General features: G+C 41.7%; 1 protein-coding gene across 1 annotated transcript; it reads left to right on the forward strand.

The window, feature by feature from the left end:
* Positions 1-18,404: 18,404 nt before the first annotated feature.
* Positions 18,405-101,563, forward strand: FSHR (follicle stimulating hormone receptor). The gene is given in 11 exon segments (XM_071423191.1): positions 18,405-18,486; positions 18,489-18,672; positions 48,361-48,432; positions 72,304-72,378; positions 72,769-72,843; positions 80,800-80,871; positions 83,030-83,107; positions 86,512-86,580; positions 86,689-86,763; positions 91,573-91,758; positions 97,499-101,563. Coding segments are annotated over 11 exon segments (2,196 nt in total). The 3' UTR covers positions 98,727-101,563.
* The last annotated feature ends 42,616 nt before the right edge of the window (positions 101,564-144,179 follow it).

Consider the following 144,179-nt stretch of genomic DNA (forward strand, 5'->3'; position numbering starts at 1 on the left):
CTTAAAATTCTTGCTACTTATTTTTGTGGAAGTACATGATAGGTCTCTTCTGGCTTAGTTTTTGTGGGGGATCACAATACTTATGCAGCATTTCTATCAGATGTCTGGCGTTTCTGTTATTGTTCTTAGCAATGATTTTTATCTTAATTTTCTTTTTTATTCCCTATGTGATGGCTAACACACATCTCCCTCCTGGCTTTCAGTTCTTTATCTTTTAGCATCTATCACTAGATCTGTATACAGACTTTGCTTTCCCTGCACTTGTGTTTGTGCCAGATTCCCTTTGTTAGAAATTCAGCCTGGCCAAAGATCTCAGTCACTCTATGCTAATCACCTTCCCTGCCTTCCTGAGCATCTCCCTGGCCTGCCTTCCCCACATTTCACACACCACACCTTGGCTCACAAAACAAGAGGGTTTCATGCTGGCCAGTCGAAGTGGCTCTTTATTTAGCAGCTGATTTCAGGGGTGCTGCAAATGCAGCTCAGACTCCTCCCACAATAAATAGGTGGATGTCACAGCTCTTCCCTCAGCCTTTCTCCTTTTTTGCTCTTCAGGTCTGAGCAGGGAGGATATCTCTGGGGCACAGACAGTCGTTTAAGCTCTGATTTCCATGAGTGTTTAGTACTTTTGCAAGCAGCATGCTTGCTCTTTCTAGAAAAGGCAGCTCACAGTGCATCCAACAGCCCATGCCAGACAGGCAGGCATCTGGAGTTGTGTGTGTATCATTTTCCTGTTCTGGAAAAAATTCCTCCTTTTTTCCACCCACTGGAAAAACTCCACCTTTCTAACAGGAAAAGGGTTTTAAAATCTGTTTAGTTTGTTTGGTTTCCTTAAGTAAATGGTGAATTTAGTTACATTGCATGAGCATTTTTTTTAATGGTAGTTGTAGAGTTTATGTGTATCTTAAAATGAGAAGCTTAAAAGAGGATCAAGAAAAATAGCAGAGTTGTTGACCTTCTGATTATTCTTATACATATTGTGTTCAGTGAAGTTGTTTGTGTTTAGCTGTTTTCATCTTTGCTTTCCTGGAGAATTCTCAGATCTTATTCAACCTTTTACACTAGGTTGTTTTTCTTTTTTATTTTGACTATTAAAAAAACTTTTGGTACTTCTATCACAGAATGGATGTAATATAGCAACCTATAAAATTCTAAATTTTTGTGCCAAAGTAGCACAAACTGGCAGCAGGTCTGACAAAGACAAGAGGGTGGGTGTAGCCATATGTAGAGAGCTGCCAGGGATTCATCATCTTCAACAATTCAAATCATTATTCCTCACTGTGGATAATCAAGGGTGGGGGGAATTAAGCATGCAGTTTTATTTAGCAGAAATGTTTTGAAGATGTATGGAATTCTTTGTGAATAATTCATGTTCTTTAAGATCAGAAACACTGAAACAAAAAAAATAAGGTGGGCAATTCTGCTGGGATGTGCCAGCTTAGAAACAAAGCAGCACTCTTGCCACGAGTAAATGCAGCTGAAACAGGATGGCTGTAACATCAGGGAAAAAGTTCTTTCCTAAAAAGTCTGTAGCAATATAGATGATCTCTTCTTCAGAAAGTAAATTATTCATTTTGTCCTTGATCAATTGCAGTTAACACGTATTTGTGGCTCACAACTGTTTCCCCATAACATAAGAGTGGCTCACAGAGGAAAAGACAAGTCATGCTTGGGGGAAAGAGCATCAAGAAAACCCTGCCACAATGAAGCCTTCTCCATCTTGTGCCCCCACCAGGCATCTCTGATTAATCAACCCTTTCAATGATTTTGGCAATAAAAAGTTATTTAAATTTTCCTTGCCTCTCCCATTGTTCTACTTATTGTTTCTCCAATATTAGATACAGACTGGAAATCAAAAAGGAAAAGAAATATTGGAATGTGCTTTTGATTTAGGACAGCTGGAGAGCAGCAGGTGTAGTGTGGGCTGTTAGGGTGAAGCCTGTGAGGGACAGGGGACAGCTCTGCCACTTCACATGAACTTCCATGTGCTCTCTTCTGTGAGCCTGCACCAGCAGAGTAACATAGGACTAATTTTTTTTTTTTTTTTAATATCTCCACATCAAGTCCCTGGCTTTGCAGTCCAAACTTGAAGTCAATGGGTGGTTGCTGGTGCCTAAAAATCATTGCTTCTTGTTTGAGGAGCTGGGACTTTGTGGCACAGGGAAATTATCCCCCAGCTGGTCACTGCAGGGTCTGCTGGGCAGCAGGGCACTGCTGGGGAGCCCCTGTCAGAGGGCAGCCTAGGAGTTCTCTTCCATTTGTGACATTCCAGCAACACCTTCTGTCCTTCCCATGACAGGGAATGCATGAGGCAAAGTGTTCTCCAGGACTGACATTCCTGTCTGGTTGTCCCAGCACTTTGAGGACTCCTATAGATCCCTTTTATCCAGCATTTTAAACCTTTTGGGAAACTGGACGCAAACTGTTTGTGTACAAAAGCTGAAATACCTCCATAAACGTTCCTATGTCCAAGCAGAATCTTTCTCTCCCTGTGTATGCTGGCTATGAGCATATCTCCTTCTCTTCTCAGGGGTGAGAAGAAGGCACTCAGGAGAGGATCAGCAAAATCTTTCCCTGTGTATGCTGGCTATGAGCATGTCTCCTCCTCAGGGGTGAGAAGACGACATTCAGGAGAGGATCAGCAGAATCTTTCTTTCCCTGTGTATGCTGGCTATGAGCATGTCTCCTCCTCAGGGGTGAGAAGACGACATTCAGGAGAGGATCAGCAGAATCTTTCTTTCCCTGTGTATGCTGGCTATGAGCATGTCTCCTTCTCTTCTCAGGGGTGAGAAGAAGGCACTCAGGAGAGGACACCTTTGGCTACATGGGCATGAGGTTAGGTAGAAGCACACTGTGCCCAGTTTCATTCACCCTAATGTCAGGACACTTTCACTGCCTTGGGTACAAAATGATGCTTGTCTGGAGAAGCCAGACAGAACAGAATGCACCAATCTTTTAAAACACTCCTTTTCTACCTCTTTGCTGCTTTTTCCAAGCTGAGACAAATAAAGCTGTAGTTTGGTGGTGAGGTTCAGCCAAATCAAGCTGTCTGAACACCGAGCTGTTTTTGGAAGTGCCGCAGTGTGCCCCGCACCGCTTCTTTTCCATTTTACACGCATGCAGAGAAGGTCAAGCAGGGAATTAGCAGACACCTTTGATGGTGCCAAAGACAACAGCCTGCTTCAATACATTATCAAATAATAGACTATAAATTATGTAAGCACTGAAATGCCAAGCAGCAAACAGCATTTTCAGTGCTAAATAGAATCACCAAAATCACTAGAAACTGCTAACCCCGATGATGCAATTGTTTTGAGGAGTCTGAGCATTAACTCTTTGTCACCACCCTTCCTTTTCTTGCCGCCTCTCTCTGTCAAATGTGATTTTTTTTTTTGATCACAGTCCCTTGTTATGTGATTCTGTGAGACTGTGTTTCAATTCATTTTCAGACCAAGTGCATAAGCTGACAGAATTCTAAGGCAGCTCAGGAGGGGCACCACGTAGGAATAAAAATGTTGAGTATGCAAAGCTAGGGAGCAAAATCCCTGAAAATGGAGCTGACAGCATGCAGCTCTGATCCTTTGTGTGCTGCTTAGCTCCCTGATTTCCACAAGCAGAAGATGGAGAGGTGAAAAATCCAAGGGCTGTGCATGCATCAGTGTGGTACCTCCTGAGTTAGATCCTGCAGCCTCTGGGAGATGGGAATTGCAGTTGGCCAGGGCTTTCAGTATCCATGGTAGTGAGAAATCAGAAAAAAAATGAGAATGTAAAGGACAGATTTTATTAGAAATTCAATTATGGTTTGGGAGTTTATGGGTTTTTGGTGTTGGTTTGGTGGTTTGGTTTTTTTTAGGTCTTTTTTTAATAGAGAAACATCAAAATAAATAGGATTGATAGAAAAGTATTGAGCACCTTGGTTTCAGAGAACACAAAAACCTTGTTACTAAGAGCTTGATGTATCCAAGTCAAGGGAGTCTTCTAGAAGTTGAAGCATCCTTGGGAAGGAAAGTATTTTATCTGCAAACTTTTTCTCACAGAGTTTCCCAGAGGCTGTGGGCAGATAGTATTCTGCTAATGCAGTTTGATAGACACACAAGGGCAAGGAGTGCCACATGTGCAAAAGACCATCATCATTTAGTGACAAAATGTCTCATAGACTCAAAGGACTAACTAAAAATTAGGTTAACCAAACCATATCCAACACCTAAGGTAAATATTAATGCACAAAAACCCATAGTCTAGAATGCTTCTTGGTCCCTATTTAAGCACAGCAAATGTCATGGTTGTTGGGTACATTGCAGGACTCGGGCAAGTGCTGAGGTCTGGAGGGAAATGTAGTAGTTCACAAATTCTTTCTACACAGGCTGCTATCAATGCATTACTTTGGAAATCCACAAAGATTCATGGAATCATTATCAAATGATAAAGAACATTAAATTAAAATATATCAGAAATTCCAAATCAAGGCATTTGCCACACAGCATTTTCCTTGCTAAGGCTTTTTCTTTCAGAGAACTCTGCAATTCCTAAAAACAACTCTTTTTCATGATCACATATAGCTTTTAGGACCAAAAAAAAGAAAAAGCATCTTTCTTTGTGTTTTATCTCAATATTTCACTGAACAGTGAATTTTTTTTAAAGCCTCCAAAGCAAAAACAATTTGCAAAATAATTTCTCTACCACTTTGAAGAAAGAAACCATCAAAAGATCATGCCATGTCCAGTGCTTCTGTGAGAGTGACTAGGGTAGGGAACATATATAATTAGGTGTTTCAGAGCTGAATTTTGATCTGATTTCTGTAGTTGTGATAATTTGCTAGTAATGCTGCTTAAGGCAAGGCTGCAGTTGTTCTACTTCCTAGCTCAGGTGCTCTTTGTTCCTTCTTCTGCAAGCAAACTTGAAGTCAATGATTAGAGAAACATCTTTTCTCCTTCATTCACTCCATGCAACAAAAGACCAGAGGTTTGGTGGCTATAGGTGCCCAGAATTAGATGAGTTTAACAGAAAAGCAAAAAAGGAATACTTTGCTGCATCTCTTCAGAACAGGGCAAGCTGTTCCCTTGCCAGTGGGAGTCCCTAACCCAGGAATATTCTCCAAGTTTAAGCATGAGTTGAGATTTTGGTATGTATAAAACATTTCTAATTCATAAAATTAGACGTCTACTTGGCAAGCAATGATTTCAACTGTTAGTAAAGTACCACTGTCCTCACATGAATCTGGAGGCAGTAGAGATCTATGACTCAAGAGCTCACTACTAGAAAGTGTCTCCCATTCCCAGAATTGTCAGTTCCAGAATATTTAACTGTTATAACTTCCATGCAAAACAGCAAGAATGTTGAAGAGAAAACTTTGGCGATTAACATAATGTATTTCTATTATCAAAGTAGATTCTCTTTAAGTCAGGACTGGCTGTTGTGGAGTCTTAATGCAAGTGACAATATTCAAACCAAGGATTTGCTATTCTGTCTCCAGAATTGCTCATAAATGGACACCTAAAGCAGGAAAACTTATGTAATACCTTCCCCTCATATTCTCTCAGCCCTCAACTTCATATCTTGCTGGTGATTTCCTAAGTCTCTTGTGGCTTGTTCATTTAAAACCCTAAATCATCTCTTTTTCAGGTAATCATGCAATTTTTCCTTGAATCAGTGTCCACTCTTGCTCCTACAATAACAAGGAATTTCACAGATCTGCTCTCTGCTGTGTTCAAAACCAGCTCTCCTGGTTTCATGTGATAACCCATAGCTCTTGGAATGAAAGAGATAGTAAAAAATTTGATTCCAATCCTTTACTCCCATGCCAACCCTTATTTTGCAGACTTGTACCAAATTCTTTCAGATCATCTCCTTTTTTCAGCCTCTTCATTTTGACCCTGGCTATTTTTTTTAAAAAAACCCAGTCAGAACTCTTCCTTTTCTCCTTTAGCTATTTGACTTTGGTGGAGAATTTTGTCAAAAAACCTTTTGGAAATACAAATATCAAATAACACAATCTCCCTTTTCTGCAAGGATCTGCAAGGCAGGATTTCCCTTAGCAGTTTCTCTCAGCTCTGGCAGATTTCCATGCTCTGTAGATGCATCCTTTATTACAGTTTCTGCTAATTTGTCCAGCGTTGTCATGATTACAGGCCTGTGATTCCTCAGATCTCCCTGGAACTTTATCCTAAGGATTGATACTGCACCTATTCTTTAGATTGGAGGATATTTTAAGTGGTTGGTCTGCTTGCAAATTGCCATTAATAACTCAACTGCTTGATCTGAGTTCTCTCACACCCCCTGGGTGACTGCCATTGGTTCTTGCAAAGGTTGCTGGTCATGTGGAGCTGAAGTTAACCAGTGTAATTGTATTATCTGCCCTCACTGGCTCTCTGATTCCTCTCAGCACAGAGCAGCCACTGCCAGCAGCTTCCCAAGGGACACCCTCACCACTCCCTGGATGTGGTTCAGCGTGGTCATGTGCCCCTCTTCCTGGTCTAATGATGTTTCTGGAGCTAATCCTCCTCTTCAGTCCTTTCCCCACCCTCTTCCTGGGAAGATGCACTTAAAAATTAATGGAAGAAAAATTTGAATGCTGGACTTTTCTCTGCTTCCAGCCTGCTCCTGCCCCATGCAGTGCCATAGTCAGTTCCCTTTGTAGGTGGCATCTGGCTTCAGCATTAGGGTTGAGCTGAGAAATCAAGTACAGCTGGGACTGTGGGATCTATTGTTTCAAGCTTTTTGCAGAATGGGGTGGATTCAGAGTTTAGCATCTGAGAAATGTTTGATTTTTCTGTAATGAATCTGGAGCTCTAATCTCATCACAGCATCAGAAAACTAAGTAGGATCAAATACTATTTACTCTTCTGCTGCTGTCAGAAATGTGCCACATGACACTGACAGATCAGTTGAAGACAAAGGAGGAAAGAGATGAAATAGGAGCTATTTACAGATGCTTAACTTTGGTGCTGTCACCTTCATTCATGGCAGAAATGTCACCTTCTCCTACACACATCAGAGAATGCTCCCTCCAACAGCTGTGGTCTGTCAGTGATGAAAACCAGGGTTTGTGGTGGGATGTGAAAGTGTGAATACTGGCCATGATCAGCCTTGGGAACTTTCTCCTGCTGCTGCTGCTGCTGGCAAGCTTTCTGCCCAGAAGCTGGATGACTTTCTGGTGTTCTGTCACCGATGTAGCTTTAGATTTGGACAAATATCCTATCTGAAGGGCATATTTGTTCTGGGTTTCTGTTTCCCCAAAAGCTTTGTAGACCTTTGTAGTGGTTTGACTTGTGTACCTTGACTGTTACTCATTCTTTTTCCCTTTATGCATAAGTGTGCATACTGTTAATGCCAGGATGACAAGCTTGCATAACTTGCAGAGGCTAAATATTTTTTTTCTCTCCAAAGACAGTCTTTGTAAGTCATTTTATTCCTCATTCAAAATTCAATCCTCTTCCCACAGTTCAGTGTCACTGCTAGCATTTGGTAAAATCACTCCTATAATGAATTTGAATTGAGATGTATGAGGGTGACCAGTGGCTTAATGGCACAACTGTAACTACTCCTTGAATCAGCTCCTGGGTAATAAGTGAGGTAAGAATAGCTCCTCATCTTGTGTGCTGCACTACCTGAGGTTCCTGCAGGCAATCATTATTACCTGCTACTTCATACTCTGTTTGGCCAGATAATGTCTTGCAATTAGGCCTTAAGAGCAAGCGATGGAAAGCTCTCCATAAAAGCTGATTATATTTGGGCCCAGCAGCACATCCCTGCCACCATTCTCTGAGATTTATCACCTTCTTGATGTCTCTCTGCTGCTGCTCTGATACAGAGGCAAGCTGTTTATCCAGGTTGCTGCAGTCCAAAGCTTCAGCAGTGGTGCTCTGGCATAGCTGCACTGAAGTCAAGGACAGTATGGCCTGCCTCCTTCTCACTAGCATCCCTTCAGATTCTGTAATGTGACCTCTATCCTGCTGGCACTTTTTCTTTTTTTGTATTGCCTCACTAATTTTCAGTGAGTATAAATACCATGTCCACATTTACTCAATGGATCCACCACTGGAATCAGCCTTGCTTCGTGGGTTTTCCATGATGACGCTGAAATGTTTTTGGGGGCTGTGGGAGAAAGGACAAACATAGAAAACCTTGAAAGTTTGGTGAACGTCAATAGAGTTTGGAAATGAATCTTCCCTGACATTGACACACTTACAGTGCCACACATGGAAGGGATGGGCAGTTAAAGGGTCCCCAAGAGTAGCCCCACATCTGGAGGGCATAGCAGCTCCTTTGCTCCTGTACAGCAGCAAGCCAGCACAACTGGCTCCCAAGGACAGGCAGCACTGCAAGCCCAGGCTCAGCAGATAATTCAGCTGGGAATCTGTAAGGGAATTTCCAGCCCTCCTGCATTCCACAGAGGGCATGCATATGAGGCCAAGTGCCTTCTTTCCACTTCCCACAGCTGCTGTGGTTTGGGAGGGTGTACAACAATATTCTCTTGCTTTGTATTTGGACAAACAACACTGATGTCCCCAAGGCTGGCAATGCAGCCTCCACATGTTACTCTGCTAGGAAAGGCCACATCACTTTACCCACAAGCCAGGCCAGTCAGGAGTTACATCAGGAGAAACACTGGTTAGCACTGAGCATGAGCTAATGAGCCCTAATGAGATTTCTGTTCAGCTTGGAGCACATGCAGAACAGACTTGTAAAATATAATCATATCACTTTCTAAGAGACAGTACAAAAACCTCACCTCTGAGAGCTTTTGTGTCTCCAAGCACTTTGAAGTTCATCTGGGCAAGCAAAAATTAGTCAAGGTCTGGTCTTCATTTGACAGGGTTTAAAAGATTGTGTTTCACCTTTGTGGTCCATCTTAAAAACACCAAAGGAAGGTGGCCATGAAAAGTAAAACAGTCTTGCAGTTTGGTTTCAGGTTGTTATGCCTAAACTGTGGTCAGCCTAGTCCCAAAAGTATTTTTTTTTTCATCTCATAAAACAGGACGTGTCAATTGTTGATAAATTATAGCATGCTAAACCATGTCACATGAGTGAAGAAAGAAAAAAATAATATTTTTTTCTTTTTTCACATGAGTGAAAAAAGAAAAAATAAATATACTGAGGTAAGAAAAATGAAATATGTAGTGGAGTATGTCCTTTTTTTCTGCTTTTAGCTTAGAGAATTCAAGAGATTTAAATGTCTTTTAAATATCTAAAACTTTTCTTTTCTAACCCATCAGTGAATGACATCCCAGCATTGTCACAAGGGTGGTAGCAGCCACAGGAGCCCTTCTGAGTGAAAGACATGCAATCTGTCAGGGTGGGCAGGCTAACACAAATCTGTTAGCACTTGCTTTTCCTACACAGGTCAGAGTCTTCTACACTGGCCAGATTTCAATTTGGGTAGCTCTACATCTGTTGGGACTTCAAGTGCGGCTTGTAAAGTTTGTCTGAATCCTTTGAAGAGCAAGTAAATCCTGTGGAAATGTCAGGTGGGATGGGGTTTCAGAGACTAGGGAAATTTGAGATCTTGGCTGGGATGTGAGGAGGAACCCCCCAGTGCTTCTCTGTCCTTCCTCACCTTCCCAGGGTGGATGCCAGTGAACCCCTGCAGGCAGCAGGGATGCTTCTGCATTGCCAGGTCACAGCTGGATGTGCAGAGGAGCAGAGTGCAGATGCCAAAAGTGACTGCAGGTGGGCCAGGGGCAGGTCAGAAGTCCCATGTGTGTGTTTGCAGCTCAGGAGCCCAAAGCCCAGCTTCCCAGCTTGGGCACCTCTCAGTGGGGTTATACTTGTTGTGCACGAATCTGCACCTCTCTGGGGTCTCTGGCTGCACCCCAGGGGATCTCCCCAGCACCAGGCAGTAAATGTGCCATTAGTTTCCCTGGCATCATCTGTAAAATGATGCTGGAGGTCTTTCTTTGCTACAGAAATGGGGACAGAAATGGGCATTAGAGCTGGGAGCACTTTGATAACATGGTAATGAGGGCTATAAAGCACCTCAGAGATACAGACAAGCTTCTTTTTCATCACCTGCAGAATCTCATTAGCCTACCTGCCACTCCATTCTGTGCCTTAAGAGCAATGTCAGGACCTTATTCTTCTCCTCTTGCAGAGAGCTGGGCCTTACCTGCTCCTCTGCATCGAGAGCAATTGCAGCAGATCAAGGATCACAGGCTCCTCTTTGTCACCTTCCATGCAATAACCTGCTTCCTGACAGAAAAAGTGTCAAAGGACAACTATTCCAAGGATGAATATATCACTGGGCAGTCTTACAGCACTAATTTGAGCTTTCTGAAGCAACTTGGAGCTGTTCTTTTTCATTTTTTCCAGAGCTACAGCTGTGTAAAGACTTAGACATGCCCATCTTTCCTTTCAATGCTCATTTGCTTGCTTTTAAGTGCATGTGTCATTTTTCATTATTTTATATGCTAAGGGGAAGATCCTGAATTTTTTAGCCATGTTTGGCAGAACCTTGTTCCATAAGTAATCCTATTAATTCCAGTGGATCTTTTTGTGGAAAACAGAACTGCTCAGCAGCAGCTGAGGAGCCCCAGCAGGAAGCTCAGGGAAAAGTGGAAGAGGAAAATGGCTGCCAGAGAGTGGAATATTTAGGTTTTAATTTTGTTCCACATCAGCCACTGAATGAAGTAATTTTTTTTTTTCCTTCTTTGCTGTAAAAGCTCCAGCAAAAGTAGGAAAAGCCTTGGATGACCTTCAAGGATGCTTTAAAACAAATGTGCAATATTCATTCTCACTGTACAGTGCTAAAAGAAGATTCAGTGACTCTTTGGCTCCTAATTGTCACCTTAGGCAGCTTATTTAGCCTACCTGTCAGGAAGGTAAAAGTACACAAAACACTATTCCTGCAAAGTAATTGAGCCACTTTTTTAACCTCCTTCTATCAATATTAATAATCTACTCTAATTGCACAATGCTTCTTTTTTCTTTTCTCCTTCTTCTTCAATCTGCCATAGGGATTAGTTAGTCATCTGCATCTTCTTTAGAGGCCTTAAAAAATGTTAATTTTTCACTCTTGCCTCTCTCTTTTTTTTTTTATTAAGTGTCAGAATGAAATTAATTTCCCGGAAGGATATTTAGTGTCTTTCATGTATCAATCACAGCTGAGTTCTTCCTTTTCTCATGCAGAAATGGTTTCTCTTAGGCTGTATGAGGTCATAAAAAAATAGAAGATAGGTATATTGTAAAGATATTTCCATTTCAGATCTCTTTAATGTATTTTAATGCTGGAAATGCTCACACAACCTGAGTGAATTTAAGAAAATTTGGTTTTCAAATGGCCAAACAACAGGCTGTTAGCACTGTCTATGGGCCAATTTTAAGTATGAGTGGAATTAAACAAATTTTCTCTCTACAGATATCTCTATACTTCAATCTTTCAAACTTTTCATGTATGCTTTGCCAGGCAGCTCTCTTTCTTTAATATGAGATGATAATTATGGCATGTGGTGGAGGCATCATTAAAGTTTCTTTAATTCATTTTATGTCATACTTGAAAGAATTAATAGCCTCTTGAATTCTAATGAGTAAGAACTTCAGGTTTGTCACTAAACTGTCCTGAATGGCAGGTTTGTGAACTTTGAAATGCTGGACAGAAAGCATTGCCAGCCTATTTTGTTCATGCTGACAAACAGCTCTCCCTTCTTTAGGGATTAAAGACTTATAGCTCAGTAGTAGATTGTAACCATGCTCAGAAGCAAGTGGCAGTGTAGGTTTGAGGAAAAACATGAAGAGTCAGTCTCTATTTTAAACATCCTAGGGAGATTTTTTTCCTCCCTGAGCCAGAAGTAAAATCACAAAAGGACTCAGGTGAAAGAGGGACGTGGGGAGGTCCCACGTGTTGCTCAATGTGAGGTCAAACTGGGCTGCTCAGGGACTTATTCAGTCTGGTTTTTTATGCTTCTGTGGAAGGAGAGAATATGACCTCTCTAGTAGCTTGTGCCCTTGCTTCAATGTCCTCAAGGTGAAAATTATCTCCTTGTATCCACTCTGAATGCCCCTTATTTCAACCCAAGTGGGTTACTTTTTGCTCTCCCACCCTTCACTTCTGCAATGAGCCTGGGTCCACTTGTTGGCCACCATCCTGCAGGCACTGGGGACTGTTTTTATGTGTCCACAGGCCATGCCTTCATAGGCACTCGGGGCTACTTTTAAGTGCCCACTGGCCACTCCTTCCCTGGGCTGAACAAACCCTGTTCTCACAGCTTCAGCTCACAGAGCAAGCGCTCCTGCCCTGACTGTCTTGGTTCTTCCCTGCCCTCCCTCAGTTAAATGATGTCTGGGCATCCCAGAATGGATGCAGTGCTGTCCATGTGGTCCAAAAGTCTTGAGTAAAGGGGAATAACCACATCTCTCAATTTACCAGCAGATCTTCTCCCTGAACAGGCAGTGCCCAGCCTGCATCGCTGCAGGGAGTTTGTCCTCCACACCTTTGGGGCTTTGTGTTTGTCTGTCACAGACATCTTTTCAGGAAAAACCCTTTCCTTAGAATTTTTCCTTCTGAGAAGCTGAGAGGCCTCAGGACCAAAATGTAAACATTGATTATCTGCTGCTGTGGAATGCAACAGGTGGATCTGTGATTGGCCCATGTTGGATGTTTGTAATTAATGGCCAATCACAGCCCAGCTGGCTCGGACTCTCTGTCCGAGCCACAAACCTTTGTTATCGTTCCTTCATATTCTATTCTTAGCCAGCCTTCTGATGAAATCCTTTCTTCTCTTCTTTTAGTATAGTTTTAATGCAATATATATCATAAAATAATAAATCAAGCCTTCTGAAACATGGGGTCAGATCCTCATCTTTTCCCTCAACCTGAGACCCCTGTGAACACGGTCACATTTGTCTGTCCCTGTTGGATTCCATGGGTTTCCCCTGGTGCTGACGTGAGCAGTGCATGGTTATTGATGCCCGTGGGCAGGCTCCTTGACTCCACAGTCAGGCAAGGTTTCTCTTTCCTCACATCCCTGACCTTCAGGTACCTTTTGCTGGCTGGGGAAGGCATCAGAGGAGAAAATACAGTGCAAAGTGTGATTCTAGGCAGGCTTTGGTGTCTCTTGTGCATTATTTTGGTCTAGTCAAACCCACTCATGGACAGTGCAAAGAAAAAGTACTTCTATAACTGTGCTTCTGCAGACATGTGAGAGAAACCCAGCAGATGGGCTGCGTCTTTTATTATCGGCTGGGGATGAACAGACCTGAACCCGAGGAGCAGCACTAGATGGAGTGACAAAGATTAGTCTCTAACTTCACTCTTGCCTCTTGCATATGTCTCCTGTGCTATGAAAACACATGAGGTGCTTATATCCTCAGATTGCCTCAGAAAAATCACACAGATAAAGGGCTGAGTGGGAGCTTGTTAGCCATCAAAGCCATAAAAGTATTGGGGCAGAGGGAAATAAAGTCAAAACTCCCCTAGCCCATAGCACAAGCTCACTGAGAAGTGTCAGCAGAAAAATTAGAAGTTTCTGAGACCCTCCATGCTGGGCAATGTCCTTCCTGAGCTGAATAGCTAGGTAGGACTGTTTACACAAGATCCTAATTCATCTTCAAGCAGGAGGAAGGTAAGAGCACAGTGCAGCTGCTTGCTGCTGCATCGGACACAGCTCCATGCGATGTGCAGCTCTGGCTTCTGCAGGGGTGCAGTTTAGCAAGGGAGCGACTCATCACAGCCAAGTTGTGAGGTCAAGAGTCAGACAGCTGCAGGAAACCGTCAGGAGCATAATTCCGTGCAATTTCTGATCCTTTGCCTCACACGTGTGTGCTCTATTCCCGAGTCAATGCACTCCCTCTGGTGGCTGATTTACCGTCTCAGCCCCACTCCGCTTTGGAGTTGAGGTTTCGTGCGAGCAGATGGCTAAAGGAACTGAGAGAGCAATAATACTGCTTTTATTAGGCTACTCGATCGTTTTATGTTCTCGGCACCGAGGGCACACATAAAATCTGTCCATTCAAACGTATTTTAAAATAATCCCCATTTGCAGAAAAAGGCGAAGCTAAAAATATTCTGTTCAGAACAGCTATTTCTGGAAAGCACCTGAAACATTATATTTTTATCAGGTTAATGATCTCTTTGCCTAAATGATCTGCTGTTTTAAGACCCATGTTGGTCGTTTACAAAAGGTAAATCAGTGATGTGTCAAAGACCTTTTTAGTAATTTCCTCTAATTTCCTTTTAGGATCTGCTCCAGCTCACATTGCCAGCTTTTCTGGATAGAAAACACCTTTTTCTTCTCATAGCATGGCAGTCAGGACAATAGAGGCTATTGCAGCTTGTAAAGCCACAGGGAGAAGCTCTGTGCTGGAAACCCTCAAAAGAGAAAGAAATATCCACTCTGAAAGGATAAACCTCGTTTGGATGTTTTTTATGTCATCTGTTCATGCAGGTGATTGATTTGCCTACACATTTTTAGAGAATGCTTATTGTTAAGCAAAGCCACTGATAAAGAGGCATTCAGTAATTAAACAGAGTTCTGAGGCTGGGAAACATCAGTAGAAACAGTATTTACTTAATTAGCTGCCATGCTGTGTTTCAGAGGAGAGAAACACAAGCAGATGCTGCTGTGAACTTGCTTGCCTGTAAGCTGATGCACTCCAGCACCTGGTGACCTTCCTGCCTTAAGGAAAGGAGCTGCTCCCACACATCCAACAGCTGGATTTAGGTGCTGACCTGGTCACTGTACACTGCACACTGCAGTGAAAGGGCTCAGAGCTGTCTTTGAAGCAAGTTTATTGAGGGCAAGAGAGAGAGAGAGGTGGGGTGGCTCATTTTATTTCCCACTGTAACCTCTTCCATCCAGGTGACAGCATGGCCCAGGACAGGCACTGCTGCTTGGTCAGAGGATGGAGTCTGCAGATCCCCTTGGTTCCTCTGGCTCAGTGTTTGCAAAATTCAACCAGAGCTAATTTTAGAGGCCAGTGCTGATTTTAGAGGCGAGTCCTATCAACCAAACTCCCTAACTACCATCTTAAAACAAGATCCCCTGTTGAGTACATAACCTTGAATTAACTGCTTGTCTCAGACATCATCTAATTTCATAATCTGTAACATCTTCATTGAATATCTGTCATAATTCACTTAATTGCATCTCTGTTGCTATAGTGCTTCAATTTGGGGAAATTTCTGTTTTCTTACTCAGGAAAACAGTTTACACTCTCAAGACCAATTTGCCAGCTGGAGCATAGTTCTTCTGCAAATGGATGCAAAGATAAGGCTCTCATAAATATCTGAAAGCACCATCATCTCTGCATTTACACATTCAACAGCATGAATCTCAATGACAGTGCATGCTTGCTCCTAGCACTGATGCTCTGATGGTGGTCCCCTGCAACAGGTCCTGTGGGTTTTCAGGCATGGCCATAGCTCCAACCTGGGAGTGCAAACTGGAGTGCTCCAAACTGGAGTGCTCCAATTGGAGTGCTCCAATTTGCACTCCCAAGTCGTTCCAGCACTTAGGAACGACTTGGGAGTGCAAATTCCACAGAAGGATACCAGGAAGTGTTTTTTACCCCTCTTTTATAAGAATTTTCTTCCCTAGAGGAGATAACTGTGCTCCTGACCTGGGAGTGAGAGGTTCACCAGCTGGTTCATCAGTGCAGGGGACTGTGCTGATGTGGCCGTGTGTCATTTGACATTCATGTGCAGAAATAGGACAGAGTTTCCCAGCTCAAAACATTAAGAGACACCAGAATCTATTCTTTAAGAGTTTGGATGGTATCTTTAAAACAACTCAGAGATCCTTCTGAGTGTTCATGTATCCTCAGGGAGTTTTGGTATGGTCCTGATTTAGTGCTTGTTCCAATATGAATGAAATGTCAGTTCTGTTTAGCATACTAGCCTGATTTTATTGAATGTAATGATACTTGCATATTTCCATCAAAATCTTATCTCTGCAGTATTACAAGAGAAGCTTGCAGTCTGGATAAGGGGTTTATATTATTTAATAATTGTCATCTCGTTCTTAACTGATATAAGTGAAAGTGGAGCAGTGTGTACTGTACTGATAAAATGGTCTCACCAGATAAAAATGGAAAAGAGACAACCTCCCTCCAATATTTGTTCATTATGTTCATGATTTTCTACTGAGCCTGACCTGATGTTTTAAAATATCTCTATTTTACTAGCTGTGTTAAAATCAAACATACTTATTATAGTTTTGGTTTCCACTAATTAATTGGAAAAATCCCTTGTAATCATTGTGATATTTTTTGATCTCCTGACTTTTGCATATAGAAGAATTATTGCTATCATTTGAAACAACTTTCATGGTTTGATATATGAATCCCAAAGTTAAGTAAATTATGATGTCTTCATATCAGTGAAAATTGTTTTGACATTCAGAGAATGTTACCACTTTTTCAACCATGTCATAAATATTACTATCCATTTCATCAGTATAACATGACCATTCATACTGATGTATTTCAGTATGAAGAGATACAGCTTAAATTCCTTTTTATCCTAATACTCTTGTACCTTTTATATGCCTGAAACTTCACATTTCGTATTTTGGGGATTTTTTCAGCCTGCTTTTAGTCTGTGACTGCAGGAGTTAAGGACTTTGTATTGAAAAGACAAAACCCCAAAAGCCTCAAATGATTTGTCTTCCTGGCATTTGTTTAAATCCTGAAGTGTGTCATTATTCCAACTTTCAGTGGGCCACAGCAGAAATTTAACTAAATAGGAATTTGTTTGATCATAGGGTGCAATTCTGCAGTTTTCATCCCATTGAGGATGAAGGTGACTGAAGGTTTTACTTATTTCAGAAGACCTTGTAGGTTTAAGATCTTTCAAAGGAAAGGGAAGACAGAGAGATAAGGAAAAAGTCGGTCAGTAAGGTTTTAGAAATTCTTTTTTTCCTGGCAGTCACAGTCTTTCTCATGAAACTTAGAAAAATGGACTCTGTTTTACACATACAACTAAAAGAATACTCTTGCAACTCGTTATAAGCCTACCATTGTTAGAAAAATATTGTCATGATTTTTTTTTACTTTTTTTTCTATGTGAATCTAAATTCTCATCTTGAGTAGGCTTAAATGACTGGGGGGAAAATAACAAATATTTGGTGCAGCTGGGGTAAGTCTTAAGTTTAAGAATTATTGTAATTATTTTAAAAAATATTAATTAGTTCCCTTAAGAAACATCTATATTATGAAGCTTGTTTTAAAAATGAGAATGATGGAAACTTTTGGTCACACGGTTCAGAGAAAACATGCTGTCTTTTGTCTCATTACGTTTGTTAATGCTTTTTTATTATGAAAGAAAAGGAAAAAAAAAACCAGCCATTTAAAAAACTATGACAAACAAGCTAACAGCAGCTTTTAACAAGATTAAGAAATCCTTCCAAGCAATGGGAAGGATTAAATGTGAGTCAGGTTCAACAGAATCACCCATAGCTCCCTCACTTATTTAAAATGCACATGATTTATAAGCTCTGTGTGTCTGAAACAGTTATTTACAGTTTAAAATAAAAACAAACAAAACACTCAAAAAAGCAAACAAAAACAAAACCACCACCAAAAATAACCCTTTATGTCAAAATGCTCATTTCAGGTGCCTTGTAGAGAAGTTCTGGTTCCAGGCAACGGCCTGGTGCAGCTTGACTCAGTGACAGCAAAGAGTTCACAGGGCCCCTTCCTCAAGGATTAATATTTGTAGTGAGATAATTTAGCTCAGTCAAAAAAATTTAAAAAAAAATAAATATGGACTCAAAGACAAGATTCAACATCCAAGCCTTCTGATGATATTCTTGAGGCTGTTTTCCTCCTGTTGTGCCACAGATAGTCATCTGGCAATATTTCTAGGATTTCTGTTCTAGATGATGAAATTAGTTTACCAGTCCACAGGGACAATTTGGATTGTGGAGTTTTCTTCTGTTTGGATTCCAATAAAGGTGCCAAAGGGAAAAAGGAGATGAATCAGCAACTGCATGAAAAATAATCACAGCTGTGAGAAAAAAGGCATTATTTAGCTCTGACTTCAGGTCTGTAGAGCTCTTACTCCATGAAGTAGACTATATAAAATACTACCACCTTACTTTTGCCTAGGAGAAATACAAAAGCAGGGGTCCTTGGATCTATGAATGGGAGCATAAATAGTGCTATAAATAGAGTGCTTCTCCTTCAGGGACAAAAAGGGTCTGGGCTGTAGAAAGTAAAAATGCTTTGTTGTCCCTTGGTCTCACCAGGCAAGACATGAAAAATAGTGTAGCTGAGAAGGAAGAACCTTTCCCCAGCATGTTAAAAGAGCCCTGGTTAGTACAGCTGGGCCTCCTGATTTCAACACCACTTGAAATACAAAATACTCACGCCATGAAAAATCAGCATTTCCCATCTCTGTCCCCACTCCAACGCCATAAGGAATGTGGGGTCACAAAGTGAAACTCGCTGAGAAGTCATCCCCTAAGAGCCACATGGTTTGTCCCAGCTTTTGGGGCGGATCTTCCACCCAGGGAGCTGGCCTGGGAGGTCTCTACGTCCTTCCCTTCCCAATAAAGGGACGGGCACAGATGTGAAGGCAGAGATGTCTCCAGCCCTCTCCTGCCTGCTGCTGCTGCTGCTCCTGGCAGGCTGCCTGGGATGCCAGCACCACTCCTGCTGCTGCCTGGGCAGGGTCTTCATCTGCCAGGAGAGCCAGGTGGTCCAGGTTCCCCGGGACATCCCTGCCAACACCACCGAGCTGTAAGTAGGGAGAGGGAGCGGTTGGGAGCAGCAGCCTCGTGGTTGGGAGCAGCAGCCTTGTGGCTGGCTCTCCAAAGGAGCTGCTGCTTGGCCAGCCAAAGGTCAGGTTTGCAGGGAGTCACTTGGGAGACTCCAAGCCGGCTGCTTGCAGAACACAGCCGTTCCTCTGATGCTCACTCAGCTACACCTTGAAACTCCTCTCCATTTCTCTGATCGTGCTCATTGTAAGGTCTCTGTTAAAAAAGGATTTTGTACGTTATAATATGAAGTGCAGGCTAAATTTGAAACAAGCATCCTCGGTGCTGTGACAGTAATTTGAAGCATAAAGTCTAAGCTTTCTTTACAGCTTTGCTTTTAGTGTTGTCGGAACGTGCAGAGCAACTTGTCTGCCCCAAACAAATCGATGATGAGTGTTTGTTTGTACTGCAGGAGCTTTCCAAAGGTTTGTGCTTGTTTGCCAAGAAGCAACTTAATGTTTTCCCTTTGAAATCTCAAAGGCATTGCAGAAAGGACTCTGATAAACATTCAGAGAGGGATCCTCCTCCACCAGAGGAGCGGCGTGGCTGTGGTTGGAGAGAGTGAACAATGTGAAGATAGAGGAGGGTTTTTTTTCCATCTTAAAGATTTTCATTATTTTTCATAAAAGTAATGTGAGCAATAAAAAAATAACGTGTGGCAGCTTTTTTCTGGGTCAGTAGCACAGGCAGGCAAAGGAGCTTGCGCAATGGCAAATATCTAACTGCAAGTGATTGTTTTCATTTTAATAGTTTGAAGGCAAATATCACCCTTTGCCAACACCCCCACAGACATCTGGCATTGTTACAACCTAAAGCAAAACCAAAAGGAGTAATCCTGGATAAAGCCTTTGGTTAATAAGTGGCGTGGCAAGTTTGAAGGGAGGATACAATGAAGAATGATGTGTCACTGGTAAAAAAATATACCCTCATCCCAGTTTCACACACCACAGTATATCCATGGTTATTATGCCACAGCTTTCTTAGGGTAGAAGTTTTGTTTTCTTCAGAAGGAGGGGTTGTATGCTCACTGACTAAGCAGACTGCAGTGAAAACTTGAGAGAAATGTCTGAATTAACCACGAAAGGTCAGTAAAAGTTTAAATCATTCTCACAACTAGAGGAAAAACTAATCCATCTGTGATTTAGGTCATCTAAATCTTGAGTGCACCCTGCTCCAGGCATGTACAGCTAATTTTGTTTAATTTTGCTTTGATTGTTTCTTTAGATTACACAGTTAAGGTCTGCCTTCTAGGGATTAAGCAAAAGCATTTTTAATTATTTTTGCAAAGAAGTAGAGTATCGCTGAAAAGCACCTGTTAGTAAAATGGGATTTGTTTTCTCCTTGTTAACTTCTCGAGAGTTTGTTGAGGATGCTAATTTGTGTGTTCTTAGCACGAGTGCTATTCTCTGAAACAGGCAGAATACAACATTAGTGTGACAGAAAACAGCAAACAAATCCTTTCTTCTGCCAGTGCTGTGCAAATACTGGACTTAGAATCTCTCAACTTGACTCTCTTCTCACTTTCTCAAAATAAACCAGCTTTTGGTTTCTCAGGAAGTAATTCAGGTCCCATTCCATTAGTATAACCCTGGGACCGATTTCAGCATGCCTTAAAATTTTGAAAACTGCCTAGAGTAGCTTTGAATATACCAAACCTTAGCATTACCAAAGGCAGATACATTAGCTGAAGAGCTATCAAGTGTCAAATAAATCTTAGATTTTTCCTTCAGGAGCAAAGGGGAACTCTTAGAAAAGTGCTTTCCTCTGCATCTCTCCACTGAGTGCCCAGTGGGGTGATTCAGGTGACTAAAATAGGTTTTACTGCTCCAGATGACACTGCAGGTACACTCCTGGTAGCAGGAAAATCTTGCTTTATGTTTTCTTAGTCTTAATGGGTGAAAAGAGTTTTTTTGATTAGTGTACCAACTTAAGCACAGAAGGCCATGGTGTCTAAGAACCCTGTACAGGACACAAGCAGAGACTTCTTGCTACATACAGATCCTACAAGGTACTTTTTTCACCTAAGAGCTCATTCTGGGAGTCTGGATGCAGCCTGTTTTTATTTAATATAAAGGAGAGGGGTTCAGTACACTTACAGCTCTTCACCTTCCCTTATGTGATCTTGATAGCTTTCCTAAGTTATCTTAGAGTCCTTCCCTCGTGCCTTTAAAATGTTGAACAGCATGCTGGTGAATGCTTTAGAGTGAGAACAGGAGCCTGATCAGCCTCAAGCACTTCTCCCTTTGCTGTGTGTTTCTATTTCACCACAGCTGTGTCTGAAGCTGGGACACTGGCATGTGGCAGCCAGCTCAGACACTTGGTAGGAAAACTCATGATAAAGGTAAAAATAGGGCCCTCCCTAACAATTATCTCCTTGCCATTGCTGAATTGCTTTTAAATGTTATTATTTTTTAGTGTTTGAGAGTTGGTCCTGAGCACGTGCTGCTGTGAGGGATTTCTTTGTGGCTGGCTTCCCAACAGAGAGAGAGCTTGGGCTCCAAGGGAAACTCGAGCTCTGCAGAGTGGAGCATGAGACAGGGGTTTGTTCCTGCCTGGATTAACATCTGCTGTAGCAAGGGTGCTGCAGAGGGAAGGCTGGTAGCCTCTCAGGGTGATTTCATTTTGTACTTACCTCATGGAAACAGGGCAGGCATCAGAATCCACATGCTTCCATCACTCTAATTTCTGCCACTTCTACTTTTTCACTTACAGGCCAAAATAGGGTAATTACAGCTTGGTTTGTCCATTGCTTTTTGCAGATTTCCAAGCATTCTGCAGCTGGCATGTTCTGAGTGTTTCCAGGGGAGCCTGTGGTTATTAGCTGCTTTGCTTTATAATCTTTGCCTGGATAGAAGAATTTTTGCAATTTTTTTATACATACCAAAATGCCTGAGAGATGGCTCTGACATACAGTTTTGGAGTCAATCCATTAGAAACCAGAGACCAGCACTTCAGATGGGAAACATAGGCTCACCTGTGTCAAGTATTAACAATTATTTGCCTCTAGGGAAGAGAGGAGTGAATGACTCAGTAGCAATTGCAGGCAGTTTGCTGCTTCAAGATCTATTCCAGCCTTAAAATCCAGTGTCAAGTTTTGTAATCCATCATCAGTATTCAGTAGGATTTCATTTATTCATAAGAGGTCTTGCTTTGTAATGCAAACAAAAATAACATTCTCAGAAGGGACCCTTCTTAAGATTTAACAAACTAAGTAGAAACATTTGGATAACACCAAGTAACAGGAAAACAGGAAATGGTCTCAAGCTATGCCAAGGGCTTATTAGGTTCAATATTAGGAAAAATTTCTTCCCTGAAAGGGTCATCAGGCATTGGAATGGGCTGCCCAGGGAAGTGGTGGAATCACTGTGGCTGTGGCACTTGGGGACACGGTTGAGTGGTGAACAAGGCGGTGCTGGCTTCACGGTTGGACTCAATTATCTGGGAGTTCTTTTGCAGCCATAATGATTCCATGATTCTAGGAGGCAGTTTAGCCATTGTCAGAGCAGTTTAGAGCTATGTTATATAGAGTGTTTTCTCCCAAGCATCTGCAAACTATAAACAGCAGGGTTTTTTACTTGCTCTCTGCATAGGTGTTTTTTTTTTTACAATTGCTCAAGGATATTTACTTTAGACTATCAAGTCAAGGCTGAGTAGATGTCTGAGCACTAAAACATCAGCTGCCTAGAAATAGCAAGTCCTGTGTTGTGTACTGAGTGAGTCAGATGTGCTTCCCAGCGACAGAAGCTGCAAATTATGTGAATTGTAGCTGCAACACTGTTATTGACAGCTGCAATTAGGATGTTTCTTTATTCTTTCACACTTGGAGTTGAAATTACACTGAAACCTGCAAACAGCTACACTTCTTGCTTGGCTATTTATACTGATGGACTGACCTTAACCTAAGAAAGGCAAGGTGTGAGAGGATAAAGTAAACTCACAAAATTAAGACCCATGAAGCTTTGAACTCTCTGTGTTGTGGTGGTTAATCTTACAGTCAATCAATAAACCCACATTTTTTCAGGAATGAGATGAGAATGTTTTCACAGCAGACCATATTGAGAAGTATTACATGCTGACTAAAGCCTTTTTAATTATTTTAGTTTTTAATTCAAACCAGTTTTGCATCTGTTAGAGTTACATTCTGCTCTTCCTGAATTTATGATCAGCTCCTACTTTGAAACAGAAAACAACAGAGTTGCTGTAAGATTGCTGTCTGTATATCTGTGCAGTGGTCCAATCCTTAGGCTGGATTCTTATTTAACATTTTAATTGGGAGGATAAAAAGAAATGGGCAGATCATAAGAGAGGAAGAGAAAGAAACAGAGGAAATTTTCACAAAAGGATAATAAACTCAGCAGGACCAAAGATACATATATTTACACAAACATTCCATTTCTAAACCTCCAGGAGCTTTTGAACACAAGGAGTTGTACTGCACACAATGGAAACTGCTTTGCAGGGCAGTACTCTGCTGGCTTACTCCTGATGCTATAAATAAATTTTTGCACATGGCTCCCACCTTACTTATAGGGTCTGCAGCTTGATGCATGTATGAGAGAGGGATGGCCAAGTCTGAAGATGTATAATTATCTATATATATACATATATATATACACACACACACATGTATGTATGTGTAAAATATATCTTTGAAATGAAAGTGCATTCGCTTAAAATTTAATGACTTGCTAAACCACTGAGCTTTTGGCAGGGAAACAGTGAAAGCCAAGACTTGATTTTGTTTGCATGCAGCATTTGGAGGGTACCAAGCTGATGCCCTTCACTGGGGTCAGCTACAGAGAGATTCTCTCAGTGTATAAATTCTGTTTTTTCCAGCAGCCTCTGTTATACGCATGCACACACACACACACAAACCAGCCTGTGTCACATCCCCACACCTCTGAAACCAGGCAAAATGGGCTCCTGGGCTGATGAGCTGAAATAAAGCCTCTCTGTTAGACATTTTAGATATGTTCTGGTTCACTTCCTACAAAGAATCAAAACGTGCCTAGTGAATGAGATAATAATAAATGTTTTTCTAAAGTATTTGGAAGATTAAAGTAGTCATTTGTGAGGGTTACATTTTCTTGTCTCAAATATAGTGTCTTCATCTTGTGTGCCTCCCCATTCAAGTCATTAATATAGTTAAAAACCCAGGAGAGTTTGACAGTAATGTTATTCATGAGATGGGATCTGGTAAATACTGAAGTTAGTGTTGAGGCACAGCAGGAAAAAAAAAAGGCCCTACTAAGATCTGAAATTAGTAGTTTTAAACTAAAATGTGGCAAAAATGGGGAAGCTGGTTAGCCTAGGGGACTCTGCAAAGTAGGATGGAAGTCTGTCTTTTGCTTCTCCAACAAGAACATGAATCAGTAGAGCAGATTTGAGGAGTCATGAATTCACTGGTGTCATGCAGCAGTTAATTTCCTTTGCTCTGAATGGTGTGTTAGGCTAAACACTTCAACAGTATGGATGATTTCCTGGCTTCATTTACTCCCCTTACGACAGTTTCTCACAACTCATCAGTTTTCACTCTGCAGAAGTAAAACACTGTATTTCAGACTTTGTTGCCTTCTCGTGTCTAATACTGCGATGTATTAACTCCATCTCTCATCCCATGCAGGGACACTTTGGCACAGGGAATCCTATTGAGTATCACTCAAAGATGACTGCTGCTAGCTGGGAGAGCAGAGCATACTCAGGGCTCTAGGGAAATGCTTTCACAAGTTTGAGTGACATTAAAGTGCTTATGTGGCTCAGTCTCAGCTTCAATGAGCTGCCTTCCCATCCCTCACATGGGGAGCTGAGGGTATTTATGAAGAGAGGGATGCAGACAGGGCTCTGTGTGTGGGTGCCACTGATGCTCTGACCCAGCTGCTGTACTGTAAGAGCTACCAAGCCAGGCCAGTTCTTGTGTTATCCTTGTATTTGTCCATGCAGTTGTGCTTTCAACTCCTCAGTCAGGTTTATACATAGCATCTTGGGAATTTGAGTTAATAATTTTCTAGATCAGACACTTAGCAGATTCATATCAGCATTGCAGTTTTGAAGAGTAAAGCTTATTATCTTCCTCAATATCCCAGGCCATGCCACTTAAATTAAAAAAAAAAAAAAATTAAAAAAAGCTTCTCAAATACTTGATAATCCCAGATAAATTTCTGAGATGATTTCTGGAGAAGAGATCCCCAGTGGGACAGTGCCTTTAAAAGCTGCAAATCACATTCCTCTGGAAGAGTGTCACACATAAAATGTGTCACCTGATAAGCCAGCCAGAGCCAGTCTGCTGTGCACCTCCAGGGTTTTCTTTGCAGATGCTGAGGGGCTCTCATCAGGCTGACATGTCACTGGAAACACTGCTTGTGTGAGAGTTTAACAAGGGTGGCAGGAGAGAGTGGATGAGGAATGCCACAAAAACAGGAAAAGAGTTGCCCAGAGGAGAGATTATAAGTAAAAATATACATCCCAAAGGGAGATCTGCTCTAACTGCCAGCAGTGTGTGTGCAGGAGGGGGTCCTGCAGAGGCAAGCAGAGTTATCTACCAACAAAAAATAAGCAAACCTGTGAGACATGCAGCTGAGGAGCCAAAGAAACCCATGCAGAGTTCAACATGCCTCCCTGTCTCCTCTCCTGCTGGCAGTTTAGTTTAGTTAGTTCTGTTAACTTTCCCAAGTCCTTGTGCAGGCAAGTTAACAGATAATTGGGGTAGGCTCACAGTTAATTTAAATTGTCATAGCTTCATTAACTTCAGTGGAAAGAACTCCATTCATTTTCACCATCTGGCAGTGGGGAGGTCTCTCAGCCATGTGCTGTTCGTTTTGGCAGCAGCTGATTGGGAATGAGCGTGTTTGTCTCTGTGTGTGTGTGTGTGTGTGTGTGTGTGTGTGTGTGTGTGTCCAGTAAACAAGATAGTTTAGGCACAAAAGGCAGGTATTATTTTTCATAGCAGTCTATTAGTTTTACACAGTGAGGGGCAAGCACTCTGGTAGAAAAAGCCACTTTTCTTTGTTTAAGACCTTGACCTTTTTAGACAAAATCTGTAAATTATTTCACACACTTTGCCTGTGGTTTGATTGGGCTGCTCTTATTAGCAGTGAAATTTAAGTCATTAAAATGAAGCTTATTTCAAATTATAGGTCAGACCAAGCATGGATTTCATGTAAGAGTATAGAAAATTATTTCTTGTAATTGTCTCACGTACACTATAATAAGGAGCCTGATTTCAGCCTTTTACTCAGGTGTAATTTCTTTGATCTTGAGGGTCTAAGGTCAGAAAAGCTTGTGGTTTGTTTACTTTTGCTCAATGTTTTCCTCCAACTATCCTTAGGTCTTTCAGGAGCTCAGCCTGGAAGGTAGGGATGCTTTTTATCTCCCATTACCTTATCAAGCCACCTACAATCATTTGCTCCTGGGTAGCTGGAGGAGAACTTACAGACTGTTATTATATGCAGAGGGAGATATGTGTCTCAGTGAAATGAAAACAGCCTCCAACCCAACTCAGCTGAACAAATCCTTGCTTCTCATAAGTATATTGAGCTTGCTGAGCCTCCCTCTTTGCCTGGACTAACTAAATAATGCTGTATCCTTAAAAGTAACATACTCAGATCTTCCTATAGATAGGACAGCCTCAATTTTAAGCATATACCCACTAGGTGAGCTGCAGGCTGAAGCTTTCAGCTCAGCTCACTCTCTTATCATTCAAGAATGATATTACTGGTCAGCATTTTAACATATTTGCCTGGAAATTCTGGTTTGTGAATGCCTATGGAGCATGATTCTGAGAATGGTCCTATTGGCACAAAGTTTCCCCATATCCACACACATGAGGATGTACTTTCTGATATGAATCCTTGCCCAAATACAGCCAGTTAATTGGAATTTATTTGTAAATATTTATTAGTCAGGAATCTGTGAATCTTCAGTGATTTTCCAAAAACACTCTGTGCATAAACATGCAGTGGGGAAACATTCCAAGTTTTCAGTGTTTCATTCATCTTTTGTTTGATAGTGGAGCGAGGGGGGAATATACTTTCAAATGAAGATCAGAAGATTCTATTTTTTTAAATTTGAAATAGTAGCATGCAATGAAGGACTTGATGGACTGTGTGAAGATTGGAAAGGAAAGAGGTGCTTGTTTTCTCAGGAGATTTTTCTGGTGTCCTATATTTATGTTCCAAAATTTTGGGATACCATGGTATACTTATAAAGACATCTTCCCCCTCTCTTACCCTAAAACCAAATCCTACCCCAAGAAGTGTGTCCACACACCTGTGTATGTGCACAGGGTGTCTGTGTTTAACTTCTTCCTACATCAGCTTGGCCCTGGGCAAAGAGGATGAGATTGGAAAACACCCGCGTGGATCTATAGCTGTAACTCCTAAAATGGCCCAGGCTGAGATGAGAGTAATAATGGTAGGAGGGACCCTCTGCCTGTCCCTTTTTCCCAAAACCAGGAGCATGGGATGGGAAGAAGTGATATGTGGTTATTTGAGATTGGTTTTCTTCACTGAAAAGGATGTCACAAAGGCAGGGTAAGAATTACAAGGCTTTTCTTTTGGACACACCTTTGGGAGCCTTTTAATGGTTTTATATTCTGTGCTATGTCTTGTGCTTAGAAATAATCTCTGGTGTAACAGCCCTGCCTACACTTGGCTTTGAGAGGTTTGGATTTCAGGGCTTACCTTCAGGGTAAGCTTTGATTTCTTTTTTTCACCATCACATGGTATAACCACATCAGGCTACTGCCTTTAGTAGCCCAATAGGCATTTTTGAGGGCCAGACCCTTTGTAAAAGGGAATCCTATTCTGTGGGAAACATTCATACCTGTGACAGCCACAGACATTCACTGAGGTAAGAAAGCACATCTGTCTCCAGCAGTGGAAGCACCACCTGTGCTGCTTCCTCTGGCATCTCCAGTCTCTCCACAGCTTTAAAAAAAAGAACACCAACAGCCAAATCCATTTTTTGCTTCTTGACAACTACTGGGAAGAAATCAATTCTGAAGAGTCTTTCCTGGGAGTCCAGTCTCCCAGCAAGAATATTTGTAGACACACATAAATTTCTGAGCAGGGAAGGTATAAGTAGAGGGGCTATAAACCCATGGAAAGACAGTGGCTTGATGCTAAAAAACTTCTCTTGTCCCCAAAGTTTTCTTTGGCCAACAGCGCTGCTGTGGAAATTTTTGCTTTTCATTTTTGGCAAGTAAGGAGTCATAAAAGCAGCACAGGCTGTGCTAGGAAATAACAGCAGACCAAGAGCTGCCTTGGCAGAACAACTTTCTAGGTGGAATTACTGGTTTGGGGAAATACTCGCTGCATCCGAATCCCACGAGCTGCAATTTCCTATCTGCAGTATATTGTTGCCATGGCAGATGAAGCCCAGACCTCATTCTCCAGTCCTTTGAAATCAGCATTAGTGGCCCCTGTGAGGGAATACCCTACAAGAAAATCCAGGGTCTGATTCCACAGGCATTCATACACATCCTAATTGCTTGCCCAGGCTGCTCCGCTGCTTCCCGGTGGGACAAATCGCAGGTGCAAAAGTACCTGTCTTCACTGATTTGCAGATTCAGGACTTTGTGCTATTGCAGTAGGCAGGAAACCACTGTGGGGAAAAATAAAATGGGCATTGAACACACAAATTAAATAATTTTTAAAAAGTTTTCATTTGTTTTAAATTATTAGGGGAGATTTTAATTGTTTTAATGGGCCATGTGGAATTGGTAAAACTGCCTTAGGGCTCACAAAGTTTTCTATCTTAACAGATTTCACAACATTCCTGGTAAGTGTGTAAACACAATTTTATCCTTTACAGTAACAGCAAAGCTTTGGGTTGCAAGAGACGAGCAATTTCCCAAGAGTACAGGGTTTAACCCAGTGGCTTAGCCTCACCTTATTCACCAGACTGTTCTCCTATAGCAATATGTTTCCCTTTTCCAAATAGCAAACAAAAAGAAATTACCTCTTGCATATTTGTATTTCTTTCTAATAACTATTTCTCAGCAGAGAAAGTTATAACTCTACTATTTTTTAATATAAAGTGAGGTGTAAAGTTTCAAGGCTTTTTCCCTCAAAGGCATCTTTATTCACTTGGTACATCTGCCTCATCACCTTTTCCACTTTCTTCCTTTCTGTATTTTCTTGTGTCTGTTTCTGTCACTGTATTAGAAGAGCAGCATTTCACAGCAGTGTTACAGCCAGTAATTTAAAGAGAGCTGAGGTGGAGATTTTGTGAGTATTTCAATTATGGCTAACGGTTGGCTCCGTTATGGTCAGTAGGGCTGCCTATGGAGCACTAATTGGAAGGTTCTCACCCTTTTATGAATTTAATTGCTCTCTGTATATTTCTCCTTAGCTAAAGATCTTCATAAATGCATGAATGTTGCATCCACAGGAATTTTTTAGTATATGTTTACAGTATTCATATAACAAAAAAACAATATTTCTTTGGCTTCCTTCATTTCTCTACATGTTATGCTGCTTTATGTCAGCATAACACAGTATAACATAGAGAAATGAAGGAAGTCAAGGAATATTGTTTGTTTGTTATATGAATATGGGCCTACACCCCAGAAATCATGTTGGTTATATGAATATGGGCCCACACCCCAGAAATCATGTTGGTTTTTGAACACTTTAAAAATTGGAGCATGTCCATCCTGAGCCCAACAGAGCACTGTACAGGCTGGACAAGGAGCCAGCAGTTTCCATGAAGTTCCCACTGAGGAGTGGATTGATTCCCATTCCCTTGCATGTACTGATGTCCTGGTCTGGTGGGGACAGTGTGTAGCCTCAGGGCTGTGATCCAGCACCAGCTCAGGCTTTGCCATTTTGTTTGTCTGTTGAGAGGCGTGGACGCTGTCTGGAAGAGACGCTCTGGCGACACTGGGAATCAGGGAAACTGGGTCTTTGTTCAAGGCTTTGAAAGCTTTGCCTTTTTTTCACCCTGGGTGTCAGGCTGCCAAGAGCCGGCCTTGGTTCTAGGTGTGGATTCATCTCTCGAGTGTCCTCCAGGCTGAGGTGGTTATCAGCTGAAACAGGCAATGAGGCAAGGGGCGCCTCAGGAGTTCCTGCTTGCGTCTCCTTGAAGATTTTCTGCATTCCACAGAAAGCTTGTTAACCTCTGATCTGGTGGGGTGGCAGACTGCTATTTTTATTAGGCTGGCTTGCCAGCCAGCTAGAGTACATCTCTACAATGTCCATTGTGTAAAGGAGTTTATAGATTTCTGTAAAACACCACATGCTGGTATCCTGCTTTTATGAACAGCTTTGGGCTCCAGCCTGTGTTGCATAGCAACACTCAGGGTTTTGTTACTCTGAACTCAGATGATTCAGGATGGCTCTCAATCCTAGAAGCCCAAAAGTCCCAGAAACCTTGAGCTTCAATAAGATGCCAACCGCTTTTCTAAAAATGGCCCAAAGAAGGAAAAAGGTACACCCAGACTATGTGGAGGTCTAAATTTCACCTTCAACATCAAGTATAACATCGGTGTAGGAGTTTCCATGGCTTTGAGCTCCTCCCTAGTGGAAGGTCTTTTTCCAACCTCAGTATCTGTATTTCAGCATCTGCCTAATAGAAGCCTCTGCCCATTTTTCCACTGCCAGCCTGCCTAGGAGCATGCTTTCCAAGCTATGCCTAGCTTGCATGGTCATCTGAATTGTCTTTGCCCTTGCTGATCTTATTGAAGAAGAGGTGATGGAAAATATTGCCCAGAAAGAAAACAGTGTCAAACCAATCACTAATCATTCCCTGCTATCTCCATGCTGAAATAGCAATACTCACTATGAGGCTACTTCTGCCAGATAAAGGATAATCACCTAAAACATCTGTGTGCCTTGGAACATTACCCTTGAGTGAAGGAGATAGGAAAATCAAAAAGCATAAGCATAGGCAGAAAATATTTTGATTGTGGCTTTCTATATTTTCAATGCTTCCTATATAGGATGTAGAAGAGGCTGTGATGCTTAATTTCTTTTTTGCCTCCTTGACAGTAAGACCAGTTTTCTTCAGGGTAACCAGCCCCCTGAGCTGGTAGACCAAGGTGAGAGAAAATAGACCCCCTGTAATCTAGGAGGAAGTAATTAGTGATATGCTGGGCCACCTGAAAACTCACAAGACCATGGCACCAGATGTGATTCACTCAAAGGCACCAAGGGAGCTGGTGGAAGGGCTCACCAAGCCACTCTCCCTCATTTACCATCAGTCCTGCTTAACCAGGGAAGTCCCAGACAACTGGAGGTTGGACAATGTCACATCCATCCACAGGAAGAGCTAGAAGGAGCATCCAGGAGACTACAGGCCTGTCAGCCTGATCTTGGTGCCAGGGAAGGTTATGGGAGAGATCACCTTAAGTGTGATCACAAGTGCTCACAGTGTGAGCACATGCAGGAGAATAAGGAACCAGGCCCAGTCAGCAGGGCTTTAGGAAAGGCATGTCCTGTCTGCCCCAGCTTGGTTGTTATGACCCATGGGGGATGAGGGAAAGCCTGTGGATATAGTCTGCCTGGACTTTAATGCTGTCTCCCACAGCATTCTTCCAGAAAAGCTGGCAGCCCACAGCTTGGATGGGTGCACTCTTGGCTGGGTAAGAGCAGGCTGGACCCAGGGAGTGGTGGTAAACAAGGTGCCCAGTGGTGTCCCCCAGGGCTCAGTACTGGGGCCAGTCCTGTTCAATATCTTTATTAATGATCTGGATGAGGGTATCAAGAGCACCCTCGATCACAGACAACACCAAGCTGGGTGGGAGTGTTGATCTGCTGGAGGGCAGGAAGCTCTACAGAGGGATCTGTACAGGCAGGATAGATGGCCTGAGACCAACGGTGTGAGGTTAAGCAAGACCAGGTTCTGGTCCTGCTCTTAGACCACAACAACCCCATGAAGTCCTAAAGAGTGGGGACAGAGTGGCTGAAAACTGCCCCGCAGAAAACGACCTGGGGGTGCTGGTTGGCAGCACTGAACAGGAGCCAGGTGTGCCCAGGTGGCCAGGAAGGCCAATGGTATCCTGGCCTGTCTCAGGAATGGCGTGGCCAGCAGGACCAGGGCAGGGATTGTCCCCCTGTACTTGGCACTGGTGAGGCCACACCTGAAGTGCTGTGTCCAGCTCTGGGCCCCTCACTACACAGAGACATTGAGGGGCTGGAGAGACTCCAGAGAAGGGCAATGGAGAGGGAGTCCAAAAGCAGCAGAGAATTTTCTTTTAAACAATGCAGCCTTGTAAACAAAGCCCTGGGAAATAAACATCCTTTACAACTGTCAAACTCAGAGCAAATGTTCATTTTCTCATTGCCAGAAGCATTTCTTAATCTGAGAAAGTGAGACAGAATGGCTGTGATCATACCTACTCTTTGAGCAATCCATTTGCAAGAATAGATATGAATGTCACACTAAAAAAAAAAAAAAAAAGAAATAGTTGGCTATTGAGGTGAATAATCAAAAGGGGTGAAATAACAAGCACTGAATCTAACCCAACAGGTCAAAGGGTATAAATTAGCAGCACATTTTCTTGACAAAGTAATCAGCTACAAAATCCATGCATTCTCACATTTTTTTCCAAGGCCAACTTGTCTTTGAAACTTAAAAGACTTTTTGCCATGTAAAACAGAGGGAAAAGATAGGAGATTCTGCAAGGAAGCTGCAATTAGAGTAGAGTAATGTTGCAGACCTTTGAAATAAATCTGAGGGAACACATAATGGTTCTCAAAGGGTGAGTGTGAAACTTCACAGGGACGTTTCAGGTTCAGTGGTTGATGCTGACTGTCATTTTTTCTTGCCCTTAAGCTAAGCCAAACATGGTTAACCAAGCCTCTTGCAGCAAATTCTATCAGCTAGATAAGATGTGCAGCACTTAATGTACAGAACATTGGCTGATTGTGGATGTCGCTGGAGAAGAATGTGAGGCCAACTCATTTTTTTGTTAGAAACTCTGATTGGGACAATTCCATCTCAGCATGAAGAGATTATCACTGCACCACTGATTGGTTAACCTCTGTTCCCATTATTCAGGTTTCTGCATGCAATAAATTGTCTGTCCAGTACATATGGAAAAATCAGTGGAAGAATTCCTATTGATTTCCCTAGGATTGTGTCATAATATTGGGCCCAGTCTTTTACTGCATTGCTTTAGCACTTGGTCATCAGCACTGAAGTGTCAGCTAACAGAAGCCAAGGACTTGTGGCAATGTTTTTCTCATGTGACTCATGAGTGGATGTTTAGAATAAAATGAGATCATTAGAAATAGCCAACTTCTTATAAAACTTATACCCTTTAATTACCTTCTGTCACAGCAAGTTATCATTGTTTTTAATTTAGCAGATGCCCTCAGACTGGAAAAATGTGCTGTTTCATCCCTGCCAGAAATGTTGGTTTGGTTTTGTTTTTTTTTAATTTTAATATGAGACATCAAGGAGATGGAAGGAGAGCAGGGGTTTCAAGCACCCTGACATCCAGTACTATATCTTATGTTTCCCCAACTCTCTCTTCAAGGTGAGCAGTCAAGATAAGCCAATGATCTGCAGGCCATCTAATTTGTTTTTCCATCATTTTCTTAAGTTGTCTTATGTGCAATAATCATTACAGTGTAAGTGACTCTGCTGGGAAAATCAATTCTTCCTCACTGAATAGAAAATAAATTACACTATGCTTGAATCATAATTTGTGTTTTGTTTATTTTGTTGGACTTGAAGTTAACCACTGGGTACTTTGCCCAGGAAAGTTCTGTGTCATCTGGCAAAGGCACTATAAACATTAAGGAATCTACTTCCGATCGAAATGTAATAAAAAATGTTCATGGATTTACACTGAATTTTCTGTCAGATGTTCAATATTACGTCCTTGAACACTATAAAGTCTCTGAATATTTATTAGCAAGATGGAAGTCTGTTCCAGATAGGCTTTGAACCACGCTCACCACTGGAGCATGTGAATGACTTTCAGTAGTACATCTGTCATAAATTCTATTATTACAAGATTACTATTCCTCTTCTGCTGTTTATCTATAATTCAACCACAACAATGAAAAAGACTCTTATGTGCTATTCATGAGCACAAATCCCACATAACTGATGCCAGCTTTTCAACCTGAGGATGAATGGGAGTCAGCAGAGGTTATCAGCACCTTGCATTGTTCTCACACATCCAAGGCATTATCCCATAGTGTGCCAAAAACCTCTTCAGTTTTACTATATTTGATAAAATAAATTCAGGACTGCTGGTTTGTACTTAGCTTAAATTAAACAAGAAGTTTCATTGGAGGGGAAGAAAAGGGGGCTGGGGTTGTTTAAGTGCTTTAATTTTCTGTGTGGCATTTATTCCTCAGAGCAGGTGTTCGGGGTGTTCAGGATAAAACCCCTGTGATCAAAGGGGAGTGCTCCTCAGTGACCAGGTCCTCCCATTAATAAGACACTGCAGCTTCCCGGGAGCAAAGTCCCTTTGGAAAAAAGAATCCAACAAAACAAACAACAAAGGATAAAGGGGAAAACAAGGTGCCTGTGTGCACCTATCCCCTCCCATTGCCCAAAGCCTGATTGAAGTTAATTCACCTCCCTTGTTCCCCTCCAATGGATAACCCTTGGCTGAGCACTGGGGTTAGAGAAAACTTCTGTGGTGATCTCCAGCACCCTTTCCTAACCTACTCCATGGAAATAGACTTTTCCAGTGATCTGACCAAGAATCTCTTCACCTGAGCATTAAATCCCATATATAATGCAGGATACTTGGTCCTTGCTTATCTATTTAGTTCTGTCCTCCCTGTAAATTCCTACATTTATCTTCAGGGAAAAAAAAAATTATTTTTGGGTTTTATTTATTATTTTGCTTGGTTTTTTTTTCCTTCTGGGGAAAAGGAAAGGGAGTCTGTGCTTATGTTTGGATAACCTGGAGTATTTTCAGTATCCAGCTCTGTGTACAGCTGTTCTGGGAGAGATACTGAAAAGCTGCAAGTGGATTCTTTTGCCATCTTATCACATTCAGACAAGAGAAGACACCCCTTGGCTTATAATGATAAGCTACAGCCTTGATCGATTTGATCTGTGCTTTTGTTCTTCTTCATAATCTGAGCTATTGATTCTATTTATTAAAACTAATTTAAAAAACACAAGCCCTGAGTGCTCTGCTGTTCCAGATCAGGCTGCTCCAGGCAGTCTGATCTGAAGCTAATCCATTCACTGCTGATTTATTTTCACTTTGTTTTCAAGCAGAGTTCTGTTCTGTTTCTTTTTTTCTTTTTCTTTTTCCTTTTTTTTTTTTTTTTTTTGGTTCTCTGTTTCTCTCTGAGAAAAAAGGCATTTTGTGTCACACCTCTAGTGCAAGCTGGGACACTTAGATTCCTTTTTCTGATATATGGACTGAATTCAGCAAAGTTTACCTGACTCTTTTTCACACAGGTTTTTGTTCAGAAGGTGGCCTACTGTGTATTGTTCTCTGTGGTCTTAAATCAAAGCACTACCTTTATGCTAGGAAAAAAAAATAAATTATTTGCTTAAAAGCACTCAATCTTGCCATCTTGAAGTTCATGGGAGTCCCCATGTTCCTAAACTAAGGGCCAGCAAAGGAAATCTTTTCCCTGTACTTCCTGGGAAGCACAGGTTTGTCTAAGGGCTGGTTGATAGTTCTCTAAAAATAAATACCTTTATTCAGACTTAGATAAATAGAATGAAGCCCTTATTATTCCAAACAGATTAAAAAAGGAATCTTAAGGAGACAGACACTTTTCAGCACTAAGTTGGCTTTGAGTTTCTGGGCAAAGATCAGCATTTAGTGACTTTGTGGCATTTTATTTACTGTAGGGGCATTTTGTTAGTGATGCAATTGGGCCTTTTTTCCCCCAGTTTTAACACAATTATTTAAATCTTTAACCTCCAAATTATTTGGCTGGTTCAAAGCTCTCTGAGTGTCCAGCTTGTGCAGGGACTGCATATTGTGCCTACTGCATCTTTCAGTGTTTGCTGCTGTAATGTATTCTTTCCACAGTAAAAAAAAAACCTCATATTCAGTTCCTAATTCATGCCAAGGTCTGCTTGGTCATCCTCACAGTCTAAAGTCTGCAATTTCTTTTGCAGCATGTCAGAATTATCAGCTGGAATCAATCAGGCAAAACATAAGCCTTGATATTGTCATGAAGGAAACAGGCACAAGGTAATATAGAGTAATATCCTCTGAAGCCTTGGTCTGGCTTTGAAAACACTGGGCTTTACTTCAGAATCAATATGGACACAGCAAGATGGAGTCAGTGTTGCTGAATATATCTCTGTAGGTCAGAAATGCCTTATGTAGTGCATTAGGAAGTTATCTTTGTTTTGACTTGGGAGCCACAGGTAGATTATTGACGGGATACTTGCTATAACCAATATTTAAGCAAAACCACAGCTGTTCAGATGCAGTAAGAAAGAAACTCCCCACAGCTTGTTTACAACATGATCTTGCCCCAAACCTTCACAGGTGTTGTATAGCCCAGAGAGCATCTTCTGCAAGGGGTCAGCAACTCAAATTTGACCCATCAGCTCCAGCTGGGGCCATGCTACTCCCAGTTTCCACTTCCCTGTCCAGGGTCTCCAGGCAGGGTTACAGCCCAGCAAAGGCAGATCATGGTAAGTTTTTCCTTCTGTAGGAAGGGTCCCCCTCCTTTGCCTGCTCTCTCCCTGCAATATCAGCTGTGGCTGTATGTGAATCAAGCATCCTGTGCACTACAGGGAATCTTGGGAACTGCTAAGGGTAGCTTAAGAATAAGAGAAGCATTCAAGATACTTTAACACAGTACTCCTCCAGCCTCCAAATAATTTCATCCCAGGGGGTTGCCTGGAATTTGTGTTGAAGCATCAGTCCTTGCCCACCCTCTCCAGGACTTCTGTGGACCTCTAAGCTTTCCATGCCAAAAAGTAAATTGGTTATTCCTCTTACAAAAGTCTTATCATGTCTTTGATCAGCATTAGTGCCCTCCTCTTTACCTTTCCCAATAATCAAATTCACTTTTTGAGATGGAAGGGATCAGAACTGCACTCTCTGTTTTAACAGAGAAGTGCACCTTCTGTTTTACAGAGAAAGGAGAGGAAAGTCTTAGAAAAAGAGTGCAGCAAACAAGTGACACAAAACCCTTAAGCATTTAGACTATTATGAGCCTCAATTTGCTTTCTAGTCCACCTCCCAAAGAGGGCCTGGGAGAAGAGTAAGGGGCAACCTGAGACATTGCACTGGCAGTTCAACTGGCCTGATTTTACAAAGATTATCAAAATTACCTAGGAAAAGAATTTGTGGAGAGCTGAAACATTCTTTTAATATTTCCATTATTAGGGTATGCTGAAGTGTTCTTGTCACATTTATTTTTGGTTGTGTCTCGTGGAGCCAGTTCTGTGCAATTAAATAGGAGTCTGAATGAGGTGCTGAAAGCATTAAACCCTATCAGCAAGTGCCACATCCACATGCCTTTTTTTACCCTGTTTTATGCAAGGAGATGCCTATCAGAGTCATTTAGAGAGCTGATGTCACAGTCAAATCAAGAAATATGATGGAAGGGTGTGTAGGAAGGGGGCAGAAGTCTCATCCACTGAGGTTAGATGTTGCAAAGAATATATATTTTCCCAGGCATAACTGCTAAACTCTTTCTTAGAGGTCTTCCATAATCTGCAGCTGTGCCATGAGCAGGTCAAGTTTCTCCCATCTCTATTTCACTCTTCTATCACCCTTTTTAGGAGGACCATGTATGTTTATTATTTTCAAGTGCTCTATGGAGGGTTCATGTTTCAGAAGCAGTCTGAAGGGGAAAGCAGGAAACACATCTTTATTCTGAACACAACCTAGCATTTCAGTTGCCAGTGTGGTCAAGGTGGCCTCTTTCTGAAACAATACTGCTCACCTTCAAATACAATAAAGATCCATGCTTGACAACAGTGCAGGCTTTGTCCTGTGTATTACTGAGAAGAGACCTGTCAGTCTTAAAGGAAATAGTACAGTTAGTATTTTTAAGGATAGTGGCACACTAGCTGCCATGCTATATTTAGTCAGGAGCATCATCTTAATATGGAAAAATAAATCCATGGCTAATGGAAGGTAGATAGATAAATTCAGCTTTTTGCAGTGGCAAGGTAATTCCTGCTAAAATAATAGGAAAATGTAATTATTCATTTTGTTTTGTACAAGGAGAAGTAAGGAGAATTCCTTGCTTTTTCATTCCCTATCAAATTGATGATGTCTATGGGGAAGGGACCTCAATAACAGAGAAGGACTGTGAGGCAGAAGAGACACTCTCAGGAGAGTGCAGGACAATATTGGAAGAGTCCAGGCACCTGCAGTTGATATCCCTGTGATTGTTTCCCTCAGCAATCTCCATGAGATGAGCTGAGAAAGGTTCTTGACATGGGAGTTCTGTGACTGGGAAGAGGACCAGTGATATGGGAGTGTGTGGTGAGCAATGGCAGTGAACAGGAATTTTTACAGGACTTGAATAAAATGTGCAAAGTGCATTACATTGAGAGGACTGTGAGCTCTTTTACAATTACAGGAACCCATTGCTCACTTTAATGTCCTGGCTACTCCCATTCTCAGTGTGCTTTGTGGCTCACCCCCTTTCACATGCAGCAGCAATTCCAAGAGCCAGCCCCTGAAAGATGCAGCAGAGATTCAGATTAGAGGAAGGCATGACCAGAGGAGATTTCCTTTTTTTGCATGGTACTGGAGTGACCAAAGTTGAGGATTTTTTCCACTTTGTCACTTTTAGTGTTATTTCAAAACTTAAGCATTTAAAATTTAAATGTGTGCTTCGGTAGTTAAAAAGAAGTAAACTCTCCCCTTGCCATGGTGCTGGAGAAGCAGGAGCATGGGGCACAGGCCCAGTATATTTCTGCATTTCAGGATAGCTGTGTCAGCACAAGTCTGGTGCCCTGGGAAGAGCAGAGTAGGTGCTGTTTGCCTCTGGGACCCCTCCTTCCAGAGAAGCTGTTTTCCCAAGAATTCCAGTTGAGTTAGTTGTGTTTGACACTCACACTGCTCTTTGGAAAATACAGCACGTAGTAGATAGCAGAGAGAATATTTACTTTTTCAAAGCTTATATTCAGATAGGAAAGAGGAGTACAGTGTCTCAGTGCTATTTCTTAAATGGTTTCTAACTGCTCTGGCACTGGGAGTATCTGATATCTCATTACAACTTCAAACAAGCCTTTGCATGTATCCAAATTAATCCAAATATTTGGTGGGGACCCTGTTACTTCTTAGACTGTGTGCTAAGTAGGGAATGTAGCAGTGAGTGTCTTTCTTTTTATTTCATTAATATTCTGGGATATTTGTTTCATTAATATTCTGGGATATATTCAGCTGTGTCCCATGAAGCAGCACAGGTATAGTGCCTATGAAGATATGGATGGGAAAGGAGATAAAAGCACTCTAGTTGTTTCTAATGAATTTATCAAGATAAAGTGACACAGGTACAAATAATTAATTTGGTGTTTTGCTATCCAGTGATGGTTCAGCAAGAAGTTCTGCAGAAAAGCTTCCTTTTCTATTTTACCTTTCCTAAGGCACCCAGCTCAGAGCTGAAGTCTCGGGTTGCTGTTGATAATTGCAGCCCCGAGATGCGTAGGGTGTCTCTGTTTCGGCCCACGCTGTTGAAGAATGAGTCTGGACCCTTCACTTTTCGATCTTGAAGTTGTTTATTAATTCTTATCTATAAAATTTTCTTTCTGCCCAGCCAAGATCTGCTCAGCAGGGCAGCCACAGGCACTCTGACCACCCCCAGGGCGGTGTTGTCCTTTTATACTACAAACCACGTATAACATATTTACACTTAATTCCCAATACCTATCCCCTGTGTTAGACAGTGCACTTCTACTCTAAACCAATCCCAAAGTGCCAACATCACAGCAGAAAATGGAGACCAAGAAGAAGAAGAAGAAGGAAGGCTAGACACACCCAAGTTCCTCCATCTTTGTCCCCATAACCTCCATACCAAAAATCCTAAAATCTACATTTTCACCCTGTGATAAAATTATTATTCTTATACTATTCAAACCTCTGTGACTTTCAGATCCTCATACAAAGCTGGCAACTTGCTCCAGGGGTCAAAATCAAATCCCCAGGTGTTTTGGGCTGCGTGCCAGGGTCTCCGAGCCCCCCGGCGGTGTCCTCAGCAACTCTGGACATCCAGAGGGATGTGCTGAGTTCTGACACTGAAGGGATTTTGTCCCTGGAGGATTTGTCTCAGTCCACAAAAATAACATCATGTATGGTGACCCTGCCAACATAGCAAGTCCCAAAGTTTTAGAGGCAGAAACTCTACACACAAAGAACATTTGTCACCTTTCAGGTATGACCTCAGATGATGAACAAACCCCAGTTCTCTCCCTGCTGTGAAGTAAGATCTTTTTTGACTCATTCTTGGGACAGGAAGAGTCAAAGTGACTGGCTGTGTGTGAGCAGGATGGCTATTCTTGGACTGAATCAAAAGAGGGGAAGAAAGTTGTGAAGACAATACCTAAAAAGCTTCCCATCTGATTGGACTGTGGACACTTTCCAGAACTGTATTTGCCTTGACAAGCTGCCCATGGGAAAGAACACAAAGTGAAACATTCTTTTTGCAAGAGCAAAATACCCAGTACTTGTACAATGTTCCTTTTGTTGGGAAAATATGCAGAGATATTAATTTAGAGCTATTAACATAAATAGATGTATCACCAAGAATGTTGCTCAGAGTGAATGAATTTTTCATGGCTCCTCCTCACCATAAAGATGGTTGCAGATATCAAGGTCAGGTTTTAAGGAAGCTGTACATTCATCACATGCTGTACATTTCTCAAAGGCCCCCTGTAAGTAAGCTGTGAGGAACAAGGATGTGCTCTTCTAAAAGTAACATAGTGTCTTACAGGATAATCAAAACTAATAAAAGTACAGCTATTTGTAAAAATAAAGCAATCTCTATTTCCTGGCTCTCTGTAACCAAGACAGGATAACTTCATTCACTGGTGTTATTTGTCTTGCACAGAACACTTTTCACAGCATGCCTTTGACATTAATAGAAGCAATTTTAGCTGTGCTTTCAAGCTTACTGCTGGTCTTTTTTGTGGTAACTCATTCCAAGCAGTTAAACTCTTCCCAGATGCAAACATGATAACTGTGATTCTGCTCAGAGGCCTAAAGAGGACTTGTTTGTTGCAATTTGTGCTCAGCAGCAAACCCTTCTTCTCTCTAAGTGTATATACTGTAGAGGAATCCAGAGCTCCAACTTTGCTTTGCTACAGCTCTGGGGAAGCTTAAAGCAGGGAGGAGATCCTTCCTGCCAAGACAACGTTGCTTTGCCTGCTTTACCTGATGTCATTGTGTAGCTACTGCTACTTGCACCTAAATCTTCAACAGAGTTGATTGTCAGGGACTTTACAAAGTCAGTTAACACACACAGGCAGCTGGTCTGAATAATCACAACTCTTGTGCATCTCCAGCTTTGCCTCAGTGTAAATCAACCCAAGCTAAATACACTGAAATAACTATGATAGGTGTAGACCATCAATGAGTAAAAGTCTTGGTGTTGCATTCCTTTTTCTGATTAGGAGTTTTGCCATCTCCCCTTTTTTTTATTCCTGTTCCTCCATATCCAGATTCCTCCCACCTTATTCGAGCAGAGCTATTTAAAAGCATCTTGGAGCTTTATTTTTAACTGGCTGCACGTGTGACCTCAGAAGGAAGCTATCTGCTGTGCCCTGGGGGATGAGGCAACGCTACTGGGGACAGTGTGTGCTTTGTCCAGAAATGAAAAGGCTATCAGTGCTGAGACTAAACATGCCTTGGCTTTGGAAAACTAACCCAGGGAGGAGGGAGAGTAAGCTTTACAGGCCCGTTGCTTGACCACTTTTACAGTCTTTTAGATGCTTGGTTGTTTTGTTGGGTTTTTTGTGCTTTTTTGTTTGGTTTTTTTTCTCAACAGTTTTCTGCTTCCTTATCTCTCCTTATCAGCTGTTAGCTGCCTACTGGCACTGTGGGCAATTAATTAGCTGACCTAAGCAAGGTCCTCGGGGAAAAACAAATCCCACAGCAAATTTGCTGTGTGCCTGTGGGAGCAGCATCACAGCTCTGCTGAGAAAACAGACCTGTTGTTATCCATGCCATGGTGTTGTGGGCACTCTGCAAGTGAAAAGGGCATTGGGGGTGTGATCTTGAAATGCTTCCCTGCAGCTTTTTGTGGCTGGGGGCATTATTACACTGGGTAAGTGTTAACTAAATTTAGAATAGGAATGCAATCAGTACTGTTGATTATCCTTTTAATCTAATTCCAAGAAGAAAAGGAAATTGATTTTTATGGGAGGCCTGATAAAGATTAAGAAGTGATTTTTCATCAGCTGCTGCACTTATTCCTTTTAGACTCAGACCTGCAAAGCAGATGGACATCACTAATAATTTTATCAACACAGTTCTAATTGTATTTACTTTCTCTGTACAATACTTTATTTAATTGCTCACAAACCAAAATATTTTATTTTTCATAGATGCCCTTTACATCTCTCCCAGACCTGGAGAGATTGCCAAGTAGCCTTCCTGAAAGGAGGACACGTTCCCTCCCTGATTAACCCTACGTTTTCTGTCTTCTTCATAAAATCTGCACTGCCTAGATTTTCCTTGGAATACTCACCTTTCCCAGCTTTTATTATCCCACAAGAGGAATAAAACAGCTGCACTGTCTAGATAACTTCTTCCTCAAGCATTCAAAAGGGATGAGGCGCTGACTTAAGCACATTAGGTGGATGCAGTGATCAGATGCTTCAATCCAGATTGTGCATGTTAGCAAGGGATTATGCTCTTTCTCTCATAAATCCATTTACATGTGTATGAAGTAGGGCCTCTCAGACACTCAAATCCATAGATCATGTCTCAGTTGAACAAATGAATTGCAAAGCTCTTCCTCCATTATTCAAGTGTGCCTGAGCTATCAGGGGCCACTCTTTGAAATGAATCTGTAGTTACACGAAGAGTCATTATTAGAGAAATATTCTGCTTGGCTTTGGGTTTCTCTTAAGGTAATGCCATATCTCTCTGAAAAGATGAGCCAGCAGGATGGTGAGAGATGTTTTTTGTCACTACCTGTGCCATTCCTCACGATCCTGCTTTACTCAGCTTTACAAAGTCCCTACTTCAGAATCCCATGGAATTGAGGTGACTAATACAAATCTTTTCCCATTCTTAAATTAAAGCCTCATGAGTGTTGGAAATAGCTTAGCAGCATGATATGAATGCACTCTAAAGACTTTAAAACTAAAAAGCAAATAAACCCAAGCTTTTTGCATTTATCTTGATGGGGTTTGAAGCCTGATGTTTAGCATCCAATTTATGACTTTTGTAATTCTCTCTGCCTGCTGTTAAGAAAGGGAAAACATAGCTTTGTCTGAAAGCACCTACAGGCTACTTAATAGATACCAGAGATTTTCCACCTAGGCAGCTGAGTAGGAGAAATACTTCAATGTTCATATATATCTACATATGCCCCTTCCCTGTGAGATGTTCACTAGAACCAGGCCCCCCCAGTCACACTGAAGTCAGATGACAGTGTGAACCCATTTCAGTGAGCTGGAGGCTTACAAATGTTCTTCATAAATTTAAATTAAATCACATTCCGCTCTAAGGAATCTCATTATTCATTCTGGTGAGAATTAGGACAGAAGTTTAGGGCCAAAGTGGCACAGATCAATTGATTTACACCATCTGGGATGTGGTCTGCAGTATCTATTTGTCTCCTATTATACAACATGAAAAGCAAAATAGTCCTTCACTGTTGTATTGACTAATCAAGCAAAAACAGAAAAAAGCCCCACCCCACCAGGATGCAGGATCTTGTTGATTTGTGCATTTAATCAAGAGCACGTTAAATAGGTCATAGAATCATTTTGCCTTCCCCTGATGTAAAGCAAAAATTCTTCTGTTGCTTGTGCAGGAACCTCCAAAGCAAGAAGAAAAAACAAAGAAACAACAAAGAAACAACCAAAAAGAATTACAGAGAGTAAATTAAATTTCACTGTAAATCTTTGTTTGACAAAATGCACATTGCTGCAGAGGATTAGAAGGTGATAGCATCAGTCTATTAGCTCAGAGATTAAAGTAAAAATGTTCTTCAAAATCCTATCACATTTAATTCTTTGGAACCAAAGTTGGTGATTTAGCATTATGGTCACTGAATCTTTTTGGCTTTTTCTTTTATTTTCCTTTGGTCTTTAAGTTATAAAGTTTATAGTATCTGCTTGATATAGTTCATTTTAACGTCAAGAATTTGCAATTTACATGAGGCAGAGAAGATAATTCTACAATGCACACACTTTTCTGATTAACTGTGTGTGACTTAAGTAGATCTAAGAAATGTGTTTTAACGAGTGTTTTGAAAGACCTAAATTCAGCCAGGCTTTATGATGCAGAAATTGTTTTATTTTTTTTTAAACCAGTCTAATTTCTGATAATCAGTGCAGTTCTTTGTTGTGCAAGGTTATTGCCAGTGGCAGGGACAAGGAAGGGAGCTGGGAGGAGGGGACACAAAAGCAATGTGGGAGCAAGTTCTGGTGGAAAATTTGTGCCAAAGAGCACCTTAGCAATTGCTCAAGAAAAACTTGTGGGACCAGGGTCTGAGAATTCTTTTGATGAATGTGTAAAATGCACCATTCTGAACACAAATGGCTAACCTCACAAACACAGTGTAGCTACATTGGCTTCACTCCACAGGTTTCCTTTGCACTTTTTTTTCAGAGACAATTAGCAGAAATTACCTGTATAGGTCCACTTTTTTAATCTTCTGATTTTACAAGCCTTTTAATCACCCATACCTTGAGCATCAGGTATTTGAATAAGGATATCCAGTCCTCCATCCTTTCATTAAGAGGTCAATCTCCTTTCTATCACTGGAATCATGTGGGTCTGCATGAGAGAACATTAATTTTTTGGAAGATTTTTTTTCCTTTGTGTCTTATGCTCCTCCTGTCTGAACTACTTCATCTGAAGAAGACTCTATTTTAAGAAAAGATCAATAAATCTCTTCATAACTGGAAATGTTAGAGGGTTATTCCAGAACATTTTAGCAGTACCTGCTAATTTCTGTTCTTTGCATTATGTCCTCTACAGGCTTTGAGATTAATTTGTCACTGTGATATTTCTGTGATACTGGACACAGCCATACAGAAACAAGATGCATTTCTATTGTTTGTTCTTCATAGTGGTATAAAGTGCAAGTCATCTGTGTCAGTGGCTTCATATTAACCAAGATGCTACTGTTTTAAACATCAGGTTAAAATGTCCTATATAAATAAACAAATCTATAGGAGATAGTTCTGTCCTCATCTTGACAGGTCTAGCTTTAAGTTGTAACATTTTTTTTAGTAGCTTTATAATAGAGGAGTTTACTCAAACCCATTCATGGGAAAAATGAAATTGATACAATAGAGATATGTAAAACAATTAAAAATGAGAAATGGAAAGAAGCTGTGGGAATTTTGTATGTTCAGTCCAGAGAAATATAGAAAGTATGAGTGTGATTGTAAAACTGGAGCAGATAGCTTCAGTTCCTACCAGTGAGAGACTCTTGAGGAGTTTTTCTCAAGAATCACTTTCAACAGATATTTAAGTCAGGATTTAGAAACCTCTCCTGGATGTCATTGAAGCAATGGGCCAGACTGAAATCTATCCTTTTACCTAGTTAATAACAGTAACTAATATTGCTATTTTTATATTTCCAGCTATGAATATTGCCTTCACACAATGCAGGATAACCATGTGACCATCTGGGGCTTATTTCCATTTCCATGCTTCCTGCTGTGTCATTTGTTAAGTTTTTGGTGTCTCCAACACTGGAGTTTCTCATTGGGACTTTCTCATGCCTTGCATTGGGTACCTGGCTCTGGGTTTTCAACTCCACACCAGTCACTGAATGTTTAGGCCTTTCAATGATTTCCTTGCTGGTAACTAAGTGCCAACATAAATTTTTAGGACCAAACACCGCATTTCTTTCTTAAGTACACATTTTTTTAAAGGAAGCTTTTCTTTACTTGCTTCTCTTGACATGAAACATGCTTGAGCAAAGGTGGGCTATATTCATTTATTTGACCCTAAAATAGTGCCAGAAACAAAACCTAGGAAATGCTTTCCATTTATTTTCTCCATGTAGCTCAGAAAGAATTGGTACTGAACAGCCAGTATCTCATGTTAAGTACAGATTGATTCTTGGAGACTAATTGGTGAGATTTATTGACACTAAAGGATTTGGCTAGTTATAATAGATTCTATTCATTATACAGTTGATAATTCAATGAGTAGCTGATTCTAATTTTCACTGTTAGTTATGCCTTTAAGTCTGACTTTCTATAGCTCACACAGAGAAGTTTAAAAACAATTAACCTTATTTTTTTTTTAAGTGGAATATGAGATTCCAGCTATTAAACTTCAATTCTGTTTTAACTGCTTCAGGGCATTAGACACGTGGATCCTGAATTCTGGCACCTTATTAACACAGGATATCAGGATCCTCAACAAAGAAACTCAAGGTCTGATTTTTAGTTTTATGCAGATGAGGCTTTTCTCATATCAGTAACCCCATCCATGAATAAGGCTCCCTCCTTTTCATTAGTTTCTGTATCAGACTATAACTTCTTGTTGTGGTGAAGCACAGCATAGGCCAGTGTTTAATTAAAAATTGCAAACGTCCTGATGACCTGTGACTGCAGAGAGAGGATTCATTTTAGCACATTGCCATAAAAAAATGATTGGTGGCTTTTCAGACAAAGCCCTTTTTTTAGGGCTTGGAAATTAGGCGTGCATTTCGACAAAGCAGAGTTTGAGAGAGATTTCAAAGCAGATCAAAGTTAAAGGGTTTCCTGATGGTTCAGCTTTGTAGCACTAAGCCTGCTGGGTGTTCTGCAAGGATCCATTGTACCCATCCACTCTGAAAGCACAGCCACAGCTTTGCATGCATTACACCAGCCCCATTTTCAGTCAGGTTTTACAAATTGCCTAATCCAGGTTAGGCCTTTTCTGGAAGCTCTTTTATCCTTCTAACATTTGCATAATGATCTCAATACTGTAATTCTTGTGTGACAGCGTGTTGAAGCTCTTTCTGATTTACATTAACAATAGTACAAGAATAATGAAATACCAAATTGACTTCATCATCTTTCACAACTGAGAATACCATAAATTTCAATGTTTAAAAAGTGTGGGACCAAGTTCACTCCTGGTGTAATCACTATGACATCTCTGGAACTAGGTGAGGTATGCATTGACTTTTTCTGCTTAAGTAAATATTAACTCATAAGGGGGTAGATTCTATTAAAGACCTACAATTAAAAAATGTGAACTTGTCACGTAGGCACTCTGAGAGAACAATAGGTTTTCTCCCCTAAAATTTTGATTAAAACATGATAATCTCCCATGAAAATTCTCAGCTAATTATCTGAAATAAAACATAGATGAGGATTGCATGAATACTTTATGTGAATGGTAAAGAAGTAAGTCTCTAGTTTTCAGGCATTGTGTTAAAATTTGCAGGACTGAACAGCAGGTAATAGCAGGCTGAGTTCTCATTTCTGTCCTCCTGCAGACCTTACAACCAAACAGCCATGCAAAGCCAGTTCTGAGATGATGAAAATTAGGGGTGGTCTGGCAGATATGCTCACTAAATAAAATAATTCCATAGTAATGCAGAAAAAAATTCATCTCCACTTCCACAGAAAAATAGACTATGAAACTAAATCCCAGGGGTGATGTAGGTATGTAACATGTTCATGTGTGTAGCTTGGGTGGGTGTTTTTTTAAAATAAGGGATAAAAAACTTTTCAACAACTGTCTCTCAATGCAACCAATATTATCTGATGGCTTGTGAACAGCAGGTCAGGTTAATATATGCATTTGTTTGTGCTAGCTTCTTATCAATGATTATACATGTGAAAGAAAACAATCATGCAGATGACACCTTATTTCTCTGAGTAGTAGAAACCCTATATATCATTTGCTGAGTTCTATCAGAATTTTTCTAGTCCTTTTTATTAATTGAGAATAAAGGAGATAACTCTAGGTTAACAAAAATCCTTACACTTCAAGTATTTCAAATGGGTATTTCAAATGGGTTTTCTTCATAAAGCATATTCTGTGACTTTTAAAAATGATAAAAATGTTGTCCTGGTGCATGTGTGATCAAGTATTCCAAAGTCCCAATTTTGTGGCATATTATGAACTAATTAGAAGAGAGACTGTGAGAAGCCATAAAGTTATTAAAGTTGCAATGATGGGAGACAGTAGCTGACTCCTCAAATTATCTGTGCAGCAAGCAGATCAGGGAATTTTCCTGCATGAGCATGGATGGAGCACTTTACAGCCTTGAGTAAGCACCTCATCCCAGTCTGGCTCCACAGGGCTGCTTCATCCTGTGCTTGAGCATCACTCAGAAGAGCAGTTGAGAGGAGAAAGATGCTGTTCCCTCTGAGCAAACAGAGAAGCTGCAAGTCTGGATTTCTTCATGTAGCAAAAAGGGAAATGGCAACTACTAATGATGCTTTTTCCCCTGAGGAGCCCCAGTGCTGTGCTGTAATTTTGGATGTCACAGCTGTATTTAGATGCCAAAGCCTTCAGCCATGAGACCATCCTTGTGCCTGTGAGAAAGGCTTCTCCTGTGCTGGCAAGGCTACTTCACAGTCCTGTGTCATGAATAGTAAGTAACCACCCTGTTTTCTCTATTTTCAGGAGATTTGTCCTCACCAAGATGAGAGTCATTCCCAAAGGAGCTTTCACAGGACTTGTTGACCTAGAGAAAATGTATGTATTGTGTTAATATTTACTAGGAAACAACTATTTTACTCCAAGCAGCACTTTCTGATTGCAACTCCTTTTACAGCCTGTTAGCAAGTTCCTATACTGAGCTTCATATAGTTTTATCTTTCTGTCTAAAGTAAAAAAATGGAATGCTTTTTTTATTGACACCTTCCAGAACAATGTTGTCATAAATACATTTTCATATCAGCAACCGGGCAGTCTTCAGTCGATGGGCTGGTTGAGCATGGAGTGTCATTGCAGTTAATAAATACAGTGCCATAGCAGAAGATCACAGGAAACTGAATATTTTGTGAGTTCTGGAACGAAGCAGTTGGAAAGATTAGGGAGGAAAAAGCTCCTGTTAATAATAGGTCAGCTAATTCTCTTTTCACTAATGAATTAACTAAATAGGATTGTTTTGTGCATGCTCAGAGGCAGCTGGCAGGATGCATGAGAGAATTTTATTACAGGTGATAGATCCAAAAATCTTAGTACACAAAGAGTGTAAGCAGCTCATTTCTGTGAATTTTAGTGATCAGCCTGGAGGTACAATTATGAGCACCTTTGATGAACAGATGTATCTTACATTCATTAGTATGCTATTGTGGAGGCATTGCAGCTCCACCACCAGAAGGGAAAACCCTGTGTGACATGTTTCCTACTTCTCTTTAACAACAGGAAACCTATGGCTTAGCTGGTGCTAGCACCAAAAATTATAATCCTCACTGTCCAACCTGAACTATTCTGCCTCATGTACAATAGTTCTGAAATATCTCATATATGGGCAAATCCCATATTGCTTAGAAACAGAACAGCACTTGCACCCTGACAGGAGGGGATCACAAACAGGCTGTTCACCCAGGAGCAGTCTGAGTGGGAGTGAGGAAATATACTTAAAATGCAGTACCTTTTTCAGTGCTGTGTGTGCAATGGCAGAACTCCAAAGGACATTTCTCTGCATCATTCCTACCCTTCTCCCTTGTACTCTTGCATGAATAAGGGATTTAGCAAGAAGGTGGTGAGGGTTCATTTTAGCCTTGTCCTTATGGAAAATCATTGAGCACTTTGGACTGTGAAGTGGGCTGCAAAGTGCATTGTGAGCTGCTTCTGTTATCTTTAATTACTCAGAAACCATATGTCAGATGTGTATAAAGGCATTGAATGGGATGTTTCTAAGTGGTGATTTATTGTTAACCAAAAAATTATATATGGAAATGGACTCAATTTGAAAATACATCCATCTACTAGTAGTACATGGAGGAGAAATGGGGACAGTAAGTTTATAGCAAAATTTCCTTGAAAATAAAAGTGTGATAAATATGTAAATGAGGCCAATCAACATCAACAAAACTGTGGTATTTGCAGATGATATAGCAAACAGATAAAATTTGAAATAGCTCACAAATCCTAAACCTAACCCATAAAACATTCATCAGAAATATTCATGATAACGTAGGGACAAAAAAAGTGGGTAATCAAATAATAGATTTGCATATAAAAACACAGCCTTTGTATGAAAGCCTTTTTACTCTTGCAAGATCATGCACAGAAAGAAAGATTAAGCAAACTGTAGCCTATTTAAGGAAAACAGCTATTAATAATGTGATACCTCCATATGGTAAAATGTGGATGGCCTGATGTATACAAATGAGACACTTCAATGTAGTGTATGTGTGTGCTCCCCTAGAACTGAGTAGGCTAAAAATGAAGAGTGACAATATTTCCTGAACGTGTTACTGAAGAAAAACAGCATTTTCTTCAGTCCAGCATAGCTGCATTCGTGATTTTAATCACTAATACATCATTCCTAAGTGTGTTTCTGAGAACAGGATGGGTGTTAAAGCCCTGAATTTGGAGAGAAATGGTGGTCTTTGGAACCATCCCTAGGGAATGAAGCAGTTGATTGCAAGTTGGAAATGTGATGGTCAGAGGCCATCTTGGGCTTTGTCGGGGCCTCTGGCTGGTCAGAGTGACCCTAAGAAGAGTTCCAAGGTCTCTTTTCCCAGCCCAACACTTGAAGAAGGAGTCAGGGCTCTTCATTTCTCAGTCTCAAGGTTGTTTATTGTATCTCATCTATAAAATTCTTCCTCCTGACGTGCCGAGATCAGCTCAGCAAGACAGCCCGAGGGACTCTGCCTGCCCCAGGGGCTGTGTTATGTCTTTATACTAAAAACTACAATGTGTACAATGTTTACAATTACTATCCAGTAACTATCACCTATGTTAGACAGTGAGCTTCTACTCTAAACCAATCCAAAAGTGCCAACATCACAGCAGAAGATGGAGGCCAAGAAGAAGAAGGAGAAAGGCTGGACATGCCCAGTTCCCTCCATCTTGCCCTGCTGAATCCCCATTCCAGAAAACCCAAAATCTACTTTTTCACCCTGTGATAACTTCACTATTATTCTACCTAAACTGTTGGAGCTTGCTGATCTTCATATAAGGTTGGTAATTTGCTCCACAGGTCACAATCAAAACCACAGGCATTTTGGGCTCCATGCCAGGGCTTCTGAGCCCCCTGGCAGGGGTCTTGGCTGCTCAGGACAGCCAGAGGGATGTCCTGGGTTCCCACAGGGCATAGCAGACTTTGGCCTGCTTAGGACACTGGTTCAGAGAGTCCTTTGGGAAAGAGTCCTGAATAAGAAGTTCAGGAAGGCTTCAAGGAGGAGATCTTAAAGGCACAGAAGTAGTGTCTTTATGTGCTGAAAGATGAGCTGTTGGGTAAGAAGATCAACACAGAGCTTTCGCAGCAACCCAGGGAAAAAATAGTTTATGACGTTTGGAAAGGTCAGGCAACTCAGGAAGAATACAAGGATGTCATTAGGTCATGTAGAGAGAAAATTAGAGAGGCAAAAGCTCAGTTAGAATTCAATCTGGCCACTGCTGTGAAAGGAAATAAAAGGGGGTTTATAAATATATTAACGGCAAAAGTAGGGCCAAGGAAAATCTCACTCCTTTAGTGGACCCAGGGGGAAACATTGGCACTAAGGATGAAGAAAACACTGAGGTGTTTATGCTTTCTTGATTTCTTAATGCTTTCTTTGCCTCAACCTTTAACAGAAAGACTGGTTATCCTCAGAACATCTCCTGAAAGGAGGCTGTAGCCAGGTGGGGCTTGGCCTCTTCTCCCAGGCAAATAGAACAAGAGGGAATGTCCTCAAGCTTTGCCAGGGGACGTCAAGTTTGGACCAGGGAGAATGTCAGAATTTCCAGAAAGGGTTTTAAGGCATTGGAATAGGCTGCCCATGGAAGTGGTAGAGTCACCACCCCTGAAGGTGTTCAAGAAATGACTGGACATCACAGGTTTACTTGACATGGTGGTGTTTGGTCAAAGGTTGGACTTAAAGATTTTAGAGGTCTCAGGGACCCTTCCAAGTCAGAATATCCTGTGAAATATCTGTCTTTTCCAACTTTAATGGTTCTATGATTCTAGGCTAAATCAGAGATGAGTCCTCCCTAAGAATACTAACTCTCTTATATTTCCCTTCAAAGTGAATGAAGGTTTTCGAATTTTCTGGTTTTCAAAGAAAAATAATTCCTTTATATTTTCCTGATTTCACTATGAATTTTAGTATCTTCCCAAACATTTAAACTGCTGAGACCTTTAAATATATGTATTTTTCCAGAAAATGTCAAATACTTTTCAGTCAGAGTATCCAGGCAAGTCCTCAATTTTTTTCTGTTTGGACTGTCAAGGACTTTCCAGAATGGATACTAATGACCATGATTCATAAAGGAAAAACTAATGTGACTTGGAAATGTGGGCATGGAGGTGTTGATCTGACCTCTCTGATGAAGCTCCAGTTTTAGTAACCAAGACAAAATCTTTTGGGTTTCACCTGATTTTTTTTAATTTGGCAATATTGTCATTGGAATACTTTTTCCTTTTTTTAATTCTTTTAAGAGTGAGAGCCCATTTGAACCATTTTCTAGTTTTTCATTATCTTCTCAACCATCTAAATTCCTTCAGTTGCTGACAAAACATGAAATGACCATTCTGCAGACTGTCATATGGTGCAACAACTTTCCTGAAGTATGTTCTGGGAGAAGGATCTTTGCTTCTTAAATAAAATGTTTGAAGTTATGAAATAAACTTACAGGCTCTAAATATCAGAGGCTTCTCTTACTAAACATGCAACTTGAATTTTCCTACAGAAAACCCTTTCAGAATCCACAGGTCTGAGGAGCAGCCTTGCCATCTTGTTGCCAGCAGCTCTCCAACTTCTGCACAACTCTGGCTTCATGTCAATTTAGCAAATAGGTGTTCAGGAAAGCAGATTGGTTATTTTTGCTACATGTTTAGTCTACTCCTAGGTCTTAGACAATTGGAACGTGGCAGTTCTTCAGGACTTCTGCTTAACCAACTTATTTACACTCCCAGAACTAATTAACCCTCCAGTTACTAAATTAAAAAGCAGTCTCATGCAGGCACACACCTGGAAAAATCAATCTGACATGCTCAGCAGCAGCTGTGTCATCCTCAACCGGCACAGAAAGAGCTTAATTTGGAGTAGAGGCAGTCAGAAGCAACACTAAGTCTCTCCTTTTCTGTTTCTGAGTTTCCTGCTGTTACTATGAGGTGGCAAAGTAGATTTGTGAATCTTGATCTAACAAGGCTTGATTTGGGAATTATATATATAGGAAGCTTGATCTGATTGTGTTACCCTGTGCAAGCAAAAGAGGCTTCATGTCTGTACCCTGAGGCACAATCCCCTTGAAAATTCATCATCAGTTATTTGTTCTTTTTTGAAGGGTTTAAGCTAAAACGTAATGCTTTGGTTCATCATTTGCTCTCAAACCCAACCTATGTGCAGCCTAAGGAAACTCAGCTGTGAGGATGAAGTACTTCTGGAACTAGAAGATGTCACAGAGGGGAAAAAAGCACCATTATCAGCCCTGTTTTTATTTTGGAGTAATTGGAGGGAAGCATTTTTATAGGAGATGCTGGCAAAGACACATTTTAAGAGCATGAACCATGGTATGGACAACAGAGCTTGATGAGCTAAACCCATAATGAGCTCTGGACATCATGGAAAGCTTCTAGGGTGGAGGGAAGCCACCAGAGCTGACACTCCTGAAAAGGAAAGTTTTCTGTCCATGGAAAACAGCAGCTATCTACTGCTTCTTCATGAATTGGTAGAGAAAACTAGCCCTGAATTATGTATTTACTAAATTACTTAGTGCATTCAAGATTTTCTGGTGTTCTCTTTGTTGAGACTGTGCCTCCATTGATAGTTCCTAAGGACAAATGCTGCTGCTCTGTGACCTAGACACACAAGCACCAGCTTATTTCACAAACAACAACCAACCTAATGGATGATGATAAAACCTCTCCTGTTTGCCCCTCTAGGCTAAAAGGCAAGTCCCACTTCCCTTGACTCAGCTGGATCACACTGAGTGATCACACTGAGATCACCTTTTATGTTTTGTCTAAACTCAGAGGAGTTACTTGTGGGTAATGGAGACCAGAAGAGAGAATTTTGAATCAAGGGGTGTCTCTCTTTCTGTGGCTGGGGAAGGACCAGAATTCTTGGCTTGGTTATAAGTCTCACCTAGAAAATTTGGCAGAACACAAAGACTTCACTTTCTCTAGCAAGTTATAACAACCTGGCAAATTGATGCATTCACCATCCAGACCTTCTTCAGCAGTAGCAATCAGGCTGCCTGGGCTAGCAAGGGGCTAACCCATCCCATGTGCTCCTAAAATCAGCCTCATTAAGCTCCTGCAGGTGACTCTGTGACACTTTTCAGCGTACAGCCCAAGGATGTGGGAGGGAAGGGGGGAAGGCAGAAATCACTGGATCACCTAAGGACGAGCAGGCTGTGTCTTCTGCTACCAAGAAAGCTGTTCAGCATTTCACAGCTTCTCCAGTTTTTCTTTTATTGTGCGCTGCCTCATTTGATAAGCAAAAGACCAGGCTTAAATAAGTTCATTTCTCAAAATGAGAAAATGGTTATGATTAAGTGTAGCCAAAGCATTTGGAAATTTTATCTAGGCAGGAGTTGCTTTCTACCTTTTGTTGCATCATTGGGATTAACCTGCTTTTTATTTTTTTTTGCAAGTGGAAAAATATGGATTTTAGGATCTGCTGTGATATATAAGTTAAGTAGTGCATGCTTATAAAAGTACTTATTTACATCCCTAAGGTGAAAGTGGTACACAGACCATTCTGTGTACCAAAATACCTACTGAATAAGGTAAAAGTCATCCTTTGGTAGCAAATACTCCAGGGTATACTCTCAAGGTGCAGCTCTATGGATATTAAATTCTAATTTACATTATAGGAACTTCTGTGTAACTTCCAGCATCTTGAGGGCAGGCCGTGAAAATAAGTACGCTGCTTAATGCATTTAAATTAGTCTATGCATTTTCTCTCAGGGAACAGAGGACTACTGTTCAAAACCACTAAGGCAAGTAACCAACATAGGCAAAGAAATTTAAAATTCAGGCAGTTATCCCAAAGAATAAATGTTTGAATGGGGCCGTTGCTGTGATGTGGGGCTTTCCCTGCAGCCCTGGACGAGTCAGCAAGCTGGTGGTCGGGCAGGGAGCAATCACAGGAGGCCTCCTGGCTCCTGCAGCTGGACTTGCAAGTCCCAGATGTCCCTACCACAGGTGACAGTCTTTGTCTGATAGTGATCAGTGGGCTGGAACAGGGCTTTTCCTCAGAGGAGGGGTTGGTGGCACTTCAGGCCTCTGGTCCATTCCAAGATGGATCCAGCAGAATCACATGAGAAAGCTTGTCCTCAGGCAGACGTGCAGTTCAGGGTGTGTCAGCCTTCTTTTGCCCCCTCTGCCCTTTGAGCTGGGTTCCCACAAATGGCATGTGGAAGGTGAGCAGCCACAGGAGCTTCTGCCAGGGCTCCTGTTCCCATGGTGGTGGTGGAGGAGCCAGGCAGAGCAGTGCCTGTGCCGCTGTCTCTCCGTGAGCTGCTGGGGTAATTCTCCTTCCCCAGGCTGTGCCATTGCTTCAGACCACCCTCCATTGCTCCAGCCTTTGAAACATCACCCCTGGATAGCAAACTTTTGTGTTTGGGGTGAAAATATAGGAAGCCTGGTGTTCTAAATTCAGCTTATTTCATGCCAGGAGAAGCTATGCCTTGTGTTCTAAACACAACAGGCAGTGAAGGAAGGCTGGGTGGCTTTATTACAATCTATAAACCTTTTGCTGCATCATCACTTGGTATTCTGCTTTTCCCTGCCAAAGCTTAACTGTGGAAGAGATCTTCCACTTGCAGTTACTGTTGTCATCCCTTGCACAACTAAAAAAACTGAAGGAGAAATTTATTATCCATGTCAGTTACTCACTGCCGATGTCAAAGAGCAGAGATTTAATTACAGTTTTGCTACATTTCAGGGAAAGATAATCTGATCTCAGGATTTTTCTAATGCTTGGATGGAACAAAATTACAAATAAAGTGAAAACCTTTAAAAGAAGAAGCTAGGAAATGTAAAATCAATTAATAGTGTTCATATCAACATTTTCTAAATTTTCTATTCAAAAAGTCACAGAAAAACACACTAATATTTGCATATTTTAATTGAAACACATCAGAGCACAAGAAAGAAGTATTCCATAATTCTTTCTATGTGGTTTACTATCTTGATGCTTGCTTTCTTTGATAAAATAAATTTAAAAAGAAAATACATTTTGTCATTACTTGCTTTTGTTGAGCAAGAATGAGCTTTGTGGTAATGAACTGTTAGCAGAATCTTTATTTGTTAACTGCACTGGTGTGAAGCCAGCATTAAGGACTGAAGTATTTAATGGGAGCATCATCTTGCACATCATCTCAGGTCCCTGTTTTACAGCTGTCTAGACAGAGAGAGAGAGAAAAAAAAAAAGAGGAACCAACTTGTCTGAATGTATGCTAAATGCTTTAATGCCTTTCCCCAGTGACATACTGTTCAGATTACCTGAATTCATAAAACATGAAACGTGGGCAAATGCTTGTGTGAGTTCCCACTCTGTTTCAGGAGGAAGCTTTGATCCAGTGCTCTTCTGCCTTCCTCCATCCTAATAAAATAGATAAAACTGTGTGCTAAATTAAGATAGCCTTTTTACATATATAAATGTAGGATCTCAAGTAGCCTCATTCATCCAAAATGAGATTTGAGGGTGAAAGGCGCAGTTCTTAAAGAAAGTCTCACTCCGGTGGAAGAAAAAAAAAAATCCAACCCAAAAAACCAACCAAACAAACACCACCTCTGCAATTGAAAATGTTGTGAATTATCAATATAATTTTCTCAATTAGTAAGATTATTTCTCAATTGGCTTGCCCTGCTCTTGGACAGTTTGCTGGGCTTCCCCTGCCACCATTTCAGCTGTGCCAGACAAGCTGTAGGTTCAGCATCACATGGAGACAATTCCTTCCCCTGGACCACAAAGGTTTGCAAGGCAGCCCCAGTCCAGGTCCTTGCATTTGAGGCATAAAGCTGATTATTGTGACTGGCAGACCTAGCAAGGAGCCTCAGGACTGATGGCCATCCTGTGGTGCAGAATTAATGCCATCCTCTTTCTTCTTTTCTCCCGGGGGCATGGGCAGAGCATGCCGAGGAGGCTGCTATGTCTGCTTTCTGGCCAGCTTTTGGGCATCCATCTCAGGTGCTTTTGGGTGGGTTTTTTGTTCCAAGAGGGCAGGATGGATGCTGGAAAAATCAAAAATTTTTCCCCAAAATCTGTCACTTCTTCAGTTTTCATCTCTTTCCTCCAGAAGATTCCCTCTATTTGGAAAGAAAGGAAGTTTCGATTTGTATTTTATTATGAGATTCGTGTGATTTCAAGGTAGAATAAATGACCATCTAAGTGACTTTGTAAATATAAAAATACATATTTACTAATTAAGTTAAAATAATTCTTAAGGTGGCAGTGGTACATTAATTAAATTTATTTGCATATACCACAGAACCAAGAACTCAAAATTGCCAGTTCTATTTACATTTTACATTTTGAAATATAATTCATCACTCATACATGGCAAAATATATATTTTTTCTCATATGATGTGTTAGAATATTGTCCTGAATTAAATAATTATCTTTTTCATGATAAAATCAATATATTCATTCTAATATCCCTAAATGATTTTCAAAAAATGTTCTCCTTTGTGTGTTAGTTTCATATTAACTCCCAAATTTCTTGATAGAATTCAGAATTAAAATGTACTGACTTGTAAACAGAACTGTAAATGCAAAATTAAGGTTTTTCAGGGAAAAAAAAAGAAAAAATAGGTATTTTCTAGCTATTAAAAAAGGTTTTTATAGGATTTTTTTCTGTTAATCTTGTTGAGTGTACTGTAACTGTACCAGTGAGTGAATGCAAAAGGTGTGACCTCCTTGAAATTGTGCCAAATTTGCTCTAAATGGGATTTGCCTCAATTTTTATTGTTGCCACTACTAAATATTGTTTGTAGAAAGAAGCAGTCTGGCACCAGATTGGAAATGGCAATTCCATTTCAGGAGGATCTTCCTATATTAATTTAATCCAGCTTTCTCATTTATTTTAGGAATAATGCTAGTGGAATTGACATGTTGCAATGAAGGAGTGTTTCCCATTGCTTTACAAATGCTGATATAAACCTCAGCATTTATGGAAAACAAATGTTGAGATGAAGTCAAGACATTTATTTTCTAAGCAGGAGATGTTGATTCTCTGACAACATTATATTGCACAGCCTTTATTTTTATTATGCCAAATGATTGATGTGGATTTAATCATTAGTTCGATGGCTCCTTTGCTCAGTGGAGAGGCAACTGGGCATTTTATCATTATTAGTGAGCTGCATTTTGATTTTTCTATCAAAGGCTCTGCTGGTCCTAATTCATCCCAGGTGTAAAACCAGAGATTCATTTTGCCCATTGTTTGTTTTGTGACCAAGCCAAGAACAATTTGCACACAAAATACTGTGAATATTTGTTTTGATATGTAGAGCAGGAGCCTGGTTTGGATGAAGACTCCCATATATGTGTGTGATTCTTTAAAAATAAATAAGAGTGGGGTACCTTTTGTAACTAAACTACTCACCACATGGCAGAATATATATACTTAAATACATGAATGTGTGCTTGTACATACATAGAGACTAGTCTGGGAAACATTTAAATTGCTAGGATTTAGAATGGTAGACAGATACTAAGCCAGAAAATATTTTGAATGCTTGGGGAGCCAACACCACAGATGGAAATTACAAATGGTTGTGAGAGAAATGCAGAAAGCTGGAGAGCTCTTGTTGTCTGTAAGTTTTCCAGAGTAGTCAGCAGAAGGCTGGGAGCTGGAGACAGGGACAGAACCTTGTTTGTGAGAGCTGCTGATGTCACTTTCTGAAGGAGGACATTCAAGAGAACATTTCTGGAACAACTGTGGGATAGTTCATCCACATGGAGAATATATTTTGTCCACCTCATAGGGTGCTTCCTCCTCTGAGCAGAACAAATTCATGTAATAAATAGGGAGTTTGTCAGCCAGGAATGGTCTCTCCACTTTGTCTTGTGCTTGGCAGTTTCTTCCCTAAAAGCAGGAATAATGCAGAATTTCATGTGGGGGCAGAATTAAAACAGTTTTTGTAATTTGGAAGCATTGTTTGTTTCTGTCTTGCTTTTCTGCTCAAGAGCACAGAGATTTACATCTTTATCTGGAAGTGTTTATCCTTCCTAGTGTAATTATGAAGTGAAGGTGCTCATTAGACATGTCTAATCCCTTTGTCAATCTTATCTTTTATTTGGAATGAGGTTTTTACAGTGATCTGTTTTTCATCTTTATTCCCCACATTTTTAAGGCTTCTTGTGCTGGATTTTTAAGATTTATGCTTTTCCCATCTGTGCTGTGAGAAGGGGTGAGCACGACGCAGTGAAAAGAACGTGCTTATTTATTATTTCTGTTTCCAATGAGATGAGGCTCTCTAGGAGAGCTGGCAGCAGCAGGGCTCCCTGGAGGAAGGGCTGTGGGGTATTTCCTTTGTGGGATAAAGGGGCTGCAAGTGGTGGGAGAGTTAGAGACCAGAGATGGAAATGTGTCACTCAAGGTCTGCCCTGGAGAGCAGGGAGCAGCCCCAGGGGTGGTGGACAGGATTTACAGGAGGTCTGAGCAGAGCTTGCTGCCCCAAGCCATTGAGGAACTTGGCCCTTCAGTGTTTAGAGATGGACTGCACAAAAGAGGGGGACAAACATTTCAGCAGGGCCTGTCCCAACAGGACAAGGAGTAGTAGTTTTAAACTAAAAGAGGGTGGATTTAGATTGCATATAAGGCAGAAGCTTTTTCCTGTTTGTGTGCTGAGCCACTGGAATGTGCTGCCCAGGGAGGTGGTGGATGAGCCATCCCTGGCAACATTTAAGGTCAGGTTGTTCTGGTCTCTGAGCAACCTGGTCTAATGGATGTCCCTCTGGGAAGGTGGACTGGATGACCTTGAAAAGTCCCTTCCAACCTGTACTATTCTATGATTCTGTGAACTCCAAACCTCCAAAGGCATTGGATGTCAGGCTAGGGAGGATATAAAATCTTCCCAGTTCTCTTCCAATATCCTGTAAGGTTTTTCTGCTTTGAAGTTAATTATCCTAGTTGATATTCTAATAAAAGCTGCCTTTTTTGAGCTTAAAACCCTCTCATCCTTCTTTGAGACATCCTGTGCAGAGGAAGGTCAAGACACATTGCCTCAAAACTCGTGACTTGAAGTGTCCTCGCACGGCACTGTCCAGACTCTTTTGTCATTACATTTTCACCATCCTGGCTCCTCCATTCCCTGATCCTGACCCTCTCTTGGGGGACCCAGTGCCACGAGCTGAGGCTGAAGGCACATTTGAAGCAGAGGAGTAAACTCCAGGGAGCAACAGAGGACAGAGCCAGGAGGCAATGAATTTCTACAGAGGAAAGAAAATGGATTTCAGTTCATCTGTGACAGCCATGTGCCCAGGCATAATTGACAACACAAACTGTTTATTTAAAAATAAGCTTGGTTTTGCCTGTGTTTCTTGGTAGCAGACCTAAACACACTAACAAGTAAAGTGGTTTTTCACAAGCCTTCATCTGTCAATATCAAGGATCCTGTTTTGTATTCCCAGGACCCAGAGTAGCTCTGAGCAGCACATTATATTTCCATCCCACTGTGCTGCCAGGCACTGTGCTTTCAGGGTAACAGATAACATGTTAACGACTGAAACAGGCTGTAAAAATGAGGGGGGAATTGTGTCAGCAGGGGCAATCACTCAGGTCTCCAGACAGAGGGCCTCCTAATGGGACCTCAGCTAAGCACTGTACAGGCTTAATTCCCAGGCAGCACCTTCCTGTGAACTAGACAGTCTCCAGGTTTCAGGCACCTTTCCCACACAGGGAGATTGATTTCATATTGATAAAAATCTAGGACATTACTGTTCTTGATTTTGGTGGTGTGCTGTCAGCATCTGTCCCAGCAATGTGACAGTAAGGTATCTTTTCATCTGCTCACATGGGATGCTTCTATTCCCCATATTTTGTGAATCTGTTGGCAGGCTGAAAGCTCTCTGCACTCAAGGGGCAAAGCTCTCATTTGCCACGACTGCTTTGGTTCACAGGAGACTGAGTAATGGCAGAGCAATAATTGTTCTTTGGGGAAGACCACCATTCTTTGAGGAAGACCATCCAGGAGCCCTCTCTTCCTCTTGTTGCTGTTATTCACTCTCAGTAACCATTTTTTAAATCTGTAGAGTTTACTCCAGCTCTTACTCCAGCGCTGACCTTGTCTAATCATATTGATTGTTAGTAACTGAAGGCTAATTAGCAAGCAAGTTGCTATGGCAATTCTTGAGTCACACATATAAAGAGAAAATACTGCTAAAACAACCAGTGCATGGTGACTATCAGCATAGTTAAACAAATTAAAAATTATAATTCATTCAGATGTATGCTAGAATTCAAATGAAGACCTAATACGCTACAAGGAAGTTTTTCCCTTGCTACCACATTTTCCTCTTTCGTGGTAGTTTTTTTTGTTTTGTTTTGTTTTGTTTTTTCCTTTTATTTGTATGTTGAATGAGTTATACATAATTTCAGGACTAAATGACAAAGTAGGCTTTGGGTTGTTCTCCACCCCCAACCAGGCAGCCCACACAAAATATGTCACAACAAGTTTGGTGTGACAGGAGAATGGCTCAGGCAGAGGGTAATAGGACTTGGAACCCCCCAGATTTCTGGGTCATTTGTTCATATCCAGTCTGCATGCGTGTGATGAATGTTTTATTTTCACTTGGGTAGGCTGATGGCTGGCATACCAGGAGAGGGTGAGCTCAGCCTGTGCCCTCAGGAGATGGTGATTCATTGCAAGCTCAGGCTGCCACAGCTGGCTGTCAGCAGCAGCAGCCTCTCTTGGCCAGACTTTGAAATGGGGTCTCAGTGGGTGTCCAGGCTCCTTTGTGGGGCACTGTGGGAAGGCTTGATTGCTTTGGCCGTGCTGTGCCTCATCTGTGGATAAATGGAAGATTTTTGCCATCCACATCAATAAAGTCTTTTTACCTCGCTTTTAACTAAATGTGACCTAAAAGAAAACCAAGTGTGTTTCTCCCTGTTTAGAGGGGGCCTTCCTTCTTCTCCTTTGGCACCTTCCTAAGTAATCATGTCCCTGACACATCTGAGCTCTCCTAACAGGTCTCCATCTGTCCTTTTTTAAGGAGGAGGATATGAAAGCTTGCTTCCTGGTGCCACCCTTCTGGGCTCTTTGAATGATGAGGAAAAATGGATTTAGGAGAGTTGCAGGTCTAGATGGGAGAGAGTCGTGTCCTGAGCTCAGGTCATACCCTGAACTCCAGGGGAGTTTCTCTGCCCCTCTCAGTCTTCAGTGGATGAATGTCCTCAAATTGACTTTAGCAGCACACAGATAAAAAAGTGAGCAGAAGTGGAGTTGTTTTGTAGCATTAATCTCTTTTAACAGGTCCAATCGATAAATATTCTCTGTGTGGCTTCTTGGGACTTGCATGCTCACAGAGGTTCATTCATTTAACTGAAAATAAGTTATAAAATTTATTGGAACTGCCTGCCAGTTGGAAAAAGACAACAACAACAAACAAACACACACACACAAGAAAACACATACAAAATAAAATCAAAATACACAAGTATGTTTGAATTCATTAGGATCAACTAAATCCAAAACGTCTGATGTGGGGCTTTGTGTGGTCCTGAAGTTAAATAGGTGCCACTGTCCTGACCCTGCCATTTTGAAGTACCAATTGCATTATTTCAGGGCAAAGAGAAAAATTAAGACCCCATGTACTTGAGCTGCTGCATAATCTGTCCTCACCAAAGTGGAGCACAGAGGATTCACTTGGAGAATCTCTTTGCCAGAGCCATACTGCAGACCCATTTTGGAACCAGTGGAAAGAGTACAATGCCACCCTATTGATTTTGTGTAGAAGAGCGTGGTGTGTGCTGGTGCTGCTGGCTGCTTTCTGTTTGCTGGATCTTTCTGCATGTAAGAAAAATGCCTTTCTGTCCAGGCATCTGGTCCACATTTCAGTAATTTCAAGATAAGTATCTTTTAGAGAGAATTCTGATCATGTTCGATAATATTATGTTATATCTGTTTCTTCATCTTGCCACTAAAATAATTCAAAAATGCATGGTTTTTTCCCATCTGGTGGAAAAAGAAACAGTGCATCATTTTTCTTTTAGTTTTAATTCAGTATTTAACATTCCTTTAAATCTGAGCTAATTTGCTGTCACAGGATTGCCTTTAAGTTTGTGTACTTCTGTGTTCTGTGTATTGAGCTGTGTGCTTTCTAGAGAAAACACTTATTCATAATTGCAGGAAAATATGCACTCCTCTAAAATGTAGAATGCTAATGTAAATACATATCCACTATTAAAATCAATGCATTTTCATTCCTTCTGCTGCTGAGTCTGAAATCTTCTTCAGTCTCAACTTAAGCAATGATATTTATCAGAAATGATGGCTTTAATTTAATTTATTTATTTTTTAAGTGTGTTTCATCATCATGACTTTTCCAAATGGTGATTTTTGTGGTTTGGGATCTCTTCGGGAATTGTTTTTCCCCCTTATCAGCAGTGTTTTCTCAGAGGGTTTTAGTGGAAATACAAAAAGGTTTTGCCAGGCTTGAGTGCTGTGAAAACACTGTAAGTTCCATTTTATTTACATCAGTACAGGAAGTCAGACAGAAAAAATATCATAAGTATATGCAATACTGTTCAGCAAAGGAATAGACACAGCAACTTCTAAGGAAAACATGATTTTTTTTTTTTTTTAATTCAAACCACATTTGTTTTTCAGTCTCCTTCTTTAGTGCTGTGGCTAGGGAGGAAGATTCCTCTTTTTCCTTGATGAGGAAGGAAGAGCTAATTCCAATAAGGCTTTTTTGCATCATCTGCAGGTCAAACTTCCTTCTATGTCCCAGGACAGAGGGGAGGAGAATGGTTCCCAGGCAGATCAAAGTACTCTGACACAGGAGGAACAGGTTGTTCCCAAGTGGCTGAAAATTGCCCCTGGGTTTTGCCTCATCCCTATGGAATGGTTCTTCCTGAGGGCTCCCATCAAAGGGCTGGATCCAGCCTGAGGATTTCCTTGTGAAAGCCCCACAAGAGCAGAAAGCCTTTGTATGTTTAGTGCTTCTCCAGAGCAGGGTACAGAACAGCCTCCTTGGAAATGGGGTGAGGTGTGCAGAAAGGCAGCTGCTGCCTGCTTTCAGTGAGTAAGAACCATCCTGTGCCCATGGATTTATTATTTTTATTGCTTTTATTGGAGTATTGTGTGTATACGCACACAAACACAGAAACATATTATTATTATTATAGTGAATTTTGGCCCAAGCTTTATGGCATCTTCCCTTTCTCCCTGTTGAGTTTCTTATCTGTGTGCAGCCCTGCAGAGTTTGCTGATAAGGTTTGTAACTCAGGTGGAAGCATAGGCTTTTCCAAGGTTTCATAGTGGACAGCTGTTTAGTTATTTGTAAATTAAGACTCTGGGTATCTTGATTCAGGCTCCTCTTTGCTGTCACTTGGCAAAAGGGGTAGGGACTGTGTGCAATTCCCATGTTTCCATGTCATCTCTGCATCCTCCAATACAGAACCTGCAGATTTGGGGTTAGCAGTAATTTTTTCTGCTCATGATGATATCATAATTAAATAAATGAGTCTTGTTGCACACTTGTTTTGAAAAGCTTTTGACTTAGTAGCTTCTTGGTGGTGTGTGTTTTTTCTCTGGCAGCCTGTTGCAAGGCAGAGGTTTGGATTTAACTTTGGAAGCATAAAAGAATATCCTTTTCCTTGGTTAGGCTATATGTAATCATACAAACATTTATGCAGTACCATCTTAGCTGAGCCTGGTGCCAAAGCTCAAGGATAAGAGTTTGTAGGGTTCAGTTAGACACAAAACATAAGGACAGTAAGTTGCTTTTGTGGAAGGGAAGAATGAATGCAACTACAATGAGGAGACAAGGAAATCTCTGTGCTGGAAAAGAATATTTCACAGGGAGAACTCTTAACATTGAATAACAGAAACCTAAATCCTTTCAGGAGAACATTTGAAAGATGTGGTGCATGGTGCTGGCAGCTGTTCAATGATGTCTATATTTATAATTGGCATTAAGATTAGGCAATGCTAATATTTTTCTTATGATGGGTCAAGTCATGGAGATTTATTTTAACTGAAATGAAATGTACTGTGTGTGTGTGTATGTACTGTATGATTTGCTCTGATGAATAATACTCAGTGTTCTGGGAGGATTTTTAAAGCAAAAATTGAGGAGCAAGAACAATTTTTTTTTTAGAATTTCCTATCTTAGCTAAAATGTTTAATTGTGCCTATCTGAGGCACTTGTTATTCTGGATATTCCTGTTTCTTTAATGTATTTGAATTAGTAATGAACTGTCCTCCAGAGGCCTCTCATGAATGTGTCTTCCTTAAAGCATTTCAAAACTGTCTGCTGAAGTATCTGGGAGCATCTGTTCCAGGAGGATCTGTTTGGAAAGGCTGCCACTAGACTTTGGGTTCTGGAAGCCACATGTTCTCCCAGCCCAAGACAGTCTGCCTATTGATTTTTTCCCAGAAATTATTTGCTGCACTTCCTCGTTCAGCTGCTCTCCTGAATGATTTTCTCCAATGCAATTTCTTCATCTCCCCAGGTCATCTTAATAAACTATTCATCATTAGCTGGCTACTACAGCCAAGAGAGGAGTAATAAAAGATAAGTGGCAATAAATGCTGCTTTCCCATTTCCATGGAAGGAGATACAACTTAGGAATATCAGCATCTCTGAAAGAGAAGGTCCCTTCCTCTGCTGAACACCCATCTTTGTCTGCCAGCATGGTCTCAACGTTCTCTGGAGCCCATCATGCCTGAGGGGAAAAAGTGCCATTGACTGAGTGGGTGTTTCTGTTTTACACACATTTTTCTGTCTTCCCTGCAAGCTTTCATAGCCAAACACAAAATTTAATAATTCCTGAAGTGGGGGGCAGCAGATATGTCTGTCCCAGGGGCTGGAGAGCACCGAGTTCTGTGCCCCATCTCTCTGGGCTGCCCGTGTGGAGCCAGATTTCTGTGCAAAGTTGTCATTTCCTCCAAAGACCCTTTTTCTTGTTTGCCCCTACAAAGTTTCATGCATTTTCAGCATTGCTGGCAATAAACTTAAAGGAGTGTAATACACTCCCTTAGTGCTGGAGTATGAGGAGATATCTGTCCCCCCAAACTGTACTGATTATAAAATCAATTCTTGTAATGATGTAGCTTCGTCTGTTGGATCTGGTTGTTATCAGTCCCAATTCTGCAGACTAATCGTGTGCTTTTTCACATTAGAGAGACCAATTTAAAACCTTTACATGGACAATTAATTTGATGCAACCAAACTCTCCACAGACTTTCATCTGGATTGCTGGCATGGTGCTAAAGCACAGATAGAAATAAAATCCCATTTGCTTCTGTCTGCCGTGCAGAAATTTGCATTTTTATTTTTTTTTTCCCAAGTCTGCAGGGATTTCTTTGAGAACATGGTTTCCTGCCCTTTGGAGAAGACAGGAAGGGACAGGATTGGCACCTCCTGATAATCTCCCTCAAAGACTGATGCACTATCTGACTCCAAATGTGGAGTTGCCATTAGTGTCCAGTTGGTTAAATGGGTTTTCCACTTATTTAGTAAGGCCAATACAACACATGTGTGTATCTTCAGCAAAGTAAAGAGATGATGAGAAGAGTCAGTCCTTGATTTCATTTCTGAAACATCAATATCTGCTAAGAGATATTACCCTGTAACTCCCTGGTGTTCAATAAATCATGGCAGGGAGACAAGTTTTTCATGTTCACAAGGAAAAGTGACAGGAGAAAGTGTCAACTATCTATTTTTTAAAGGTCAAAAGTCTCTAATATTTTTAAGAAAAATGGCTTTTCTTTTGTAACCTGTTTAAATCAATGTAGTAGCATTTTGCTGTCACTTCAGCGGCAAGTTTTCAAAAGTAGATTTTAGACTGGCTTGTTTCTGATCAGTCTGAAGAAATAAGAGTCACTCCATCCATGACAGAGAGACAGAGGAGACAGAGGTAGCCAGGTGTTTAATTTTTCAGTTCAGACACGTCTCAGGCAGGTCCCGTGGGGGCTCACCCAGTGAATGCTGGGCAGGATTGCCTGGGCAGCACCACATTTACTTGTGAAGCTTGACATAAATTGTGGCATCAGTCAAAGCACTGAGTAAAACTGACCTGGAAAATTGCTCTAAAGAGCATTTATATTTATAGAAAGGGGAGGAAATAAGCATTGCTGGCCTTTTTTCCCTTCTCCTTTCCCTTAAATGAACACAATGCTGTTGATTTGTAGCAGTACAGAGAGCACAGTGAGGCCTCCTGCTCTGGGAATCAGTACCTTGAACCTCCAGTATCACTGCTGATTTCAGAGTGAAAGAAAAGCATTCCTGGGAATCCACAGGACAGCTATGCCACAGAAAAACTGCATCAAAGGTGAAGGAGAATAGCCAATAAATACCCAATTATAATGTATCACAGGAAATACAAGGTGAACGGATCAAGTGTATAGCCTGTGTACCTACCTGCTCTGGAAGAGAATTTAAGGAAGGCTGTAGGAGTTTACAGGGATGGAGTCACCACCAGGTCCTGTGTGCCTGCAGAGGGGTGAAATCCCTTCTTCACACCATGTGCCATATCTGTGTGCAAGGTGCACACACCAAGCAAGGACCAGAGAAGCCTTGACAGACAGGGCAGTCCCCCCTGCTATTCCACCACAAGGAGAAGAAATGCAGAAATCCATAAATCCCACATTTATTGTGGCCATCAGACAGCCAAACTCACCAGGTGGGCAGCAGTTTCTCTCTGTCATTCCTGCTACAGGAGCTACAAGGTCTTCATGCTCAAAATCACACGTGCCTGAGCGTTGTGTGAGGGGCTAATGCTGGTCCAAGCTGCCCTTCTGCCTCTTGTGTGATCTGCTCTTCTTTTGGCACGACTTACCACTCACTGATCTCTGTTATCTGTACACAAGCATGCATATATAAGCACACAATTTTTTAAAACAGTCATATTTCCAAGCAGGAGAAGAATTACCTTATACCCTATCCCTGCATGCTCCACTCTGATCCTAAAAGGAATTCCTATGATAAAAGACTTAAACTTCCAGTCTATTATTCTTTTGTTATTTTGAAACATTAGACCACTTGGCCCCAAGTTTGTGAGTTTAATACAGTCTTGTTTTTTCTGTAAGACTTTGGTTAGCCTAAGAGACTTTTCCTTCAGTGGACTACAGAGAAACTGCCATGAACCCTAAATCCTTTGCTAACAGAATTGTTTAAAAGGCCATTTTGATGTATCTTGATTTTTACAGGTTGCACTCTGGGTGCAGCTGGTTTGAAGAGGAATCCTTCCTCTGGATCACACTGGGCTCTGCCACAGATGTCACAAAGTTGTACCCCCAGCCTTGCCTAAGGGCAGCTTTGCAGGCAGATTAAATGATTTTCCATCTCTCTCTCCTCTAACACAGCTCTGACTGTCACATGTGGGAATTATACACTGCACTCAGTTGCTGGGGAATGGCTAATAGTGATTCCAGTTTGCTGCTTTAGTGGCAAATTAGAGGAGGTCCCTTCATCCTGTGATGTCACATCTTAAGAGTCTTACATTCAAAGAGTCCAAGAGTCTTACATTCTCTTTGCAGAAAAATAAAAACTGTTGTCCTTTGTGCCTTTGGAAAATGCATTTATTGAATGCTTTTTCATCTTTTAGACTGTATTTGAGTGAACAATTTATGCTTTCAAGGATCACTGGTGATTTCAACTCTGCATGCAGTGAAAACTAAGCTCAGGCAGATGCCTAAGCACTTTGCAACCAGTGGGTGGTTTGGATATTTGGGGGTTTTTTTAAGAAATTGCCCCTGATTTTTTTGCACACCATCTATTCCAAGGCTTGTCTGTTTCAGAAGTGATGCTGGGATTGCTGGCTGGGTTTCCTGCCATAGCTACCAGTAGCACTAATAGTGTCATTCATTCCAAACAAACAACGTAATAACAGCCCTATCTTCTCTCTTGATGACATATAATCAGATTTGCATTATGAGCAATCATCTGTTTGTGTGTATTTATACTGCAAGACAAAACACTTGCACAAACAGTTGCCAGCAATCCCTTTTTTTCTCTTTGTAGCTGCTGCCTCAGGTGTTATTTGCTCTCCTCTGCAGAGGATCTGAGTCTGCTGAGGTGGTTGTTTGATGTGAGCAGCAGTGGTTTGCACTTTTAATGTCATGGATGCCTGTATCCTAGACAGTGTTGTTTGAGATTTCCAGGGGCAGGTGTGCACTTTTTGCTAGGTATGAATAAATAGATCACACAAATTATGCAACAAAACCCCAGATTAGTGCTGCCTATTGTCCACAGTGTGTGCCTGATCTCCTCAACAGAATGGTTTTACTTTATTTATCCTTCTTATCTGAACGACAGCCCTGTCAGATTTCTGTGCAGCCCAAAACTGGGATTCATCTTCAAAGAACTATGAAGAGCAAGCTCATCACCACCAGGATTTTCTGGAGAGAGTATAGCAGAGGGTACAGCTCATTTCAAGGGACAGAGGGTCTTTTCCCTCACCACTGCAATCCCCTGAACACAGAGGAGGCAGCCCAGCACCAGGAGGGTCACTGCCTTCTGCCACTGTCAGTTTTCCCTTCTGTTCCTTTTACTGGTCCTGAGATGCTCATAACCTCATTAGCTGAAAAAGAGGTTTGCTTCAGCTGGAAGAAAAAAAAAATTTCATTGTAAATGGACATATTTATATATGTCCATGTTTTCATTACCTGTTTAAAAAAAACCAAGCCTGTTGCCTGTGTACCTGTGAATGGGAATGTTAAAATGAAGGCCAAGTCATTTCCCACATCTCTGACAGCCCCCTCACACAGGTGTTATTTAATTCTGTTTAAAACACAATCTCTAAAAAACCTACTATTTTAAAAACCTCATCTTGCAAAAACAGTTTAGAGATTCCTATCTTCCTCCCTCTCTTCATTCCTTTCTCCACCATGAATTCTCCAAGCCTTCCAGAGTGCCATGGCCTGCTGGTGCCCCAGCATAATCAGATCTGTATCTTCCATTTCTTGAATCAAAACAAAGCCAATAACCTACCACACTCACAGGAAGCCAAAACACTCTTCTGATGCAGAACCATTCATTTTCAAGCAATCCATTAAAAAAGCTGTGTCATCCAAGTTGTTCCAAAGTTAGATAGCAGATTGGATCATAAAAAATTATTACCCTCAGCAGCACTATCTGCTGGGTGAGGTCACAAGTGTATTATGGTATCTTAATAATCCTTTTTTCCCTGTGTAAGGCCAACACATCTGCAACTTTTTTCCCTGAACTTCTTAGTGGCATGAAGTATCTGCTGGCTAAATGTATTTTTTGGTATTAAACGTGATGTTTTTTCTGAAGATTTTCTTTTTTCTAGAAAAGTGATTTTTAGAATGTGGGGAATGGCAAATATACACCTGACCACCCAAAAAGAGCATGAGGAAAACCAAACGAAACCTTAAAAGTGTGAGACACCTCCCACCTTGTTAAATCTTTGAGACTGTAGTTAGGCAAGAGAATTTTATATTGTCATATAAATACCTCATAGGGAATGTTTGCTTTTATTCTATTCTATTCTATTCTATTCTATTCTATTCTATTCTATTCTTCTGGATATTTCTACTTATATCTTGTAATTATTTTTAAAGCAAACAGGAAGATGATAAAAACTCTTTGAAGTATCCCTTGCAATGGCTGTGTATCTCACATGGCATGAAGGAATCCTTGTTTCCAGGGATTTTGTTGCTGCTGAAAATTAAGTAATTTTGAAACATTTTGTTGCTGCTGAAAATGAAGTAATAAAGAGGAACACACTCACATATGAGCTGGTGGCTCAGCACTGCTAAACAAACCCAGTCCTCCATGCACCCTGCCAAGCACCTATTGTCAATCCTCATGTACTTTTATTTTCTTATTCTCCAGCCAGTTTAGAGCTCCTGGAGCAGAGCAGGGTTGGATTTCTTCCATTAAAAAAAAAAACAAAAAAAAAACCAAACAACTTGAGGAAACAGAAGGGAGAACTTCTTATTAAACTAAAAAATATTAAACCACCAAGGCATTTTTTAAAACTGAAGAGGTCAGGTGAAAAACATGTCTTCTTTTGCAAGAATTCTGTGTGTCTTAAATGGGCAGGTAATCTGTCAGGTATGGTTCAGCTGTTACTTAGAAGAGAGTGGAATAGATTTATATTCCTCTAATTTTTCTGATTATTTTTTGGCTGTGCACCTGACATTACAATCTCTTGTTTTACCTCAGGCCTATTTGAATCTATTTGCAACCATCATAATTTCAGAAGAACAAGATACCCAGGAACAAGTGTCATCCCGTTTCCAATCTATTTATCCAAGGTTTCATTGCAAAGATGTGTGCAGTTTCCTTATGATTAAAATGCAATAGACCATGACAATATCACTGAATTACAACTGTATTACAAATTTTACTTCCTAAAGCTGACCTCAGCCTGAGAAAATAACATTTTGGCACCATTTCCAAAAAAATGGCAGTGAGGAATCTTTTGGCATGGCTGTCTTTACCTCGACCTTCCTGGTCAGTGCCAGGATAAGTGATGTGACTGGGACTGGGGACACTGCAGTAATGCCCACTTGATTCACCAGGGGAAATCCTGAGCTCTAAATTACAGCAGAGCATGAGCCCACAGATTAAGGAAGCAAAGAAAGATGTGTTCTGGACTAGCAGGAAATGCATTCTGTTGTGGTGATAGCAGTAAAACTGGCCATTTGTATTCTGCAGTTCTCTGGCTGTAAGGGAGCATTAACTGTACAGACCATGTCAAATGAGGTTTGCTCCAAGGTGTGGAAGACTTCTTCACTTCTGTGGTCTCCAGCTGCTGCTAACAAGGGCACATCTGCTGGTGGCTTAATTTTAATCTCTGTTCTTCACATTGAGTCAAGACAGCAGTGTCCTGTTGCTGAAGTTGTGTAATATTTCTTGGAAACTTTTTAGTTGTCTTTGTTTTCAGTCACCTTCACCTCCTCTTTTCTTCACTGAGTTAAAAGGTTTCATTAAATTTCTCTCTGTAATTAGTGATGTCAGAAGGCCAGTAGCCCATGATGGATAGACCCTGACTTCTAATGCACAGGGAATGGTGACAGCAGGACATGCAGGGCTGATGCTGCAGATACAAACTCCAGCCTCAGATCTCTGTTCCTGACTGTTGTTGTTGCTTGCCCCTTGTACTCATCAGAATTTCTGTTTTCTTATCTGATATCCACCTTGTTTTTAAAACTCATCAGTAATCTGAGAAGCAGTTCCTTGTGAATTTTTCACTTCTCCATTTTCTGCTTCACCATGACTTGAAATATCTTGACTTCTAAATTATTTTTCAGAGAGATCTCACAGAATGATGCCTTGGAGGTCATAGAAGCAAATGTGTTTTCCAACCTTCCCAAACTACATGAAATGTAAGTAATGAGCAATCTAAATGCAAAGGAGACAATTATAAAGATTCATTATAGGCAAGTATCAAAGGTTTTGCAGTTTAGTTCAGGTAAGCACTGAAGAATTTGTAGCATTATAGGAGCATTTGAAATCTCCCTTTGTCTTTTCCATCTTCTTATCTAGCTGCCCCTTTCTTTACCTGCTCAGGCAAAAATTTATCCTCTGATCACTGCCAGGATCAAAAAGTGGTGGGGTCTGCCTGTCCATGGTAGGCTGCTCCCTGAAATCATCCAGATCTGCTGCTGCCAAAAAGAAAACCTCAGTGTATTGTTCCACTGCATCATGGGACAAACACAATTTTAAGATCAATTTATTGATTTATTTTTCTCTGATGTTTCATTTCCTCTTTACAGAAGAATTGAGAAAGCCAACAACCTCGTGTACATCGATAAAGATGCCTTCCAACACCTTCCAAGCCTCAGATATTTGTAAGATCTTTTGCTCTTTACAACTCCTAGAGTCACTTTGAATTACGCACCTGTGTGTTTGTCCAGCTGGTGCTGAGCACTTTGGGTGATAAGACAGGATGATTCCCTCTCCTCACTACCAGCTGCACATTATCAAGACACATTTTCATGCCTGCACATTCCTCAGAAAAGCTGAAGATAAAGCTTCCACAGAGGAGTCCCACACACAAGTTCCTCAAGCCTTTCTAAGCAAGAGGTTGAAAATGAGTGATGAGAAGAGGAGCTGGAGCTTTCTTACATCAATAAAAACAAATTTAGGTTGAAATTCCTCCTGGGAGCTTAGAGACAAAAATATAATCTCTCATCTGTCTTTGCTATGGTGCTGCCTTCCATTATATGTCTCATACATGATGTTAAATATTCAGATTATTTTTTCTTTGGCAAAGATGGTGTTACAGCCATGGTCTTCATAAGTGCCTGATGTGAGATGATTAGATCCCCAAAATACAAACATATAGCTGTATACAGATACAAAATAATTGTATACAAAATAAAGCTGTATGTACAGCTTTATTTCCTCAGCCAGCCTCATCAGGAATGTGATTTGCACTGCTGTGGTTGCCACATCTGCTTCTGTGGAGTTGCCATCAAAATTCAGTGGTAACTGAATGCATCCTTACAGGTTTTAGTGTTCAAAATCACATAATCACATCAGCAATTTTATGTGGTGCTTTTTATTCAAGAGCTCTGGGAATCGGGGTAGTTTCCACCCAAATCTGATTCCGACCATACTTTCAAGGTGAACGTGCTTTATACTCTATCATTATATAACTTTCGTGTTAATTATCAAACTTATATTGTTCTATTGTATACACAGATTTCAGCTAAACATAGCCCCCTTTAAATTTCCAACATAGTTTCTCATGATTCTTCTTATGGTTATATAATAATTATCTTTAATTACTAAACAATCAGCACATCTAACAATTATATCTTTTATCATACTGTGTCTGAGAAAACACAAAGCCTAATATTTTCAAAGACTATTTTTAACATTTTCCAGGGCTCCACTATCACAGGAAGCTGGTTACTCAAATATATTTTCACTGCTTTTAGCACATGGTTTTAATGTGACAGATGATCTTTCCTCTGCTCTAGAACCCCAATGAAGTCCAGTGAACTCCATTTAAAACTGGTTGATTTTAATGGTGGCAGCTTATACAGCTCAAATGGTGCCCTTTGGTGAGCAGGATACCAGTTTCTTCACCCAGCAGGATACCAACTTAACTTTTGTATGTCCACCAACCTGAACACATAAACCCCATCTGATTTTCCTGACTGACACAAGAAACCTTACTCATGCAAGAAGCCTTGTTTTCCTTACTCATGCAAGAAGCCTGGTCATGGTTTGCACATTTCAGTACATAAAAGGAAACATTTAGAGATTTGGTTAGAGATTTTATAAAGAGAGTGTGAAATCAGGTCAGTGGTTTGATAAGCATAGCTCCCAGTAAGCCAAGGAGTGTTTAAAGTCTCTGAAAATCACTAGTATCTGACAGGTTCTGGGCTCAAAAATGCCAAGGGGCATTGCTTTGAATTTTTACTTTAAGATTTGAGATTTAAGACTTGGACTTTAGGAGATAAGGTGTATTTAGCACTACAGAAGCCATTACAGTTTAAATGCTCATTGAACTGGAATATGTGTCTAGATTTGGAGTAGGATTTTTGCTCTTCCCAATATTTTGACTGATTCCCACTTTATCAAATTCATCAGGCACCTTGGTAAACTTTAAATTTTGTGTTTGGATAACTGAAACACAGATTTTCTCTTGACAGTGGGGAAATAAAGCTCTAAGTTTGCATTGTCATGGGGAGATGTCATGTCCCATTTCAAGCCTGAGTCATTCAGCAGTGACTGCTGTCTTTGGGTAGCTCTGGCCACCTAAGAACAAAACCACAGCATTTGTTTATCCCATGTGAAATCCCCAGAAGAAGGTGCTGTGGGGAGTCCAGTTGTCAGATGTACAGATGGGTGGAAAGAATGAGAGTACCTTTATCTCACATGAAATCAAAGCAGAAATGTGAACATACTAAAGAACACACAGTGAGCATTTAAATATGGCACACAGAAATCATAGGTGAAGGTAAATTCACACTTTAAATATCTGAAATAGTGAAAGTTTTTCTCTTGGCACTAGTGGATGTTGAACACTTGTAAACACTTGTCATTCCACACTCTCATGCATGTTTACTCAAACATTCAAAGATTCCAATCCTATGACCTATAGAAGCAACAGGTTGAAAATACAGAGGATTTCTTGTCTACCTGACCCTTCCGCTATCCTCTTCAGCAAGTTTTACTTGCTTGTTGATATCAAAGGAAACTGCATTTTGAAGTTTTTTCAAGGTTTTTTCTCCTGTGAGCATGGAGGGCTAGAAGAGACTCTCCAGCTGCTTTATCCTATTTCTTCCCAGATCTACTTCATATATGCCATTAATTAGGTGCTTTATTGAAATTCCTGATGCTCTTCACTGTTCCCTGCTTTCCTCCATTTTCCAGGAGAGGCATTTCTAGAAACTTAATGATTTGGTAACTAGGAGACTTCCTCTAGTTTATTCACAGCCCCTTAATTCATGTTCATCCTTGTGCCAAAGCTTTTCTGTGATTTATGTTCATAAAATCCATCTTTGGTGCTTACTTCACTAATGGATTCATGCTGCATCCCCTCTGTGCCTTCATTTTAGGAGGTAAAACCCCCCCAGCCTTGCATGATTATAGAGAGTACAAAAGGGGCAGGTTCCACAGCTGGGAGCTTCTGAAGAGATGAATGTGGGGTTTGTTCTAATAGCAAGGGTTGAGGAAGATGTGCTGGGGGTATAAATCTGTGCAATATTGTTGGCTTCAGTGGAGCTACAGCATTTCCCAGTACAGGGACTGGGAGCAGGACACAAAGTTCTTGCTGGGGACTTTCTGCATCCAGCGAGCTGGGTGTGGTGCTGAGTAACATCATGATCAAATCAACATGCTCAGATCACCTCTCTTTGTGTTCTCCCTTGCATTTCTGGAGGAAAGATGCCATTTTCTCCATCCCCTGGCTTCATTGACTGGTGCTTGCCCTTTTGGAAACTGAATAGGCAGAGAGCTTTGCTGTTTGAAAGGGTAGGATGGTTAATTTAATGAGAACGCAGAAACCTTGATGGAAGGCTGTAAAACACCATCTGATAAAGGTAACCCAGTCCTCATATTCACCTGCCTGTGACATGCAAGGAAGAGGCAGTACTGAAAATATAAGGTAAGGTGTTGAGGAGTTAATAGATTGATGGATTTTCTGTTCTGTTTTTTGGTGGTTGTTCAGGGTTTTTTATACAATACACAAGCAAAAGGTTGTAAACATGTGGGACTATAGTTTAAAATAATTCATAAAAGGGTAAAGCATCTGTGTGGAGCAGCTATTGCAGAAATGATAAAAATTTTAAGGCCATGAAAGGAAACTTGTAAAACCTGGAAACTTGTAAAACCTGGAAACTTGTAAAACCTGTACATCACTGCCTAATTTTCACATTAATTGCTGTAAGTTAGGAAGGAATAGCACATGGTTTTGTCAATATCTTGTCACATAACAGATTAGGTGATTCTGTCTGACTGTGTAAGGAAGTACAGAGAGACCAAGCTGCAACCAGCATCTCAAAGCACAAGGGACTTGGGTACCTGCCCATCCTTGGATCATTGTGGTTCTTCTGAAGCTCCCAGCTATGGGGACAGCCTGGCAAGGTACAAGACACATGCTCTGATTCCTTACACAGTTCTGGGGCTGTAGCAGAACTCTTAAAACACAATGCAGAAAAACTTTCAGAAAAAAAAATTATATTTACTGGTGCTTTTAGTTCAGAAAACACAGAAAAAAAAATCAGTCTCAATGTCCAAAACTGAGCCCAGGTACAGCCCATTAGTTTAATGACCTTTGCAACACATTGTTTGCAAGGCTTTCTCTGTGTTTCTACAAAAATAGTTGCAAAGCCACTGGGTCATGTTTATGGGCAGGCAAGAAGCTCTAGCTTGCCTTGTCAGTCCCCTCATCGGTTTCATGGGCTCATTATGGCCACCAGCTGTTGAATATTAATATGCTTTTATCTCTGTCAACTTGGAGACAAATACATTTCCTCCCAGCCCCTTTGGCACTCCCTTTGTCTCCTGCATCATCATTACCACTATGGCAAAAACACAAAGGAGAGGAAAATGCTGAAAAAACACAAAGCTGAACAGCCTAAACCTTCTAGAAACAGGCAACCTTAACTTTCTCACCAGTCTTTTAGAAGCAGTGAAGAGAACTGCTAATTGGTTTTCTTGGGTATATGCCAGAGAGACAGACTGCTGCAAAATGGTAACTTACTGACCTTTTCATGGGTACAAGATTATTTATCTGGCTCTCATCAGGGAGACCTGTGGCATAGTCTCCTTAATAATATACTGATGGCTTTTCAAACTCATTTTCTTTCCAAAATTAGTTCTCAGTTGAGATCTATGTCCTTTAGTTAATTTTTGAGGGGTGTCCATGTCCTGTATGAAGCAATCTCAGCTTACAATACAGAGATTTGAATGTAACAGTCCTTTCAGGTTATTTTTGAGGGCATACAGCTGAATTCTTGGAGGGGAGGGAAAATGTAGGTCCCAAAATTGTAGGTTTTGCCTGCAGAAGGAGCAGAGCCCAGCTCCAAAGTCTTTCAGCAACTTGTGCCCGTCTGATGCTTCCTAGAGACAAATCTGCATTTGCTGCATGTGCAGCAAACCCCACAGAACTCCTGGCCCTTTTCTTGGAGTTGACTCTTCAATCAAAAGAAGTGATGCTCCACTCCTTCCTTTGGCCTCACAGTTACAGACCTTTCCCCAGGAGTGAGGGCTGCAGATTTAAGAAGCCTGGGATACCTGAATCAGAGGAATGTCCTGCTGCAACCAGGCTCACAGGCACCATCAAGGGACCAGTGTGACTAAGGGACCCAAAGATAATGCTTCCTGAGTGAAGTTGTGTTTATCTCTACCTACCTTGAGATTGCAATTTAGCAAATACCCACAATAAATTGATGAGGTGAACTGCGTTCCCAGATTTGTCAGAATAGCTCCTACAATTTGGCACAAAAAAAAAAAAAAACAGACAAATTGCTATATCTGGAGATAAGCAGCCAGAATCTTCCAGGAATTAGTTTCTGAAATATTTTTTTTTTCTCTGCTGATTGTGGTGCTCTGTTTTCTTAAGTGCTGACTCTAGTAAGCCTTTTCAGAAAGACAATTAATACCTTGGAAAGCAGCCATCAGCAGTCTGTAAAAAAAATAAAAATATTCTCAGCAAGCTGTTTATGCATGGCAAGGGGGGACTCAGTTATAACACAGATTAAAGAGGACACTTGTTTAAAGTGAGGTTACTAAGGATGTATACATTGTACGGTAAATATATTGACAAAGCTGTCCTGCAGGAAAGATATTCAGTAAATTGGATTATCTACATTCTAAAAAGATTATCTACTTTAAGGCCTCTGGAGATTTGCTGGTGGAATAAAAAGAGAGGGAAGATCTAGGCTGAAGTCTAGCTAAATATTTTTTTCAGTTCTTTTTTCTGCTTTTAATTAAAAGAACATCCTCTCCTGCTCCTCATCACCATTCTGTGCCTCTATGCAATCAGTGCCTTGTACCACCTGTAGATTTACTTCAATATGTAATGATTTGTCAAAGATGCTTTCCTCTTCATCTCATGCTGCTCAGTTGACACCGGTGAAAATTGAGCCCTGAACACTTTGGAATCACTGGAAAGATCAGAACTAACCCAAGGCATTGGGGATGGTTTTTCTTCCATGTATGGTGAAAGCCCTGATAGCCAATGTGGAATTTTGATATGCTGGGATTAAGTTGCCCTTGGGAGCAGGGTTTGAATAGCAGATGCTGGAGCCCTGTCACCTTTCATTGCTGCACCATGAGGACTGGGATTTTCTTGGGAAAGGACTGCAGAAAGAAAAGCTTCTTATGTCTTCTCTGCCCTGCAGTAGCCACACACTGCTTGGCAGCAGTCTCCTCCTTCATTTTCCTGCTAAGGGAAATGTATGCCATCATTTGTGTTTAAAAGGGGCTTTTAAAATAGGATTGCACCAATTTTTAGCATATGACTCATTTAAAATTAAAGGCAGCTTTCCACCAAAACCCTATATATCTCCAGTAATTTAGAGAGTGTATTTTAAAATATTGTAAGGGGGAGTTACAGGTTCTTCTCCTATTGCTTCTAATTTTTTTTTGGCAAAGTCCTTTTATGAAGTGTAAGTGCAGAAATGTTTTAAGTAACAAGGGCCTTGTATAATCCACCTGTTTCATTAATCATGCTTTCTATTTAACTATATGTAATAGTTTTTCACAGGCATTTTTGTGGAGCTTTCTTGGTCACACATGACAGCTGTTATTTATAAGTTAATGCAATGTGAGACCACTCTGAATCCTGAGATGAAACAGTCTTGACATTTCAGCAACTTTCCCAAATTGACTTCTTGAATATTCACTAATACTACTTTAATTTTTCCCTGCATGTGAACTATTATTGCTTTCTGTTACAAGATGAGACAGATCAAAGTTGGCTTTTCAGCATCTGAGGATACCCAGATACCATCTCAGGGAGCTCAGAGCAGTGAATGACTTTTTTATGGACTTATGTGTCACCCAAAGTTCCCAAATGTAGGATTTGATTGTCACATGGAGGTGTTCAGTTTCAGTTCAAATTATGAAACCTGAAAGACTGCAACTCTCCTGAAATAATATAGCTTAATAAAAAAACATCATATGAACAATGTTACCTTTTTCCAGTCTCAACCGGTCCTTTGATCACAATTCAGCTACTCAGGAATGATTCTGTTTAAAAAAAATAAATAAAAGGAAAAAAAAATCCAATCTAATAATAAAAGAATGTTGTTCTAAGTACCAGGATTAAAAAAAAAAAAAACTTACATATCCTGTGTTCTTTAAGGAACCAATATTCTCAGTGAAAGGTTACATTCTTTACTATCTCATATATTGAAAACACTAAGATATAATCAAACTTTCAAGAATCCATATTTTCTCTTTGTTTGGTGGGGTAATCATGAGACTTTTTGGTGTCTGGGAAAAGCTCCCAGATGTTCAGAGGTCAGTCCAGTCCAACTCCTCCCTCCAGCACTGAGCCCTCCTCCCAGCCATCAGCAGCCACCAGTCATCTCCTGCTGCATGGCAACATCACATTTTTCCTGCCCGACCTTGCCACTGCTCTGGATAACAAATTTTGACTAAATTAGATGCCTGTGGCCTCACTGGCTGTGAGCACAGGGTTGTCCTTCAGAACCAGCAGTTCTGGAGTGGTGTTTCATGGACAGGAGCCACAGTGCAGAGACCAGTGATGGTCAGGGCAGAGGGAGGGTGAAGGTATCTAAGGACAGAGGCTTGGGTCCATTTACAGCTGCACAAACTGCTGAAATGTTCCCATGGTTTTGGTTCCTCACTATCAAAGGTGCTGGGGAGTAAAATGTCCTGATTCTCTCCTAATTTCATCAATTAATTTCCCCTGGAATTAATGTGTCCTCTATTATAGTAGAAGGTTAAAATTATGGTGGGTTGATACTTTTGCCTTTAAACATCTACCATGAAAATAATTATAACGTGTCAGTGCAGTTGATTTCTTAGAATATGTTGGGAAATTAATATGGACAATTTACTGAGATCATCAGGAGGGACTGTGTTATCATCCAAAGTAGGGTTTCTGCCTTTACCTCTATCGGCAGAATTCAGCTTGTACTTTGGACAAAAACCTTTTGAAATTACAATGTCAAGTTTTCTACTGGGAAACCCCACTTTTGTGGCTAAACTCTGCCTTTTGTGACAACCATTTTAAGTCCAATATTCTTTCTTCTTCATTAATTGCTGCCTTCTTTCCAGGGGCAGACTGAATAATCTTCATCTTCTCTTCCCCTTAGGTTAATATCAAACACTGGCCTTCGGTTTTTACCTGCTGTCCACAAGGTTCACTCTTTCCAGAAAGTTTTACTGTAAGTTTGAACGTTTGCTTTTCACTTTTTGAAAGCTGCCTTTGAGTGTTCTTCTGCTCCAGCAAAACCTTTCAAGACATGATTCGCCATGTGTTCATTTATTGGCTCTGCTAGTGGAGTGTTGATTGTGATTTTGCAGGCATTGATGATCAGAAGGTCTCAGTTCTCCCCAGGTCTCCCTTCTACAAAGCTTTGGAACTTGCACTTTACAGGCCACTCTTCCTTTAACTGCAGTGTGAGCACACGCCTGGGTGGCCCAGGGGACAGATAACAGCCTTTGACTCCTCTTTCAGAGTTGAAATCCAAACCAGGATGGTGGCAGTGGAAATTTGTTGTCACCTGGTGAAAATTTTCTGACCTGCATGGGAAGAGTCACTGATCTCAGAGCTGAGTTCCATCGGAAGTGGCCACATCACAAAGAAAAGAAAAATAACAACAACAGCAGCAAACCACACCAAAACCCAAACTCAGGGGATCTACCATACCCTTTTACATTTTCCTCCATCAGTAAAACTGTCCAGAAAATAAAAAATTTTTACAATGGAAAACTCCAATGCCAATGAGGAAAAAATAATTGTGCAAAATTTTGTGTGAAAACAGGCTGTTAATTTCCTAAAGCATTTCTTCTGCAGAAAAAATGCATATCAGAAAAACTTGGTTTCTTTTTCACTGAAAAATATTTTGACATACATTTCTCAGTAAGTTCCTAGTGTAACTGAAAACATTCTTTTGGACAAGATTTATTGTTAATTCACATACAAATTTCTGCATCTTCAGATGTTTGATTAGAAGATTTCAGCCTGCAGAAACATTAATCCTGCAATTATTAATGGCTATCTTAGTAATAGCCATTAATATCAATCAAAATGCATGTAAAACATAGAGGGGATAACTGACTATAGTGTACAGACATATAAGATAAGAAATCCATTTCAGGAATACATTTGAAGTTCTTAATTCTGAGAACTTCAGTTCATTGCTCCTCGAAACCATCAAGGAAATGCAACAGCTATGGCACAACAGGGACTTTCACCTGTTCATCTTTGTGTTTATCATCAGTCTTAATGAGAGCTTTGAATTTTTTAGGTGCAACTCCTTACTTCCCTGTAAGAATAAATAGACCTTGATACTGATTGAGTCCCAAACTAGACCTCAGTTCAAACCTTGGACCCTCTGAGGTCAATAAGAGAATTCCCTTTGGCTTCAGCTGTGCCGACATTTAAGTCCCAAAGACAGATCTTGAAATTTATAAAGGGCAGAGCTTTAGTAGAGGGATACAGTTCACTTGCATGGATGCTGTGTTCCCTCCCTATTCCTGCCCCTGCTGCCCTCAGTTTGCTGAATGAAGCCTCTGTGTAAGTGTCACTCTGTGCAGAGTTGTGGCTGCATGGAGCTGTCAGCATGAGATAATTTTGGAACTGCACTTAATTTCAAGCTTTGCAGATAATTAATTTTGTTCCGTGCTTTCCAACAGAAACAGCATGGAAACAGCAATATCCCCAGTCTAAATTATGAGTAACATTATTTAACTTCTTTGAGGCCTATATTGAGCCAGCAACAGAAGGTTCCTTTTTTTTTTTTTTTTTTGTATCAGTCACAACTGAGGAAAGACAGAAATTCTTATTTGTCCATTCAACAAATTGTACTGACAGGGGTCCTGCATTTAAGTTCTTAAGCACATACAAAGCTTATAAGCACCCCTGTTGACATCAGCTGGGGAATGATTCATGGGCTGGTAGGTGCCCTGCTGAATCAGGCCAGAAAGGCTAATGGCTTTCCTCCTGCTGGTTGAGAGGCTGGGAGAAGGGGTGGCCTTGCAGCCCCTCCAATTGCATTTTCTGGGGAGTGTGTTTGCTGGAGGAGCTATTTCATCCACCTCAGGGTTATAGACCTGAGCTTATATGCATTTTAATGTCTTCAGCCTATTTGGGAGGAAAGTATGGGGGTGTTGGAAATGTTTTGCTCCAGCCTTTTTTATCAGGAAGGTTTGTGCTCTGCGGGAGAAAAATGTCTTGGAAAGTTTGGTTATTACCCTCTGTCTGCAGTACTTCCTCAGATTGAACATAAGGGGAAAATACTGTGTTTGAAGCAGCATATTGTATTGAAAGGCTTGTAGAAGTAGAAAAAGGTGTAGTTTCTATTGTATTTTATTTTTCAGAGATATTCAAGACAATATCAATATACGTACAATTGAAAGAAATTCATTCATGGGCCTGAGTTCTGAAAGTGTGATTCTGTGAGTAGACATAGCAAATTCATTATTCTCCTTGTTAGCTCATTTCTTTTCCAGAACAGGGTCAAGGATAGCAGGAGTTGGGCACTTTTTCATACACTTCCAAATTCAATTTGAGATTTTACATCTCTCCTTGCCCCTGAGATCTCTGTATTCTGTTTCCCTGCCATGAAACAAATGAATGCTTTTGGGTTTGGTTTTTTTTTTTTTTTTTTTTTTTGTTGTGTTCTATTCCTTCTCTTTATTTTAGAAGCACATCAGAGAGTGAATTTAGTAATTACCAATGCCAAGGTTAAACACCTACAGCTACAGTTCCCTGCGATACAAATTGTGTTCAAAAGGATAGCACAACTCATAAATATTTACAGTCAGACACATCACTCAAAGACATTTATTACTTGGGCAAAATGTATGAAGATGTTGTGGAAATGTGGTTTCTTTGTACACAATGTTAATGCATTGGTACAAGTGTGTTCTCAATGCAGTTTGGAGCTGCGTGGTTTGCTGGCCCTACATTTGATTTCAGCAGTCATGTATTTTAATGAACTAGCTGGCTTCTTTGATCCTTTCTCTCTGTATATCAAAACATACTGTTTGCTTGCTAACAAGCTGCCTTCCTTTCACTTAGCCAGTGGCCAGACTGGGAAAAATTCCCACCATGTGGTTTACCTGGCCCACTGAGAGAGAAAAGCGAGGTTTGAATTGACTGAGCTCACATCGATTCTGGGGGAGCAAGGTCAGACCATCAATAACCAAGAGAAGTCACTTGGCTTTATCTCTCCCTTTTCCCTATCAGTTATGCACAAGCTCTCTATACTTTTCTGAAGTTCTAAACACACACACACACATATACACACAGACTTTTTTCAAGTATATATTTCCAAAGCACTGCACAACAAATTCTATGTTTGTTTTCATGATACCACTGGAGGGTAAGATAAATATCCCGGAGTTTTGCTGTGTTTTGATCTCTCTGTGCCACTTGAGCAGCTTGAATTTTGGTTTCCCCTTTGTCCCCAAAATGTTTCATTGCTTATATCAGGAAGAAATTCTTTACCAGGTTGCCCAGAGAAGATGTGGATGCCCCATCGCTGGAAGTGCAAAAGGCCAGGCTGGACAGAGCTTTGTGCAGGCTGATCTAGGCAAGGTGTTGCTGTCCATGGCAGGGGATTTGGAACTGGGTGATCTTTAAGGTCCCTTCCAGCCCAAATTTTCTGTGATTCTGTGATTGTCCCACACTCACCAGTGTGTGCAGGAGTAGCAAGAGCTTGAGAGCAGACCTGGCCTCCAGCACCCTGATCAGACAATGTCCTAACTTTAGTTCTCCCCAGATCAATTTGAGACAGAGGCCCTGCATGCACCCTTTGAGAGTCCCTGATTAGGCTTTCCTTGTGCTGTGGGGAACTTAGTTCATTTTAGGCACAAATATGCCATTTTTCTATACAAAACTGAAGTCCCAGCAACTCAGCAGTCACAGCAACATCATTTAGTGCAAGCAGGCATATCAAGATGATTGAATCATCCAGGACCCACTGAACCCCCACATTCTAGGAAGAAACCATTTTAATAGGCTTAGCTATGGAAGGCTCCAAGCATATTTCCACCAGTAAGTTGGATTTAATCTTATGCTATGCATGGGATCAGCACAGGTGGGAGTTGAGGAGACATTTGGTAATGAAGTGCTAGAAATTTGTGGAAGAAATCCACCTTGCTTCCAGGTCTGCATGCAACTTAGGCTCTAAGATAGATCTTTCCAGTCCTGAAATAGGGTGCAAATGGTACCTCAGGGACAGTGACCTCTTGCACTGGGTGAATTTTGGAGTTTTAAAAATCTGCTCTAGCCATGAAATGATAAGGAAAAGTTCCCATGTCCGGGCTCTGATCTCTGTCTCCACTGTCACCTTGCTAATGTAAGAGTTAGTGGAGTCAGTAAGGATGCTGGTTGAAGTGAGAGGAGAATATGCCTCAATAGGAATTCATCTATGTGTACTATAATGAGGTCTCAGGATTTGGGTAATTTTTTTTGCTCTTTTTACTACTCAGATGCTATTAGCCAGGTGACAGGAGTATATAGTCCACACTGTGTGGTTACAGTGACTGTTTTACAACCTTAGTATCTCATTGCATTAACATCATGTTCAGTGAGAGAATGCAGCAAGTGCTAATAGTGTGATTAAAAACATATCTATCAGCCTGGCAGCTACAAATTTATAAGATCAATGTAATATAATAAATGTTTCAAATGCTCTAAGCAGGGACCTGTCTCTCCTCCGTGCCTGCTCACTCATGTCTAATGGTGCTGGCAAGTGAAGGGGACGGTGACAGCTCTCCTGATCCAGCCTGACAGACATGATAGACACAGAGCTATGTGCATCTGCCTGTCATGGTCAAAAGAGCAATCCTTTCAGCCAGACCCATGACTGATTTCCGTGCTGACCTTAGCTCACCACCTCAGACCTCAGATAAGTGGGTCACTTGTATGCTCAGCTTTCAAAGTGAATTAGAAAAGAGTCCAGGTTGGCTGACAGTTTAATTAAATCAGGCCATTTCTGCCATCAATCAGCCCTGTCACTGCCTGTTGGAGAGGGCGTGAGCTGCAGAGTGACGTTTGAGGCGAGCTGAAAGATTGCACCGTAAAGATGATAAATAGAACTGACCTCAATGTAAATTTTTAGCACCGTGAAGGGACAGAAGGAAGGTCGTTAAACATTAATTAGCTAATGCACCAGAGTAAAAACTTGGCAGAGAGCCCCAGGAGCTTCAATTGCCAGGTTCACTACCTGTGGCCTCCTCCTGGGGAAAGGAGCCTGGGGAGGTAGGGCTGGGCAGACAGGGAGTGTAATCTGTCGAGGCAGCAGTGTAGGAGGAATCAGCTGCTTCCTGGGCAGTTTGGCTGCCCCCTGTGCCCTCCTGCCTGGCTCAGTGAGCATCAGCCCCCCCCCTCCACCTGCCTGGCTGTGGATGTCAGCCCATGGCACGCAGCAGGCTTTTTTCCCTAATAACTGGCAAAGGTGAGGCTGTGGCCCAGCATTTCAAAAGCACCTTGCTAAGAGTCAAGCTGAGTGGCACTGACAGCACCGACAGGAAAGATTCTGGTCTCCCTGGCTCCTCTGCTGCCTTCCCAGTGGAGCCATGAGCAGCACCAGCATCTTCACCAGCTCTGACTCTACTCTGGAACTTACTCCAGCTGCCATCTCTCATGGTAGCACTCATCCACCCTATTCATGTCTGCCCCCTCCAAAGCCTGCCTCCACTACTGGAGTCTTACAGGCTAGGATTTGTAAAAATTTCACCATTTCAATGTCCATTTAGTGATTTTGTTTGAGATTCCCTGTTTTGATTTGCATACATTTTAGTCATGAAGCATAAATAAGAACACAACTCTCTTTTCCTTTTCTCTGTTGCAGATGGCTCAATAAAAATGGAATTCAGGACATTGAGGATCATGCATTTAATGGAACATATCTGGATGAGCTGTAACTATTTCTGTTGTTTGCAATTCTGAAAAATGAAGATAGTAACTTCTGCAAGACTTTTTTTTTTAAGTCTCAGATTGTTTCAGCATAAAATATTGTGTTTTTCAGAAATCTAAGTGATAATCACAACCTAGAAAAATTACCAAATGAGGTCTTCCAGGGAGCCAATGGACCTGTTGTTTTGTAAGTAGCAGTTGGATAACATTTTTCTCATTACTGTCTCCTTAGAAAAGGTCAGAGAAGAACATATGAATGCCAGTCTGGATTTCAACATGTTGCAAACCTTGGAGGCCAAGACCAGAGGTCTAGCTCTGAATTTTTAAAAAAGGAAGCCATAACTGAAATATCAGTCTAGAACTTTTATTTTCACTTTGTTCTCAAGTTTTTGAGAGTATTGAAGGTGAGAGATTTAGATCCAGGTTCATAAACTGGATCAAGAGAGGAGTCATTCTGCTTTGTTTTTTCTGCTAAAAAAAAAAGGCTTTTGGTTTTCTGTTTGAGCAAAATCAAGACCAGGTGAGTGGTTCTTAGTGATGAAATCTGAATTACTTGCCACTGAAGATCTTCCCCTGCATCTGTGCAGCTTGATTCTGAAGCAAAATTCCCATCCTACAGGGATGGGAATTGGGATAGGTATGAGATACATCCCACACAGTTACAGCAGGATGTTCTTGGTGGGTGATGAGCTGGGATTTGAGAACTCAGCAGTAGAAATTCAGCAGTAGGATGCTCATGGATCTCATCCACCATTACCTCAAGCCACAGTTTGCCATAGGCTCCAAAAATATATGAGCTTGCACAGCTGCCTGTGTTTCTGAGCACAACCCACCACACGTAAGGGCTGCAAGAGAGATGTGAGGTTCTTTTTTCATCTCACGGATTCATTGGAACCTCTCTCTCTTTGCATCTACCCTCGTTGTCCAGAAAGGGCTAAAAGTCACCCTGAACAAGTGAGAGGGGTCATTGGAGCTGTTGGAAGATTTTGCACAGATGCTAGAGTGGTTGCACATCTGAAAAGGATGGACAAAAAATGTCTGATTAACCTTCAGTTGAGTCCAGAGCTCATCTGAAGGCCTCATTTTCCACTGTGTGATGGTCAGTGCACCTGTGATATAAAGAGCTGGGCTTACTGCACTCTGCTCCACTTCCATTGTTTCTTCAAAGCATCTTCTTTTATTGGAAAAGGCTGTCACTGGAGCATCTTTGAATCAGTAATATCTTAGGTGTTTCTTTGGGAAATCATTGTTTCCTGTAGCAAAAAGTAAGTGCATTTTCTTTGCAGGCTATACTTGATACAATCATATTCTGGAGGTTTATCAAATTGATTTGCCTCTAGTTGAAATTCATTTGATAGTTCAATTTCTAACACTGAGTTATTTGTGTAAAAAGTTTTCTGTTCCATTACCAATACCATGGATGGGAAATTACCTTTTTATCCTGGCTGAGATCATGAGAGAAGAGCCTTCGTACTCATCCATCACCAGGGATGTGCTTTCACTTGTGGAAATGATTGACCCATAATCATATCTTTGCTGGGACAAATCATATTTTTGCTGTTGCTGCAATCAAATCCATGTTGCAGACTGCAGTGTTCTAATAGAATGAATATCAAGGTGGTTTAACTCTTGATCTTCCCGAACCAGAGTTAAGGAGTCAATTAATGCCAACTTCTATTTTATAATTCATCATATTAAAGTAATGTGAAAGAAACACAAACACAACTAGACAGCACCAATCACAGGCCTTGTGCAGGCTACAGAGCTTCACAAATTAATTCCTCTCTCAGACTTACAGCTCTTGGCTGAATTAGAATCTCTCTTTGGGAAAGACATCAAATTTTGAGTTAAAGGATTTCAGCATTGACAGTAGGCCAGGAAATCAAATAGCTAATAAACCCCACAACTATACATATTCCTTCCATACAGATATACACTCTGTTTCCAACTTGAAGTTTCATAGCTTCAATTTTCAGCTGCACTATTTCATTTAATTGTCTGCAGCTCCTCTCAGAGCTGTCGTGGCTTGCACCAGCCTTTGCTGGTGTCCTTGATTCTCTGGCTGTGTCCTGGCTCAGTGCAGAGCGAGGCATGGCTGTGGCCCATCCCACCCTTGCAATTTTTCTTCATCGGTAATCCCACATGTGGAGGCTGCAGGAGAGCTCCAGTAGATCCCCAGCTCCTCAGCTGAGCCCCTGAAGTGCAGCAGAGATCAGTTTAGATACAAGCACAAAGAAAATTGTTCTCCCCAGTCTGCCTATCCTGCTCTGATTTCTGCTCCAGGAGCTATTTTCATCATTTCTGTAGGTGTCTTTCAGACCTCATTAGCTGGTCAGTACTTCTGCTAATCCAACAGAGACTCCCAGAGGGAAAGGGAGGTGATTGGAGGAGAAGGTAGATTCATTTTGCTGTTCCTGCACCGGCTGCTGTCAAGGCTGGTGACTCACAGCCAAGCAACAATAACACAAGAACACGTATTTCAATTGCTGATGCCTTCTGGTTTGATTTCCTACTGCCACTTTATAATCTTGTTCATCAGGCTTATTTAATTTATCAAGCCTCTAACTAGAGAACAGCATCCCAAAGAACCTCTGTGCTGAGGTGTGTGTGGCAACTCAGTGGAGTAATTTACTAAACCACCTGCACAATGTCTGTGTTTGCTTTTTGGGGCTTTTCAGTGGTGTATCCATAGCTGTCCCTCACAGACATACTGAAAAAACCCCACAGGGGTATGCAAAGCACTTTCCCTAATTCACATATGTTTATGTGTGATAATGAGCATAAAAAGAAAAGTTTCTTAAATAAGAAGTAACAAGTTTTTGTGGGAAAACTATTGAATATCTTTCAGACTATTTAGAGATGATGAAAGATTCAGAAAACTTTTAGGTATTTTTAAGTGCTGTCCCTATTCATATTTATTTCCACACAGTGTAAAATCAATTTGGATGCAGTAATGCTTTTTAGCTAATAAGCCAAAGGAAACATTTTTTTTTTTCTGTGCTCTTGTTCAGAACTAAGAAGTTCCACATTCTCTTAATGATGCCATGAGAGATGCTGTCTGTGGATTTAGGCAGAAACCTGCTGTTTAGTTTTTGACTCATGAGCACACACTCTGGTGACAGTTTTCATTAGGCAGAGCACTGAGGGCAGCAGTCAGCACGAGTGAAGATTGAGGCTGCTCATTGCAGCCTAATTGCCTCTTCAAGCATCCAAGGTAGAAATCGATGGCCCAAAATTTCTCATCGGCTGCCAGGTTTAGCTCCTGTAGAAACAGGCCCAGGACCTCAGGACCTCTTGTGTGAGAAGTGTGGCTTCTCTCAGCCTGCCCTGCAGAAGTTCACAGCACTTTGGAATACACCAGTCTGTCTTCTGTAAAAGCCACGGCCCCAGCTGGGGCAGTGGAGTGGGGTTTGTGTTTGCTCCTCTCTGCCACAGCCCATTGTCCAGCTGTTGAAGGTGACACATTCCTTCAGAGCCTGGATGTGAAGGCTCAACTGTGGGCACAAGATGGACACAAAGATCATCTTAACCAATTTTATAAACTGCTTCATCATCTGCCTATGAAATTCTTAGGCTTGGCTGGTGCTCAAGCAGAGCTCTTTCCTGGTACTAATTTTTCTTTCTAGACCAGAGAACAGAGGTGCAAATGTGTGTGTGGTACATAGCAACCGTCTAAACTTTATTACATGCTGCTAAAACCTGCTCTCCCCCTCAAATGGCACAACTCTCCTGTATTAATGTGATAACAAAAACAATTTGTGCATGTTGGGTGAGAGATCAAATAAAATGTTCGGATATCACACTGTCAAAGATGAACTGGAAACTGTACCTTTGAGGGGACATGGAGAAAAAAATATTGTCAGTCCAATTCCTTGATTAGGGAGAATTCTTTTCTTGGAGAATAAAGAGCAGAGCAGCCTCAGCAAACACTGCATCCTGGATCAGTCTCAGGCTGTGAGAGCACAGGGCTTTAAGGAGGAAGAATGATTTTGTGCAATTCACTTTTACCTTTGCTCTTCAGAGGAAGGAGTTGATCTCAGGCTCTCATGATCTGAGGGACATGGTTTGTGTCCCAGTAAGGGAAATGCAGAGATGTTTTGCCCCAGCTGCTACAGTCTGGAGCTATGGGGATGGATTTTCTCTTAGCCTGGAGATGGAGCACCCTTGGTCCTTCTTCCCTTCCTTCGCTTGCATGGCACAAGTCAAGATTAAGTGTATGCAGAACATGTTTCCTTTTAAAAGCCCTTTTAATGCTCTCTTTAGTTCATTCATGGCTGCTGATTCTATCACTGCCTCTGATAGCCTGCCCCACAGTAATTGCCTTCACATAAACACATCTCCCAACCTCCTGCAGTCGTGCCCCTTCCTTTGCTTCAGTCTCTAAACCACCAAGAAGGTTTTGTTGGGATTTTTTTGTTCCTAACAGGCTGAACAATGCCACCCCTGTCTCTCTTTAATGTTTTTCTTCCTAATGAGTACAAAATCTGATATCCCCAACCTGTATTCACATGTGAGCTTCTCTCTTTGTGTTTATTGCCTTTTCCACAGCAGCCTTCCCATGATGTGATGTTCATATAGCAAACTTCTATTGTGATTTCATCAGCCATGTTTTTTGTCCTTTAACAGTATTATGGGATGATTGCTGCAATTTCTGAGTATTTACTAAACCCAGCATCATATTGCAGTATTTACTAAACCCAGCATCATATTGCAGTAATAGTTTATGTTCCTGCTAATTTTTATCCAGAACATTATGGTATTTTTTTCTTTTGTTCTCACAGACTAACACCACTTGATTGTTGTTTGCAATGAATATTACCTCAGTTTGCTGGAGGAACACCTAATTTAGCACTGGATCATCTTTTCAGTGTAGATTTCCAGCTGATCTGTTTCCAGTCACTACTCAGAGAATGAGTAGGACAGTCTAAAACACATATCCATTGTTTAGCAGAAGTAAATTTGCTTTTTACCAAGATTTTCATATGTTTTCTTAAAGGGATATTTCCAGCACGAAAATCAGTTTCCTGCCAAGTCATGGATTAGAACACATTAAGAAGCTAAGAGCAAGGTCTACATACAATTTAAAAAAGCTTCCTGACTTAAGCAAATTTAGATCTTTGATTGAGGCAAACTTCACCTATCCTAGCCATTGCTGTGCATTTACAAACTGGAAAAGACAAAAGTAAGTGATTTAATTTGTTTTTCTTTCTGGTGCTTTTCAGCAGTTGATAGTGAATTAAATAAAATTCCTCAAAATGTGGATAGAAAAGGTCTCTTCAGTGCAGGTAAGTAAATGGATGGAAATAAATGAATACACAGTACATGCAGGTTTATGCATGCTACACAGTGCACTGCCTCTCCATTGCAGGAAATTATTAAATTTTTATGTCATCAGCACTTTCCCCAGACACAACTCTGCCCTCACCTGTCATAAATCCATCTTTCACTGGAACCAGCCTGGAGCCACACTGAAGACATTAACCAGGAAACATTTGACAACTCTTTCAGAAGGTAACTGGAGGGAAGGCTGTATTAGTAGAGAAGCTGCTCAACACTTGTTCATCAGTCCAGGAGGGCAACAGGACCACTGAGTGATCCCAAACTCTTCTTTCTGAAAGCCTCATTGATGTTGGAGCACTGCCCAGCCAAGCATCACAGATACATTATCTGTTGAGTTCACATTCACAGCAATTTGGGACGTGTTTTCTGAGCAGATCCATTTCACACAAATCAACAGAGCATGGTGGGAGGCTAAGGTGCCTTTTTAGACTCCAAAGGCAATTTTCCATGCTGTTTTTAATTTTCCATTACCAAGTTGCTGTGAGGCTTTAGGTATCAGGGATTCTCATTGAGTATTTTCCTCTCAGTCATGCAGTCTTGAAATGTTCACGTTTAGTAGTTAATGAACCTCCTGAATCTGTGCCACTGGAAAACATGAGGAACTGGTACCTACAAAACCCCTTGGTATTGTTTGAAATTCTTCCTTCACTAGATGTCCTGAAAGGCTTGGACTTTGCCACGAGAGAAAGAAAATTATGAACCACGGTTACAATTCAAGACATCATTTTCAGAAGTGGCATAAAACTTCAAAGAAAAGTAAAACCATGCAGAGAAAGCATAAACTGTTAGTGGCTTCTATTTTAATACACTTTAATAGCCCCTTTTTTTACTTTTAGCATTGTATTGTCTCCAAACAAGGGAAGATAATGGAGTTTGCTCATCACTAATAAATATCATCTACATGTGTTTATAAAACTGTGTTAAGAGCACAAGTGTGATGGTGGAAACTATAGTGATGACAGAAGTATCTGACAGAATCCATCACCCATTTTTGATCCAAAATGCTAAGTTTTCACTAGAACAGAACTAGATCAGCAGGCGACATTTTCACACACTTGTGCAGTCTTATGCAGACACGGTGGCTGGTGGTTTCTAAGCAGAAATGGGTCCAGTCCTTCCAGAACTGGTGGCAAAGTGTTATTATACAATGAAAACATGTTTAGTTCTGGATGTGCAAAGGAACACTGATATCACTCTGATTCATATTTTCAAAGGTATTTGGCTTCTGGGCTGCTTGAGCCTAATCAGGACCCAAATCCCAGAATCCACCCCTTAAATTAGGCAACTGGACTTTTCAAAAACAAAGAGTTGCTATTGAAGGGAAGCTACAGGAGGAAATAGTCCTGACCCTGTGGTAAGGTCTCAGTATCTAGTCCTCTCATCTGGGCTTTGGAAAACTTCCATGCCATATAATTGAAGTCCACAGCACTCACTTCCCCCTTAGTACAGCCCTGCTTTTGGAAGCCTTTCCCTGGCTAGCAAGAAGGCAAGGAGAGCACAACACAGCCCTTTCCACAGCCTGGGGTAGTGTAATTCTGCAAAGAAATGCCAAGAAACCTGTGAAGAGCTCACATAGCCCCAGTGCAGATGTTCGAGGCTGGGCTGGAACACCATGCCATGGTGGGGCTGCTTCTGGAGCAAGTCTGGTCACAACTCCACCTCCTGTGTCAGCAGAACCAAATTGAGCATATTTATCCATGCCTTTAACAGTCACCATTTGTATTTTCTACCAAACATTAGGCATAAATGCAAAATTATGAGAGCCTATTACTTAGAAGAACTCTTCCTGTGTGCTTCTTTTTAACACAATTAAAAATTTTCATTTCTTTCACACAGCTATGTCTCTTGTACTGAACTTGGTGTGAAACTGAGATCCTCTCTCCAGATTAAAGAGAGAAAGTGGATGCATGTGTTTGGTTTGAAGACTGAAAGTATTACCATACACTTCAGCAGAGATTAGTCACACATACAGTAGCTACACCCTCTTTCATTTCAAAGCAGTTTTCATGACAGCTGGCACAAGCTGCGTGTGCACTGAAGGCTGCTCAGGCTGTTTAGAAGTTATTAATAGTTTGCATAGTGCTTGATCACACAATGTGTAATATTCCTTTGGGGAGAGCTGTGCTTGGCTCAGAGCAGCAGGCATTGCATGTGTTGTTGGAAGCCCCGGTGTCACCTGGCTTGCCGTGCACCTTGACAGGAGAGGGTCATTCCTTGTGGCCATTTGGCTCACTAAATACTTCCAGGCAGTCCAGGGAGTACAAAAAGTGCATTTCTAAGGATCACAGCAGCAGCTGGTGTTCACATGAGAACTCTGGGAAGGAATTAAGTCAGGGATGTGCAGCCCCTTTCTGGCTGCCCGTTCATGTTTGATTTCCCCTTTTTGAGACTTCTGCAGCACTCAAATACCTAGATAAAATAAGTTACCATAGTGGATCATGCTCAATCACCTCTCCAAAAACTGTCTGCAGCAGCAAACAGGTGCTGTTGTGATAATGGAAAGTTTAAACCTGTTACAGCAAGAGTGCTTTCTAAATTTTGGAGGATGTCACATCAAGCACATTTCTGCCAGACTAAGAAATACAATTAAAATATAAGACAGTTTTGATTTTTTTTTTTTTTTTTTTTTTGTCATTCTAATAAGGGTTACATGCTAAATATTGACCTGTAGTTTGAATAATCTGGTGCTGGCCTAAGAAAAGGTAAGCTGCATTCTTAAGACAAGTCTAGTACAGCATGTTGAACTCCCCTCACGTTTTTCTGTGACTGGAAAATAATATCCTTGAAGTATGGATAGGGCAGAGGCCGGATGTTAAAACCCTCAACTTGACATAGGCCATTAGGAACTTCAGCAGGATTTTGGCTTTCTTTGACATAAAGATCACCTTCTGCCCAAAAGAATGGCATTGATATGACTCTGTCCTTACACTTGATCGTTATTCTTTGGAGGAGCTGTCACTTGAAATCCTACTTTTTCAAAAAATGTGGCAGCATCAGGAATGGTGTTTGGGCCTCATCTCACAAGAACATACTATCAGTTGCTCACAACTCACTTAATGGCTCTTTTTGGTGAGGATGATTGGCTTGAGATAGGACTTATTACAGAACACAGGTCAAGACTATTTATTCTGCTGAGCATGTTTCTCAGCACACAACATCCTGCTGCCAGCAGATCCAGATAAGGTGCATAAAATAACAACTTAAATAACAACTTGTACAAAGGTAGTAATTTTTGTTTATTTTTGCCAGAGCACTCCACCAATTTCAATTTTGTTCTCTAAGTTGCCCTTTCTGCAGTTTATTTTTCTAGTTTACTTGAGCAAAATAATGTTGAACAGTAAGGAAAGTTTACAAAGAGAGGGAATGAATTGACTGTGTGATGACACCCATGGTTGCAATAAGAAGCAAGGACCCACACATCCCTTGGGAAGTAATGTTTTAACTTGTTGCTCTGAGTGCACTGCACAGCCCAAAGGGTGAGAAAGAGAGGGCAAAGATATGACAAAGAGTCAGTATCAGAGGATGGCTCTTCCTTCCCTTGGGAGTTTCATCCTACCTGCCCCCAATACAGAGAACCAGCAGGACACTCCCCATTGCCCTTCCCTGGAGCAAAAACCTTATTCCTTGGGACCCTGCTTTTATTTTACTGGCTGTAAAAATAAGGCAAGAATTAATGAATTGTAATCATCATAAATATTTAATTGTCCTTACAAATCACTCTTGCCTGGGTATTTATTTAAGTCCAGGCAGTACCTCCAAAATTTTAGAAAAAGTTTATTTTTGCCTCATGCTGAGAAATGATTGGCTACAAACATTTCCCTTGGTTCATTTTCAAAAAACCACCAACTGCTGTAGCTTTCAGTGCCCCCAAGTGCCTGTTGCACTAAAAAATGAGGGACTTTTTCTCTGTTATTGCTCCTTGGAAGCCTTTATTCCCTTTCAGCCAGAGAACTGTTGATATATTGATCAATACTCTGGACCCTTCACTCATCCTTATGCTAGTAGAACACAGGAGAGCAAAATGTAATGCCTTGTTATTGCTACTGTGACCTTCCTAGTGAATATTTGACCTCACAGAAAATCAGTTTTCTCACTCAGTTGACAGGCAAGATAAAAAATATTGATAATAGTAGAGGATGTTCAGAATCTCATAGGAAATGTCCCTCACCTTCTGGTGCTGGACCTTCATTAGTTTTCCTTTCTTGCAGACCCTTTAAACTCAATTTTCAGAAGATGTAGTGAGTGCAGAAAGTCAAAAGATAAAATTAGGTTACAAAGAAGAATTCTCCCTTTTAAGCTGCTACCAGTTGTTAAAAATTTCAACTTTACTTGCCTAGAGAGTTCTTCTCTCAACTGTACTCAGAGTCAGGGTGGAAGATAAGCAGGGATCTTGTCCTAGAAATTACACACCTAAACTGCAGTCTGGCTTGTAGCTGAATGTAGGCAGAGCTGAACTGGGTTGGTTTTACAACAAAATGTCAAGTGTTTTATTCCATAACTCAGATTAGGTCTGCATCCAAAACTGTGGATGCAAGTTCATGGGACAACCAAATTCTAAGGCAGCCAAAGAGCTGTTGTAAAAACTCACCATTCATTTCATGTTTATATTTGATATTTCTTGATATTTATGATCTTGTTGGAGCTGATCATCTTTCTATCATCTTTCTATCATCAGCCAAAATATTTGTTTCTTCTGTAGGTCTATGCATGGAGAAGGGCACAGAGCTAATACTCTACAAAATAAAGCCAAACACAAAACTATCAAAAATGCTAGTATTTACTTGTGCTACTTTAAAATCTTAAAATGTTTTAAAAATGCTTTCTGACAGAAACAAATGCAACTACTGTTTCCATTAAAATGTTCAGTTTAGTCTGGTTTGGTTTGGTTTGGTTTGATTTTGCTTCACTTCACTTGATTTCTAATCCACTTATTTTAAAAAACAGTTTTTAAGATAAATGGTCTCCTGTGCTTTGTGTTTCTGTTGGCATCTGTCATCTAGAGATTATCTGGAATCCTGCATGAATTTATTTCTGCTATTTACTTGTGTTACTGGCTAATCACTAATACGATATGAGATACTAAAAAGGAACAGCACAAAATGGAGTTATGTGCCCTGGCAGAGTTACAAGATGGTGGTGGTCGAAACCTTTAGAAAAGAGGGAATTTGAGAATTCCCAGCTGACTTGAGTCCTTCCTCAAAGCTCAGTCTCACACTGGTGTTCATTGTCATGCATTGCCCCCCCATGCTTGTCAGTGACAGCTTAGGTGAGAAATTCATTTCAGATGAGGAAGGCTTCTTACAGAGTGTGTTATCCAGGTGGATAACTGCATCCTGAGCGTTAGGCAAACATTAGGTTTTCCTTCCCCGTGCAGTTTATGATGTTTCCAAGTCATTTACATGTTCTTGTAGTATTTTATAAATAGGGACCAGCCGCACTATTAATTTCAGGCTCCAGGGTAATCTATATAATCAGCTAACCAGAAAAACTGTGCTGTTAATGGAAACTGGAGGATTTTGTGTTTGTTTTTTGCCTCATACTGTGTTTCTTATCTTCCAACTCTACTCTTTTTACAATTTCAGGACCGAATTACATCCGATATGTAGCATATCTCAGGTGAAGCAAGACTTTGAGGAGAAGCCTGGCAAAAAACTACAGAGAAGGTCTGCAGCTGAAGATTATTTTTCCAACTATGGCATAGGATTTGACCCAGCAGAGAATGAATTTGACTACGGTTTATGCAATGAAGTAGTTAATGTAGCCTGCTCTCCTAAACCTGATGCTTTCAACCCATGTGAAGATATCATGGGATACAACATTCTGAGAGTCCTGATATGGTTCATCAACATTTTAGCCATTACTGGGAACACTGTTGTCCTCATTATTTTAATAAGCAGTCAATACAAACTCACCGTTCCTCGCTTTCTGATGTGCAACCTCGCCTTTGCAGACCTCTGCATAGGGATCTACCTGCTGTTTATTGCCTCTGTAGACATCCAGACCAAAAGCCAGTACTACAACTATGCCATAGACTGGCAGACCGGGGCAGGATGCAATGCTGCAGGGTTTTTCACGGTGTTTGCCAGCGAGCTGTCTGTGTACACGCTGACGGTGATCACCCTGGAGCGCTGGCACACCATCACCTACGCCATGCAGCTGGACCGCAAGCTGCGCCTGCGCCACGCCGTGACCATCATGGTTTTTGGCTGGGTGTTTGCCTTCACAGTAGCGCTCCTTCCCATATTCGGGGTCAGCAGCTACATGAAGGTCAGCATCTGCCTGCCCATGGATATAGAGACACCCTTTGCCCAGGCTTACGTTATGTTTCTCCTGGTGCTGAATGTGCTCGCGTTCGTGGTCATCTGCGTCTGCTACACCTGCATCTACTTCACCGTGCGCAACCCCAACGTTGTCTCCTCCAACAGCGACACCAAGATCGCCAAGCGCATGGCCATACTCATCTTCACCGACTTCCTCTGCATGGCACCAATATCCTTCTTTGCCATATCCGCCTCGCTCAAGGTTCCTCTCATCACAGTGTCCAACTCCAAGATCCTGCTGGTTTTGTTTTACCCCATCAACTCCTGCGCTAACCCCTTCCTCTACGCCATTTTCACCAAGACTTTCCGCAGGGATTTCTTCATTCTCCTGAGCAAGTTTGGTTGCTGTGAAATGCAAGCCCAGATTTACAGAACAGAGATCTCCTCGTCTGCTCATACTTTCCACACAAGAAATGGCCATTGCCCCCCTGCATCAAAAAACGGTGATGGCACTATTTATTCTTTGGTTCCCCTGAACCACTTGAACTGAAATGCTTGCATAAATTTGTGTCTGAGGCAGTGTGCTAATCACTTGCAAGTATGTGAATTTGAATAATGACTTCAGCATAACATGCAAGCTTGTTTTTTATGAAAAGAAAATTCTTTCCAATTCCCTATTTTTTTGTTCAATGAACAACCATCAGAGATATCATCTTCATCAGTTCTTGAAGAACAAAGTGCCGAAGTGTTCATGTAGAAATGTCTTAAGAAATAAATGAGATCATAAACTGGTATCTCCCACCATGCAGGCAGAGATTCCCTTCATTCTAGGGAGGTGTTAGTTGCTTATTGAGAATTAAGTGGTGGTTATATACAGTTTTAAAAAAAAAAAAGTAGAACTAATTTCTTTTCCTGTGAATTGTGTTATAGCAATACAGATAATTAGCTTTTTTCATTAATCACATCTCCTGGGGTTACAGGAGACAGAAGGCCAATTTAAGCCCTCCTCCAGCACAGGCTTGCTAGGAATGAGAATATCTCATGATGTTTCCATTTCTGTTGAGCACAGCAGGGAGGCAGGAGGCATCTCCAGCTATGCTGGATCTTTGCAGTTCCACACTGTGTGGACCTGTCTTACCCTGCACAGAAGTGTCACTTTGAGTGGTGTTTGTGTTGGTTTAGATTGGCAGGCTCAGAGAAACCTGTTTCGTCTGAGCTTGTATTAAAGAGCTGGTTTGGTTTAGGGTTTGTTTTCAAGGTAAGAAAGAGCAAGAATGAGGGCAAGAGAAAATCCTCATAATCAAAAGGGTGTTCTTTAAAGTTGTTTTCACAAAGTTGAATTCATTTGTGTGTCTGGAAGCCTTGGATATGCCAGCATGGGCCGATGGGCTGCTCCACCAAGACATGTGAGTCAGGTTTGCCATATAACAGCATTTGTGTATTATACTGCCTAGGCTGCACAGAGAACAATGGCACTAGATGTGGCTTTTAAATCCCTGCACAAAAGTTCATGTGAAATCCTAATTTTTTGTATACTCCTTTTAGGATTTCTCCTTCCCTTCTAAAAGGAAGTCCTTCGTGCACACATTATTACATGCTGGTCCAGATTGGAAGACCTGAAATAAATCACAAGCTGCATATGTTGAAATAACAACCCCACAAAGAAAGAAAGTTAAAAAGAAGAAAGAAAAAAAATTAATCAAGATTTTCTGATTTTACAGGGGTTTTTACTAACACCTCAATGAACGTACAGACTTTTTACATTATTTGAATATCTAATTTTTGCATGGTTCATCATTCCAAATTACAACAAAGATTCATGGATGGCTAGGGTTTTCTCATGCTGATTATGTGTCTGTGTGTGGATATGTGGGCATAAAGAAAACACCAGGAGAGCAGTCTGGGCTTCATTCCCATCTCACAAACAACTCACAGTTCTGCCCCATGAAATTATAAAAGCTTGGAGTCTCCATGGTTAAATGTGATGTGCTTTAAATGTTTCCTACCTACAGCTCATAAAATTTCAGTAGCAAATCTTGATGCTTCTATCCATAATTTCCCCTGTCATCAGTTTCACATTTCAGCATCTGAATCTTATGTGAATAACAACAGGAGGTGATTATTCATTCAGTCCTAGGCAGGGAAGGAACTATCAGCTCCCTAGTGCATAAAACAGGGGAGATCAAAGACAGTGTGTTTTGGCAGGGGAAATTTCATTACTCAACACAAGTAACACTCCCTCCAAGATCCAGGAAAAGGAAGAATGAAAGAGAAAAGTGGAAAAGACACTTCATCTCTGGGAAGATCATCTGACTACTCAGAGGAATCATTTTTTTTTTCACAAATGCTTTATGACATATACTGTGTGCTGGTGTGCAGCCATTAAAACCCATCCTGATGGAAGTGACTGAATGATGATGTTCCAAAATGACAAATAATGTAGTTCTATTTTTAAAGGGTCCTGAATCTATTATTTTCCTAAAAATGAGGGATGTTCTTTGGCAAATACTACCCCACTTTTGATGATAAATATGCAAAATTCTTGCAGCATGCCGTGTCACACTTTTTTTGGCTGAGCTCTGTCCATTTACCAGGAATGAGACCTGGCAGCTCAGGAAAATGCAGGCACAGTAGTCTAGAAGCCAGTCTAGTAAATCCTCTCACAGATACATCAGGCACATGAGCTTGATACAGACCATCTACTTCATGCAAACCCATTGCCTGGACATTTGCAGAATCAGAACACAGTTAAATATGTTTTTTCTAATTAACATCCCTGAAAAGAAACCTTGCAGGGTTGTGTCTTGTACCCAGAGTCAGATTGTGGCCTGAGATTGAGCCACCTAGCCCATGGGCTTTCCTCCAGAGGACACATGAGCTGATTCTTGAGGAGCAGGTAAAGCCTGCAAAGTTGGACACCATGCCCCACGTAGAACATGTCATCCTGCCCACACAGGCTGCTCAGGAGCTCTGGTGGCAGCTCCAAAGCTGAGAGATTGACTGTGCAGTCACCAAGACAAAATTCTCCCCCTTCCAGTCCGTAGATCTCCTTGGCTTTAGCTATTCTTTTGATTTTAATTTTAAAAATCTTCCAGATTGTGAAGGACGCTGTGTCTTTCCCTGTGTGAGATATTGGTCTTTTTGTATCATTTTTTTATGTGAAGAAAAAAAAATACCTCAGGATACATTTTGTCCATGCTTGTAATGTACAAAAAAAGCCTGCTGGTGTTTGGTGTGGGTTTCCTCAGCTCTTGAACATGTTTATGTTGCAATCTCTAAGCTATTTTACATTTCCCTTTCCGAAATCTATTTTAATAAAACCAATATCAAAACAGAGTGCCTTGAGAACAAGTGTGTGGCCAGAGATATGTTGACAAAGTATGCAATAAATGTTGCTGCTTATCTGGAGAGTTCCATTTGTGCAGTGCAGCCCCCACAGTCAGGTCACTGTGACCTACAGATGAGAGACTCTGCAGAGAAAACCCTCCTGGAGAGTTAACAAAGCACAGAAAGGTGTGCTTGAAACCTCTTCAGCAAATAATACAGGAGGTCTGACCTGTCTTTGTCTTAACAAATCTCTTGTATTAACCCATATTTCTTAGGAAATAAGATATGAACCATTGACAGAACTCAGACAGGCGTGTTTTTTCTCTTTAATTCATATGAACAGCTCTTCTTATGTGATGCATTCTAATTTTTCCCCCTCATTTTTAGAGCCAGAGCTTGTAATTCTCTTTTGTTTAGTATTTTGCTCAAACAAATAAGAGTGTGTCTGTGTGCTCACATATGCTCATGTGAGTAGGAGAGACAGACCAAAGGTAATGAGGAAACTGAATCAAAGCCTAGCTCTGATTCACAGGAAAAAACTGATAATTTGTCTATTATGGGTAGAATTGACATTCATTGTGGCAATTCATTGCATTTTAGTCTTCACCAAGCCCCCAAAAAGGCTGAGTTAAAGAGTTATGATTCTGTTTGCCCTTATGGTGCCAGAGTGACAAAAAAGAGACTGTGCTGGCAGTGAGGACACAAAAAGCAACTTCTTGATATTTTTGATAGAACTATCATCCCTTCAGGCATGTACCTTGTGGAGAACCCAAACCTGACCTCCCCAATAAACATTCATCAGGTGTTGTGATGGGAAATGAGAAATGGGGCCACTTCAGCTTGGCAGACTAAAAGCAGCATCACAAAAATTACCACCATGGGTAAAGGTAATAGGAGCATCAGGAGCACCTGGTCAAAAGTGCCAATAAAAACAAAATCCTGACTTGGTAGAGAAAATGAACCATGATCCATTTTCTTTACAACTTTGCTCTGGGGGTTACACAGATATGCCAAGCAGAGTTTGCTCATTAGAAGGCAGGTCTGTGTTTGAGCTTGTTAAGAATTCAAGATGAGATTTGCATCCCATTTAGCAAGTCTTCAAATCATTTGACCACATTTCTTTCCTGTAGATTCCCTCCTAATCATTCCACTGAGGACACAGCAGATAATCTTACATTTAATTTATGCAGCCTTGTTGTTAAGAAGAGTTAATAATGCGAAATGATTTATCCTCAAGGAATAATTTAACCATCCCTCCCCTCCCTGAATGAAAGAACAGAAAATAAAGGTAGGTCTGGTTCAAATGGTCAAGCAAGCACATACAAACCTCCTCACAGATTTGCATCTTTAATGTGGGCATATGCACTCTCCCATGGTGTATGCAAATGGGAATTGCACATACACACTCTTCTTCCCTGAGAGCTTTTGTCTGAGTACTTGGCTACAAGCACATATTTGAAAGTCTGGGCATTGTTGCTTTAAAATATTCAAGTACAGGAGTAGGATTTTATAGCTGTCATCTGGATAATTAAACTCTTCATTAACAGTTGTTCACAAACCAGTAGGTGACCTTTAATTAGGGATAAAAGTACTCAGGAATGGATTTCAAACATTAAGAAACTGCAGAGGAGCCCTTTTCCCTCCACTTCTCCAAGTCCATTGAAAATCTTTTGTAAAGCGTTGATTTTCCGAGAGAAATTATGCTGGTGAGACAAAAATATGTTTCCAGGCCCAACTCATCAGATATATGCTTTGTTTAACCTTGCTGTAATTAAAATATTGTATTTTCTGTTTTCTGCCTCATGCAGAGTTTGCCATGTGTTACCTGGGTCTTTGTTACCCCAGCCTGAACACCTGCACCAAGTCATATCTCCACCAAAAAAGAACAGGAAAAATCAACAAGTTCACAATGAGAGCAGTGCACAGATGGGAACGTGCTGTATTTGTGAGTGGGTGGAAGATTGCAGGGCAGAATTGAGCAATATGGACATTTCTGTTGAGTCATTTGAATATCCAGTGCTAAAATTCTGCATTAAAGGGGCAGTTTAGCTGAAGTATAGTTCCCAGGAAGAAAGCAATAGAAATTTGCATGGAAAAATCCTATGGAGAGATAAAATTTAAAGGTAAAGTTAAAGTCAGTGGGGTTTAAAAGCAAAATATTGATATGAGAGAGTATGTGCTGTCTCTGGAAAAAGAGATAGCAGCTCCTTTAGGGGCCATCCAGGCACCACACTGCACCAGTCACCTTTGCACTGCAATTCTGTGTATTTATTGTGAGCTACAAATGCCTGATTAGCTTTAAATGCTCACATTTTGTTCTTTTCTTGGCTGTGCTGTGTGGACAGGCACATACCCCTTGGACAGCTATACTCCTGCCTCGTCATTGCCTCAGCTTTACCCCATCTTGTCCCTTTCCACAATGATGGTTTGTGCTGTCTGTGCTTGGAAGCGCTCTGCTTTTACCTGCAGTCATGTAAGGAACAGAATCCACATCCCTTAGAAACACTTCTTCAGAAATCAGCAGCTGAAAGACCAGAACTCTGCTCGTAGCTCTCTGTTCTGGGTGCACAAATCATTTTATGCTGCCCTCCAGGTTCTCTGTCTCTCCTTTTTGGTTATTTGAGTGACTGTTATGAGGATAACTGGCCCTTTGCCAAGCTTGAGACATTTTGCTTTGAAATTGTCTTTGTTTGAGCCAGACAATTGCCAAAAATTAGGGTGATATGAACAGATCCCTCTCTCTGACTCTACATATTCCCTAGACTTTGCTGGGGGGGGAAAAAACCCTGATTTTTACATAGATGATTTACACTTTTCTTCTCCCACATTGCCAGCTGCATTTTTGTCTTGTCTCACAGATGTCATGGTGGCATGAGGCAATCCTAAGTGCCCTGGGGAGGCTGCAGAAGGATGAGGGAGAAAACATAGTCTGGATAAAATGGGGACACCAAAAGCTAGAAAAGCACACCCACATTAGAGCAGTTTTTAAATGACCCCCAAATGCTCCAAGAACTACCAAAACCCACATCAAAGAAAAGCCCAAAGCCATTCTATTTTTCCATTCCTGCCACCAAGGCCTGCAGTCAGAGAGGATTCACTGATCCAAGGGATCTCTGAGTACAACCATGGGATCTGTCTGTCAGGAGGCTGTGCCAAATACCAAGTTCAGCAATGGCACCAGAAACAGTGATTTTGCTCAGTGCTGTACCTGTCCTGAAAGACTGTTTCTCTGCAGAGTTAATAGCCTGGACTGGGCAAAAAAGTTGGATTGAACTAGGCTTTTTTCTAGAGGTGGCATATCCATGGTACTGTTTTCAACCACATCAATCTAATCAAGGTTTGGGGTGTTTTTTTTCCCCAGCAACTTCTCCTGCTACCCAACATTACATTTCTTTTGGAATGCTTGTCCCTTCCTTCCTTCCTTCCTTCCTTCCTTCCTTCCTTCCTTCCTTCCTTCCTTCCTTCCTTCCTTCCTTCCTTCCTTCACCACTGCTGCCCACAACCACCACTTTTAGTACCAGTTTTCCTTCATTCTGTGGATGGTGGCATCTTTACGTGTGATTGCACTGGAGTCCACCAAAACACTCATTAGTGACTGAAAAAGCCTTCAAGGCATCAGTTCTCTATTTTCTCCCATCAAGGTGGTTTTTTCCTTCATGGGAACACTCAGAATATTTTTTCCACACACCTAATACCATCATAACTAGCACTCAGCTTCAGTGTCTGTCCTACAGCACACCATTATGCAGACATGATATCGGTGGTGCTTTTGGTCTCAGTTTCACCATCCTTTCTGCACTTGTGTAAACCAGAGAAGTGTCAGCATTCTCAGATCCTCACAAGAGACCTCCCACTTTGAATGTCCAAGCTGTAGGTGCTAGTCCTGCTTTGATGTTTACCACAAGAGACCTGCCTTCATCCCTGAGGAGTGCGAGCTGTGTAGTCATGAGAAGCTGAGGAGGAAATTGGTGACCTGTGCTCAGAACAGCCTCACCCTTGCTCAAACACCTCAAAGGACACTAGAAGGGCAGCCAAATTTCACATGTAAACATATGTAATTACAATTTTGCCTCCCCCCTTGTTGCTGTAGATAAACCTCCATGTATCACACAGCAGCACCAGTGTTGTGTCCCAGAACTCACCGTGCTGGAGCTGCAGTGTGTAAAGCACAGTGGGACCTCTCCTGTAAAACATGCATGCATGCATTTGTCACCAGGAGTCAATAAAGGTCTCTAAGAGTTAACTAGTTAGGCAATCAGACAATTAATTATGCACCTAATTAGGTCTGACCTAATTTCTGGAAAATAACCATCCAGGAATCCTTTGGTTCGCTTCCTCTCTCAGAATAATTAATCAGCAAATACATTTCCTTTCTGTGAAGAGTCCCCCTGTGAGTTGCAGCCCAAGTGGTTTCTGGTTCCTCCTTTCATAATTAAAGACCCTTTGTCACTTTGTTCAAAAGGTGAGAAGCACCACCAGAGCTGTGTCTGGCTTCCCCTTGCCAAGCAGGCACAGATGGCAGTGCCCGAGGCTGCGAGCGAGGAGCTGAGCCTGTTTGCATAATGCAATCTCCACACTTCCCTCAGCTCTGCAAAGCTCCACTTAACACTTGCATGTAGACAAGGTAGGCTGAGAGCTCCTGAGGGACCTCAGTTGTCCAGGATTCATGGACATTCATGGGGAGAACTCTGCACTTTGATGGCTTGGGGTTTTTAGCATCCCTTTAGTCTTGGGAAAATGTTTAAAGGAAGGGTTTTACACGAGACAAGACGATGATCTGCACTGTTTTAATTAATACTTGCTGACACAAAGGCAGGTCTCCAGCAGTGCCCTTCTTACCCTCGTGGTTTTGTTCCCCTCCCAAAAAATCAAAAGGATGAAAATGCTTTTGAAAGGCAAGTCTGGAGAAGCAGTCACTGCTACTAGGGTGAGGAGCACTGCAAATAAGGGAGGGAGATAAGGAGGGAGAGAGGGAAGGAGGGAAATGGATGGATGGATGGATGGATGGATGGATGGACGGAGTCTAGGAAAACAAGGTGCACTTAACAGGAGCTTTTGCCACATTTCAGCAGTAGAATGATTTTCTTAAGGCTGTAACCAGAAACCAGGTGGTATTGAAGGAAAATCTTCCATGAACATGGCTGTCTGAGGAGAGATTCTTAGTGAGGCTTTCAAAGGTTTTATACTTCTTTTTAATGTTGGCAAACTCTGAGGGAAAAGTGTTGGGGAAGGAGGGAAGAGGATGACAAGGAGAATGAAATTTCTCTTACTTAAAATAAACCTATAAAAATAATTCTTACTAGGGGAGTGAAAAGATTTGCACTGAGGTGGCTCATAAAAAAAAAAAAAAAAAAAAGCAATGTTTAATTTTTTAAGCTGGGCCTCCTAGAGCAAGCAGTGCTCTGCAGAGAGACCAATATCCATCCCTGTTCAGAGAACCAGCACGAGGACTATTTCCACAAAAAATGACCTTTTAAAGTGGGGCTGACATGATGTGTAAGTTTTGTGCTGGCCCTCTGCACTGCAGCAAATTGCATGTTGAGGAGGGAAGGCTTGTCTTTCACCCATGACAAATGTCCCTTGGCTGCCCTGTCACCCCCAGCCCCTCCTAACACACATTTGTTTATGTGCACCTCGGGCTCCAGGGCTCTGCATCACACAATAGCACCAGAGCTATTTAAAACACACTCTTTTAAAGTAAAATGCGTGGTAAAATCCTTCCCCAAAAGACAGGTGACTCCTGCCTATTGCATGGGATCAGGGCAGCCTTTTTTGAGCTGAAAATCACAGAAAGGTGGCAGACAGGCTACAGGGACACCTAAGCTCCTATATGTTCAAGCTGTATAAATAAAATTTTAAAAAAATTTTAAAAAAATAAAAAAAAATTAAAAAAACAGAGGGAAGAAAGCAAAGGGAAGGAATGTTTGATTTGAGTGTCTCAGCTGTCACCCTTCTCAAGCCAACACCCTTCCCTCTGCAAGAGGGTGGTTGAAGGGCTGGAAGATCATGAAACCCCCAGCAAATCTATCTTGTGGGCTTGTCATTGCTTCTGACATGGATTTGTATCTGCTCTTACTTAGAAACAAACCAAATGAACTCCTGTGTTGAATTACAGCCAAATTTACATGCATACACAAAAAATACCTTCATGTTTCATCACCAAGCACCACTTTCACCATCACTACATGCAATCATCTCACTGCCTCATCACTCTAGGTTTTATCTCTATATTTCCTTACAGTTTTCTTGAAAGAAATCTTTTCCTAATCAAGCCCTTCCCAGTGCCAGAAAGCCTGTCTGCAATAAGCTACTCCTGCAGCCCTCCCATGTCTGCTCAGGGCAGGGATGTCTCCACTAGTGGCAGAGTAAACTCTCTTCCTGCCTCATTCCTGCACAGGACAGGCAGTCCAGGACCCCATCCCTCTCTGCTCCCTGACCAATGACATCAAATATCAGCAATCACAGCAGGGTCTGGAGACTGATTCAAGCCTCTAGTTCACCCCTCAGAGGTCACCAGAGCTCTGTGCAGCCTGGCAAACCCAGCAATGGATATGCAAGGCGTGCTCTCCCCAGACAGAGCGGTAGGTGCTGCAAAATGAGAGCGAGACCTTGGTGCTTTTGCAGAATTGCTTTTGTTCACGCTCTGCAGCAGAGCAACTGGCAGAGAAAGGCATGTGAAATAAGTGAGCACATATTTAATGCCCTCACCTGGTGTGTGGGCATTAAAGTCAAACAGACAGTGGGGGCTGCGTGGAGGAGAGCAGGCAGCAGGCTGGAGAGTCCCTGCCCTCCCCTCTGCTTCACACAGGTCCCTTGTCCTAGGGAGAATTCTTTTATACAGGTGTGTATGATGAGCAAGAGAGCAGGAGTGGAGCTCAGGAAATGAGGAAATGAGCATGTTGTGCTTTGCTAGGGCACTTTTCCTGCTCCTTGCTCCTTGCTAAGAACCAGGACACCAAAATAAGGCAGTGCTTGAACACCATTAACTACTCAAGGGCACGATGTGCAGGGTCCATGAGAGCAAGCTGAGCTCCACAGCTACTCAAGGGCCCTGGCCTTGGGTGGGGGGAGAGTTTCCCCCCAGGTGTACATATCCTTTGTGCACAGCATTTTAAAGCTAGAGCATGCACTTGTGCAGAGCAGGAGAAAGCACACAGTCAGTCTGGCCACAAGGAGCAGGAGGCACTTGCAGCTCTGCTATCATTTCTGCTCTTCTTGTCTCCTTCACTGCTCACCAAGTTGCAGCCCATTTCTGTAATTCCCTTCTGTGCTCTCCTCCACCACCTCCCAAGGCATACATGTCCTCTTTCCCTCTTTTTTGCTCAAGTGCTTTCTGTTTCTGCCCTTTCCCTGCCTGTTACATTTCTTTGAACCAGCCTGGATGTTTCACTTCTGGCAGGAATATTCTGTGCTCCCCAAGCATACAGGAGAGGGGAGACTGGAGAGGCTCAAAGCAGAAAGCCTGGGCTTGATCAAGAGACTGATGGGTGGGACAATTTCTTCTGAGGGGCTGAGGAGGAGAAGGAGAAGGAGAAGGAGAAGGAGAAGGAGAAGGAGAAGGAGAAGGAGAAGGAGAAGGAGAAGGAGAAGGAGAAGGAGAAGAAACCTTGGCCTAGCCCAAAGGCTCTGTCCTGATTTGGGTTAGACTTTTGAAACCAAAGACTGAACCCTTCAGAAGGACTTGGTTTATGTACATTATGATGGGGAGGCAGAGATGCTAGCAGTTATGAAAACACTGTCACATTATTTACAGGACATTGGCTGGCATTTTCCAGCTAATAAGAGGAATAGTAAAGAAAGCTGCTGTGCTTTAAAAGCACTGCCAGATAAAAAAAGCACTGCTAAGCAGCCTCCAGCCACAAAATCAGGCTGAGTGGATGTATAAACCCCACACTCCACAGGTGGCCCAGCCAAGCTCCTAGGATTGAGAAGCTGCTCCAGAAAGCAGAAATGCCAGTTGCTGGGAAATTGCTGTGAACACAAAATGTTCCCCTCTTCACATTCCTATCTCTTAGCACATTTGCTTTCTGCCTGCTAAGCCCTGTGGGCAGAGAGAGAGGGAACAGCATCCACAGATGGGCACCTGGCAAAGGGTGAGGTGGGGCCAGAGGACAGGCCAAGCTTGTGCAGTGCTCCTCATCTCTCTGAGAGCACCCTGGGGCTTTGTGACCACCTGCTATTTCTGTACCTGGAAAGTTTTGCCATGGTTGCTTATCCATTCCCTTAATGGGATTAACTCACAGTTGCATAGAATGCCCAGTCTCAGCCATCCATATTCATAATTCAGAAACTTCCTTTTCCTCTTCAAGTAGAAAGCAGCTGCCCTGGATTTCTCCAGTATCCAGTGTTTAGCATATGAATGGGATGGCATTAGCTACCCTGCTGCTCAGTAGCTGTTTGTCCATCCAGACTCCACCTGTGCGTCCCCAGGAATGGACCTCAGGCTTTCCAGGAGCAGGGAGTATCTCCTTCTCCTTTTTCATGCCTCAGCCTCACCAAATTTTTCAGGACTGCTCATTTAACCCTTTCTCTTCCCATGACTGAAGCAGAAGCAGCTGCTGCCCTCTTCCTCCAAACTTCTCTTAGACCAAAATTATGCCTCCCAGAGCTTTTTCTATTTTATCTGGAAGAAGGATGTGACATTTTAGTGTAGCTTAATGAGAATGTGCACATGGTACCAAAAGAAAAAGCAGGTCTGGCTTCTTGCTTTGAGGTTAGAGACCAACAGTCTTCACATAGCAACACACACCCTATATTCAGTCAAGCTTCCATTGACCTCTGAGCCAGTTTGGACAAATGGCATAAACTTTTCTGCAGAGACTTAAGGTCCTGACACTTTTGAGATTGTTGCAAAGTAAAATGTAGTGACTTGTACAGCTGCTTGGGTCAAAGATGGATTTTCACCTCTGATTTATTTTTCCATCTTAGAAAGTAAGGTTCCACAGAGTTGCAGAGAGGGCTTTTTTGTTTACTAACCAGTTCAATCAGTAAAAAAGTTGTGGATTAGCAAATCCTATGCTTTCATACCCCAGGAAAATGTGCTCATTATACCAGAGAACTTCTGACCTTGCAAGGCTTTTCGGTGAGGCATTTAAACAAAACATTCCACCACCTTTTTCGTAGTAATGCCCATGTGCTGGCTGCCATCAGGACATGCTGAGCACCTCTTTTTCTCCTCTGTTTCAGTCCTCAGGGACTCCAGCATTCCTGGCACACGTGCAGAAGCTGGAAATGCTCACTCACTGCTCTGCTTCCTGCATGTCTTTGATCAGTTTCAGGCCATCACATCCCAGAGGAGTTTATCATGTTGGACTTTCACAGCAGTCACTTTGTGCTAGTGGAACTGTAAAAATATTAATAAATTCTGGGCTTGCTTTGTGGCAATACAATAGGCTTTTATGCCCAAGGCTCAGGCTCAGAGAAGGACATGAAAACCAAGGCTGAGCAGCAGGAGCTGACAGAAGTTTCTGAGTAACTGCAAACTTTTGAACAGCACAAAAATCAGACGTTTTGCCTATGGGAATACAGAAGAGCTTGCAGCCAGGAAAGCTGGCATAGAAATGATGGGCATGGCCCGTGGCAACATCGGGCTCCTGGGGCAATCCAGGCACAAACAGAGCAGGCACTTCATCCCAAAGAGATGGGTGAGCAGCACTCCAAAGGGCACATCCAACCTGCTGGGGTAGCTTACCCTTGTCCTGGCCTCTGGGGAGTGTTCCAAGCTGCTGAACATCGAGGGGAATGTTTCCCATTGCCCACAGAGACAGTGACGTTTTCATTCCATGCCTCATGGACCTCAGGCTTGCAAGGTGGTGGAAAGGACAGGCTTTCATTCCTGGGAAATGTCTGAACTCTCCCACAGAGGGCACAGACTGGAGGGCACAGCAGCTGCCTCCTGCTGCAGTTTCTGGCTCAGGAGAGAGCTGTGGAGCCAGAGGTGAGGTGAAAGAGCCACGTGGGACAGGTCCATCTCAGGCAGCCAATCCCACAGTGCTCACTCTGCCTCATTCACAGAATGCCTTGCAGGGAAGATTTGCCTGGACCCACCATCGCTCCCAGATGGCAAACTGCAGGCAGAGCAGCCTCTGGCATGCCACTGTCTCCTCCTGCTCCCCCCATCCAGGTCAGCCCTGTGCCAGGGGGGTTCCTGCTCGGTGCTGCTGTGCCTGGGAAATGAGTTTGTCTGAGGCTGACACTGTGGTGTGCTCCCACACACAGCTGCACAGGGAGCTATTTCACTGCACAGACAGCACTGAGGCACAGACTGCAATGGCTGTTTTCTTTCTGAAGTGAAAAAAGGAGCATTACATCATGCCTATACCGAGAAACAGTCCTCCCTTAAGGACAACAGCACAAAGTTTACCTCAAAATGCATGATTAAAATGTGTGAATAAAGTGCAAGGATGCTCACAGGTAGGGAAGGGAGTGGCTGGATTCTTCCATCCTGGCTTGTGACCTTGCCCTCATTATTCCTCTGCTTCCCACCTGTGGGAGACAACTGTTTGGAGTTAGGATGGGATGTGCAAGGAAATTTTTGTGGTCCCATCTATGGAAAAGCAGGGAGACACCCAGCATCTCCTGGGGGTCTGAGGAAAGCAAAGGACTGTGAGGGTCCCTGAAGTGCACATTCAGTTTTGGCATGGGAGGGTAGAGGAAACTTCAGGGGATGCTCACATGGTTGGGTTTGACCCATGGCCAACCCTGCAAACCCATCCCTGGAGGGAATTCAGCACAGGCAGGTGATGAGAATTTAACCCCTCTGCAACCATTCTGCAAGTGCTCAGCCCTTTGCTGCCTTCTGCATGTCAACTGGAATATGCACAGGAAAAAAAAGAGCTGTAACAGGGCTGAGTCAGACCATTGGCACCATGGCTGTAGTTTCTCCTGTGCTGTGTAGAAGACCCCCAAATTTTAATTCCGCTGCCCCTACTGTTGAAGCTGACAGGATGCATTTAATACCAGGGGAGGAGCTGCAGACAGTGCTGCACATGTGAAGCAAGCTCCTTACAGGAGCCTGACACAAGAGATTCGCTCACAGCAAAAAGGCAGATTTCATCCTGATGCATCTTTGGTCATGTACTGCTGAAAATATGTCATTTTGTTGCTGTCTCTCCTCTGTCTCAAATAAATATTGCACCTAGAAGAAAATCCAGAGAAACAGATTATTTCCAGCCCTGTAAGAGATGCAGATTCACTTCAGGATTTCTCTCTCTGCACTGGCAAAGACTTACACTGTGCTCTCAAAGACCTTTCTTAAGCATTTTTGGGGTTTTCCACTTATGGGACAAAAGATTAATTGTATCAATAAAAAGACAAGGTGCTCTGTGAGTCAGTTCCGCTATACTGAGATTACAACTCCTGTATAGAGGTCAGCTCTCTGAGGTCCCAGTAACTCCTACAAAACACTCCACATGCTCAGGAGGAAGAAGAACCTCTGAGTTTCCTTGTGAACACTGTGGAAATAAGTATTTTCCACATGTCCTTGGACAAGAGTTGATGCCCAGGTTATAAATTTTGAATATAGGCAGCTTAAATGGGCTGCAGGGCTGGTGATCTCCCTTAGTTTGCTTAATGATATCAGATACTCTTTGGTGCTTACACTTAGAAACTGGTGTTAAATCTTCTTTAATAAGAAAACTTATTTTGATTTTTCTGCATTGCTACCTGTACTACCATAATCTATTGATAAAATAGCAAGAATATAAGTGTCTTATATTGGCCTAACATGTTCACCCTATTTATTAATTATAACGATGCAAGAGACGATTTATTTGAAAAAATTGATAAAAGCCTGAAAATTAAAACAGCAGCAGCAAAACTCCCACAAAATGAATCTTAAAACACCACCATGTTCCTGGAGCTATTGCTGGAAAGGTTGTCATGTTTGTGTGAAATCCTGGGGAGGGAATGTATGCAAGCATTCTGCTCATCATGAACCCCAAACACCCACAACACTGCTAGATTCAATGTAATAATACGATCTGAAAGAAAAAAAACTGCAAGCAAACTGAACAACCCTTCAATGCTTTTTGACACCCAGAAGGGAAAGGTGCCCAGGGAATGTTGTTTTACCACCCAACACACCAGACCCACAACAATCAACCACTAGGCTCCAAGGAAAACATAATGCCAGGTTGCCAACAACAGCAAAACTGACCACAGAAGGAAGAAGTCAGTGTCTGAGGAACAAGGGCTCTCTGTGGGATGGTTGCTCCCATTGAAGTTGTACCTCTGGTCTCCAGCACCATGGACAGAGGCTCTGCCCTGGAAAATATTTATTTCTTCTTAGAAGCAGTGTTAGTGAGCATCCATGTCTGCTGAGGAATGTACTTGGGGGTTTGTGCAGCAGGAAAATCAGAACATGAAATAGAATTCCTGGTTTGCTGCCTTTCTCACTGCGTGCAGACTCCAGACTCGTTCCAATGGGATTGCCTGAATTGTATTAATTAGTAACTATTAAAGTAATCAGTAAAGGAATATCTGCAACAAAAAGTGTGCTTTATTCATATGCTCATAACATATGTGGTTTTATATCCCAGAGGGTGGTTGGGCACTGGAACAGCTCCCCAGGACAGTGCTCACAGCACCAAGCCTGACAGAGCTCAAGAAGCATTTGGACAATGGTCTCAGATACTTGGAGTGACTCTTGGGGTGTCCTGTGCAGGGCCAGGAGCTGGACTGGATGATCCTGATGGGTCCATTCCAACTCAGCATATTCTGGGGTTCCTCAATATTTGCTTCCTGTCACTGATCTTGTGAGGGTACTGAAATCTTGAAGACAAAGGACATTCTGCCTCACATCACATAAATATGATTTACCCTATGAACATACAGAGTGCCACCCTAACAACACCATCAGAGTGCACGGTTAACCTTAAACCCAGGAAGGGACAAAACAGAGCAACTCATTGCCTGGTGTAAATCATGGTGTAAACCCAGGCTGAACCATCCAGTTCTCATCAGGAATGCACAGAGTGCTTTTCAGATAGCTGGAAGACTATATTCTTCTTAGGGCTAGCTCAAGGCTCCTTGGCTGTTTTGCTGCCTCAAGGATGAGGACAGAAATAACAAATGCAGACACAAAGCAGAATCGCAGCGAGAGCCCTCCAGATCCACCCAGCACTGTTCCCCCTGGATAAACAAAACCAGACTGATTTTTTTAAAAAATTCTTTCTTCTTTTTTATCTACTTGATTGGAGGGTCATAGGCAGAAATAGATTTTTTTTAGAAATATTGCTATATATAGCATTATTGTTTTTCGTCTAGAACTTGAAGTGACTGGCCTGTCTTTATTGGAACAGATGCTCTACGGCATCGAAATCTTGTATTAATTAATTGTCTCCCTGCAATTAATCAGTGTGTCCATTCCTATAGGCAGGTTGGAGAATTGTGGTTTACAGACCTGGGCAGCCTTCCACATTCAGCTCATTGTGGGTATGAAAAACACAAGGAAAGAAATGGTCTGGTACAAATATCACATATAACAAATATCTAACAGGGACTGGCATGGAGTCTATTCTATCAGCTCCTGCATGTGAGCTCTGAAGAATGAAGGCCCAGAACACTTGCCATGTGGATTTTATTAATGATCATGAAACAAATCAATGGAGATTCTGACACAAGAAATTTGTGCTGCTCTGGAGGCAGCTAAATTATTCCACTTGCAATTTTTGCTGAAGATTTGCAGTCACTAAGAGATCTCAAAGAAAGCCCTGCTGGAGCTAGAACCAGAAACCAGTTGAGTATCACATGACTTTTGGGTATGATGGAAAATCTCTCTCACTGCTGGGTAGAAGAAAGTTACTGAGTTTAAATATTTCAAGCTGCAACCATAAGAAGAAGGAAATTCAGACATATTTGTCTTTGCTTCATGACACAGGGAGAGAGGGAGAGAGAGAAAAAGAAAGGGGAAAAAAAAGGAAGAAAACTATCCGAGCTGTTGTCAAATTGTGCTAAAAGGGTTTGTTACTGTTAGCAGAGCCTGACTCAGTGTAAAGAGAATGCTTTAAATGTGTGAATATATTCAGCACATCTGCATAGGAGCCCCAGTTGTTTATGGTGGCTGCCCCCTGAGGACAGACACTCCCTGCAGCCTGAGCTGCACGAAGCTGCAAACCCCTCTTCCTAGAGGGAGCACATCTCCTCATCTCCAGCAGAGACGTTCTGCAGAGATGCTCTGCCAGCTCAGAGGCAAAGGCAGACACATTAATGATGTATTAGTGCACCAAAAACTGTTCTAGGATTCAAAGCTGCACTCCAGTGATGTAGTTTAACCACAGGAGGCTTGTGCTGAGTATTGAGGTTACACGAGGATTTTTCTTTCAGAAATAATCTCACTCTCAGTTTATTTTGCTGGGTTTCAGGGTTTTGTTGGGTAACTTAGGAAATTGTGAGTTTGTATTTTTTTTTTCTCAGTTTTGTGTTTTATCTGAAAATTTATAAGAAATTTGTTTCAGGTCAGATCAAAATATTCACATTTACCTGAAAAATGCCACAGGAAAACTCTAGGAAACACATACATTCTGGAAGAGGTAAAAATTCATATTTGACCTAAAACTCAAATGTTTTGGATATAGCTTTCTGTTGGATATAGTTTTCTGTTATATAATCAGGCCTTATAGGTTAAGCAAAATTTGTGTTAAGTTTAAATGGAAAACACCATGTTTTGTGGAAATTTTAAAAAGTAATGTAAAGCATTGAAAAAAATCTTTTGTTTCAAAAATAAATAACAAATTAAAAGCAATTCTTCAAAAACCGTGGGTTTTTTCAGTAAATTAATTGTCCATGATTTTTCTCTTTTTTCCCTTTTTTCAGTTGGTTGCTAATTAACAGCAATGAGAAATTCCTGGTACCACAAAGAGGAAAGGTCATAAAAATTGCTGTGATCCCTGTTGTAAGCACCCAGCACAAGTCATCAATAATTGTAATGGTCTCAAGAAAAGCCACAAGTTAGTCCTGCCTTACAGATGGCAAACATGAGGCACAGATCCTGAAATCACCTTGCTGTGGTCAGGCAGGACATCTAAAATTGATCAAGCAGCACAGCCCAGGAGGAGTGGAGCTGTGGGGAGAAAAATCTGTAGAGGTCCAGGATATTTGTGCTGGGTTCAAAGCACCCACATGGACAGTCCTTGCTGAGTGTTTATTTCTACTCTGGGCCCATAAAGCTGGACCCACATTCACAAGCAGAGTGCAGCAGGTGCATGCTCTGAAAAGGCCACCTGGTCCAAAACCACTCCCCAGTGGGAACCAAAAGTAGAGTGAGGAGAAATGGACAGGAAATTAATTTCAAAACACACTTCAGTTCTGCTTGAAGATGCTAATGCAGATACTGCGTTGTGTGTCCTAAGAGAGCCCAGGTCTCTCTGAAATGCTAATTCTGGACTCACTTATATAATTTTCTCACTTCTAACTTGCAAGAGGTCTATTGTGAAATGGTTTGAGTGTTTCAATGGTACTAGCCAAAACATGTAAGTTTCAGGAGTAGTCACAGTCTCAGTCAGTCAACAGTTACTGCTCACTGCCAGAAGAGGTAGCCTGTCCCAATTCTGTTTTTCAAACACAGTTTTCTTGGTAACATCACCATCATCATCATTATCTTAAATGGGTTTGAAAGCACATAGCAATAAAATAATAATAAAAACTGATACAAAATCAAATAGCCATGAGTGAATCAAGGGCAAGTTCAGACTGGAAATCAAAAAAATGGTTCTGATTAATAAAAAAATGAAACTGAAATAGCTTACATAGAAGATAGTGGGAACTGGGACCTCCCACTGTTTTAAAATGAGGATGATATATTAATGGGATTATAAAGAAGGGACTAAGACACAGGATTGCTGTATCAATCCTAAAACTTCCAAATTCTCAATATCTGCAGAGTAGGGAGTGGATCAGATCTCACTTGTTAATAGTGCTTGTTCACACCCTATTTATTCTGCACTTACACATCCCTCAAATCTCTCAGAGTAGCAGCACAGGGGTGTGGGAGCTTCTTTTGCTTTTTTCTTCCTCTTTATACAACACACACAACATGGATTCTGAAGGGCTGGTCTTTTTCCACCTTCTTCTGGAGCACAAGAGCTTGTCCACAGGAGGCAGTGCAGTGTGTGCTCAGTGATATTAAACTCCTCCAGGTGGCCATCTACCATTTTTCCCCCATTAGTTCAGGGTTAAACTCATAATCTGGTTTGGAATCAAACTTGTTTTTCTACACATCACTTTGCAACAATCATTGTTTCCTGGCTGACTGTTTTCAGTTTCTTTGCTTTCCATCTTTTTCTGTTGCTTGGTATGGGCCCCTTTTCAGGGCAGTCTGGGATTTTTCTCCAGCTAAAACTTCACCCTTGGAAATCCTGGGACTCTGGAAATGGCTCCAGGTGTCCTGTGACACACTGCATTTGGAAGTTTTGGTCTTTCACCACATTTCTTCAGTTTATTTTGTTGCAGGCTAAGCAAGCAATAAGTGTAAGAGCCAAAGGGATGCTGAGACAACTACTGAGAGTTTTGACCACGACCTTGCGTCTGCAGTGAGTGGAGATCCAAAACAGGGCTGAACTCTGGCCAAACCCAGGCTCTGAGAGCAGGTCTGTGACCCAGTGCAGGTTTTTAAATTCCTATCTACACCAATAATTTATTCTGGGAGCACCACTGTGTGACACATTTCTCCTGGAAGGTACCATCTGAAGGAGAAGGCAGTGAGGAGCACAGACCATGTCTGATGTTAAAGGGTTGTGGTAGTAGAGAGAAGGGGACCATCTCTTCTTTACATTTCTCATGGATTTTGCCAGTGGTGGATACTGCCAAAGTACCAGGGAGCACTTTGTGCAGTGCATTATTTAAAGTATGCACTTTTTTGTGGTAACTGTTGCAAGGAGGAAGAAGGGATGGGTAAAATGTGCTATGGAAACACTATGTGGAGAAATTATCAGTATGTACACAATGATAATATTAGGCAGTAAAGGTGCTACCAAAATTGATTGATATGCCTTAATAATGCCTTTCCACTTTCCTAAGGGAGTCAGAAAACAAATGGAGCCAAGACTGCTCTGTGTTGGAGATGATATTTTGTAAGTTCATATTTCTTTTCAATCACTTTCTAGGAAAGGATTTTGCATCGAGGGTGTAATCTTCTCCTAAAGAACTCTCCTAGTGTGCTTCCCTTTATGAACCAACATTGGCTGTTATTAAAACACATATTTATTTACATGGAACTGAAAACACTCTTGTTTCACTTGGCTTCTACAAGTATATGGTAATGGTAAATGTATCAGGTCACTGTGCTCTTTGCATGAGATTATCTCTTTTTAGATCCTGCTCACAAATATAGGAATAGATTAGAGCAAAATATACTTTAATACATAGCAAAATGCAAAGTACTTCAAAATAAAATCATTCTTTTCCAACTGTTTTTTTTTTTTTTTGTTGGTTGGTTTTTTTGATGAGTTTTGCCTAAGAGTTTGATTTCATAAAAGTCAGATGGGTATTCTGAAGTTTTTGCCATCCAGAGACTTTTATTGCAGGGATGAAGATTGTAAAGGTGGCTGGAGATCTCAGAGCTGAGCACTTGTGTTCAAAACAAAGAACCAGCTTCCCATAATGGCAAAGTTACATCTGTACAGAATCATTCAAATTCTGCAGGAGAAAAAATATGATGTGATTCTGTCAGTGTAAGCAGCACTACCAATGAATGCTTTGCCCAAAAACCCAACCCTCCACAACAATTAACTGCCCTTAAACCCAAGCCTGACAGCAGATTCCCAGCTTTTTGCCAGCTGAGCTTACTCACCTCCTCAGACTGATGCCCCTGCTCCTTTAAACCAGTGAGATATTCCTCATTTCTGAAGGCCAGGAAGGCACTGCTGACAGTGGTACCTGCTTGGCACAGACAACCTCACCCAGCCCCACCTGCAGCAAACTTACAGCTTGGGCTGAGTCCCCTGGCAAGGTAACTAAGCATGAGTAGAAGCATGAGTGACCCCAGCATAAGATGGATGAGAAAAGAAAGAAAAGCCTGCTTTAACATATTTCTGTCCATCCTGAGTAATACTGCTCCCATCCCTGTCCTTACTCTTTTCTTCTGCTGCATTACAGAGCTGCCTTTTACCAGCAGCTTCTCCTCTACCTAGGGTAGGATTTATACAGTAAACAGCTTGCCTCTTAGCCTTGGTTAAATGAGACATACCCTAGTAATAAAAACAACTTTAACCTCTCTTTTTTAAAAAAAGGCCTACCATGATATCTCCAGACTACTGTTTCCATCAATATGGCAAGTTCCTGCTGCTTTCCAGAAATCAAAATGTACTGTGTTGACATCATTAAGATGAGTAAATTGATATTTCATAAACCTAAAGCAATACTTCAGCTATTATTTTTCTTTCATTACTTATGGATCCTCTTCTATTTTCACATGAAGTCTCCTTCAGAGAGTTGCTAGATTAATTAGTCTGTAATTTGCTGGGTCATTCGATTTACCCTTTTAAATTGTGACATAGTATTAGCTCTGGCATCCCTCAGCCCTCTTGCTCCAAGACTTGCCAGAAATCAGCACAAGCAGTTCATAAATCTCCTCAGGCAACACTTCCAATGCTTCTGGATACAAGCACTATAAATCCTGAGATTTTCAAATGTTTCACTTCAGTAGGTGCTGTTTAACATCCTCCTTAATTAAGAACAGAAGAGAAAGTGTTACCACACATGTTCTTTACATGAAACCATCATTTCCCTTCTCTCTGGGCAAGGAACAAACAATTATTGAACAGTCCTGAGGCAAAGCTTTTGAGGAGAAGCAATATCTTTGTTGGACTATCAAATAGTTTTGACCATGCTGATAGCAGGTATAATAAAAGATTTTATCACTGCCTGAAAAATCTGCTTTACCTCCTCCATCTTTAAGCTACCCGTGGTTCCAACAGCACCCTCATAACAAAGATTTCAGTTTTTTAGTATCAAGATAATTTTATCATCCTTCTCTATGACTCTCCATGTACCAATGCTAAGGTTTCATCTGTTCCTCAGGCTGTTCAGCACTGTCTTTAGCCTCTTTCATCAATATTCTGAATTTAATGTTAAATTTAAGAGCTCCACATTCCAATTTCCTACTGGGAATGTGTATGGATGTGCATACACCTATTTGGTTTCACTTACAATCACTGCCCCTCCTTCTCATCAGCAGGAGGTTGTGGCCTGGTTTTCCCCCACTGCTGAATTGCAGGGGCTTGAAATTTAATAAACATTTCCTGAAGAGTTTTCTATTACTGTGTGTACTCTGGTGTTTCAATTTTTCTCATTATGATTTTGTCTTTTGAGAATTATCTCTTTTTAAAGCAGAGAGGAAATTGCTGGATATGTCTGCCTTCCAGTCAGGATCAGCAAATGCCACTGGGGTTTTCTTAATGATATTTAAAATACATTTGGGGTTTTTTGTGCTTAGAAAACTACCTATCATATTTAGAAACTCTAAGGTTATGGTGTGAAGGGAAGAATGTACATGTGCTTCAAAATTTGGCCTCCTTTGCTTATTCCCTCTGCTGAAGTCCATTGGGTTATAAGGGGATGGTGTCCTCTTGGTGACCTCCCAGCCCCTCTGTACCTATCCTGCATGCAAGAACTCTTAGCCTTTCAGAAATGGGTCACTCTGGGGTACAAATGGCCCTTTTGATAGAGAGAGCTGCTTCCAGCCTATCACAAGCACCCAAAACACACACACCTCTCTGCACAATTTAATGTTTCTACAGAGGTCATGCCCTGTATTTGGGCACTCCAGGTATTTTGGGCTTCCAACCAGCTCTCAGTACCCCTGAGGGCATCCAATTTCTTTCAATGTGTAATTCCTCTTATTTATTGCCCAAGCTTCTTGTGTTGATAGGAAGGCTGCTACAGATCTGCTTTTCTTCAAATGCCTCAGTGCTCTGGTTCTCCACGTTGCTGTAACCTTAAGTAACACAGCAGAAGCAAATGTGCTGTGTTAGTGCTCCTTAATCCTCTCTCATTTGGGTCGAGAGAAAAATCTTTGGGGTCACTTTGGTCAGGCAGCTCCCCAGAAGATGGACAGCTGTCTCAGACCAAGGCACACATCTCCCTGCCACTCCCCTGCCACCCCTCTGGTGGCAGTGCCAACACACCCAGGGATGAAACTCTCCCTGCCTCACTCAGAAGGCACTTAAACACAATGGTGTAGACAATCATGCCCAAACCCCTTCTTAAATATACTTCCTCCTGTATCTTCGTGTTTCTAATATTCATTTCATGATGCTTAAGCCCAGCTGTCCCCTCCTCCTCCCAAGTGCATTCACTGCAGAAATCTTCTGGATGCCCATATAGCACAGTGACATGGACCTATTACACTGAAATTATTAACAGTGTGGCTTCTGCTGACGACTATTTGTGCAATTCACTGCAGTAGCACATGAGAAGTGCCTCCAGCCTCATTAATCACATCATTTCCCTGGGATGGTAGGCATTATGACCACCAGGATACAACCTGCTTCTCCTCTAATATCTGCAGGTTATGGGCAAGCCACCTTATAATGATGCAAACTCACAGCATCAAGAGGGGCCTGAAGGACTAAATATTCATTCTGCATTATATGAAACCCACATGGAGAGCTCTACCCTCCCCCAAGCACTGTTCCTCCTGGTCTCCCTGCTGTTATAAATAAACTGCATGCTGGCTATGCTGCCTTCACAAACTGGTGTTCCTCAGGCGGCTCTTCACAGCCTTGGGATGAGCTGCAGAGATTAGCTCCGGGTGTGCAGCCCTCAGGGATGTACTGTTGTCAGCTTTTCTCTCTCTTTTTCTGCAGGGAGAGGAAATTTGACAAGTCCATGTAGTCCTGATAACAAAGCCATTATGGGAAATGGAGTGAGAGTGGTGCTGCTTGCTGTGTTGTGCCTCCCTCTGCTCCCTCGGTGCTTTTGAACCTATTTAAATTCTCTCCCGTGTCCACAGACCAAGTGTGGCACACAGCACCCTTGCAAAGGCCTCCTCACATTCACATGGTGAAACATGGACAAGTCAGTGCAGAATATTGGCTGGGCTGGAGAGCCTGGCTCACTGACTGAGGCATCTTGCAAGTTTTAGCAAAGCCACCTAGAAAAAGTGTTGGTGTTGTAAGGCAGCAGCGGGATAAACATTCCCCTGGCTCTCTACAGCAAGCAAACATTATCTTCAGCAGGACAGACTTGCAGATAATCAGTTCACTGTGAATTCTTAGTACAACACAGTGGCCCTGGACAAATGCAGTCATTAGGTGCATGATTAAAGAGTACTGATGGAAGCAGTGAGCTTAGATTTTCTCTGCATATGAGACTTACCCATCTGTGATGAAAATGCAGCATCTGTCACTCAAAAAGACTGAAAAGTTGGAAGAGATTCCAAGAAATTTCCTGACAATTATTGGGGGATTTGAAAGTATACTTACAAAGAACCAACTCCAGGAGCTCCAGCTATTTATCCCATCAGGCCTGAGGGGTTATTGGGTAGGTTCTAAAACTTCCTATCTAGCAGTCAAATGCATCAAATACCAAATGGCCAGAACCCGAGGCTACAAAAAATGGTGCTAAAAATCCATTGTGCCATTTTTAAACAATATTTGTATTTAATCACCAGATCAATTTCCCAAGGGTAAATTCGATTCTCCACCACAGCAAAATATTGAATAAAATGGGAAGGGGTTGGTTTGGATTCACTTAAAATTCAAGTAAAAATTAACTCAGGCCAGTCTTGTGGCCTTGATGGTTGCTTTGGGCTTTCCAGTGTGTGGAATTTCTGTTCCTGACCTGCAGAAGAGGCAGAGAGCTGTCCTGTCTCCTGCCACAGCCATGGCAGATCCCTCCATGGGAAACCTCAGCAGGCACAGAAAGAGACACAGCCACAGCATCCCCTTCTCCTGCCACTGCAGGGGAGCTCCTCCAGGTCAGGTATGAGTCTTTTCATGCCCTCATTCCTTTTTATTTCCTTTCCTTCAATACAAGGTGCTCTAACACTCCCAAACGTACACCCCATGGGGCTCAGCTCCTTCTACACCTACCACACACTGGCATATTTTTCCTTGAAGTGGGTAATACAGATCTTTTGTCACTCTGCATCCCTGCCTGTGGCAACAGGCTTGGGCTCACAGTTTCTGTAAGAAAACCAGACAACATGAAAAGGGAAATAGCAAAACTGCCTATTCATTCCCACCTGACTATTCCTGGGGTGACAGGTGGCAGGGACACTCAGCTGTCCTCCCTCTCCTGTTTGCCTGGTAGGGCAGAGCCTCCCTTTTAGGATCCCTTTAGGATGTTTACACACACACACACACACTCAGGAAGGTCAAAGCAAACCTACTGCAGGCAGGAGACAATGCACATAATTCAAAGCACATTCAGACTGCAGGAAGATGCTGAGGTGCTTCAGGGTCCTAAGACACTGGCTCTGCTAAGATTTAGCTGGCATGACAGAGGACACGGCCTTTTCCACCCGCCTGTCCTCTCTGTTTATCCCCAGCACTGAAGCACAAGTGCAGGTGATGGGGAAGTTCTAATTCCTGGTGCCACAGTTCACTGCCTCGAGAGTTAATCCAAACTGCAATTGATTGTGTAAGCAATTAATAAGACAGAGTGATAACTGCAGCACTCACTGCAGAGAGGATGAAGGCAGGCCAAGTTATGACCCTGCTGGAAGAAGTCTCCAGCCAGAGGAGGGAACAGCCTGATAATCACTTAAATCTTTCCCCCATGAATCACTGGAGTTTGTGCAGCAGAGTCTTTAATTCACTATAATTTAATTCTCTGAGGCATAAAGCACAGAGATCTACAGCCACTTAAAACCCCTGAGTGAGAGCATCCAGGCATGCTATGAATTTTCCCACCTCTTCACACCTCCAGTTCAATTTCTGCCTCTCACACAGACGTGCACCCAGAGCCATATACCTGCTTTGCAGGCTCAGAATGCTGCAATGCCCCAAGGAGAGGTCTGGCCACTCAATGGCTCATCACTTTGACCAGAAATGGGGTTTTTTAAAACCTGTACATGTGACTCCTGCCCTGCTTAGCTGATTACATCCTTTTACCAGTCCTGCTGTGAGAGGTACATTTTCTCCTGTTTCTGTGATTAGGTGGGAAGTGCTCACCTTTCTCATTTGGACTTGATATTGTTTTCTGCAGAGATTTTTTTTATTTGATGCAGGTATACAGCAGAGTTCCAGTTGATATAAAGTTGTAAATTTTGAATGCATATGTTAAAATTTGAGTATCCTTAATAAGGTATGGATCATCAGCGCTTCTGTTTTTCTGTATCACTAAAAACTACCAGTTTTTAGACTAAGGCAGCAAGGTTTGGAATTGTTATTTTAATCATTATGGGTATTTTATGTAAGAATTGTTATTTTAGATGCATGTTACTGAATACATACCTAAACCTAACTGGGTTTTAAGGATAAAATCTTCTGATTTGTCTTTTATTCAAAGTCAATTAATATTTATGTTTTATAGAAGGCTAAAGCTAGGCTTTAAGATGAATGAATGAATTCTTCCTATTTAAAACTATAACTTGCAAAATTACCCTCATCTTGTCACAGAAAGTTGCTTCTTTTAAACTGTAAGGGTTGTGCTTCCCTGTACACTCCTTTATAGGGAAAATATGGTGATGGTGAGGAAATGTTTAACTCCAATAGAATTTCATCAATCTCAGGAAAGTTACTATGCTTTTATGTTTACTTCAGAAATCTGGGTTGGATATTAGGCTGACTATTTTTAAGAGTTTTTTTCATACATCAGCAGTATATCACTCCAAGCTTGTAGAAATTATCACAATGAAAAAGCGGCTGATATTTACCAGTCAGGAATTTACAGTCATATATGTAAATCCTTCCCTAATGCAATGAGTAATTCTGTCTGTTCTTATCTGATCCCTTATAGAAGAGGAAATGTTGAAACTAAACCTGCAATATCACGTTAGAAATGTCAGCCGCAATTGAAAAGCAATCAGCAAACCAGGTTAACCAGCTATTTCCAAATTCCCTGAACCAACACCTTTCCTCTGAAAGCCCAGTGCTGGCCTGCAAGAAGAGGAAAAACAAATTGGCCCCCAATTCCCACAGCAGCTGATGAACCTCAGACAGTTTGCAGTAGAGCTCTGTTGGCTCCTCTGCTCCCACCTCTGCCACAGCAAACTTCCAAAGCCCAAGCAGTGCTGGAGTGCAGATCTGCACCCACCAGCACTTCTGCAGCCCTCACCCCTGCCCCTCTTGTCTCTCCAGGGCTGAGGACCCCCAGGCTGGCATTTTCTGCAGGGTGGGAGCAGGGACTGAGGAGAAGCTTGGGCAGTCACCTGGTCCTGCTGTTCCAAAAGCCTCCAGAGCCCAGGGACTGAGCCTCCCCTAACAAAGACTTTGATTTTGTCCTGATTCCACCACAGCTCCCTGCTGACAGATACTGTGAACAAGCTCCTACAGCTTGTCTCCCTTTTCTGATTAAAAGCATTATCTTTATGTGAGGCTAGTATTTAAGGCATCAGATTGGAGGCCAGCCATGCCTAAGTGACACTCCTTGCCGGACAAGTATCCTGGAAGTTTTGCAGAGGGTTTGCTCTTCTGAAACAAACTGTAATGACACCATAAATAAAGAGCACCCCATGGGAGGGCTCAGATTGGATTTCAGCCTTAGCTGAGTGATAAAAGGGTAGCACCTTTTAACTAGGATATGAAAAAACCTTTCTGTAAGGGTTCCTCCAGAAATGAAATCCAATAAACACACACAATTAAAAGAGAGAGAGAGAGAAAAAAGCAGAAGGCTGTGCAAGGACAGTTTTCCTAGGGAGAGTGGAGGTAATAAGAGAATATGTAAAATACCCAGATATAAGAAAAGACACGTGAGCACATCAATCCCTTTAAACCCTAATCCTCAAGTAAATTCTAGTCTTTTTCTTACTTCTTAAAATAGAAGCAGATCTTTAACCACATCAGAGGAGTAGATAATAACCACCAGGGACTCAGAGAAACTTGACTACCCACAGTAAAATTCTCCTCTCTATAAGAAACAGCAGAATTTTAGCTTTCCAAACATAAATAGGGAATGGGATAGGGGAAATCATAGTCTGCCTGAGGGGAGTATTTTTTCTGAGTGGGGTGATAATAGTTTTTTTCCAGCCTGTACCACTCAACTCATTGGTTCTCTTCTTTCATAAATTTCTATCTCTGGCTTTACACTGAACTAGACCTCATGAACAAAGGTGATCTAACAAAAAATAATACACTTCACACTAGTAAAATCAAACATTCAAAATGTTGTGTGGGAGAGGAGAAGCACATCTGTAGAAAAAAGAACTTCTCTCCCATACATCCATATAAATGAATGATTTGATAATGTAAAGAGAGGTCTACCACTGCTAAGCCTTGTCAATGAGATCAGAGACAGGGCCCTGCTGTCTGCTCCTTAAAGTATATTATTTTTTGTTGGATCACCTTTGCTCATAACATGGCCATTGAGAATTTAATGTTCTCACATATTTCACTGTCAGACTTTATTGCACATTCACGAAGGAAAGTAATTTCATCAAGTGATAGACTATGAGCGATACTAAATATAGATTTATTGGAAATTCTGGTGGAAGGTAAGAGAATTCTTTCTGCCAGCTGGAATAGAGAGCTACAGCCAAGATATTTTCTTACCTGTCTATCATTCTCAGTGTAAAGAAAATGATGAGTGATAGTTCTAAAATCAGATTATCACAGCCATTCCTATAAGCTTATTTTTCAGTACCCAGTTTTTTGCCTTACTTCCGGAAGAAAAATCAGTTTCAGTCTGTAGACTAAATATTTGGTCAGAATTTACTGATTACAGAAAATTACTGTGGGAATAGAAAAAAATTGCCTTTGCAATGAAGTCCAGTTTCTGCATCTCTACAGAACACAGTAATATATTTGTTAAGATAGTAACATAGTACCATATTAAAAAGTTGGTAATATGTGAGGATGACCATGGCTCTGAACTATCAGTGTGTGGTTGTTTGTTTTGAAGAAAGATCAGCACGCACTGAAATTTGCTTTGGGCAGCATTTAAAGTGAGGACAGGACTGGCTTCAGTGGATTAGAACCCAAATTTGATAAATTTAATGTTTTCCTTCTAATACACCATGGGCTTATCTTGAAATAATCCCCAGAATATTTTATTTCCTATTCTTTCTGCTGCTGTTTTCTTTTCACATGCCCTGGTGCCTCACATGTTTGCATTCCTGCCCTGCAGGTTCACTCTCAGTGGGCTATTCCTAAAACAAGACACAGTTCCACACACTGCACTGTATCCAGTGGCACATCTCTGATTTCCAGGGCCAGGAGAAGACAACCTGAACAAAGATGCCAAGTATTTCACAGTGCTCTCCCTGTTCTATCACTTCTTTGTGTCCAGATAGAAGCATCCCTCTAATGTGAAAAGAGCTGCAAGCCATCCATCTTTTCGGCCATCCATGTGAAACCTTGCCTGGATGTGGCTGAAAATGCTTGTGCAAGCCCTCAGGAGGCCAGAGCTTGACTTGAGAGCCCCTTTCTGCCTCTGAGGAAGAAATATTGTGGTTCACCAAGAGCCTGGGTCCCCTCCAGTGCCTGAGGGATGTGGGCAGCAGAGTTTCATTGCTCACTGCAGGCAGCCTCAGGGCTGGCCTTGCTGGGCCACTCAGGGGCTCTTCAGCTCACTGCTTGTGACAGTGACCAAGAGCAAAGGCTCCCAGGAGAGCAGAGAAACAGAGAGGAGCAGACAGAACTGAATCCAGTCCCCAGGGATGCCTCAAGGAGGGATCTCTGAGCTGCCTCCCTTGTGGTGCCTCCCTTCTCTGCCTGCCCATCTCCTTCCCACCAGAGCATCCCATGGACTCAGCAGCGAGCAAAGGAGGATCCCAGGCTCTTTTGTTTGCCCCTTTTTCTTCTAAGATATTTGGTTGAGACCTTCATGGGCAGAAAGAGAGGAAGCTGATTGCTTGTGTTCGTTGCTGCTCTGTGGAGGAGAAAGCGGAGAATCACGAGGGAACAGATGTGCAAGAGTGGGAAGGAGGAGGTGACCCAGAGCTGAACCAGAGGGGACAAAGGCAGTGACAGAGTGTGTGTGATAATCAGAGAACAGTGAAATTGGGGGAAAAAAAAAAAAGAAAAAAAAAAAAAAGAGTGAAAGAAAATAGTGAAGAACAAGAACATAAGGTGCCACTGCTTACTCCAAAGCCAAAAGCTCCAGCCAGCTGTAGAAGGAATTGTCACCCCACTGGCAGCAATACCCCACTCAGATTTTGATCTCTAAGTCAACCACATGCTATTTTTATTGATAATTACTCAGCTCAAGGCTATGAAACTGAAGTTATAAGCTGATACATAGACATAGGGAATTAATTTTAGAGCATTTTAAGGAATCAGTAGTATTTCAGGAATATGATTCTTTGTCTCCACTATCTTGCACCTCAGTTGTGCACAGCCCTTGCAACTAATAGGTTTGAGGAAAAACTTGATGCTTTTGAAATGCAGAGAAGGAGGTTTTGGCCTACTGTTTTGGGTGTTTAGGATGACATTCATTATCCAGTCCACTGTCCCATCATTCTTATTGTCTGCTATATCAGACAATAAGAATTTTGATCATCCAGTTTGAAAACCCTATAAAATAGAATTTATTTCATTTAACTTCTAAGAGCTAGAATAATTAAGGTTTTTATTTCATTCCCTTTTCATGAAGTCAGGAATATACCTGAGTGCATCTACCTCAGATTTTATCACATGAGTTAATTAATTTAATTTGAACTAAGCTACCACATTGATAAAGGGTGCCAAATATCATTTCTAGACCAGTAAAGCTGATGGTTTATCAGCTAAGGCTCTGCCTTGAGCCCCAGATATGCCCACCTAAAGACTCCATTTAAAGAAGGAGCTCTGTCACCATCACAGGTGGCCCCAGAGACCCTTTGATGTGGGTGAATGCCACTTGCTCATTTCCCTCCATGCCACCAATTTTACCTTTATCATCAGATACTCTCTTTCCATGGGGATGGTGAATCTATCCCAAAGTCAGCATCTTTATTTGAGCCACAGCCAGAACTGTGAGAAGATTCCCAGAAGTTCACAATTCCTGAATCAGCTCCCCAGCTAGATCTGACTGGTACCACTAGAAGAAAACACCAGTTTTAAGACAGAGGCAAAGATGCACAAACCAAGTTAAGGGGAACAATCTCTTCTGTTTAAAAGTCAGTATTCAAGGTACTCAGGTGCTAATTTATTTTACCTGGAGCCTGTACAAGAAAGGGTTTGAGCTCCACCTGGAGACGTTAGAGTACAGCTGAAAGGAGTGACAGGTTGACAGAGCACCACAGTGTCCTTCTAATAGCCACCCAAGGATCAGGCAGTCAGATCTCATCCTTTCCATCTGTCACTGTCACAGCCCAGTCATCTTCAGAGGCTTCCTTGAACTCTCACACTTCCCACACAATGGGGTCAAATAACAATTACTTCAGTTAATGGCATCTACAACACACCTGATGACAGCACCATTTCCAACAGCACCCAGGGAAGAGAGAAGTTCTGTGCAGAGATAGAGCCTGGTGCTCATAAACCAAACAAATTGCATAATGCAGGCCAAATAGCTGAAGGGCTGTCTAGCTGCCAGATTTCACAGCCTGGGGGCACGTGCAGTAGCCACCAAATCTGACCTACACCCAGTCAGGGTCAGCTCACAGCCTGGGAAAGAAAAATGAATGTTGCAACAGCCTGACTCTGTCAAAAGGGGGTTTATTACAGAATTTTATCTGGGGGAGATGTGATCTGAGAAGAACAGAAGATGCTTAGAAGTATTTTCAAAGAGAAAGTGACAAACAAATCCTTGCAGGGAGGGATTAGGGAAGGGGGGGAAAATATGGGATGGGCACAAGGAGAAAATGGGATGTGAGACAGGTTGAAAATGGGCCGTGAGATGGGTTGAAAAACTCAGAGAACTCCCATGTAGAACAGAGGGAACATGAGGAGAAGCTCTTTTTAAGAAGAGATTTTTAAGAGCTTAAAAACAATGTGAGGGTAGGGAGCCAAGCAAGATAGGAAGAACAACAGCATAGAAACTTTCATGCTCTCCTTTCCTCTATCTGACAAAGAAAAGGATGGGGAGTTCCTGTAAGATCTTAGGCCTAGGTGTCCTTGAATCCTACAGGGTTCTGCTCCCTCTTGTGAGCTGGACTTTGGAAAGCACATCCATGTGACATTACACTCATGTCCTGCATGTGCTGTATGTGCTCTGTTCCCACCCTTGGAAGGCCCCTGGGCCTCATCCTTGCAGCTCCACAGGCTTAGATCTGGAAAATCATTTCCTACCTGTCCTAGACTGAGTTGTACACTGAAAGCGTGTTTCTAATTAGAGACTTAATCCACGAGTGCTCACCTTAGCTCTGGCACATCTCTGTCAGGAGGGAAAATGAGAGCTGCTCTCAGCAGCAGCTGAACTCCATCAGCTCTTGGGGCCAGGGCCAAAGGGGCTGCAAGAGGCAGGCAGAGAGGGACCTGCATCAAGTACTCAGAGAGCTATCACCACCTCCTTGGAGTAAAATAGGCAGGACTTTTCAAATGAGGAAACTGGTTTGTGGCAGATTTTTGAATGTGTTTCACTACCAGAAGAGTATAAACAGAAGAGGGTGGAGAACACTCAAAAATTACATGGACTTTTCACCCTGTTGTAGCATGAACTGAAAATATGGATGGTAATTACAGCTCCCTGTATTATCCTAGCTCTTACAAATAACAATTTTATTCCCACCAGAGGGAAGGAGGGATTGATTTGCAAAGTGAAGAGCTGAGGTTGGTTGATGGAACTTTTAAATTCAGGAAAAGACACGTCTTGAAAGTCAGAAACTGGTAAATGAATGTAAATCCACATAAGACCTTAATTCCACTCAGGTGGAATGATGCCTCAGGACTCCCTTATCACTTTACCGTGACTCTGCTTTTGAACTGAGCTGATCATGAGCCCACATCCCCAGACCTGCAGGCTGCCACTTTCTGCACAGACAGAGCAGCACAGCTGCTGAATGCAGAGCACCCTGTCCCTCCTACAGCCCCACAGCCTTTTGCATGCAAGGCCACTGACACTGCACTTTCCTTGCTCTGATCACACCAGCAGCCCCTGATCCCTCCCCACCACTCCTGGCACTCTCTTGGCCAAAAAAGTGCTGTGCCTTCCTATTTCCACAGCTGTGGTGAAATTGGAAAAGGCACACTCATTCTTTCTAGGGACCCACCAACATCTTTCCTGGCACAGTGGTCAGGCAGAGGGTTGTGGCTTTCCCAGATCATTTCAGGTGGAGCTGCTCCAAAGTGCCTGCTCTCTATGCAATGCAACTGCCCGCAAATGCAGCTGGTGTGCTTGCCACTGCCAGGTTCAGGGAGGCCAGCTCACATTTGCATGTCTATGCTGTGCTACTGAGCTTGCAGAAATGTGGTATTTATAGGTACAGACCTTCTGGGAGGACCCAAGCTTGCTGAGATATTGAGCAGAGTCAGCTAAGTTTCTCATTTGATCTAATTTGAAACTTGCTTGTAAAAGAGTGTAGCAAAAAGTTTTATGACATATTAAGCTGTGTGAGTTTGCAGGCTTTTTAGAACCTAATATATAGTGGGGGGAAAGAAGCAGGGAAGGGAATAGCAAGATAAATTATAATGAAGTCTGAAATGCAGTTAGATATTTCATACACAAAGGAGATGGTTGTGCCAAACTGCCCTTCTGGGCATGGTCTTTTCCTGATGCAGCACATGCAGCTCTGACCTGGAGAGAAAGTTGAGATTTAAATTACTTCCTAATTAAATTAGGAAGAAGAGTTTAAGTGCAATTTACATTTATACTGCAGAAGAAGGGGCTGGAGGCATGTTTCCATTTGAGAGCCATATGAGCCCGGTCTGGGAGTTGCTGCTCTTGGGGCATGCCCGGTGTGTAATGCCCCAGGAGCTGTCACCCAGGCTGAGGGTGTCACTGTGCTGCCACAAGGCAAGCAATTGATTTGGTCATTGAATATCCCCCTGTCCCATGGTGCAGGATGGTACTGGTGGCAATTTTTGCATTAGAAGCACATCACCATTTTCCTGAGGATATAGAGGGGAATTAAAGCCAAGTGCCTCCATCCTGAGCGTTTGTGAATAAAGACTCTTCTTTCCCTATAAAGGCTTTAAAAAGCATTTCTACCCCCAGGACTGCCCCCTTCTCTCTTCAGAGGCACTGTGTGATGTTTTGTGTCATGAAGCACGGCACTGGGTACTGTCTGTCAGGTCATGTTAAGCTAAAGGAGTGGCCTGCAGCAGAGACTCAGAGCAATTCCCAATAAATTGTCAGCAGACTGGAAAGCAAGAGTTGCCCATAATTTGAATTTCATGCCAACTCGTCACGGAAATCTTATGTGACAGTTTGATGTGCCCAAGAGCTTGCTCAAATAGATGCCTGCATGCTCAGAAATTCTGTATTAGCTGCATCTTGTTGCCCACATGGCTTGCTGGACACTCGCTGCACAGCTTAACATTGCTCTCCCAGCACCATGAGTGTTTAAAATAAAGCTTCATCAGTAGTTTAGAGGGCCCAGCTTCTAATTGTAACAGCTGTGTAGAAGAGCAAAGCTGGAACTGAGCTTTAATTTGGCAACAGGAAAAAACAAATTGAGATGGTTTTGTCCTGGCTCGAACAAGGCATATGCGCGCCATCCCTCTGGGCTGCCACTCTGGTTTAGGCTCTGGTTTAGGCCCAGGAGAGCTTCCTCTGGCCTCTCCAGGAGGCAAACACTTCTGCAGCATCTGCTCCAAGTCTGCAGGAGCTCTATCCAGCCTGGGTCATAGTAAAACTCCACTATTCACACAGGAGAAGAAATGAAGGCAGCACAGAACTCTGTCAGCTGCTGGGAGAAAACACCAAGGTCGTTGCAAGGAGCTGTGGTCTCTACACCCAGGGGTCTGTAATCAAGGAGTTTCTTGTGGGTAGCATGGCCTAGGAGAGCTTTTAAAAGGGGTTTAAAGGAAAATACTGAGGGGGTTTATGAATTCTTACAGGAAGTGTATTCAGGAATGAAAGGCAGCATGGGAGAAGACAGGGAAGCATTTGCAGTGCCAGTAAGACAAAGGTATTGGAGGCTGCTGCCTTGGGCAGGAGAGGCAGGAGTGACATCTTAATGAGAGATAATACTTAAGGGTAAGATCTGTCATTTGCTGGAGTGAGGACACATAACAAGTGTATTTACTGCTTGACAGCAAAGGGAGAGCTGTGGAGAAAGATAAAATGAAATACATAGCCTAAGGGATTGGTTAAGAAAATTCTCTCTGCCACAGCACCGGGGACTGATTACCTGCAAGACGTAAATAATGGGCAGTGCTTTCCCATTTTGCATACCTTGCATGGATGAGAATGAAACTGAGAGTCTTTCACTCAGAACAATCCCTGATGAATTCTGTCCTTCTCACATCATTTCACAGAACAGCTAGAACACCTCCAGGACATTCTGGTTTGCTCTCCAGACTTTTTGGGTTATGTCTGTTCAAGCTTTTAATTCCAGCATGAGCAAATACTCCAGGTTCCATTTGCTGCAAAGGAGCTGCCAGTGGCTCATTCCAGCCAACATTTGTATTCACTGCAACCTGAACTCCTTTTTCGGCCACCAATTGATCAGCTAGTTGAGGGAGAAAGCAAATCTCAAAACCATCAAGAACCTCTGACCAAAACACTCAGAGATCCTTCAAGCTTTGTACAACACCACCATAAATTCAATTCGCAAGCCAAGTTAAATGATAACAAACTACTTAACCTCAGCTGGCACCTTTCCTGAACCTTTACTTATGGGAAAATCCAGCAGCCTCATGAACAGATCTGAGACTGGGCTTCCAAGCACAAATACAGCACTACTGTAACTGCTGGGATGGTTTCTTCTGCACCTAATTGTTCTTGAAAAGTGAGACACCACGTGCACCTAAAGGTGAGAGTGCATCTGAGATAAATGGCAATCTCTGATCTCTCCTGCTGACACAAGGCAGAAAGTATGTGCCAGCTCTTTGTTCAAGACAATAAGCAGAGGGCAAGTGGCAACTCCTCATTTTTCCAGGGAGCACAGAAGGTGTTTTTGTCTCACATTGCCAATGAACAGGTTGAATCTGTTTATGATGCCTTGTAGAAGGCAGGTGGTATCTGCTCGGGGTGCCAAGGAACAGGTAAGTGGCATCTGCTCATCATGCTACCCAACTGTGAGTCAATTAACATTAGGGTGGATGTTTAAAATGCTTTAAAATGTTGAAATTAGAAGCCAATTATAGATCAAAAAATAAAAAGGCAAAAAAATAAAAGCGAGATTTTTATCCCTAAATTGTTTATCTCTGACAGTTAGGAGACCATCTCACTGACATTCCTCAACTTATTGCAGGTTGCTGTCAAAACCAAACTCCTTTGGGGACACCTCCAGCAAAGTTTTGTCACACAGCTGCACTGATGAACCCAAGAAACTGAGCTAAGGAGCAGTGTCTGTGGAGGCAAAATTCTGCAGGACTTGCAGAGGGTAGTGTGGTCTGGTCCCTCTCTGCATCCCCTTTTTTTCATAGTTTTGACATATGGAAACCCCAAATGCTAAACACATCTCATGTTTTTCCTTCATGGTAGTAAAAGGCAGAAGGCCATAAAGAGGTAACCCAGAGCTTTCTTAGTGACATGCACGCTCATCAATGGCCTTCAGACAAACTCATATCCTTGGACAGAACCTAATTTTCCCACATACCCTCTTCCAAGAGCAGAAACAGTGTGAGGAAACTTCAGGCAAAATTATACTGAGCAACAAATTTTTTTCTCAAAAATCAAAATTGAATATTTCCCTCGGTAGCCAGAGCTGCACTTCTAGGTTATTTAATTCTTTTCTAGCACTACCAGTTCCTTTCACCAGCTTCCCAGGCTGTTTCCAAAAGGATGGATACACTTATTCAGCTTGTGTCCTGGAAGATGACAATTGTTTGAGCACCTTGCTTTGCCTACCACATCTCCCCTCTGTGTCTTTCAGCTCTGGCTGGGGCTCACCCAAACACCTCCCAGGGCTCACTTGGGAAGGGGCAGCTTGTTCCAGCCCCAGCAGCAATTGGTTTACACTTTGAGAAGACATTTCAGCAGACATGGAATTTAAATACAGGCCAAAAAGGGGTGGAACAAATGCTACACCAGCGATTCAGGTAGTCAAACACTGCCTTTTCATGGCCAGTACTCCCTTTGGAGGCTGCAGGAGGCTTCAGCCAGTGCTGGAGGTTACTGGTGGGGAACAAAGCTCAAGCCCAGTTATTAATCCCATTGATCTTATAAGATCACACAAATCCTGTGCCAAGACCCTAGAGAAGCCCACTCCATTTCTGAGCCCCTAGAACAACCATCCAGGAGAAATATTTATTACAGTGAAAATAAACTCCCACAGACTCTTCCATTTCTACTTCAAAAATGTGATTAAAATTGGAGGCAGTTGCCCGGTTTGAAGGGTTGTATAAACCTTCAACCTTTTAATTAAATGCTTTATGTGTTAGCAAAACCACAATTATTTCAGGGGATGGTTAAGACCCTGACTTGTAATGTGAGCTCAGCTCACCACCTTTTCAGGACTATAAGAACAGACAGAAAGGATAGACTGCTTAATTTTTTGATAAAAGATAAGAAAAAGTGAAATTAGCTTAAGCCTTCAGGTTCTGAGACAGATTCCTGCCTGACCTGTTCTCACACTTCTGCTACAAGCCAAACCAAACCTACATTTAATAAGGAATAACACATTAAATTATACAGGTTCAGTCCACTATTAGACAGACAACCAACATAAGGCTAAATAGAGCTGACAAAATCAAGCAGAAGCAGCATTAGCACATCCTTTTCATGAAACATCAGTATGCACCAGCTCTGGTAGTCTGTGATTTACAGTATAACTGAACATTACCTGCATTTGACAAACACACATTTGAGGCCATCAGCTCAAATGAATTTCAATGCCTTCAGAGGAATAACTCCATTTATTGTTCTTTTAGTCTTTGAATACACATGTCCTCATCAAGTGAACTACACCCAGCGTTCTTGAATGTGATGTCTCCTCATGACTGTACAGCAATAATTATTGCTATGGAGTGGAAGCAATTCTGAAAGATGCTTTGAAATTTTAAGGTGCCGATTATAATTATGTGATCCCAGCAGTTTAGGAAGAAAACAGGTCCTTCAGCTCGACATCAGCTCCCTTCAGCCCCTGCTCCCAGCCTCAGTGCTCTAAACACGCACAGACACACTCCAATAAACAGGAAACAAATCTTATTATGCTAGCAGGAGGGCCAGGGGCTCTGATTTTTTGATCTCTAAGATGCTATTTGGGGACTGAAGGGGCATGTGAAGAGAATAGCAAGTTGGAGTACCAATAAAAACTCCCAAAGGTATTTGAAATCCCTTGCATGAGCTGATAAGTTTCTTCGAGGAAGGGCAGCATTTTGCTTCCCTTTTTGAGGTTTGCCTGTTTGCTGCACTGCAAGCTGTGCCACACATTCTGGAGGAATGGAGGAGTGTAACCTGAGCTCTTGCCCAGAGCTGTTCAGAGCCATGGCTGCCTCCCCTCAGCAGGATCACAAGGTACAGAAAAGTCCTTGGCCTCCCTTCCCTGTCCATCAAATACTCTTCCTGCTTCCTGCCTTTTCCAGGGGTGAGCAGAGAGAACAGGAGACCAGAAGCTGTCATGGTTCAAGTTCTCTGGAAGAAATCACAGCATGAGTCAAGCTCTCCCACCACTCCCAGAATTACATCTCTGCTTGCAATGATAGGGCCAATATTATGCTTCCACACCTCCCAAATACCAGAAAAATAAACTTGAGCAATCCAAAGCTAAATAGAAATAAAATGCAGGCTTTGTGCACACAGTGAATTATTTATATATTTAAAAAAAATCATTCTTTGAGGGCTGCTGCTGCATTCAGCTTGGATTTCAGATAACTCAAAAAAACTTAAGCACCCTCATTTATATTCTTAACAGCTATTCATTGCAGCCATGTTGATTTCCCATGATGTTTGATATTGGCTACAACAAAGTTTTGTCTGGACAGATTGGTGCAAAGGATTGTTCTTCATGCAAGCATACGTTTATCCCCACAAGTAAAAAAATTCACCCGGCAAACAAGATCATATGTGATTAATTATTTAGCAAATGCTATCTTCCAGTCTTCCCATTTGAGAATTTTAAATTACCCAGCCAGAAGCCAGAAACTACTCAGTTTAAGGTAGCTGTTCTGTTACACAAAGGTAACAGAGACAGTGAGACTGAACTGTCTGAAATCAACATAAAATCTTTAGAACACTTAGCTCAGACTGGGAAAAAAAAACATTTAAGAATACATTGACAGAAAAACTCTCTCATTTCAGCAATGCCATGGCTGCAAAAATCCAGGAATGCTGATGCCATGTAAGTCATTACTGCAATATGGCACAACACATTTTTCTGCAGTGCTGATGTAAAAACAGGATTGTCACCCACACATTTCTCTACCTATCACTGCCAAAGGTACCAAGTCCTGTGTTTCCACATGCATATTCCTTGACACTGACTGCGACTTAAAATGTACATGGAGCCACATTTTAAGCCCAGCTGGAGGGAAGCCACTTCTCTACTCACCATACAAGTGGGCTGAAACTGCACAAGAGCCACCACATCTCTGCTCCTATCTCCATGAGCTGCCAGATGGGTACACATCCAGGCACTGCCTGCACTCCTCACACTGGGAGCTGGTTTATTTTCTCAGCCTGTACTACATCTGTACTAACTTCTGTTCTGCAGGATGAACCCGCTTTCCATGTCCTGCATAAAATGGATCTCGCTGCCCCAAGGCTGAAACTCAAGGGATTTTTCTTGATGATGACCCTCAAATTCTTCCCAGATTGAACCACCTGGCAGAGTTATCTGCATTAGTACTTCTCCACATTCCCTAATCTGATCCATTTCTGTGGTTTGCAACTCACCAAATAAATAATTTCAGATGAAAATCCTCCACAGTGAAAAGGAGGCATTGCTGTGGAACTCTGTGACAGTAACCTTTGTGATAGTAACCACCTTTGTGGTAGAAACTACATCTAATCCTGAAAAACAAAATCAAGGAATTATGTGTAGAGTGGTTTTATAGTCAGGAAAAAGCTGACAGTCTCAGGATATTAAAATTGAGTTTTGATGGTTTTTATTTCTGTCTCAGCAGTAACTGCCTTTTGTTAGAAATCCTTGTTGGTTGTCATCCCAGTGTCTTTTTCCCCTATCCCTTTAACTTATCAGAAAATTATGTGGGTTTTCAAAGCTGTATGTTTTCACAAGTTCGGTCCAAATTCTCATTGCTAACTATGAAAATTAAATGTTTCTTGGGTGACCATTGATGATTTACAGAGGCTTCTTCAGAAGCAACTAACCGACCATTTGCCTAATTCCTCTGGCACCACTAGAAACAGCTGTTCCTCTCACTGGTTAGGATGAAAGAGTAGCAAAAACCCATTGTGGGGGTGGGGGAAAGTGCTTACCTCTTCAATAGATGATTTAGGGGACAGAGGTCTTCAGAATATCTTCAGAACAACCAGCCAATTTCCTAAAGTGCCTTAATCCTGCTTCTGTCTTATTTCTTTGTGGGGCAGATGGTGACAGAATTTAGTGGGGAGTTTTAACCCCTTTAGCAAGTGTTCTTGCTGCCCTGTGCAAATATTGCTACTATTCAGGTAGGTTCCCCCTCATCTAAGCCAAGAAAATGGCTTTCCTCTGTAGGAGCAAGAGGGAAAGTTTAGCTGATGCCTTGAGACCCATCAGCCATAACAAAACTGATCCCCTCCTCTGGTTCAATTCAGGACACCAGAGCACTCCTTAGACATTTGAATATTGCTTCTGCAGGTCTTAGAATAATTCAGTCTTTTGCCTTCCTTCCCCTAAGGCATATTTAATATATCCTCTCTGTAAGTCATTCAAAGGCTCCCAGAAATTACTTCAGAGCCTGTGTGAGGCTCACTGGGCTGCAGAAAGTGGCTTGAGGCCATTCCACCTGGTGCTGTGATTCTGCCCGATTTTGCAGTCCAAAATCCACATTGGGTTGGTAACTGCTGGGAATATGTGTCAGTGTGGATGCTCAACAGCTGTTGAGGAAACTCCTGTAAGCAGAATGGATCTTATGCTTTACAAATTTTATTTGCTAAGTTTTAACCCACAGCTCTGATGGGGGGGTTTCTTCCAGAGCAGTATCAACTCTGAATAGTTCTGTTTCTGGCTTTTCTGCAGCCCACAGACATGTAAAAACCATGTCATCCTGCAGATTTCTTTATGGTTTCAGCAGCATCTCCAGGCTGTTTATTTGGAAAAGGATTTTGCAGTGGTTTTGAGGGAGCCAGCCATCTGGACACCCTCACTGAGCACTGAACACTGTATAACAAGAAGACACGTAGCAAGAGGCATTTCTGAACTTCCAGCATGCTGCTTGACAAGAGCTGATCTATTTGCAAGAAGTGCCTACAGGAACTATTTGCACCATCTCCAAGGTCACACTCAGGCACCTTGATCCAGGCCAAATGCAGCACTCCATTGTCAGAACTCAGTACATCTCTCTGGGTGTCCAGAGTTGCTGAGGACCCCACTGGGGGGCTCAGAGACCCTGGCACGCAGCCCAGAGCACCTGGAGATTTGATTTTGACCCGTGGAGAAAACTACCAGCTTTTTATGAGGACCTGAAAGTCACAGAAGTTCAAATAGTATAATAATAAAGTTATCACAGAGTGAAAATGTAGATTTTAGGATTTTTGGTATGGGGGTTATGGGGACAAGATGGAGGAACTTGGGCGTGTCCAGCCTTTCTTCTTCCTCTTCTTGGTCTCCATTTTCTGCTGTGATGTTGGCACTTTGGGATTGGTTTAGAATAGAAGTGCACTGTCTAACACAGGGGATAGGTATTGGGAATTAAGTGTAAATATGTTATACATAGTTTGTAGTATAAAATGACACCACCACCTCGGGGGTGGTCAGAGTGCCTGTGGCCGCCCTGCTGAGCAGATCTTGGCTGGGCAGAAAGAAAATTTTATAGATAAGAATTAATAAACAACCTCAAGACCAAAAAGTGAAGAGCTCTGACTCGTTCTTCAGACATGCAGGCTGAAACAGAGACATTCCACACATCTCGGGGCTGCAATTAACAACCAAAATCCCAAGACTCCACTAGCTTCATATATTAATTGTAATTCCTCTCAAATATTCCTAGATTATCCCAGTTTTATCTGGAGCTGGGTCACAAAACCGAGATGGAAACTGAGCAGCCACACAATGCTGCAGTGCCAAGGAAAAGCCAAGAGTGTCCCCACAGATTGTTTATTCCTTGCTCTCCTGCAGAAGGAGCAGGGATTCATGGGGCTGTGAGATGAGCTCCACCTACATGATGAGGATCATGGCTGGGTGATACCAGCTCAAGGCATCTCAACACCCAGTTTTCAGAAGGGCTAGAGCCTCCCTGCCCCCTTGAAAATCTGTACTCCCTCCCCACCTTTGCCAAGCAGATTCCCAGTGGCTCTGGCAATGAGGGCACCACCAGGTGCCTAGGAAGGCACAGGAGCCATGGTGACAGAAGGCAGCAATAGTCTGGGTGTGCTGAGAACCAAACTCCCATGCCTCCATCTGGGTATGCAGATGGGGATATTTTTAACCTCTCTCCCTGAACTGCATTTCATGATCAGTAAAGTGGAGTTATTGCATGTCCAGGTGAATGGCATAAAAATAAGTGCCTTAATATTTGTGAAGCATTTAGGTACAGTAGCAATGAACATTAAAGGAGAGCCCAGGAGGAAAATAACAACTGTTATTTTCAATTGCTGAGTTAGGTTTGAATGGTGTGTGTGCAAATAATTCATGGGGCTGCTCAGGGAGCAATGAGAAAAACAGAACTAGCAAACATGCACTCATTCTTTGAGCACCCCTCTTCTGTGCACTGAAGATAGGGAGAACCTGTGGAAAAATAGTGTGCAGGCATGCACATATTGCACAGAAACTCAATATTTGGATTTGGACAGGCAGCCTAATTCTCTAACTTCTCCTTTTACAGGAAGGGGACGTAAAATAGTAGAGTAAGCAGGTGAAATTAAAGAAATTATATCAGACAGGTGTTTTCATCACACCTAAAACTCTTTTTGCCCATCCATCCATCCATCCCACAAATATGGCTTTGAAGCACTTCAGTCCCCAATAGTATAGAAATAAGTTTGCTTCAAGTTCAATATTCTGGTGTAAATTAATATCATTTAGTCCTCAAGACAGCAGAAACAAGGAAGGAAAGAGACTTGATTCTAAAAAGACTTGTGCTACATCCTTTGTTGTTGAAGGAGGTTAGCCAGTGTTCAAGGACTTTTGGTAAAGCAACTCTATACAGAGAAGAAATGCTCCAACATACATCAAGATTTTTTCTTTGCCTTTCTAACTGGTTAAAACATGTATTTGTACTAAATGTTTTGTGCTTTGAAGTGCCAACCTCTTGTATTTGCTGATGAAATAATATAATTCTGTTGATCTATGCATCATTAATTTATGTTATTCCATTGAAAAAAAAATGCTGGATTTGCTCAAATATTTTATTATCAAGCATTTAACATATGCTGCAGAAGGAAATCCAAACTAGATATTAGTGCAGGAGACAGACCTGAAAGAGCAGGTGCTCATGTTCTGTTCTGAGTCATTAAAATCAGTGGAATTGCTGGGATTTATTTCAACAGGACCAGGACAGCACATTCATAGAGGAAGGATGGCTTTATGCAAAAGGCACCCATAGGCCCATTCTCTATTTTTAGTCCTGACACAGAGCCTCATTGCAATCCTGATTTAAGTCACCTAATCTGTGGTGCAGCAATATTAATCTTGTGCTTTATAAGCTCACCTGGCTCCACCACAAATTACTGTAAACCCTTTTAGAAGGCTTAATGCATTTCTGGCTTTCAGTGATCACACTCAAATCCACAGGCCAGGAACAAAACACATCACAAAAGCTCAAAATCCAAGGAAATGATGGTGATAGTGCAGGAAGAAACACCAGCTGCTAATGCCAAGAGGAGCACACAATTTTCCTTCTTTGGGACCTTTCAGCCACCAAACTTTGTCACCTTCCCCACAGGACACATCCTTTCCCATGAAATTGCTGTAGTCCCCAGTCAGGCACAGCACTTCCCAAGTCTGATCTCTTCCCCACTGCATCTCTGCATAGCAAGGCACCAGCACAGCCCCTGAAACATGATTTGAGAAGAAGCACTTTGTGTGCATGAGAGCCTGGAAGGTCCAGCCTTAGACCAGCTTCACTGCCTGGAAAGTTGGTATCAACAGGAACAACACATAATGCTGAAGTTCTCATTCAAAAAAGCTTCTCAAAAGTCTTCATTCAAAGCCACAGCACCTACCCATTTTGATTTTCTAATTTTTCTTATTTTTTAATACCACTTGATTTTACTGCATTTATTCCATGTCCCTCTTGCATACAAGGTCCTTATCATGTAACTCTCTAACTCATATGTGACTCAATCCACTTCAAATCATAATATTCCCATGGAAGTCAGTGCTGAAAAATGATCCCACTCTTAGTCCACCCTGGCATCAGAAACTGTGGAGTTGTTCTGGCATGACCCTTGGTCTGTGTTTTCTTTATAGACTTAACATGAAACTGCTCCTTCCAGGACACTCCAGATTCTCCCATATGCCAGTACTCTGCTAACTTCCAGTTTTGAATTGCTGCAACACAACTTTATGAGAAATTTAAACCAGTTCACTGGTTGTTATTCATTGCACAGCACACTCTTGGAGTTTACTGGCAGGTTCACAGACACAGGACTCTCCATCCTGCATGCTCTCAGACACATTTCTCTGCTGAATTTGATGAGGCTCATCCAATTTCCTTCAAAAGAGGTGGTTCCTAAATGGTATTTATTTGTTTTTCTGCCTATGAAAATTTTGAAATTCAAATATTTTCCTAGGAAAGCAGTAGATATGCACCCTATTGGGTTTTGTGTAGTAAAATTAAAAAGAGCTTATTTTAAACTTACAATGGTGGTGGTTGTGCTAAAGAGAAGTAAATTATTAAATGAAGGTGACCATAAATCTGTCAGAGTAAACTCTAGAAACCATTGCCATAGGGTGGTAAAATGGCTGTGCACTGACTATTGTTTTACTATAACAGCTACCATTAAACTGCAGTTTTATCACCACCATTATTGATTTATTTTCCTGAACTTCCAGAATACAGCCCTGTTAAAATCCTAATTCAGAGTGTATTTCTTCTTTGTTGGCACTGAAAGAAGAATATCAGGACTTTCCCCTTAGGTCAGAGGTAATTGTGTCACTCACACTGGGCTGCAAAGAGCCCAACAAAATAATATCTGAGCTTTCACCTGGAAGGGGAACTCTGGGCAGGAATTACCCCCTCAGATGACACAGAAAATGAGAGGAATGTGTTGGGTGTTTCTGCCATGAAGCAGGGACGAGGCTGTGACCCCAAAGGAGCTCAGTCACCACAGACCACAGCTGAGGAGCTCAGCCTGGACACCTGCTGGCCAGAAACCTGATAATACCAGCCAAAATTATCCCTATCCATGGCACCTGAACTTGCCCAAAAGGGGTGGTGAAAATGTCTGGTCACCCTGCCAGCAAAGCCTTGTAACAGACTTGCCACCTTGAGGGGCATTCTTGGAG

The sequence above is a fragment of the Agelaius tricolor genome, unplaced genomic scaffold (genome assembly GCF_023055355.1).
Source record: "Agelaius tricolor isolate 1412-34295 unplaced genomic scaffold, bAgeTri1.0.p SCAF_1, whole genome shotgun sequence".
NCBI classification, from domain to species: domain Eukaryota; kingdom Metazoa; phylum Chordata; class Aves; order Passeriformes; family Icteridae; genus Agelaius; species Agelaius tricolor.